The sequence below is a fragment of the Oenanthe melanoleuca genome, chromosome 2 (genome assembly GCF_029582105.1).
Source record: "Oenanthe melanoleuca isolate GR-GAL-2019-014 chromosome 2, OMel1.0, whole genome shotgun sequence".
NCBI classification, from domain to species: domain Eukaryota; kingdom Metazoa; phylum Chordata; class Aves; order Passeriformes; family Muscicapidae; genus Oenanthe; species Oenanthe melanoleuca.
This window is the reverse complement of record NC_079335.1, coordinates 119,723,829-119,868,007: the sequence shown is the minus strand read 5'-3', so window position 1 is coordinate 119,868,007 and position 144,179 is coordinate 119,723,829. Positions and strand designations below refer to the sequence as shown.

The 144,179-nt window shown below is 37.0% G+C and overlaps 1 protein-coding gene across 1 annotated transcript; it reads left to right on the top strand.

Moving 5' to 3' along the window:
- The first annotated feature begins 59,850 nt into the window (after positions 1-59,850).
- AHR (aryl hydrocarbon receptor) lies at positions 59,851-122,208 on the top strand. Its single transcript, XM_056483858.1, has 11 exons — positions 59,851-60,335; positions 67,899-68,086; positions 98,921-99,036; positions 102,175-102,264; positions 104,061-104,184; positions 108,355-108,485; positions 109,313-109,515; positions 111,141-111,250; positions 113,825-113,966; positions 114,752-116,021; positions 119,111-122,208. Exons 1-11 carry the CDS (start codon positions 60,280-60,282, stop codon positions 119,264-119,266), a joined length of 2,586 nt encoding a protein of 861 aa, XP_056339833.1. The 5' UTR covers positions 59,851-60,279; the 3' UTR covers positions 119,267-122,208.
- Positions 122,209-144,179: the final 21,971 nt, after the last annotated feature.

The following is a 144,179-nucleotide window of genomic DNA, read 5'->3' as shown; positions in this document are numbered from 1 at the left end:
CATTCTGAGGTCTCATTTGTCCTTTTTGTTTTGTTTTGTTTTGTTTTGAATGCAGACATACACTAAGCTATATTCTGCCTTGCAGTGTTTTCTTAGTGCTTTATGACTTATCTATTTATGCATACTAGCTATTTTGGTTCCTTGTCCTCTAAGTGTATGTAGTATATTTACATTAGTGTACTGGTTGCATTTTTGACTGCTTAACCATCCACCTAAAAGCAGGATGTGAATGTAGAGGATACAGATGAAATGCTGTCCTTTTCTCTACAGTGAAAGAAGGGCAAAGCAAAAGGATTTGCCATATATGCTCATGAATGTGTGCCATTCTGGAGTAGTGTGAGTCCAAAAGACACACAGCAAGGTGTGCATCACATTTAGAAACTAGTCTTTAAAAATTTTTAAATCAGTGTTGAATAACAAAATGGGGGAAATGTAGTGAATCAAAATCAGAGCACAGCCCCTTTTAAAAGTGAAAAAGAAAAAAATGAAAAAGTGAGAAAAAGAGAAGTGAGTAAAAGAAAAGTGAGGAGTGTTGTCCCTTCCCTTCCCTTCCCTTCCCTTCCCTTCCCTTCCCTTCCCTTCCCTTCCCTTCCCTTCCCTTCCCTTCCCTTCCCTTCCCTTCCCTTCCCTTCCCTTCCCTTCCCTTCCCTTCCCTTCCCTTCCCTTCCCTTCCCTTCCCTTCCCTTCCCTTCCCTTCCCTTCCCTTCCCTTCCCTTCCCTTCCCTTCCCTTCCCTTCCCTTCCCTTCCCTTCCCTTCCCTTCCCTTCCCTTCCCTTCCCTTCCCTTCCCTTCCCTTCCCTTCCCTTCCCTTCCCTTCCCTTCCCTTCTTTTATATTAAAATCAGTTTCCCATCAGCATTCTTATAGGTATGGCATTGTCCCCAGCCATTCCCTCCACTTTGGCACCACCTGTGAAGGGCATGGTCAGTCACAAGACATGAGAAAACCTAACCAGAGAGAGAAATCAAGGAACTCTGCCCAGCCATTGCTGCCCTGAATTTACACATGTTACAAATGAGTTTGTGATACCTCATCAGAAGGCAACAAACGTGCTAGTAGCTGATTTAATGCCATCACAGCAAAAAGTGCCCAAGAAACCAATAAAAATCTGAGAAATGGGATCTTTAAGAGTACTACTATGCTGATTAGCTCCTCTGGATTATTTTCTGAGCTGCACTACTGATTTTTGATATTAGCTCAGCTGAAGGATGGGGTTGGATGTATAATAATTTCTCTATTGTAAATTCCAACAGTCAAAAGAACCAATCTTATTTTTTTCTTTTTTCTTTCTGGTTTTTTTTTTTTTTTTTTTTTTTTTTTTTTTTTTTAAGTACAAAAACTAACCACTTGCTTTCTTAGAGGTGTGTGAACATCCACTGCTTTTTCCCACAGATATCCTTCAAGGAACTAGGAAACCAAGTGGAGTAGATTTACTGCTCTTTTGTTGGTAGACTCAAAGCATAATTTTGCATTTAGTTTTTAAAAGGCAACAATTGCCTAAAGTGGTAAGAGAGCCAATATTTTAGAGATAGTTAAGACAATACAAACATTCCACACACAGTTGATTAAATTAAAAGCAACACTAAATAACACTCTATCTATAGTACATATTTCATTCATTGCTCAGACCTGGCCTGAGGCTTGTTTAAAAAAGCACCAGATGTTTCTCTAAGAAATGTATTTGTCTTTGTGTGATGACAGATGCTCTTTGAAATCACAAAGTATGTAATAGCAGAGTTTGCCATTTGAAATCAGGAAATTCAATTTGTTTTCTCAGAGGCATGACTGAAGGGCAAAGCCCAGTAAGAATTGCTGTATAAACTAATGCTTTTCAACATTTTGTACTTGTCTTGCTACTTTGAAGCTCATTTCCAACACTGTTCCAAACAGAAATGGGAAAAATCAGCTTCCAAATACGAGACCTCTGCCAGTAGGTATTTTTCCTCTGTACTTACTGTATTGGTTTACTGAAATTCAAGTTTGCCTTTTGTATTAGTCACCTCACATGATCAGTAGTCTGGGCTATGAACAAGTGGAATGGCTCATAGGGGAAAAACGTATTCACTCGAAACTAATTAAATAGAAGAAATTACTATATACTATGAACATGTCCTCTCAGTAATTCTCAAAATGTTGCAAATTGAAATGACGATATGCAGCAAAATATGAATTCATGCCTAAATTTGATAGCAGACTGGTTTTCTTTCAAGATTTTCAAAAACCTTGGCATTCAGAGTGGCATTCAAAAATCACCAATGTGATGAGTCCAGTATGTGGGTTCATGGCTATGTATTAATAATCTAGAGAAAGTGACAAGCAAGTACAAATAGGAATTTGACTGAAAAGAAGTTTTTAACTAGACAGGGATCAAAAATCCCATGGTTTGGGCAAAAGTTGAAGGATACATTTTATGTCAGGCATCCTTAAGAATACAAAGCATTGGTTTAAATGCCTCATAATGTATATGTCCTGCAACATGTCTGAATATGCAAGACATAATTCTTGTCACATTGAGAGCAGCAGAGTTGTTTCAGGCTATTGCAATTTAAGTCTAGATTGCTTTCAAGTTTCTAAGACCACGTTTTTCAGCTTTTTTTTCAGTCTTTCAGTGGTCTCAGTGCTAAGAATTTGTTTTGGAATAAGCTCTGAAAAAATGTCAAACTCATTTTGCTAGGAAATAATTTTTCTTGCAAGATATTTGGCAACCACTGCTTTGTAGTAAAAATAGCACAAAACCCCAATTTCTTGACATATACTTACTTGGGTGCAAGTGTGACATATGCTGATGTGTTGGCACGAAAAATAGGAATGTTGTATTGTGATCTATCTACACCAGTCTATGGCAATATAAATATTCATAATTCTCTAATAAAAAAGATACAGATTTTTCCATTGCTATGAGTGGACAGAGATTAGGTACACCTAATCCTTTTCTCACTTGTGTGACTGAGTTGTTCAATGACAATAGCCAGGAGGAGAGGAAATTCTGGGCCAAGACTTGTTCACACAGGAAAATCAGTGTGATTAAAACTTGGATGTCCAATAAAGTGCTCCTGGAAAAGGCAATCCTGCCCTCCTGCTCCTCTGCACCTCTCCCCACCTTGTGTCAACATCAGCATGTGTAGGGCCACATGCTACAGTAGATCCAGGAGCAGACTGAAACTGAACTGGCACGAAGGAGGAAGGTTCATTTATTTTTTGGCTGGCACAGTGAGTTAGGCTATGATGTATGAGGAGACAAAGGGAGGGCTCTGCCCTTAGGCCCTACCCTTTGATAATACAGTCTTGTGAAAAACAGCTTCTTAACTTGGGCATCTTGTCTTGCCTTTTGTTTCTCCCAGGCTCCTGTCCCTGTGTGCTGAAGGTGTGGCAAACCACTCGGCTTCCAGGTAGCCACAGTGAGCTGAGAAGCAGCCACTGGACTGTGTGTCAGCCTTCTGGCTTTCAGTGTGTGACCTCTCTGCCTTGCAAACAGGCAGAATAAAGCCTCCCTGCAATCCTGCACGGTAAAAATCATGCCTTTCTGTTCAGTTGACTCGTTTTAATCAAGTGCTGAATGAATATAAAAGAAGTCAAAATCTGACTCAGAGGTTCAGATTGCAGAGCCAGTGTTGGGGAATTCCTGAATGCAGCACTTCTCCAGATTTTATAATGCATACAAATAGTGGTACATTTATGCCTACTTCCAGTAACAGCTTGCCCATTACTGAAAAAACATGCATTTAGCTAAATTATTTTAGGATGCAATTACTGTGTTCTTAACCCTGCAGTAACTGATACACACAAGACCACTCCTGAACATTGTGCACTTCATGCATGCATGACTTCCATTCATTTATGAGTTTTTCCTTTGTTTTCAATTGTTGGCAACACTTAAAAAGTCTTTTGCTGTAAAATTTAAGTCCTCAGAATTAGATAATGAGCTGGTTTTTACCCACTCTTTGATCATCACTTGGAAATATATCCTACTAATTCACATCACTTATGTGTTATATCTGGCTTTTAAGGCAGGATTTATCAGGCAATACACTCCTGGGAGTTTCACTTCCAATACAAAGAGACACATAAGCCTGTGTGAGAGTCTTAATGACATCGAGGTCTTAAAAGTTCTAATTTTTTACACTGTGTAAGTTTTTTGCATTTTTTTCATTTTTTTCCTCAATAATAAATACAAAATCTTAGATCAAGTTTCCACATATCAGACTTGAATTACATGCTGCATTCTTTTTTTTTTTTTTCTTTTTTTTTTTTTTCTTTTTTAGTATTTAACTCATTAACTCAGGGCTTGAATTACACGACCAAGCCAATGATGATTGCCACTCTACCTTGATCAAGACATTTCTGCTTGTCCCTAACAGCCTTTGTACTCCATTTAGTTTAATCTCATTAAACCATTAGAAAATGCCACTGCCAAAAGAAAAAAAAAAATTACTTGCTCCTGCTTTAGCTTGCTGGAATGGGGTGACAGAGGGTCTGGTGCAATTGCTCCTCCAGGTGCTGGCATGGAGTAGATGTGTGGTGGCCAGACAGTGGAGGTGAAGCTATCTGGGTCACTGGATGAACTGGAAATCTGTAAATCCAGAGATGCACATTCTCCCATGGCTGCTAATTTTGATCAAGTAACTAAGAACACTATCCCTCTCCCTTGGTTTTGTCATGAAAATTATATATCTCATGGAACCTGTGTGAATACCACTACCCTGTGTCTAACATCTTTTTCACTGGAGGAGAGGGAAGCAGGCATGTAATTCCCACCAAATTCCAAAACTCCTCTGTGAAATTTGTCCTTGAAGGATCTTGCTGGCAAATTCTGCTGGCTGAGACAGGAATGCAGTTTATGGAGGTATCTGAAGTTAATGGACAAGGGCAGAGATTTGAGCCTTGGTGAATCTCCAAGAAATATGAAATATAACCTCAGTGAAGGCAGGATTTCTCTCCTAAGGACTTGTTTTGTGCTTTAAGATAAACATATACTTGCATTGCTTGCTGAACTTCAGTTTCCAAGATTAACATTTTTTCTCCCCATTTTGCTCCAGGTTTTCCATAATCATTTCAGGACTCCAGCTTATCATGTCCCATCAAAAGGACTCTAAGAATTTGATGCTGAAAGAGACATCCTGGCTTATCCTATCACATCATAGAGTCCTTTACATTAGTTCACCCTCATCTACACTTTCAAGACATTTTTTATAAATTTAGCTTTATCCTTGAAGCTTCCAAAATGTGTTACACTTGTATTGTTTTATTCTTTTGATACTATATTTAAGCAAGAAAATTCCACAGGCCCATAACAACCATCACATAAGGACCATCAGCATAGAACAAATACACACAAAATTGTTACCAAATGTTCTTAGTATATACTTTTTAATAAAAGAGAAACAAAAAACATGAATAGTCTGAGTTCTCAACATGACTACTTAATTACTTACTTTACAAACATTGAGTAATAAAATACAAATTAATTCTTTCAAGATTTTGAATTTTTATAGACATACAAGGTGCAGAAGATTTTGGTGGGTGGGTGGTCTAAGAATTTGCCTTCTGTTCAACAATTTTGCTTGAGATGTGAATAGATCTCTGTTTCCTAAGTGAATCAGTGCAACAGTGATATATTATTAGATCATTCCAAAGGCAAATTGGTGGGGAAAGGAAGAAAACATGAATGAGCAAAAAGATTGACTATTGAAAGTAGGAGCTACTGGTAATGAACTCCAGACATTGCTGTAGGAGTGATAAGCACAGGAAATGCTTTGGGCAACATTGTTCTACAAAAATAGCCCTTTTAAAATGCAACATGGCTGGCCTGTCTTTAGCAGCATAGCTGTTGAAAGGATTGCATGAAATTAATTGTACCATAGATGACTCTTGACATGCTGGGCTCCTCCTTGTTTCAGATTCTACTTTGTGATCTTGTTAAGCTCTGGAACTGGAACAGCAGACTCTTTCAACAGATAACTCTAAGTTCAGCTACTCTTCTCTGTAGCTCCCTGTTATTTAGCATTAATGAAAAGATTAAGAATATCAGCTTATTTTCAGTTGATGGGAAAGGCTCTGGGTTTTTTTTTTACAGTTATGAAAGGAGTGTCTGACACAATCTGGGAAAGCACTGGCATTCAAACAAGTATTCTTCTGAACCCAGACAGTTATATAAGTTTCCCTGGGTGCCATTGCCAACTTACCAAAGCAGTTTCTTTTGATATTACATATCACTTCAATGATGTTGTAAAGACACTGAAAACTTGAATATTTGCTACTTCTTTTCCTGAAGACTTTATTTGTTTGGGAATGTCAGATTCTAAACAATGTAGTTATTCATCATCAACTTTTTCCCACTCTTCCTTCTGGAATAAAGTCCCTTTCAGGCCAGGCTTCTTGGGAAACTTCAAATGATGTAGAGAACAACCAGACAGTAAACAAATGCTGAAGTTCTGTTGTCATGGAAGTATTTTTAAGTCATGTTCAAAAAGCATTGCTCATACCAAGGTGTGCAGGTGTGTGAGCATGACTGTAGCTCTTGCAATACAGCAATTATTTATGTCCAAGGACTTTGCTGTTGGCAAAAGAAAGTAATCAAGAGTTTCAGTTAGCAGTCCACAATTTAGGCACGAAAAATTCATAGCAGAGGTTTCTTGCAAAAGCCTGTCTCTTCAGGGGGAGATAAGATATTTGGATAGAACCTTTTACAAAGTACCCACCACCACCTTTCAAGACATTTGTTTGCTGCATGGATTTAAAAAAAAGAGGGGGTTTTCCTATTATCTGTATAATTATTGTCTCCTTGCAAAAACTTCTGGTGTTTTTTAAAGCAATTTTATTGAGGGAACCAGCTCCCAACATTTGAATTGTTCTGAAGGGAATTCTCAAGAAGTGAGAATTGAGACACATTTTTACACTTCTTTAACCAGAGCAGTAGTCAGTTATTTTTTATGAACAGCTCTGTATTAATAGACTGAAGATATATGGAGTAATTAGGGTAGCTATCTTAAAGAACATATTTAATTTTTTTCTTTAAAATGAAGTGAAATAGCTTGATCATCAATTTGTGTAACAAATAAATTTATGGAAACACATAAACACCAGTGTTTGAAAAGGCATGGAGATGCATTCTCACCAAATTAAATGAGATGGACAAGGAGTTGACATGGCCATTTTCCATTTCTCATATGCTATCTGAAGTCTATGAGAAGTGGATCACAATTCAAAGTGGTGCAGATTTTACTCCAACTGAAATCAGAAGTATGTTGGCTTAAAGGTGTCTGAATCCTGCTATGCCATTTTAGATCAAACATAAGAGGAATTGAGAAGAATTTCAGTTGAATAATTTGATTACTTCAATGAAACTTACACAGGTATTTTGAACTTTTTTGGAAGACAGAGTATTCAAGCACCCTCAGAGAATATTCAGAAATGACTAAACCAAAAGTAGCACAGGCCAACAAGCTATTTTTGTTTTCTGACTTGAGATTTCAGGTTTCTAAGCAAAGTCTACCTTCTCACTTCCACTAAAATGAGAGGCTATTTTCTCTTGCTATTTTTTCATATGAGATTAGTGGATGTCTGATGCCATCTGAAAATATTCAGCATACCCCATTTTTTCCTGAAGGCTGGAATGTCTCCCAGGTTGTCCTTTGTCATTTTGTAAGCCCTGGGCTTTTGCATTAGACACACAGGTATGTCTGAAATGATGCCCTATGCCTGTGTCTAAAGACATGAAGCCTTGATGTTTACCAAGTCCTTACTAGGACTAGTTGGAGGATGTGAATGAGTTTTGATGTCTGATCCTACCAGGTCTGTAAAACTGAGAACTCAGTCTTTGCATCATTGTTTAACCTCTTGAATGCCCACTTTAACACCCTTGCAAGGAATCAACCAGAGAGAGTCTAACAATTCCCTTGCTCAAATTAAGTTTTAAGTAGAGCAAAATGCCAGCTACAATTGCAGTTAGAAATAGATTTTCTTTTTTTCTCCAATCATCTCATTCTTGGTTAATGAAAAAAAGAAACAAAGGAAGTAATTTTCTCCCTTAAGATTAATAATCTATTACTCTGATGAAAATTGTGCTCCAGCTCCCAGCCAGTTCCATTAATTGTGGGATCTGCTATGCAGTTTGCTGCTAATTAGTGATTAATACTCCATGAAAGCAATTGCGTGTGAACTCTTCCCTTTAAAAACACAGCCCTCAATGGGAGTTGACTTCCTCACTCTGCTTTGAAAATTCCATCCCTGGTATTTCTTATTATATTAGTAAGCAGTTATTATTCAGAAATTATTACTGGCTAATTACATTCAATGGAGAAGGCAGATAAGGAGGAAACCTCATGAGTAATTACAGTAAATAGCATGCATATCTTCCTAGTGGTGGGGATACAATGGCTTCTGCAAGGAACTCTGCTTAGGAGGTGAAAAGGACGCAGAAATAAGTAATTCCTTCTTCTGAAGACTCGTACCCTGCTGAAAGAGCTCTTCATTTTTCACATGATTGCACTTGCATTTTGTCTGCAGCTATTCACTGCCAAAGTCTTACACTGCTGAGAGATTGTGGCTTCTGAGCACACTGCTGAGCTGAGGTTGTCACAATGACCAAAAATATCAGATTCATACCTAGAATCTTGGTAAGTACAGGGAGAAACAGCACTGCTAATATCACACAGACATCTATTGGAGTAAATGCTTTTTTAAACATGAAACATAAATAATTAATCAGAGCTACAAGATACTAAAGTACAGCAAATAGGCTCAGCCTAGTCAGGAGGACTTGAAATGTCCTGAAAAAGGTCACTAAGTTCCCTACAGCACAGAAATGGGTGTGAGTGACCATTACACACCCTCTGAATAGGCTTTAATGCTGTTGCTTCTAATGCCTGCTTGGGTATTTTTCTGATAATTTTGGCCATTTATCTTGGCATGGGACTGTGATCTATGTTGAAATGATAAAGGAGACATTGTTACAATGGAATCAGTGGCTCTGAATCATAACCCCCTGCATAATTGTTTCTGTCTTTTTCTGGCAACTTGCTAACACTGAGGATGCTTTTGGGTGTTTATTCTCTGTTACTGAGGTATTTACCCTGTGATAATCAGTCTCATGGAACAAAGAGTCTGAAAGAATGGTATCTTTTCTATGGTGTCTGAGGATAATAAGAAGATTAATTAATTAATATCTGCAAGATGAAGTATTTCTACAAACCTGTTAATTGCTGTTACTCTATCTTTAAAAACAGCTCATGCCAATATTAATGAATGATGTCTTAGAACAGAAGAACAACCATAAGAGGCCAGATCCAAGGCTTTTTCAGCTCAGCATGCTCTTTCTGGTTGTGATCAATAGCAAATGACACTACTCAGGAGAGTAAGAAAGGGAGAAGCCTCAGATTCAAAGATCTGGTGTGCATTGTCAGGTACTGTGATTGGCAAATTGGCAAAACTGAATGACATATTCTTTATAAAAGCTTTCTAATCCAGACCATGTAGGAACATGTGGTGTCTTTAGCAGAGGTTGAAAGAGAAAGAATCTCAGTGTGGCATGCCAGATCTGCATACCAAAAAGTTTGTCTGACCTGGATTTGGGTCATAAGTTTAGATATACATTTATAGGTTTTTTTTTCCCCTCCTTAATTATTTTTTAACCTGCCACAGGAATGCTAATCCACTGAAAAATGAACTGAGAGATTTGAATTTCCAGCAACCTTTTCTAATATATAGATAATATTGCTTCTCACGGAAGGACTGTTAACCTGGTCATAATATCAAGAAAGAAGAAGGTAATGAACAGTCAGGCATGATATAGATTTATTGAAAGTACATTCTTCCACGTGTTTTCTTTTTTGATATATATCTTTTAAAACATCTGATTCAGGCCAAAATCACCTAAAACTAAGAAAAGAGAGCACTTCCTCCCACAAATACCTTTGAAGTTATTCCTCTTTTTTTAAGAATAAAGGTAGGCATGAAGTGCAAAAATGTTATTTTTTATTTACATGGAGAAATATGCCAGTGTTTTTGAGCAAACAGTTTAGAACTTGATGCTTCCAAGGTTAAACTAAACTTCCCCTCCATACAAGAATGAGATCTAATTTCTTGTAAAATTCATTTTGATGTGAACATTCATAACACCATGGCTATAGAATTCTGCTGGGGAAAGCAAACACAACAGCCTTGATAGTCAAGTGATCAATCCTTTTTCATGAATACATGAAGTTCTTTAACTAAGTGGATGCCTCTCATTTAAGTACCAGTGCACATGGGTGAGTCTCTATATCATCCACAGGGGGTCTCTTTTCTTATATTTGGAAAGTATCATTTATCTATTATTTATTTATTTATTATTTATTTATATTGAGCTATAACCTGCACAGTGCAACACCCACAGGATTGTTCAACTCCCAGGGCTATCAAAGATGAGAATACTGTAAACTTTATCTGAGATGGTAAGGAAGCAATTGCCTAAAATATTTAGTACCAAGCTTGATGAAGATATATCAGGGTAAAATCCTCACATTGCTTTCTCTGACTAGGTATTGAAGTATTCTGCTGGTGTCACTTGAGATTGGAAGGGTGTCTTAATAAAGGGCCAACATGTTGCTTTCTTGATCCATAGTTTGTAACATGTTATGCACTGTGCATGTCTGGAGAAATAATTTTATTTCAGCTAGTACAGAACATAGCAGCAATTGACCCACTGTGATTTAGAGGTCCTTTAATCCTTCTCCATTTGATCCAGAATGATTCAGCATTAAAAGTAGTAATTAATGATCTAAAATTAATTAATAACATTCATGTTTGAGCCATAATGCATTGAATGTGCAGGTGGATCTCACTCAGTGAAAGAAACACAAAACCAGATTTTGGAAATCCAAGAGTCTGCTGAGGAGGGCTGATCAAATTCTGTCCAAATCTGTTTTTCTGCTCTCAGCTGACATGCAAGTACGTGAATTTGAAATTATGTACTTGTAACTAAGAACAGAATTTGTTCCTTCAGATATCTCTTCCCCTTTTAAATTAAATTTTGTTTTTCTTAACAAATGATTTAAATATGTTTATATATCTATAGTCCAAAGTAGCTATCTGTTCATTAGGCATCTGTGTTGTGGGGTAAGCCATGGATCAGCAGTTAAACATGAGGTTTTAAATAGATTCCTATAAACCCTGGTTAGTTTCAAGTCCAGTACAGATAGAAAGCTGTACATCTTCATTTAATAGCTAGTATATCCCTAAGGTATTTCGTATTTAAATGGAATAATTTTCTCTTCTATACCTCATAATCTTCATACTTCACCTCTTCATTAAATATTAGCTCCAGCCCAGGATACTGAGCTTGCAGTTGTTCAAATTTCCTCAATTTTTTTTCCACAATATCTCTTTTTCAGGCCCTAAACTGGAGCCTTTTTACAGGCTTAAACCTTGGTGAAGCTTCCACTGAAATTGGTGCAGCCAATATTTGGTGGCCTGTTTTCATTCAAACTTCTTTTCATGGCAGCTGTCACACATTTAGGAAAACTCAAGGCACTCTTGGCCCCTATCTCAATTCCCCCAATTAAGACAAGGAAAGGAACCCTGGGCTTGGCTCTCTATGAGTATTTTGCAACTATTCCTTTTGCTAAACAAATTGTTCCTGATGAAAATCTTTCTGCAAGTGCTCTGTTAGCACTCCTTTCTCCTCACCCTACATTGGTTCAAATGTGACTACTGAGTTACTTTTCCCTTTTATATTGTGTTACCTTAAGCACAATATAAACAGTGCTTACATTACATATTTGTAAAACTAGAATAAATTTTCATGACATTTATGCAAACTTCTGGTTTAGCTTGTGTAAATTGTGCATTCCCTATGCACAAAGAATGGGCTTTATTACATTAGTGAAAACAGGTTGAGCATTTAAAAGAAAGTATTACATATTCCAACTCAATGCAAACATATAAAAAACCCCAAATTAAAGATTATAATGTTTGGATCCTGAGGATTAGGTGGGGGGAAAAAAAACTCCATGAATGAGAAAAAAGAAGAAATTATCCTTAGATCCATTGCTGGCATCCTTAGATTGCACATATGTTTGGCAACCATGAAATACTTGAAATATGAGACCTGGCAGTACTATGGTGCCAGACATAGCTAGCACTAGAAATATTCTTCCAAATTACTAAAAAGTGCTCTGAAACTGCTCTGAAAACAAAGTTCCTAATCCTAAAATATACTCCTTACACTGAGCTTATAAATGTATTACTGCACTTTAGCATTAAAATAATTTGGGGCATATTTACATACCCAGGACTGATTCACTTCTGTCAAATGCAAGTATGAAATGGCTCCAGGTTTCAAAATAACTTGCAATTTTACTTCAGAAAAGTTTTGTTTCCCCTCATGGTGATACAGATATAGACAGCTACAGCCTGGAGTGGCCAACAAAGGCACTCTGTCACTCACCAAGTTCTCTGTGTCTTCTCTTACCAGAATTTCCTTTTATCATATTAATCATAAGAAAGTGAGGGGGGTCAGCATTCACTCACATAATTTTATCAAGTTCTAAATGGTGCTGATAAATAAGGTATACTTAAGTGATTACATTACTGTAATTATTTTAAGTTTATTTCAAGTTTAGATGAGATCAGTTTCTCTAGACATGTCCACCAGAGTGTGGTGATGGCATGAAAGAGTGAAGGGCACTTAGAGGTAAACTTTTCAGTCTTTGTGTAGGATTTATGTATACAAACTTTTTCATTTGCCTTCTGCAAGTATAGTATGGTTTAAGTAGAACTGTAGCTTAAATCAAGGAAAATCAAAAGGCTGGAGAAGTGTGCTGATTTGAATGGAAATGAAGTTTGCTTTAAAAAAACATAACTTGGGTACTCTGAAAGTGAAAAAATATCTTTTTAAAGTGATGTATCAAAAAAGCTTCTTTGACACCTTAATGGAATGATCTGCATTTTCCATTAGCATTATAACTAAGAAAACTCAAAACTCTGTTTTTTAATACTGAAACTGGAAAAACTTGAAAGATTCAGAACTCCATTCAGGAGCATGGAGCTTTATTTATGTCTTTTTAAAACTGAATATCCTAATGTTATGTGAGATTTTTGTGTTTTGCTCTGTTTTGTTTTTCCCCATGGGCCATTCCAGCACTTTCAGTTTATGTTCTCTTTCAGAAATCTACAAAACAGAAGATGTTGTTGATGAGATGAATAAGCTGCTTCTGAGTCAACTTTAGTAAAGTGTAACTTAAGGTGGGCAAGCCAGGTGACTTCCACATTATATTTTCTGATAATATCTACATGCACTTCAAGAATTCTATGGCTAAAACATGCTGTAGAGAGAGATCCATCCTGCCACAAGGTGCTCATATTCTGCAAGAACTTAGCATGAATAACATCAAGCAAAGAGAAACTTACACTAAGCTAGTCTGACAGTTTCCACAATTATAAAATCTTCTGGATAAAGAAGTACCACAAGTTCCTGATATAAAGACTATTCAACATGAAATGGAAATATGTCCCTCTGGTGCTTTCTGTAATTCTAACCTGCCCCTCCTTTGGCTCACTCACTGGGCTTTGCCTGTGTTTTGAATCCTCTGATGATTTTAGTTCACAGTTCTGCTCAGTTTGGCATTTTGTGAGGAATTATTGCAGCTGTTAATCTGTGAGATCCCTACAAGGGAGGGTGAGAACTGAGCAGAGCAGCAGTACTGCCATCTGTGTGGCTAAACTCTTGTCTTCATACAACAACATGGCATTTTCATAAATCAAAATATGAAAGTCCCTTGGGAATGTAACACCTCCAGGTTCAGGGAATACATAAATAAATGTTTACCTGCTGAGGCTGAAACAGTGGAATTTTGTCAGTCTTCTCCTGAAGTTGCTCTGCTGGGATGTTGGCAACAAAATTCCCATATCAGCAGGCCACAGGCTTGATGATTCTTCCTGATCCCAGAGTATTTGTTACATCCTGCAGTTGTGATGTTCTGCTGGTCTTTATAATTTCCTTTAACATTCCTACAGTGACCAATGCCTCACGCTGGGACACGACTGAGGGTTTTTCCAGGTTTGCTAAATAAGATTCAGAATAGAAGTGCAGTCATTTCCACTTGTGAGCAAGAAGTGCTCCTTGCACTTGGCCTCTAGCAGCACAACTCTCTGAGAGTTTATTTAATGAGATACAGTGGTAGAACTGCTGTATGCCTGTGTGCACTGACTGCCCCAGAACGTCAGGGCACTGGAGAAATTATCCATCATTTACCCAAGATTTTCTGTCTAGTGAGTCCTAAATGAACACTATTGTGTGCTGCAATCCCTTTACCAAAAGCATATTGCTGAAAGTATCTGCTTGTGTTTGCAAGGAGGGTGGGTCTTCTGTTGTCTTTAAATCTGCAAAGGCAGTCCTAAGAGGCAGTCAGTGTCTGCAGATTTAAATTTTTTTTCAATATTTTCAAAAGAAGATGGGGCAACAAGCTATAGAAATGCAATGTTTCTTCTTTGTCCTAAGAGTTTCTAAACCTGCTCCAAGGAACAACAAGGAACAACAAAATTCTCTGTTACAGTAACAGCTCTGTCTGTAACCCAGAAAATTCTTCACTGTTTATAATCCTCTTTCTTCTATGCCAGCAACAAATATAGTAGGAAGAACTTAATAGCTGATAGTAGATTCCCTACCCTGACTTTTCTTCAGAAAACTTCTCAGAGATCCAGCTGTCACAAATCATTCAGTGTATTGGTCCTGGTTAATTACACCCTGGATTTGATGACCCTTTTTCCACAGATGCCTTTTTATTTTTAGAAAATTAGTTTGAGTAAGACATAGCCCAAGCTAACTGTGCTCAAGCTGTCTGGAATGGTGTATATGAAAAATAAAAATTAAACATTGAATTTAGTGATATAAAGCTTTTGAAGAGTAGACAAATAAAAATGGGAATAGCAGAGTCAGATGCCCTAGCCACAGAGGAGTACTGAAAGGAGATGAAAGCACCATTAATGCTGCACTACACCAACACTGCTGAGCTGTCATCCTAACCCACAGAAATGCCCACACTTCTCAAATAAATTTATCTGCTCTGCCCAATTCTGTGTGCTTGTAGAACTGTGAGAACTGGTGACAGAGAGATGTGGTCACTGCTTGCCAGAATCAACAAAACTCCAATATAGCCCAATCCTCATATCCTCTCTGTTGAGAGACCAGCCTGCAAGTCTCCATTTCTGACAGGGGGACATCCTTGTGTCATTGGGCACAGAATTCAGGAGGAGAGGCAATACTCATGACCACTATATCTGGGGTCAATTATCAGCCATTATGTTATGGATAATTGGTTGTAAAATAAGGACAATAGGGCAATCAGCTCTCTGAAACGATACACAAAAGAGTATCTGATATTCCTTGTTCTGCGTGTTTTGCATTTGTAACTCTCTCTAAGGCTGTATAAGCATTTGTGATATGAGTGTCTAAAATGTTGCTAATTTCACTAGCATGATACCAGAATAAAATCTGTGTAAAGTAGTTGGTGGTTGTTTTAATTTTAAATTTCTTACACCCTTCTGATGGTAGTTCTTCCTGTATACCTTTCTCTTCTAGTTTCTCAGAGTGTGATTTTCAGCAGCCGGAATTTTAACTAAATCAATCAGATTTAAAGTGGCTTGGGATAATGTGCATCCTGAGAATTGGAGGGACTTTAAAAAGTATTTTAGGCTTACCTAGAAACTTGGCACTGAGTTTTAAAGGCAGGTCCTCAGCAAAGAGGGTATGAAATGTATCTACTTCTTCATCTTAATTCAATGAGAAACTCTCAGACTGTGGAAATTGTCAGCCTTTAAAGACCAGTCTGCCTTTAATTACACAAATAAACTCTGTAGGCCTATCTGTTGATTAGGGAAAACATTGCTGGCATTGCTTTTAAAATAATGTTTTTAATTTACTTAAAGGATAGGAAAATAGAGTTAAAACCATTGTCCTTCAAACAGGACTTGAAGGAGAACAAAGATTAAGTGTTGGATTTGCCAGTGGCCAAGAATGGATTTTCAGCAGACTGACCCAAATTTTTCCTTCTTTTCCTGCCAAAATAATGACATAAAAAGTAGAGACATAAATAAAACACATGTTAAAAGTAACAGGTCATAGGCCACATCCTAGAATTCCTATTAGTACCCAACAAGTTCATAAAACTGGGAGCCCTGGCCATGGAACACTTAGATAGAAGCTCATGGCAACTTTCAGGTACAGACAGGATTCAGGGCTCCAAATTGGAGAAAAAGAAGCACAAGGGGCCCACCAGAATTATTTAACCCACTCCCTTACTATTATAGTGCTGAGAATTTTTATTCTTGGAGGAGTCCTTTTTCAGATAAAGTTTCAACAACATTCATGCACTCAGTCCTTGTGGTAGCTGAAAAGTCCCTTGATAACAATTCTTTTTATAAAAATATAGGTCTCTAGAGAAGCCAGAAAGAGATTAATCATGGAGAAATGAGCAGTTGTCACTGAAGGTTATAAGCAACAGTGACTGGATGACTTACAACTTCTTACAGGGCAGGAGTTTTTGGTGCCCTGGGTGCTCAGGATACAGACAATTGCAGTACAGGTTACACTCACTGCTTTTTCTTGTTCTTCCCCAGCTTGCTATTTTCATTGTCATTATAAAAATTCCTTTTACTTCTTATATTTTCAATGTTTTCATTACATCAAAAGCCTTTTGCTTCATGGTGAATTCAGGATTTTATTAGTTCAAAACTTGATTTGTCATTAACTCAGCAATTAATTCTCAAGAGGTTATACTTTCCTCTTAGTATAGGCAGAGTATGCAAATGATGTGTTGTTCTAACAAGACATCTTTTCTCTCATTAAAGGTACAGTTACTAAAGGGAACATCTTGAAAGTAAAGTCCCCTGGAAGATTATTCTGTTTGACACTACTAAAAGGCAAAAGTCCCAGTTAAAATAAAATTACAGTTGTTTATATAAGCAGATCCTTGTTACTTTAATTATTGCTTTTGGCAGTATTCTAGAAGTTTAATCTTTCTTAAATCCCACAGTAATGTCTGCTGGCTATAGGGATTTAGTTACCATGAAAAAATATTCAGCCACTACCTAACTTAAATACAGCTGTACACTAGGGCAGTGTTACCTAAGATAGTTTCACTTGAGTGAAATGAGAAGATTGTTCTCAATTACTAATTCAGTTAGAAGACTGAGGAACATGAGATATGTATAAATCTAATTTCTTTAGCATTTCAATTTAAAAAGTACATTAGGTCTTTGAAGTTAAAAGATCTTACTTGTATTGCCTGATGTAGGTCAGTCATTGTAGAACAATTTGCTCATTCACCTTTTTTTAGGGAAGCCATTATTTTAAGAACAAAAAAGAATGCATTCATAATATGGATACAAGAGTGAAAATGATCTGCCATGTGGGAAGGAACTATCCCAGTGTGCACTGAAGATTTCACTACATCTGCAGTTCCACACCTTCAATTTGTTCTTGAAAACATCATGCAAAAAAAGTATCAGAGATCTCCAGTGGGCTGTGATTTCTGGGGCTGCCTGGTGGGTGCAGGTTTAGGACGGAGAGGCAAAGCCATTCTCTGAGTAGGGCTGCTCCAACATCCATGGTCATAACCAACACCAATGCTCAAAGGGGTATTTCTGCACAATTCAGTGAGGCTTCTGTAAAGCTCTGACATATTAGTTGAAATGTTTATTTTGGTTACAGAGTTAGCTGAAATAAGTTTAGTGGTCTTTTATGAAGGACACCTCATATCTGTGTTTGATGGTATTTTTTCTTGAAGTCCTTTAGCACCAGCAAGCCTTAACAACCTTTCCTATTCTCTTGGTCTTGACATTCAATATAGATCCATTAATTTAAGAAAAGCAGTGCCATGAATCTTGTGTTAGCTGGTGATAAAATTCCTTTTTATTTTTTGCTACAATTCAAGGTGGACTGTATCTCTACTCCTATTTCTCAAAACCCAAACAAAATATCTCTTTGAGACCTTTAAGAAATAATGATTACATGTGCATTTCAGTTCTGTGTTTTATTTGTGTTAGAACAATCTTCAGGTTTTGCAAATATGATTGAAATGTAAAAAGCAACTTAAGGTATAGTTTCACATATTTTGAAAAGATGAATATAAGTTTATATTGCACTTAAAGATATTCTACCAAAATAAAAAACTGAAATTAAAAAATCTAAATATTCCTCCAAAGATAGTAATCTTACTGGTGGGAAATTTCACTACTGAAAAACCCTTATTTTTTCCTAAGGTTTATAATTGAAGGTTTACCTTATAAAGGTTTCAGTTAAAAAGAATCAATCAGATCCAATACTCAGAATATCCAATCATTTAACAGTGACTGCATGTGGCCAAGCCACATTCACACAACTCTGCTAGCAGTCAAAGCAGCTGGTCTGTAAGCTACATTACACTGAGGTCATGTATCACCACCAAATAAGCATTTTATTAGTTTAACATAAAGAAGGGTGACATCAGGAAAAAATAAATGCCTGCAAAATGTTTGACAGTGACCCTCTGTGAACAGCACTTTAATCTCAGAATTATTTAACCCACCCCCTTACTATTATAGTGCTGAGAATTTTTATTCTTGGAGGAGTCCTTTTTTAGATTAAGTACAACATTCATGTATTCAGCCCTTATGGTAGCTGAAAAGTCCTTGATAACACTTCTTTTTATAAAAATAGGTCAGAAAAAATGGAGAAAAGCATGATTTGAAAGCAAAGCCGTGGCTGCTTATAGCTGTCTTCTAGAATGAGTAGAAGTAGTATACAGAAAAAAGTAGATGTTGTTTTATATTTTTAAAGCAGTGATTTCGGCCACATGCAGAAGAAAATAACTCTTGAATCAAAGCATTAAGCAATATTTTTCCTTTTTTTTTATGATTTAGTATTGATAAAAACAGTCCTTAAACATTTCTTAGTTCCAGTACGTGTTGCATTAATGGTTGTTTTTGATTAATTTTGGTGAGCTCTGGCATAAGACAGTAAAGAAGTACCAAAAAAAAGTTCCACACGAAGTTCCATAACAAGAGCTCATATACTGTGTCAGAAATTATGTCTTAGACAGGGCTGACATTCTTTTTGGTAATGTAAGATAAAAGGGGAAAGTGTATGAAGGTTAACTGGAATTAAAAAAATATACTAGGCTATTTCTTGCCCATTAAAAATTGAAACATACTCATGTCAAAATGCCTTTTGGGATATTGGATATAGATCTCCTGACAGCTGCAGATGTAATCACAGTAGTATTAGAAAAACAGGGATTTTTTTTTTTTTCCAAAGTTCAAGACCTGAGCACTGCCTAGAAAGAGAGGTATGCCTTTGAGCACTGAACTTTTGATATTTTTCTGACTTAAGTGCATACCAACACTTGGAGTTCAAAGCATGAATTTAGTAACCGAAGGAAAAAAATCAATTTCCACTGTGATTACATAACAATGAACAACACAACATAATTTTACCTGGGAAACCCTGAAGACATCTGGCTATCGCTTTGTTTTCCTTTTGGGGTGAAAATAGATCAGGGAAATAAAATGGTGTTATTCACCATTGTCTGAAACATTTCAAAGCTAGCAAACATTCCTGATATGCGTAAAAGTGGAGATCTGTAGCAGGTAGAAACATGAATGCCTCTACAACAGTATTATTTGGTTCCAGGCTGGGGTAGATGGCTGTCCACCCAGGAATCCAGACAAACTGGCCCTGCTGAAGTTTTCTGGCCAGGTGGCAGCCTGGACATCAGAATATACTACAAAAGTTCAAAGGCCACCCTAGATATGTGAACACCAGCTCTGCTACCAACTACTGCAGCTGTACAGCTGCTTTCACCCAGCCACAGTGCAGGTTGCTGGATTTGTTCTGTCTTTGCTTTCACCAGATCAGTTTTCAAACAGACCAAATCCTTGACCTAGTTTCAGGCACCTGAAGACTGCAGCTGGCATGCAGGAGAGCATCAGCCCTCCTCTTTCCAGGGGTGATGCAGATTGCTGTTGAATTGATAGGTCTACACGAGAATCTAAGAGTAAATATTTCTGAAAACAAAGATTTGGGAAGATGCCAAGGGGCCAAAGACAGATTTCTTCTTTCAAGAAGAAATTCAGGTGAAGGACTGATATGTCTCAAGTGCAGCCACCAGGTATTTCTATAGAACAGAAAAGCTACCAAAATTTCAGTATTCTTCACCCACACTGACCTCCAAAAAATTTAGATATGGAGAAGGATATTACAGTATAATGATGACACATAATAATCACATGGTTAAAACCTCTTAAACATTTGATCATTTTGCTGCTTTAAAACAAATGTCACATTGTAACACTGAAACTATAAATCCTCCCAAACACAGAAATCTTTTTGCCTTAGTCAGCCTAAAAGAAGTACATTCTATCATGGTTTTAAATTGAGCTTACAAAACCTGATGCTTTGAAAGTGGAAAAAACCCCAAGGCATTCTTTCTAGTGGTAACTGAAAGAAAGTTTCACAAGAGTGATGCTGCTCAGCCTCCCTTCTGGGCATGAAAATATTATTGAGAAGACTTAAAAGAGTGTAGTCTATTCTCTCTGAAGTACTAGACCCAATATCATCCATTATTTTTTGTGGGTACAAATACCTTCCTTTGGAAGACATCAAGTAATCTGATACCAAATTAAACCCGTTTCTACTGTGAGAAATGTTCTCAGGTCATGGATTACAGTCAAATTCTGGTCTCACTGAAGTCAATAAGATTTTTATTGCTGATTTCATGTGAACTAGTTAAAATTTTGCTAAGAAATATGGTTAACATTGGGCACAACAGGAACTTCAAGGGACCTTTAACATGGAGCAAACAGAGCTTGGCTTCCAGCTGGACCACTGACCCTGCTGGCCACATTCTGAGTTATAACTGGGTTCCTTTTTGGTCAATATAATGGGCCTTTGAAGTCTGTATTTCCTTCCTGTGTTTCTCTCCAAGGCACTAAAGGCTCATGAGTGTGCTCCAGGCTGGTCTCTCCCACCAAGGCATCGCCAACGTGTCGCACGCTCTCCTCTGGCTGCCAGCACCCACTCGGCTCCTGGATGTGGCAGCCCAAAGCTGGCTGGGAGCCACTGATCTGGCCTCAGTCTACTCTGGGGATGGGCAAATCACCTCTCTCTGCCTCACTTCCTGACAGGTTGAAGGAATACCCCAGAGTGTGCAGCAGGGTGTGGAAATACGAGTTGTGTGGTATGAGATATTCTGCATCAGCACCTTGAACTGGACTCCAGCTTCGATCACTGTCCCTAGCCAGCCATGGGTTCCATGAAAAAGTCAATAAAAATATCTTCTGGCCCCAGAAATAGACTATATTGTGCCCTGAAGAGCACAATAAACTGGTTATCTATTTTTTTCTCATATTGCAGAGCATCTAACAACAAATGTTAGGTTTACAAGGAATTTTTCTTGTTTGTTATCTCTCTGGTCTTGGTTATTGTCTTATTATCTGCTTACCTATGACTTTGTTATTCATGATAATATGGCTTTTTATGTCAAGTGTACTTAAACTCCAAAAAATGCAGGAGATACTTATTTTCTCAGGTGAGAAACAATGGAAGTAAAAGTAGCCTTGAAACACTTTGTTGTAATCTCTTCTATTTCCATGTATAGTTGTGTATAAAGATATGTATATGACTACAAATAACTTGTATTTGCACAACTTTGGTAAGTCAGAAATAAACATCTCTGATCTTCGCCTGGCCCTCATATTTTTATTTTCATATATCTAACAGTTACAGAGGTGTACAGATTCTTATTAAAATGCAAATAAGTTTTCTAAACACTGGTATGGCTTAATATATTTGGTTTTCACAATGTAAAAATATATAATACTGTAAAATATTAAAAAGACGCTGCATGGTATTAAAAACATATACCACTGTACAATATTAAAAAGAAAACATATCAAATGGAGCTATATTCCATCTCCATACTTTTGTAATGCAGAGTTATTCTTTCCAAAGGTCCTCGGTTTTGATAGTAATTTAAGGAAGTTTTAACTTTTAATTCTTAACGAGTTAAATTATAAAGAGAAAGTTAAAAAAATATTTTTTTCCAGTTATTTTCTAACAGTTTTTGACAAATTAAGCCAAAACACTATAACTTTAATGAGCTCCTAGAACATGGTTATTTTGAATCATAATGTTTGCCTTCGAATATATTCTTATTAGGTTCCTATCTTATTACACCTCTGATGTTAAAGGAACACTACATAATTTCAAGTAGATGAAGGAAGAAGATTTAAGCCTTTGTTTAGAGTTAAGAATGCAAGTGCTTCTATGGACCAAGGCCACCATGCTTAACACTGAACCACATTTGCCAAAACTTCTTTCTGCCAAAACACAGCTTAGTAAAACCCAAAAACTTTTGGTTTGGCAAAGAGAAATTAGAAAAATATTGAGAAGATACATTTCTATTGAAAATATGCCACAGGCCACAGATTAGCCTTGGGAATAGGATTTACTCTGTGGCTTGAAAACTCAGATTTTGTTTACTTTTTTCATAGGCTTGAAACAAAGGTTTTTGTCTCAGGTCACCCTGAATTTTAAAAAGTGAACTTTCACTGTAGAATTTCTAAACTCTTAGTTTGGAATAAGTACCCTCCCTAGCAGAGTGTGGAGCTTTCTCCTACTTCCATGCTTTTAATGGATTCATTCTATGTTGATACCAAAAGAGATGAATTTTCTCTTTGTGACAAGGAAATTATCCCAATGCAGATCTATCCAGCAATTTGTAAAGCTTAGGTCCCAGTGAGAACAGGAATTCTGATAGGCAAACTTCCAAAGAAACCTTGCAATACTATGATAAGATAAATACTGTGGTACTTAACATATTGTATTTTTAAATTTTTATTGTTTATGTTATTATTAATACCATTATTTAATTGTTTATTAAAAAAACTGATATTATTCAAACTTTCTTCTTCTATAGTGGTAGAAAGAAAGCTGTCTGAAGAAGGTGGTGGAGATCACCAAGTGATTCTACAGGTTGGTCTAAAGTATATGTAGGACTTTGTAAAGTGTTTTTACTGAAGTTGCAAGGGACTAAAAAAAAAGTCCCTTAAATTTCAGATAAACTAATCTAAAGTCAGAAAATATAGGACAAGTATGAATTATCTTTAAATACCAGGACATAAAATCTTCAGCAAGTTGTTTTCTTTGGATTTTTCTTTGTTCAAGCCTGAAAAATTTCTATTAAAATGTATTGGATGTCGCTCCATTTCTCTATCCTCAGAGAAGACATATCTGGTGACAAGAATGTCAGTCTCAGTGCCAGTGAGTAAGATAAGGGAAGTTTGCAGTTCATTGAAAATATTGAAAAAGATTGGTTTAATCTATTTTGAATGTAGACTACATTAAATATACAAAGAAAGAAAAAAACAACCCAAACCAAAACCACAAAAATTCAAAAAGCAAACCAACCAAACCAAAGCAAACCAAACCAAGAACATATTTTCACAAACCAGAAAAACACTTTCAAGTATTTCCAATTCTAGCTTATTTCTTGTTGAGATGGTTTCAGAAGTCAAGAAAATATTTCAGCAACACCCCATAAACCTCCTTATGCAATTCAAGATTCAGAGTGTACCAAGGTTCAAATGACTGAGATGAACCAATTTAAAAGTATCACAGACAACAGATTGGAAGCTGCAGATCTGCAGATCTGATCTTTCTCTTCCAGTGTGCTTTCTAGCTGGCCACTGATAGGTTTAAGCCATAGAACCTAATGAAGATATTAAGAAAACCTATTTTTTGCAGTTTTATTTTTTTCAGAAGCTCGCGTTTAGCAACCATAAATAACAACAAAACAATATTGTGGCTCAGGGTTCATGGTTGTAACAATGATGTGATAGGAAGTGGGTGTCAAGTTCCCTTGGTGAGAAATAGGGAATAAATGAGACACACTGAATCACCAGTGAATCACTAATAGAGTTCTGCTTCTGGTTTTTTGGCTTTTATTTACAGACTCTGAAGTGGTTACAGTTTTAAAATGATGGATGAAGGTGAACACTTCACAGCACTCACAAGTGTTTGGTAAGGGTCTGATTGCCATTAGACTTCCTAAGACCATGAAAACAGGAAATTTTAACAACCAGCATTTATTGTTTCTTTTGGCTAATGTCAGAGTTAATGACTGTTCAGGTTCTTTGGAGAACAAGAGAGGATGAGGGTAGAAGGATATCATCTTCATGGCTAGCAGCAAAACCACTAAGTTCAGCAGAGTTCAGGGAGTTCTGGATTCCTCTCACAAAATTTACAAGAACTCACTCCCTTTAAGCACACACTGTACTTCATATGGTGCTGGAAAATGAACTACAGTAGCTTTTACTGTGAATCAATATATGAATTTTGATAGCAAATAAAAATAAAGTGATAAGTTATGCTAATCTGACAAACTGAGAGCTCCCTCAAATTTAAAACATGATGCCACAATTTAAAGTAGGAAATATCAGGCTGTTAGAGGGAAAAATGAAATTGTCTAGTTAGAATATGTGTATATATACCTGTCCATACATGGGTTCATTATCACCAGTATCAGCACTGAAATTCTTTTAAAATGAATTTTCAAAAACAATAACCGAGTTCAGACTGACACATGAATTGAATCACATGAATTTGAATATTTACTGTAAAGGTACACATAAATTTAATTCTGCATTGATTCAGAATTCCTGTAGGAGTTCAGTGAATAGGACTAGGTCCAGGTTCTGGTGCCTTGTCCCATCAGACAGAACCAGACAGAGACCAAAAGCTTCACTCTCCATTTGCTTTGTGTATTCTGTTCTATATGACAAACTGTATGCATTGAGCAGGCAGGACCAGGGAGAGCCTGGGCAAATTTTGGTAAAGCAAGTGAAGAAATTTATACTGCTGGTTTGCCATCTGGGCACTTCTAGATGCATGTATGTACAGCAGTGTTTATATTTATTGACAATTACATTTGCTGTAGTTTTGATTTCTACTATTAAATGATTGCATTGAATTAGCAATGGTCTGGTGTTATAATCTAGCCAGGTCTCTGTCATGATTGTTGCATATATTTAACACTCCTGAGCTTTCCTCTGGAGTTACACTAAGAAAATGCTGAAGGAAAAAACCAATAGGATTGTGTAGGGCAATGACAAAGTGACATTGTAATGGCTGTGATGAAGTGTGGCTTTATTGACTCACAACATTACATGCTCTGTACCAATGTTTGCATTTCTACTGAGAGAAGTTTCCTCAGAAGAGAAGCACTGTGCTGCACATTGGACTGATTTATACTTTTTAAAATTATCTATGCTCTAGCCAATGCTTTGTGAAATGTTTGTCCCTGGTTAAAACAAAATTAAAAAATTCAAAACTGGTTCTGGCTGCCATCTTAGGGAAGAATAAAGCGTTGGTTTAAGTTAATGTGCAAGCTATTTTCTTGGGAATAACACTGCCACTACTCTTCTTAATTTTTGCATTTTCTGCTGCATGTTTTAAATTATAGAAGAACACTCAACTGTGAAAGATCTTGTTGGGTCACTCCATACCCTTTTATTTCTAAGTCAAATTAAGTCATAAAATTTAGCTTCCAGCAAAGGCTTTCAAAGCAAGGACTCAGCGTTCTTAACTACTACTCTCTTCCTGTCTCATGAAATTGTACATACATCCTGCCAACTTGGAAATCAAAGTTTTTAAGTAAATCAGAGTTTTTCATGTCTTTAATGGACCTAATTAGCTTTCTCTTTGGTACCTATTACATTGAATAGTGCTCAATAAATCTTCCTGCATAGGTCAAAATTGGAGCCCAAAACTTCCAGAATTTTTCCCACCTGTAAATATGTACGTGAATGTTGAGATTGTACACTCAAAATTCCAATGTAATCCACATAATGCCAGTTCGTGGTGTTGTTAGTAACAATTAGGAAATTTTAACATAAGAATATGTGAAACTAGTGACCCAATTAAACCAAGATTGGCTCTAAGTTTGACTTGATACAAGATTCTTGATTTTTGTAGTATCAGATTTATAATAAATCCTCCATAAGCATTTGGAAAACTGAAGTCCACATTTATTGGTGAAGGGCCAGACAACTCTGCATTTGAAATGACTGACATAAATGTAGTTGTGCTGACTCAAAGGTTGAGTAAGAAAGGCTTTGGCCAACTGAGTATATTTTCACTGGTTCCTAATATATACTCCCAGCTATTCAGCACAGCTTTAAATTTCTCATGGGCTTCAGCCACTCTAGAGATTACATCAATGCAGCTTCATGGACTGCTGAGCTTCGTTCTCCCAAATGTGGGTAATTCTTCCATGTGCTACAGTCACCTACTAAATCTTCACAAAGAAGAACCCTAATAAAAAAATTAATGCCTGTTTATGCTCTATTTTTATTTCTATCAGCAGCAGTACCCCAGATGATCCAAAGTATTTGAGGTCTAAGAACTATTTCACATTTACTGAGTCATTTTAGAAGACAGGCTTGTCAGAAGAAAGCTAGACCTGTTGATCTGTGAAAGGATTGATTTTTCTAATATTTTTTCAGTCCCTTATACCCTCAGTACAAGGGCTAGATTTCTGTCCAAAATTAACTGCAGAAGATTTTATAAATTGGCTGTGCATCCAAAAAGATGGAAACCATCTATGGTAAATGGACTAGATTTTCTTCTCCCAGTCTCAAAATATTTATCCTTCTACCTAGTAACTGTAAAGGAAATGAAGGACCTGTTTTGGTGGAGTCCCCTCCAGCACAGATAAACTTACCACAGGTAAGTAAAACTATAACAAGACAGAACTAAACTTAGGCTGTGAGTTAGAAGAGTGATTCTTCACCAAGATAATTCCTGAAATTGCACACAGTCAGTGAGTGATTGACACTGTCTATCTCTACATGCTTGCAGTCCATCTGAGCCAAGTTGGGGAGCCATGGCTGCCTCAACCCACACTGAAGTAAAGTTGGGCTGACTGCAGATCAATGGTGAGAAAAATCCTGTAGTTTTGATAAACAAACCCAAACACATGTATCCAGTGTCTACATATTTTCAAATATAGTAAGTGCTTATACTGAAATTTAAATTTCACAAGCACTAAGTTTCTGCTTTCACAGACTAATGTGACCCCTCTCTAAACCAGACTTAGCCTCTTCTTTGTGAGGTTGAGCAATTATTTTTCTCAATTTTTTGGCTTCTACTTCCTTAGTTAAGGAGCAAAATAAAAAGTATACCTTGGGAGTTTAGGAAGTTATTAAGAAAAGAAACTTATTCAGGAAAGGAACTTCTTGTTTCTCATAGATGGCAGAGTCAGACAGAAGATGCCTTTTTGTCTTCTCCCCTCCCCACACACACTCCCACTCTTCCCTCCAGCTACAAAATACACTGTTGGTTATTCAACTCATTATATTTCTTTACAGAAATAATAACTGAACATTGCCCTTTTGTTTATCTTCTTCAAATAAAGTCCTGTGTCTCAATACACAACCTTTTCCAGACAAATGTTTTTATTTTAGTTTCCACCTCTACAGTTTCACCTGGCCAGCTCCACCTCAGAATTTCCCCAGTGTCACAGGTGGAGATAATTTGCTATGACTTCATGGTTATTATTCTTTCTCTTTGCAAATGAGATAAGCTATTATTGTCCCTGAGGGCAAACTATTTTCTCTTGTACTAGCAATGAGTCAGCAATGTGTTATAATGTATGTAATCATCTCACTGCACGAATTTTCACAAAACTCTATCCAGGCTGTTAGCTTGCTTGCTAGTATTATATCTGTCTTATTGAAGTAGACCATTCAGAGAGTGCTTTTGGGTTGAAAAATATTATGACTTGATGGTAGAGAAACTCATCTGCAGAAGACTTTCTTCCTTCTTATTATTTCTACTTTCCTTCAAGATTGGTGTGCAAGCTTTCAAACTAAGAGCCTTCATCTGAAACCATGGAGTTACATATTTTACAGAATGATCCTTAAATACCCTTTTTTGAAGCTGTTTTAATTAGTACAGTTAATGGCCAGATGAGAGATAGACATGCAAGGTATTTACACTAGCACTGATAAAGTACTGCAAGGCAGCAGAGGCAATAGAGGTGTTTTCAGGAGCCTTTAGACTGTGACACACATAAAGGAAAGAAACCTGGTGGAATTCTGTCAATGATGTATTGCACTTGTGAGCATTTACTCTCATCTTTTAAATGTTTGATGATAGTAGATTTGGGGGAACAAGGGCTGTTTCATATCACTCGTAATAAAGCAAAGAGGTCATTGCCTTATCTTCATTTTTTTACTGTTTACTGGAGAAAGAATGAAGAAAATATATTTTCCCCATACTTTTTGAAGAATGTTTACTTTTGAAAAGTTGTAATGCCTGACACAACAGTATTTCATATACCTGCCATGGGATTTATAGCTAATAAACATTAGCATTATGTGGTAAATATAGCCCTTGAACCACACTTCCATAATACTCCACTGAGCCTTTGGAAAATGGTAGAGTATACTGGCAGCAGAGGGAGGTTAGAGGGAAAGAATAGACACTGGAGAAGGAGATTTGGCTGGAAGGATAGCTGTGGTAAGGCATGGAGGGGATCCCTAAGGAGTCACCTGTTGATTATACTGTGCAGATGTTCTATTGCCTGGAATGCAAAAAAATTTTAAAAATTACTGATTGGAAAAAAAAAAGAGGAGAAGGAATGACATTTCCTGCAATTCTGTGATGTAGAATAAACAGGGTTATTTAGGCCATTATTAATCTGTGAAAATTGTTTAGTGGGAACACAATTACCTGCATTGACTGCTGGTCACTGTAGTAAAAGAGCATAAAGGTAACAAAATGATTGCTGTAGTTGGTCCCAGCCAACACCTGCAATCAATTGCCAGTGGAAACTTCCTGGGCTTTGCCAGGAGCTTCACTGAAAGTCTCAGACTGGTTTGCACAGTGAAATGGTAAACTTTAGTTTCTACTAGTTTTCTCTTTAATTACCCATTGTGTTATACCTCAGCTTCCCTTCTGAGAGATGAAAAAAACCAGAAGAACTGGAAAGAATTTTTCTTAAGTTTGAAGGTTTTGGAGATTTGTTACAGGGGGCATTAATGTCAGCTCTTATGGAGAGATTGGAGAGATAGATGAAAATTTAAAAGCATTTGTAAATAACCTATTCTTATTTTTCCTCTTTATTTTTTATTATTTTTTTTTTTTAATTTCCCCCCAAGACACTGTGTACTTGTCTCTTAGATACATTTGTAAAGCTTGTTGTCTTTTGATATCAGTTCCCATTCTTTATATTTCCCCATCAGGAAAGAAAACTTCTCTTCAAATGAAGAGTCAGTCTTAAAACAATGGAAAGAAAAGAAGCAGGTGAACTACTCATTTTAGATAAAAAGCATTATTCTTGAGAGTAATTTGGGTTGTCTGTTTCTGTTGGTCGTGTCAGGACCTATCTACTTTACCTGCAGGAGCAATCTGACTTCAGTTATTTCCACATTTTGGGTTGAAACTCTATCAAAAGACAAAAGGCCAGATGTGTGTATTGCAACTTGCACTCAAACTTTGTAAAAGGCCCAACAAAGCACTGTATCAATGTGTTTAGCTCTCAGAAAGCAAATTTTTAACTCTGAGAACAAATGTTTCAAATATTAAAAAATATTTAACTATTACAAAATAGTTAAAACAAAGCACACTCATAAGCTTCCTCTTAAAGATGATAATTGAGTACTACTATTCTGGAAGATTGTAAAGATTTGATTATAATTTCTTGGTTCTTACTTCCAAGCAAAATAATTTTTTTTTTGGCCTTCAGTGGAAAAATTCTCCTTTAATGTAAAATACAGACTGTTACTTTCTCATTCCAATACAAAAATGTATGCCTTTATCAATGAATTGTTTCAGATAATAATTGTGTCACTGAGAAACATTTTGTTTGGATCTTTAGTACTGTCAGAACTTCCTCTGTGCACAGAGTCTCTTGCTTCTCATCAGTCTAGAGACTCTGCAGACAAATTACCTGCCTTTCATTTTTCTGCTAGAGGGTAGAAAAAACATTACTAGAGTGAAAAAAAAAGGCTTAGTAAGAGCTTTTGTGTAAGAGAGTTGGAATCTGAGACAGAGACAGATAACAATTTCAGGAAAAAAGACTTAAAAAAAACAGAATGGAAAAGGAAGATGAGAAGATAAGTTGTGCATTCTTTTACATTTACCTTTAAAGTTTCTACTTTATAAAATTCTTTAGTTTTTATTAATAAAAAGTACTATTTATTAAATGTGTTATTGTTACTATTAACCTTATGGTAGATGGACAATTCTCAGCGAAGAATTGTAATTTAGCTGGAGAAGAAGGAAAGGGACTTATTAATCTGCTTTTCCTTTCTTTTGAAGTAAATTAGAGAAGTGTGAAATTATGGCATAGGATCTAGTTCCTCTTCCTCAATACAAGCAGGACTAGCCTTCTTATCAGTTCATAGTAAAGTAGAGCAGAATCTGTCTGAATGATGCTGAAAAGAAGATCTGATTACTTTAATTTTACATTTTTTTTTACATTTCAGGGACTGCCGTACTTTGAATATGACTTATAGATTAAAAGTTTCAGAACTGTCAGATCTTTCCCCCTCTGACCAGTATTTCCAGAATTTGAGAACATTTGCTCACAGTGGATGTCCTGGAAAGAGCTACTTTTTCAAAATCTTGCAGGAAAATCTGAAGAGTATGAAGTTAAGTCTGATGAAGGTTGACACTGCCATAGGAAGTGGGCAGTACAGGACTCTTCAAACTGGAGAGAATTGAACCTGCTCTATCACCTCCCCACTCCTCATTTGGACAGGGCAGGAAGAAAATAAGCTGGAAAAAATTCATAGGTCAAGATAAGGGCAATTGAATAAAGCAAAAGCAAAGGTCATGCATGCAAAAGCACAGGAAACAAAAATATTTTATTCTCTGCTTCCCATCCAGAAGTGGATGTCTTGCAGCTTCCCGGGAAGCAGGACTACAGGACATGTAGTAGTTGCTCCAGAAAAAAAATACATAAATAACAGGTCACCCCTGACCCCACTCTCTCACCCCCTCCTCTTTTGTTTTAGCTTCTATTGCTGAGAATACACATGTGTGGAATATTATGGAGAATCCCTTTGGTCAGCTTGGGTCAGCTGCCCTGGCCACATTGTCTCTTGCCCACCACCAACCTGCTGGTGAGGGGGAATGCTGGACAGAGCTGATGCTGTGTGAGCTCTTCTCAGCTCTAGTGCAAACACTGGTGTGTTATCAACACCTTTCCAGCCCTCAAAGTGCACAGCACAGCACTGTGAGGGCTGCTATGGGAAAATTAACTCCATCCCAGCCAGAATTTAGAATTCACCTGCTAAGGGACACTACTAAAATGCCATGTATGCATTTATATTAAATCATGTTGATGCATGCATTCATATTAGATCATCACTGACAAAAACCAAAACCATTCCTGGAAGCAGGGACTGCTACCCCAGTCTTATACTGAAGCTGCATCTGAAATAAGCATATGAAATAAAATGAGTTCTATTCACTGTTGGTTTCTCAACAACTGTGTTATTTGAAATCTTAAAGAAAGGGTATGTAAAAGCATGTAAACATATGTCAATATGCATTTAAACATGCATGAATAGAAAACTAGTAGTTTTCTTAACATAATAATCTGCTAAACTGTTAAGTATTCAATGGTAAAAAAGATGAAACAATCTAATTGCTCTGTGATTTATACCTTCTCCAGCTGCTCCAAGTTTTCTTAAGAAAACACTTGCCAGAAACCTGTGGTTTCCTTATGTCTCAGAACTATATTGCTAGTCACTTGTATAATTTGGTGAGGTTTCATTTTGATTGTCAGATTCCAGCACCTCTGTGATTCATTTTTACTGAAAGAAATCACCAATTCCCTTCCCCTTAAAATCACTTTTCTGGATGATTAAGAAATGCAGTTCCACACTATCACAGGACTTCCCAAATTCTCTTTCTTCAAATACTATGTCCTGAAGTTTCTTTAATGTTGTTCCCAGAAAGTGACTCATGTTTCTTTATTAATTATAGAATATGTTAACTTAATGGATGCACTAGAAATGTGTTTTTCTATTCTCACCATAGCTTGAAGGAAGTATAATTGCTAAGGCATTATCTCTAACTGATCTCATACCAGTAGTGTAAATGTAACTTTTTATGATCGATTCTTTAAAACTTAGCCAAATTAAAAAAAATATTAATGTAGACCTGATTTCATTTCTATGGACTACATCTTTAATTGCATGAGTAATTTTAGACATTTAAGGCTAAACACTAATTTCATGAAAAATGAGCACAAAAGATTTCCTACTGTAGGTTGACCAGTATTTTGCTCTGTTCATGCATAAGTTTATTACTGATACAGCACATTGCCTCCTTATTATTTTTGGGTTTTTGCAGTGCAATAATCTGAATGATACTATGCAGGAAGCAACCCACTTTTGTGAGTTAGATGGCTAGGTTTATTGCAATGTCAGGAAATAAATGGGAATATTCCAGTGTTAGCTTCAGATACATTCTCTGATATCATCAAGGGCATGTTTGGAGAAAAACCTCGTGTTTGTATAGAGATGGTAAGTGGAGCAGTTCATATTCTTAGTTATGTTGTGCCCTCTGGCAAGCCTGCCAGGAGAGTGCTGTGCTTGTTTTGTGAAGAGAAACCTCCTCCACATTCCAGCTTGAGCATATCTATTGTTTTCAGACATAAACAGATGTCTTCCTTACCTAAGGGAAGCTCTCAAAAATCTGGAAGTAAAACAGAAGAAACTGATGTGAAACCTCAACAGTATTGGACCTGTCTGCATGCATTAATAATCTCAGCTTCAGCTGAAGGCAGAGTTCTGTTGCATTCAGTTTTATTTATTTGTGTGGTTTCTGCCCTGCAGTGTGTAAGAACAATAAAGGATATTAGTATTAATTTAATTTTTAAAATTTCAATTAGTATTTTGTTAAATACCTACATGCTTATTATATCACTCAGAGTCTTTAAAAGCAGGATAGTTCAGAGTTGCTTAAGAAGAGCTGGGAAAAGGGGGGTGAACATAATTTTTCATTCTTCCAAACTGCCCTCTATTTCACAGAACAAAATGTCAGAATTTGTGATGAGATCAAACTATAGATCAAATTGCATCCAACTACAGATCCAGAGCAGAGCTTTTTCTAATAATTCTGGTAGGATGAATGAATTTTATTTGCATTAATCTTTTCTGACTGCTAACAAAATGCATATATTTGGGGGGTTTGCATCTATACATTTACTTTCTGTGACAGGCTGATCTGTCTTTTCCAGCCTTATACAAATGTCTGCAGGACATTCAGACGTGTTAGAGATAAGCTGCCTGTGGGAGGTAAGTTGATAACCCCAAGTAGGTCAGGTTTACAGCTCCTTCATGAAGACAAGGCACACCAAACTTACTCTATGTTTGAGATATCTCTTTGAGTGCCTTGTCTGTCTCCTCTCTCCTCACCCATCTATGCCATGATTGCTACACAGACTGTATGATGGCATGAATACAATGCTAATATTGAGTAACTGGTAGGAGTATTGAGAAAAAGTACTGTGTGTTCAAGGACAGCAGGATAAGTGTATTGGCGAAGGGGAAGAAAGGGAAGTGTTGGGCACAGTGTAAGAACAAAGGAAGTGGAGAACTTTTTGAGTGAGGTGCTGTGATCCCAGCAGAGTGCTGTACAGCTGCTGGGAAAGCCACATGACCCAGCACAGCAAAGGCTGGTCCAGCATCTCTCCAGCAAACCACACTGCAGTGATGCTGGGCTGTGTTTGCTGGTTGTGTCCTGGTGCAGAGTAGGCACAGCTGGGCTAGACCTGGGTCAGACATCTCCCAGCAAGGTTACATCCATTTGCAGAAGTGTTAGCTGGGATGCAACAAAACTTATGTAAAAGTAAAGATGCCCAGAAACTTCAATTTTTTAATTTAGTTTTTTTTTTTTTTTAATTCAGAGACACCTGATGGTCAAAATAAAATCAAGCTCTGCAGGAAGGAAAGAATGATAATCTAGAGCATGGTATGGCAAAAAAAAAAAAAAAAAAAAAAAAAAAAAGAAAAATGTGATGGAAGGATTCAAGAAAAGAAAATCAATTCTACTCTTTTAATTCTTGTAAAATTTAAGTGCCTCTCGTGTCCATAAAACTTAGTGAGAAATAACTTAGAATAAGAGACTAAATGTAAACTAAAACTACTCAGAGAGAAGAATTTAATTCTGTGTTATTCATAAATAAACTATAGAATTTAATTTGTTCTTAAAGCAAACAGGGTTTTCAGTAGAAATTCTTAAGAATTATAGCTATCACAATAGACTGCTATCTTTGATTTTATTTGTTATTTCTGAATGTACATCATCTTGGTTTCCATGCTACAGTAGTGTGATTCATTTCTTGTGGTTAGGAAGACTGACTTTTTGTTTCCAAAATTTCTGCTGTGAGAAAACATCTGCTGAAATGTAGATAGTTTGTGGTGTGTGGATGAAATATACATTCTTTACCTACTCTAGTAAGAATAGACTTGTCACAAGACAAGTAACAACACTATTCTCACAGTTGCACTCTTGGCACATTGTCTCCTAATAACATGATCAAATATTTTTTCTATTTAGAAAGAAAGGTGTCATGTGGTATTTATATATATGTGATTTGCATCACTTGCAGGTTGTAGATACATATGAAATAATTCTAATATGCATAAAGATAATTCTTATTGTACAGAAAACTATTTCTATAATTTAACTTTTTATTATCAAAATTGATATTCCATTAAATATAGTAATTTCTGTTACATAGAGCAAAGCTTCATTACAATACCAAGAAACATTTGTCCAACTGGAAATTAAGTTTTAAGTTCTGAGAGCAGAGATGTTTTCTTATCCATTTGCAGTTTATCAGGCTGAAGTGGGAACTGTCTATTATGCTACAGCATGAGTACTCATTGACACAAGCTCCCTGCTACTGGTGGCATCTCTCAAGATTCCAAATAGAGTTCATTTATCTAGACTGGAAATCCACACTTTTGCATCCCAATGCTTCTCTGCTCCTTTTCTTGACTGGGGACAACTCCCAGAAGGGGCCCCCCTCAAACCCTTCCTGTGATCAAGCTTGTGTGAATTCTCAGAAAAAAAAAGAGTAGTGAGCTAGCTCCTAGAACATTATAAATTTTCTGTGTACAACTATTGTTCAGCAGACTCTAAGGCCAGCACTTCATCTGCTTTGTTAGGTATCTCAAGCAACTCCACTGCAAGTATCAAGACCAGAGGGATAAAAATGCAATATTTGTCACATATTTCACTCTAGATAAATAAGTACTCATCCAGTCAACTTACATAGGTAATCTCATACTCAGCCTTCTCTTTTTCCTGTTTCTTCAGCCTCACACACTTAACAGAAATTTCACAGGTCTTCACAATCCCTCCCACCCAGAATGCCTCAGGCGTACATGCTCTCCATGCTAAATATATCATATAAACCACAACTGAAAATAAATTTTCCCCAGTATTGTGATAATGCTTTGCAACATGGGAAAAAATTACACTTTTTTAACAAGAAGAGAGAGAAGAATGGAGTGTCTAAAAACATCCTCTACTCATTTAAACAAGTTTTTAAAATCAATGCTCATATAGTATGCTCACTTGTCCATAGAAGAGCTCAACTTCATTTCTTAATAATTTTAATTATTAAAACTAAACTGAATTCTAGATTGTAGAGCATATGGCATATTAAAATGTGCACCTATACCCTGGCTGGTTCTTTAAAACACATAAAAATGTATTCCCACAGAAAAGTAGTTAATGTAACAGATGTTTTATATCCTTCTAGACTGATTCTTTTCCTTTGGCTGCTTCCTACTATGAAAAGCAGAAATATGCACTATGTTTGATAAGCAGCATGGTATTCAAAGACTGAAGTCAGCTGCAATTCTAAGAAATATTGTTTCATCATTGGTTATAACTTTTCTCAGTGGTGTTATACCATGATTTTCTGTAACTACTATTCTTTGGCTTTCTTTCCTTTTTCACAGTTAGAAATATAGCTCAATTTTGCACAGCTTATAGGCGTATCCTATACATTTTCTTGATATTAGCCAGCACTAAAAGAATGCTTTTGATTTGAGATGCTTGAAGAAAGCAGTCATAGAGTGAAAATGGGTGTTCCCCTATTCTCTGACATTTTAATAAGCTGAGCTAAGCTTGACAATCATATGTTCCTCTTACCTCAATGGGATTGCTCTTTCATGGAAGTGATCAGATGTTCTTAAGAGGGAGGCTCCCTTGGACAGGAAACTGATCAACACAGCATACAATATTTTTATAAGCAACTATGACCTGATTCAAAGCCCTTCATGGAATTTTTGTCCCTGGTGACATTTTGAGAAGTCATGTTTCTCTGTTCTCATTTTTGTACAAACTGGTTTCAGCTGGGGTAGAGTTAATTTTCTTCTGAGTAACTGGTACTACTGTGTTGTGCTTCTTTCATTCAGAGTGAGGATAGTGTAGACAACCCACCCATATTCAGTTCCTGCTAAACAGTGCTTGCTCTTAGCCAAGGCCTTTCAGTGCCTCACTCTCTGCTGTTAAGCAGGTGCACAAGAAGCTGGGAGGGAGCACAGCCAGGACAGCTGGCTGGAATCAGCCAAAGGGATGTTCTCTACCAGAGAAATCATTCCCAGTACATAAACTGGGGGGAGCTGGCTCAGAGGGGCTGATAGCTGCTCAAGGATGAGCTGGGCATTGGTCAGCAACTGGTGAGCAATTGTATTGTGCATCACTTACCTTCCTTGGGTTTTATTTCTCTTTAATTGTTATCTTCCCTTTCCATTACTATTATTACAGTTGTATTATTATAACACTTTATTTTATTTCAATTATTAAGCTGTTCTTATCTCCACCCACAGGTATTACCTTTTTTCTGGTTCTCCTTCCCATCCCACCACAGGTGGAGGGTGGTAAGCAAACAACTGCATGGTACTCATTTGCTGGCAACATAATGGCTAATACACCAGTTATTCAATTTTAAAATATTTCCCCACCTTTTTTTTTTTTTTTTTTTTTTTTTTTTTTTTTTTTTTGGTACATATGGGACTAGTTGTGATGGAAAATGTGATTCATTAGTGTCTCTGAGTGGAGACAAAAAGCCTCTTAAACAGAGGAGTACAGAAAAATATAGTGAGATGAGAAATTACACAAGATTTTGTCACATTCAGAAACAATTGAGGTAGTTACAGATAGATATTTCACTATTTGGTTGTATCAGTGAACACCTGGTATTGAAATAAAAACATGACTCCAGCTGTGGTTGGATTTCCGTTGTTTTATCTGATTAACAAATATAGAAAGGTCCTGTCTATCAAGTGGTTTAATATCTCTGTGGTATAAATGTCAAGAAATGGCAGAAATTTTCACTACTGGGCTGATGTACTTCAGTACTTAACTCTGCCAAAAATGGTAAGAGAACAACCTGTTTAAATTAGAGGGATGAGTAGAACACAAGGGTAACACTTAAAGCATTACTAGGCTGCTTTGGTCTGAAATTTATCCAGCCAAATTCACACTGTGCAGTGGCAGATGAGTATAAAAAGGAGAGGAGCAGGAGTGGTGTCAGCCACCCTTTTACAGATGTTTTAGAGCCCACCAAGAATATCAGATTGAAATGTCAACACCAAAACAAAAGTGCTTTGCTGCAGTATAGCAGACCTTAGTGTCAATGTGTCACTGAATTCAAATCTGCCTTAAAAGATTAACATTTTCTGCTCACTATATGTCCACTCAAGTATAAATTTTAAAGTAATAATAATAATAACCACCCTAGTCTCCCTAAATTGTTTTTTAAAACATTGTTTTAAAGAAGGAAACTTTAGAAACAAATGCTGCTCTTATTTATCAAGCCTGGTAAAACTGGGGGTAATTGGAGAGGTGAAGGAACAATTCCCTCAGCACTTGGCTAGAGTTCTTCATGTGAAGGGAGAGGTCTGACCTTCCACCCCTGGAAGCCAATGGAGTTCCCTGCACAAGGAGCTTTCCTGGGATCTGGGGCAGGTAAACAAGGTCTCTGGACTATGAAGGATTCTGACTGCAGGAAATGTCTCATGAACCTCAGTGAAGGGTAGTTTCTTTTCTCTCTGAGGTTTAAGCAGCTTCTTACCTTTCACAGGGGACCATAGTGCCTTTTAGCACAAACTAAACCTGACAACTTGAAAGTAGCAAAAAGCTCTGCTCTCTGAATCTTTTGACCTGGTCCTTTATACTGCAATGTCCCAAGGCAAAATTCCTTATTTCTTTGCCACTAGAAAATGTTTGCACTTCAGAGAGACCTTTGAATTCCTTCAGCCTGTACAGAAGTTGTGGATTTGGGGAATGACTGAATAAGATTGTCTCCCACATCATCATTCTGTTCTGATTTTTTTGTTTCTTGTGTATGTGAAGCCACTGACTTGTGATCTGACAAAACAGAAATAACACCTTGTCTTTTTGGCAGATAGGTGAACTTCTGAGATGAGCATTAGCACCTGCCCAGTGCAAACATGCAGGGCAATGTTGATGTGCTAATGCTCAGAGCCCACTGAGGAGTGAAGCAGACATTTTCATGACGAGCTCAAGAAAGTGGGTGATCATACAGTAAAAAGACTAAAATCAGAGGCTGAGCTGAAGAAAGACCTAGAATAAAAGAGGGTAGAGAACTTGCTACTGTCAGAGGCCAAAGGAGCCTTGCAGATTCATTTGGTAAGTGCATCACCCCTTGGAGTGTGGTGGCAGAAGAACCCAAACCCAATGTGGCCACAGGCCTTACAAAAGGGAATTGTGGGCCTTGTCATTTGCCTGAGGTCAAAAGTTCTCTAACAGAGATATAAGAGTGCACTATTACAAGCAGGTCAGGCTGTGCAAATTGTCATTGCCTGCAGCTGGGAAAATATAAAGTCATGTTTCCAATTTAGAATTTGCTCCTGGCATTTCTGATGATACTTAAGTAATGGTTGTAAGAATAATTTACTCATCAGGCTCAGATTTGGCTCAAGACCTTTCTTGTATTTGTATATATTTAGAGTAGCACATATCTAGAGTTTGTTAATTGCAGCTTTTGAATCTGTTTGCCTTAGAATTGCAGAGATCCTTTTATTTAAAATATCAGTAGGAACATAATAAACAAAGAGAGGAAAATAATCAAACATAACTGCCTTTAAGCCGATCCACATAATGTTATAGTGGATATCCCATCAAAATTAAAAATGCTTTGAAAATAGTGATTCTATTATGGCAGCAAAAGCCAAATGCTTTCAGCTTCTTTTTGGAAAGAATAATCATATTGCATCTTGTTGCTGCCTTAATCCCATTAGGGCTTAAAGAATATTAGTTTATTCACAGCCTTCTTTCATCTAACACTAGACAAAGCCCTGTGTTAAACCATTATTCAGACTTGCTTTATTATTGTAGATCCCAGTTCCATGTTTCTCACTCACACTGAAAACAGCCTATTTTAACAACTGACTGATTAATATTAGTATTTCTGGAAAATTGAAAAGAACATTTATTTTGCTTGTCATGTAATTAATTATATATTAATAATCTCAGTTGTTTTCATTTCTAAGAGAAAAGTGCTTTTAGCTTATCTGCAAACTAAGGTTTTGGAAAGGGATACTTAGGGTTATATTCTGTCACATACACTTCAGTCATATTACAAGTCATGCCTATTTTGTGGTTCACCCTTTTCCCAGAAGCCTCATATTTTATCTTTTCCATATTGCTATCAACACAGGATCTTTCTCAGTCCCCAGAAGGCTTGTTTTAAGCTACTTGTTTTCAGTTTGTTTCAAATCTTTTCCTACAATATCCTTCCATGCTGTATAGAGCAGCTATTCACCAGATGCCAGATGCATGAAGTACTCTTCAGTTGGCTCCTTTCCTCAAAATTACTGATTTCTATGCCAAACTAATTTCTAATTTTTTGACTTCATAGCTGCTGATTGTGCTGTCAGGGTAGTTGTTATTGGAAACACTCCAGGCATCAGTGACTACTGTCACAAAACTTTCAAAAAATTCTCAATCCCTTTTTCATGTGTTTTTCCTGGAATTTCTAAGGCTGAGCAACCAAACCTTAGTAGCAGTAGGTAATTGTGGAAGCCAGAACTTGCTGCAGAGCTAGAGTGTGGCTTTCATAATCTTTGAGACCTACATTTCAATTGCTTCTTTTACATCCTAAGTAAGGATCTTTTATTTTTTTTTTCTCAGAAATTATTTAAACCAATATGATACTATTGGTATAATTAATGGAAATTAATTTCTTGGCTACCCTATAAGGCCCATTAACATTTTATATCAGAGGATGAAAAATGTATAAAACTACAGCACAGTTTCAAATTTTCTCCACAGCCAAAGTGTCTTACAAGTGAAGGGGATCTTGAGGGCTGTCCTACACATTATAAGTCATGGAAATTAAAAATGTGAAGATAGGACTGCTTAGTGTAAAATGCTACACACTACTGAGTCTAGAGGACAAAATCCATAGTGCAGGAAAAGATATCAGTAGTGTTTTGCTGCATTTACGTATTTATTATGATACTGCCTTTAATTACATGACCATGGGTGATCTTATTCCATAGCACTCTATGTTTATTCTGGTCTCTCAAGAGTTACATAAGAAGGAAGATTTAAGTTATCTCAAACAACTTTAAATGAGAGAAATTTTACAGTCTTTTTTGCAGTAAGCTACAATTTATTATATTTTTGCATGTAACAGTGGTAGATATGATGGAAGTGTCTTTGGTAGTTTACAAAACTGCATTCAAGTAGGATATTAATACCTCTTATCAATTTTCTAGGATTCATCTCCCTTATTTTAATTTAGGCCTTTAAAAGCCTCTTTTTTCTAGCTACTTTATATCCTACAGCAGATGTTTTGCTGATCCTTTTCTCAGAAAAAGAAGAGAACACAAAAGCAACTACTCCCCAGGAGCACAATCTGATCCCTTTAAGGGCTTATTTTAAGCCTCCCATCTGAAGGATTTTGTGGGAAAGCACCTGAGGAGTGAATACTTCTGATTTGCAGGGAGTTGCTTTCCCTTGAAAAGTGATGATTAGAGCAAGATGCTGGGGACCTGGCCATCCCTCCCTTGTTCCAGTCACAGGAACAACACAGAAGGATGAAATAAATGCCAGAATATAATATTTGACTGGATTCATTCAGTGAAAAGCCCATATATAAATGCCATAGGTGATGTACATATGCACCTGTGTTGGGTAAACCACTGAATAATCCCTAAAATAAGGATCAAAGTAGAAGCTGACAAAACTACTACTATTCATTTCCTGTCTGCATTTCAATTCATTTTACAGGAGACTCTTCCTGCTGTAAATTTATTTCAAGTTTACATAGATATCTTATTTTTCATCTCTGATGCAATGCATTAACATAAAGTTGGATAATCTAATCTGTAACCAGCCCTTGCTATTTCTAAATAAAATGATCAAATAAAGTTCCTTTATGTGCTGACTCTTTAGGGCCCAGCTTCCTCAGTGTTCAGAGGATGGTTACAGGTGTTCAGTCTCTTCTTTGTACTTTTTCTTATGAAAATACAGAATGTTCTTGGGTGGTGGCTAAAGAAATAATGTTTTCTGTCTTACATGTTAGCAGGCATGACAGACAAGATAAATGACATTCTCATTGAGACATTTCATCTGCTAGAGAAACTCCTGAAAGTATTTTGAAATCTATCCCCATCTAGGAGTGTAAGTCCACACTAGATGTTGGGTTTTTTTACAATGTTTTTTTTTACTCAGAGGCCAGTCTGTAAATGATCAGTATTCCTGGATGGAGGTACTGTTTTCATTCACAAATTTAGAAAGATCTCCTGCAAACAAAAAAGGTTAATTATTTAGATTTTCAAGCCTATAATAAAGATTATTAAATACACACAGGCCTTAGCCAAAAAGCTCACCAGGATTTTTGAAGTGAGTTTTTAGGTCAGTGCCAGTAGATATATAGCTTTTTCATGTCTGGATTTGAAGGTGCACAAATCCTGAAAGTGTTTGAGTCTCAGGTTTGGATCTTAATTTTCCATTTTTCCCCATCTTTCTAAATAGCTTTTTTATCTTGCTGATCCAAATTTCTTTTTTTTAAATGGCCTTCATGGACCACTTGTGAAACAATAGTAAAGATCTTTTCAGTTAAGGAAAAAATCTACAGCTATAATTTAAAAGTGCACTGTCAAATTTTTATTTTTTCACACACTGAATATTGGTTCAATTTCTTGTGAACCTAGTAGGTGGCAACATCTTTGTTATTCTTGTTACCATTTTTATTTTGTTTAAGGGAAAAGGGAAGTAAACCTGAACTGAGTGGACTTGTCAGCACTGTCACTGTGTTTCTGAGTAGATTCTTGTGTGAAAAAGATGAAGAAATTCTGAGAATAAAGAAGTCTGACAAAGTCCAGGAAACACTTTACCTCACTATTCTTCCTCTTTTTATTTTTTTCCTCAAATCTTTGTTTGGTTTCCCTTGTTTTGGTAAAAATGATAGAATGAACATACGTGTCAAGTTGAATAGAGAAATGACTATTTATAATCCCATTTTTAAAAAATTTCCACTCTTTGATGAGTAAAACAGTTAAGAAAACTGAAACCTTAGAATAATCAGAAGCATTTGTTTGAGATGAAAATCCATGTACATGAAATACAGGGGTATTATCATGACTACTAAAGTGGGACAGTCCCTCTTCGAAGAAGAAGCAGTTTTTCATTATGATGCTTTTACCTTATTCCTCAGGAGAGCAGACACCATTATGCATGACATTACCCTTACACCTTTAGAGTGGTCTTAGCACTGTATTTTGGTTCATGCCTTCATTCAATACCTCCCCAAGTGTACAATGCAAAGAGGGATCCATTTCTCTGCTCCTCTCCCTGGAAGCACCTTGAAGCTCAATATTTCCTGTATATTAAATTTAGTGTTCAAAAACAACTGAAACAGCTGAGGTCTTGCTTAGAGATGAGAAGTTGTTGAAGTTGATCATACCATCTAGGCAAATCAAAAGGTCTCCATAGGTTCCTTCTTTTGGGAGTTGAGGGAATCCAGAAATCTTCAAACTGGAGACAGTATGAGCAGCATGTATTTTTCAAATGTCAGTTCAGTAAGTTGCATAACCATGACAAACATGAAAATGAGTTTCACATTGCTGCAAAATAATTCACACACACACAAAATTATATGAATACATCATGGCACCAAGTACTGAAATGCTGAGGTCTCTTCTGGTATTTTCTCTTGTATAGGACTAAGAAAGCAAGATTTTTTTGTTTGTTTGGGGGGTTTTTTGTTTGTTTTGGTTTGATTTTGAAGGCATTTTTAAATTAAAATAAAAACCAACAGCAAATACAATAGAGGATGAATTGGAATACATATTGCAATTTCATTTCTAATAATCTATATCTACTATGTCTAAACTTAGCATAAGAAGCAAGTTTTTTTAATTGATATTTTAAATAGTTCTGCCAGAACTAATGTTTTATAGTAGTCAAGGAGAGGAGACTCCCAATCTAAGGAAATTTAGGAAAGCTATTTAGGAAAAGAAATTTGGATATAAAAGATATTATGAATGTATCTTAATAATACTAGCTATAGTCCAAAAGAAATAGCTAATTTATTTGTATGACACCAATTCAAATATTGATCCTTATGGTTAAGCAAAGCTTTAAAACCATATTTAATATAAAATATTTTTCTATATTTTAAATAAAATGTTGCCTGATTGTCCATAGGAGATTTGTCTATATACTCAGAAGTCATCTCAGGTATAAAAAAAAACAACAACTCAGACCTACTGATACTTTGTCTTCTTATATGCCACATACCAACTACAGACCTGGCCTTCAGCACTATGATAAAAAGTCTATGACATGAGGTGTCTTCCTTCCCCACCTTGCTCCCAGAAAGCATTGTTACTCTCACAGATGGAAAAAGAGTAAGGAAATATTTGAGGGCAATTATTTTCAAGTTATTGATAGCTCATTTTACTTAAAATTTCTGAAACTGCACCTGAGCATTTAGCGTGCGTAGAGTGCAGCGCATACTCTGTTACAATGTGGAGCCTTACAAAATGAAGGAAAAAAGTCTCCATTTGCAATGCCAATATATTTTCAGTGGCTGGAAAATTCTCTTGCAGAAATAGTGTTGTGCAGTGCCAGGTGCTGCCACCTCTGCAGTCTTTCTTGCAGTGGTTTATGGCTTTGTCTGAACTGGGGTAATTGCACACGATGGTTTATAAATGACGGACTGCTCCTCGCTCTTACAGGACTCTGTGCAGTTGTTGGGTTTAGCACTGCTATATAAAGCATTAAGCTTATTAAGCCCACAAGAATTAAATTATACTGAGGCAATTTGATTACTTGTGTCCGAAGGAAGATGCAATTGCAATGAGGTAAAAGCTTGAAGTGAATGTCATTAACAGTAATACTTTGCAATCAAAGTATTTTCTTAAGCATTTTCATTAAATTTATTTTTCCTTTTATTCAGTTCATTTGCTGTCCCTCTAAAAATGTCTTTTGGCTTCCAGATGTTTCAAAGTATGAAAGCTGATTGAGCTTTTTAACCTTATTTCAGGGTTTATACACACTACACAAAATATTGTGTTCACAATCTGTATCAGAAATTCTGGATTTGTTGGATTTCTTTCAAAATGTTAAATGATAGGCATCTTAGTTTAAATTTTTCTTGAAAATTCAGGTCTGCATAGAAATTGTGATACAAAAAAAAAATCAAACAAAAAAATTTACTAATTTCAGTCTGCCAAAATTAGATCTGTCATGAATGGAAGCTGGTTGATATTTCATTAGCATTATTTTTAGTTGAAGTAAATGTAAAATATAAGTGCCTCATGGTGGTCTGCTAACTGCTGGAGAAGAGAGAAACTGATGAAGTAATGAAGTAACACTGGACAAATTAACAGATTTCTGCAGAAGCAGGTTATTCAAAATCAGAACCTTGCCTTCAGTAGCAGGTAGTGATGCAGTGATGTCTCATGGGCAGCCTTCACAACACAGCTATTTTCAGCAATATATAATTTGATAATCGTTTCCATCTCAGCACAGTTTAGCATATTTATTCCTCCATAAGTTTTAATTCCCCTTAAGAGGAATGATCCTATCAACATAAAGAGGTCATAAGGATTGCTGCATGATCAGATTAACCTCTCTTTGACTTCATTGCCTCCAAGCTTTAGATCAGTTCTCCTTGATTTTGGAAACAGTTTGTGTGCTGTTTCCAGGCTACTCTTTCCAATTTATTGATGTTATATTATATTTATTTAATACTATCTATTGTTTTATTGATCTCTATTAATATTTATAAGCCCATTCCCACCATATAGCCTGATTCCACGAGGATAACATTACTAGACACTATATTTTAGGACTTTTCTCTGTCTTCATTTTTGTAACTTTTTATTTTGTTACTAGTTGGTTGTACCATACATAGAAAGAATTCACATTGGCATTAATAACAATCTCTTTCCTTCTTGACAAACTGAGGCAAACAAACAGCTGTTAATAGCAGTGCTGCTTCCAGAACCAGAGCCATCAGAACTTCCCTTAAGACTAAAGTGATATAGATTTTAAAATCTTAGCTTACTGTTAGAGAAGTTTTTAAATGCTTGCTACTGTTCTTGAAACTATAGATGTGAATTTCCTATTGTGGTTGATTGTAACAACCCTACACACTCATTATTTCTTGTTGCCTTTTTGAGCTTGAAGCACCTGATGATTCCTGGAGGTAATATTTTTTTTAAATTTGTGCTGTTGTTATCCATATGCTTACTTGAGACATAAACATGTAAGGGCAATGATTCCTTAACAACATTTCCCTGGGAACTCTTCTGTTCTGTATTATTTTCAGACAGTAGCAACAGCTCTTCAGAAGAAATTTGGTAACTGGGTATCAATATGTTGCTACTGGGTTTTGATATTGTTATCGCCTGTATTGTTGCCAATTGTTGTTTCTACTTGCAATATGGTATATTAAGGAATGTATGGTATTCTGTAACTCTTAGATTTCAGGCACAATGTTTAATTTAATTCTGACTTTTCAGGCCCAGGTTCTTAGGATAATTCCAATATAAACTGATTTCAATGTAATTAATCTGGATAGCTTCAAGTGGAATAAATAACACATGGGAAATGTGCCTGAGATTCTACTCAATATCTGAGCCTGAACTGTGTTGTAGTCATTGTGCATGGTACTGCATAAATCCATGGCAAAAAGCAAATTTATAACCATTTTGAATAGAGCTGGATCCAAGCAGTTTATTTATGTATGAGATTCACTTATTTCAGAAAATCCACTGTGCACTAATCCTGACTTTGCTTCAGATGACATTGAAAAAAGGAAAAAAAGATTGCAGGCTTTTTAAAGTGTTTAGTCCAAAGGCTGGAAACCTTAACCCATGCTCAAATGAAGAAATTTTCTTTTGTAGAATAAACTTGGAGATGTGAAAGTGTTAATTTTTTCTAGCAAGTCTGAATTATTGCTGTTTATGTTCAATCCAAATAAATAATTTTTCATATTCCCTCCCACCTTTCTTCTTCACCTCTTGAAAAATAAGAGTCTATATTTAAGAACAAGTCTCAACTTACATACCAAACCTGCAATTTTCTATTGTATTTACAAGTCAGAATGATTTATATCTACTAATTTCAACCTCTGTGCTTGTCTACTAACACAGTAAGTGTCACTGTAGGTAAAACTGCAGGTAAGCATATTCAGAAGAACTATTAATAAAAAAGTACTTGTTTTCATTACATCTCATATCACGTCCCAAGTATTTGGTTTAGACAACCTGAGCATTTTCTTGAAGAATATGATTTAATTTCAGTATGAAAGCAATTAAAGAGAATATTTCTACTTCTGGATTTTTTGCTTGTTTTTCTCCTGTTGCTTATTTTCTCCATGCCTTCAAAATAATCACAGTTGTGTGTGATTTCATGAATGTGTCTCTGTGTAAGATACAGCTGCAGAAGAAACAAAACAGATTCTGGTGAAGGGTGAGGGAGGTACTTTCAGTGACTAATGTGTTTGGCTTTGTATTATTGCCTGCCTGCTCAACAACAAGGAATTAGATAAAAGAAAGCAATAAAGGAACACTTTAAAAAGTGAGATAGAAAGGTACAATAATGACACTGGTACAAATCCCCTCTATCTCTTCAAAGATATAGAGAAAAGTGTTTGAATATTGAAGATTTGGATAAGGATGCCTGACAGGAACAAAACATAAATAAATCAGTACTCTTCAAGTGGGGGAAAACACAAATATCAAAAGTCCTGAAAACAGCTGAAAGCTTTAAAAGAAAGAAGAAGCTATCAAAAATGTGCCATTGATATCAGTTCAAAACAACAGGAAGATTTTTTGTTTGTTTTCTTTTCAGTGGAGGGATTTGCTCACAAAGAGGATTTATTTATTTATTACTTTTCCAAAAGGCTTTTTACCTTGCAAAGGTAATATAAATTACTCTGTTTCTAAAATCTTGTGTCAGCACAAACACGCTGTGACAAGCTCCCCCAAGGAAAGTCCTGTAGGGTCCAAATCCCAGCTGAAATTCCTGAGTGAGCCATGCTGAATATTTGCTACCTGACTGCTGGTCGGAGTGACTAGATTGCAGAGCTGACTTGAAAGGTAGAAAGGCCTGAGGATCTGTACATCTGGCAGTACAGGTGGCTGCTCATCAAACCAAGGAGCACCATCAGAGATTTATTCTGAATCCTATCACTCCTTACAAAAGTAGAATGAAATTGCAAAAGTAACATTCACTGGTTATCTTGTATTGAGTTTATATTCATTATTATCTCTTCCTGGACTGCATTTAGACTAAGAGTCTTGAGCAATTTGTAACTTATCCTGCAGGTCAGCTACCCTGATGCACAGCACACACTGACTCTCCTCCCTACTGCTGTTTTGTCTTCCAGTGTAAACTGGAATACAGGAAGTAAAGATAGAGTAAGAGAGAAAAATATTGCAGCTCACCTTATTCCACCACAGAATGTAGCCACTGCCTGCACCCAGGCTCAGGGTCTAACAGCACCTGCACTTTGGATGAGCCATTAATTTCAACAGAAGCAGCACAATGCTCAGAGTGGAGTAGGACAGCCACTTCTCTTGAACTGGAGTGATTTCTGGAGATGACATAGGTTGGATATTATAAAACCAACACCAAATCCATAGTTTTCTAAAAAATAATACTTGTTTTCCCATATCACCATTGCAATAGTTTCAGTTACAAAGAAGACAAGGCATAGTGCCACCAGCTCTCTGTCCTGATTATTTTCTTGAGCATCAAGCCTGAAAAAGATTGAGTTGTTTCCATCTGTGTGCCTTAGTACATCTGTTAAGCTAAACAGATTGAAGGGATTGGAAAATACTATCAGACAAAACACTGATTTCTGTGCTTTTTATAGATGGAAATGACCTAGCTACTAAAAAATAATGTTTTATCTCATAAAGAAAGCACAGGTGACTTAGAATATGCAGTACTGTCCAAAGCTTATTCTGTAAGTTATGTAATTATGTCATCCTTATCAAGTATTTCAGAAAACACATATTATGTCTGCTGTTTGGATACATTGCAAATATATTATCAATATATTGTGAAAAGAACCACAAATGAATGAATATAATATATCAAATGTTACCAATACTGGATGTTCTCACAACATGTGAATACCAAGAATCTCCATGAAAACCCTATCTTAATAATATTAACTCATCAGCAAAAAGGATATCATACTGTTTCCTTTCCCTCCTCCATGACACACTGTGGCTTAAACAAGAAGCATTAATTAATTTATGTAAAAGTCTGCTCTGGGTCATATATCTTGGTGTAAAAATTATTGCTTTGTCTGACTCTATGTTGAGCACATACAAATCAATGTATGATAGTTTGAAACATATATGTGTGTGTGTGTGTGTGTTTGTGTGTGTGTGTGTGTGTGTGAATGCATTTATATATGTATATAAAATGCAGCTGTAATAAACTTGGAGAGGATCACAGGAGGTGGTTCTAGATACCACAGGCCTAAAAAAATCTAGAGCATTATCTTCATATTTAATGCTATTCATCATCCTGTGAGAATTATGTTAGGGCAGTGACTATTTAGCTGCTTGTGGATAGAATGTTCATAGGAATTAAGAGAACAAACCCAGCAAAGTCAGAGCATCAATAATCACATCAGGAGTAAAATGGCACAAACATATCTGAAATTCTTGTTATTTTCATTTTATAAAAGCAGTTCAAGTGACTTGCAGCCATGATTTTAAGGTACCCATATTTCCAATCAACAGAAACTGCACTATTTTAGGTGTAAAACCCTAAACTGGCAGTTTTCTTTATTGTGCTCTGCCTACAATAGAAAAAATTGAGATGAAGGGCAAAAAATCCCCTGAGCTGTATTCCTTCCATCTGTATAGTAACAAAGGGAAGAAAAACAAGGGGAAAACACACATAGGTATCTACCAGGTTCTGCCCTGATCAAGATAATTGCCTCATTGTGTCTATTACAAATGTTGTCATGACTTTTTTTTCAAATTTTGGCCTGAAACAATGGAGACCACGAAATATATATTCACTACTTATTGAGAATGTTATGAAAATAACATAAATATTTTATGGGTAGCAATACATTTTTAACAAATATTATCTAGCCATAACATTCTGGCACATGGATTGCTGAAACAATTGTTACAGGGGAGAGGTTCTGACAGGAAGACTAATATCCTGAAGAAAATTTGTTTTCAGCTCTCCTTTTAGAAAGGCTTTCTTTTTACAGTTTATTGCAGAAGAATTGTGTGATGGGGGAGCTGGAGGTTTCCCTGTGTGTGCCTTTCCCTGAGGGCTTCACTGGGGAGGAATTATTGTAAATTCACAATATGCTCTGGGAGCCAAAAGACACAGGAAGATTCTATGGGGACAAGCTGAAGACTATTTCCATATCATTCCCTTTCTTTGTCCATTTTATTGGACTGGCTAATTCTAGAACATTAGTGTGAAAGGCAACATACCTAGGGAATTAAATAGAGTTTAGATGTTGTCAATGACCCAGATACTGCTGCTCAGAAATATGTACTCTGTTAAATTTGTAGAATTCCTTATAAGGTTCTCTGCCACCATAACTACTGGCATAAAAGCTCTAAGAAAATTCTTTTTAATGTAGCAACTTATTGATGACTAGCTCTTACAGTGACTTTTCTAAATGACCTACTACAAGATAATAGCTTCCATGCTTCTATGAGCTACTAGTGGAACTCAATAATTTTCTCTTCTGTCTATTTTTTCAGATTTTTTTTAATGTCTTCTTTTTGGTCTCAAGTTGCTCCATATCCATTGTTAGTTTTCTCTTCAATACCCACCTCTTTTAACTATTGTCTTATTGTTATTTCTGGATTTCCTTATTTGCTGTGCTTATTCTCTTTGCTTTTCATCAGTTTTATCTTCCTGTTCTATTCTGGTTGCATTTCTAGAAAATACTGTAGGAATCCCACTTTTAGAAAGTAAGACTTAAACATTTCTGTAACTGATAAATTGTCCCAAGACTTTTTGTTATTACACATCAAAATTGTACAGAGATGCTTAATTACTTCTATCAGATAAGGAATGAATAAACACACCAAGAACAACACAGTGTTGTCCAAAATGCTATGCCAGATACCCTGACCTGATGGAATTAGGGAACTGAATGCAACATAGACTCAATTCACTTCATATTATTATAACTATATTTCAGTGGGTATGGTAGGAATGTTTACCAGGAAACAAGCAAACAAAACAGAAAATAGAAAATTTAACAGAGCTGTTGTATTTCATTCAATAAGATAACTTCAATAACTGAAGTAACTTTCAGTTGCAACTCCTGATTCTTTTAGGCTTGAGGTAGAAACAAATACAGGAATTCTTTCATCTTTGGAAGCTTACTTAAAGCACATCAGGATTCAGGGAATTCCTATAAAAGGAATCCTGGAAAAAATAATGAAAAAGTAATGTTTGCTGAGTTTTGTTGTCTCTATGACATCCCTTTTGGTAGGTCTTCCTTATGAAAGAAGCTGTGAACAGGCTCTGATATACACTCTCAGAAATAATAAGCAGTATTTTATACCTCTGAAATGAGCAACTTTTAATCTCTGGTAGATAGTTTAGAAAACAGACCCACTGAGTTTTAGGGAAAATTGTGAGCCTCTAAAGCTTCACGGTATCTTGCTGATGCAATCTGTTGTAGTGCCTGAATAACAAGAATATTTGTGCAAAACACTGAAGAAACAGTTCTGACATTACTGTGCTGAGATTATCAGAATTGCCAAAAAACCTGGTAACTTGCTAGTTTTAAAGATGGTTTAATCTAGTATTTTTAGAAGATTAAAGATATACACTAAAAACAAGCACTTCTTTTTAAAAGACCTTTTATTGCAAAGAATGCCCATATCTCTTATCCATTCCAGTACTTTGTCATTTATTTACATTGTTATATATATGTATATAATCCAAAATAAAAATTGCAAATGAAGCAGCATTCCTTAGAAGAAACAGAACAGCTTTTTATTTTTTTTTTTATTTTTTTTTTTCCACTGGACAGATAGTTTTTAAATCCAGTATCTTCATTATTCAGTATCTTTATTATTGTAAACAGAAAAATATTTTAAGGATGTTGTGAACGACAAAAGAACACACTTGACATTGGTCTGTTGTTCCTTTGCATGTGTATAACAAAAAAAATTTAAGAGACAGCTTCTGCATAGCTGAGATTGTTAAAATCTCACTTTTCAGACAACACTCGAGGCTCTGCTCTGCTAGTTGGGGAAATGAACATGCAGTTCACTATAATTGAGGAGTTAAATTTTATCTTCCATGCAGGGCACACTGATTAGAAGGCTTTGAGAAAACTCATTGCAAGCAAGTGTTAAATACTAAAAGTCAGTCTGTGAGCCAGACAGAATTCAGAGAACCAGAGATAATGAGACTGTAAAGAGGATATGTAGCTAGCAACAGTTGTGGCTTGCTTAGGGATACATGTAAACACAGTCTGGTCAGGACACTTAACAGGATAAATGTGGAAAAAAATAGAAAGGATAAAGCAAACAATACATCAAATGATTTGTGGGCAGTTTTCAGTACATGCATGTTCTCTATTAATGCTGAGAAGAAATAACAAGCCATGATTACTATTTGCAGAATAAAAACATTCAAGTTTTTCCCACTGAAAAGGTATCTGCTCCTGTTACCCTTTCTCCAGTCTTATTGTTTGTTCTATGCAATGTGGCAGCTCTCAGGATCCATGCTGGCTCTAATTCTTCAAAGGCAGATGTTTCCCTACTTTCCTGCCCTAGCAGATGCTTTGTCTTCTCTCTTCACTTCCTCAGGTGGCTCAGCCAGAGATGAAATTAAAAAAAAAAAAAAGCTGGAATGACAGAAAATTGCAGTCACCCTGGATGGGAAAGTATGTTAGATGTCTAAATTAAAAAGCCTGTAAAAGTACAATTGCTCAATGAGAAAAAGCCTCTAGGAGCAAGCCCTGAGCACACTACCTGAGGAGGCTGCAGTTTCCTTGTGACAGAAGGCAATAAATGATGAGTAGGGCAATTTGCTGTTAGGGATGACACAGATTCAGCTCACTCTGCTTTGGAGAACTATGGACTCAAGGAATTACTTCATTTTGTATCATGTCAATGAAAATAATGTGAATGAAACTAACACAGACCACAATTTTATTCTCAAACAGGGTATTTTCCTGCGCAGGTATTAAAATCACTGTTTGGGCTTTCTTGTTTGTTTTATCTATTATTAATTATACATTAAGTTTGTGGAAATCTCTCTTTGTAATTATACAGATCTCATATTAGTTTTAGCCTTGAACTTTGGCATTTAGATATCTGTGTATCTATTGCTATTTTTGTTTTATTCTTCTCTTTGTATATCCACTAGATTCAATAGGAAGTCAAATTGCCATTGATACAATACCTCTAGTTCATCTTAATCATGGTAAGGTTTTATAAGGTCAAATTAAAATGCATGACACCTAAATTTATTTATTAAAATTAGCTCAAGTTTCTTTTCACACAAATTAAACTGGCACAGAAATAGCATTGTCATGTCTAATTTAGATAATTTTTTTACTCATTAGTGGTACTTTGTGTATACCCTTTCCTCTTAATGAGAGCAGAAAGAGAATTTGCAGCCTACTGAGTCAACCATCATAATTGCAAGCTTGTTTCAGGACCTCTCAAACCACAGGTTTTGTTAAAATTATAAGCCAATTTAGCAACAAAGCCCTGTTAATAAATAGAGTGCAGTAGTGTTTTTAAAACAGAACTAAAATGATCAGCTCTTTATGTGTTTGTTTTGTCTATAAGAGAACAGATCTTGGTGCAACAAGGTTGCATTTGTGGTGCATCTGGATCATATGCTGCCCACATTTGCTGATTGTCATGGTGATTTATTGTTGTGACCAGAACTTTCCTGCTTCTGCATCCTAGTGATTGTAGGCTATTTGGAACATTTATGGCCAAAAGCATCACAAATGTTTTCTGAGGTTAAATCTGTATTAGTAAATTTAACAAGTGCTGTGGAATTCCAGGATGTTAAAACAGCCACTGGTAGATTTAAATAGTTAAAATCAGCCTTTAGACAGCTTCAGCATGTTCCCACATTATTCATAGGAGTAGCTCAGGGGCTGGCACAGGCCAGCGGCCATTTGCAGTTTGCCTGCTATCACCTTAATTTGGAAACTAAGAAAATAAAACAGTCTGGATCTGATTCCTGTTGTGCCAGTGAGCCTCAGAGACAGGGAAGGATCTGGGAACATGATGTATTTTTTGATCCTGCAGGAAACATAATACAATATATGCAAAACTAGTACTTTTCTAGGTTTGTAGCTGCAGATCTAACTGTATACCCATGTAACAAACATAAACTTACTCCATTAACAAGGAAGGAGGGGAGGAGCAGGAGTGGCTGTTATTCATACTGGCATTAACTGCTGCTGTCTTGGTTAAAAGGTTCTCTTGGGTCATCCTGACTTGCCATTGGGAAGAGATGATTTGTTATCACTGATTACTTTATGTCTTAGAGTACTTGATTGGGAGTGGATTATGTTGGATTAAAATGAGTGGCTCTATACTTTTCAGGACAAAGGTCCTTGGGCATAATATTGAAGACTATTTTAGCTACAACATAACATAACACTTACTTTCAATGCTTATGGGAAAAAGAGGATTGTTGAATGTTCTAGGCCGGCAACTTTCATTTAAGTTGCTTGTTATATCTGTACAGCTCTTCAGAACTTTTTGATTTCAGATTAAAAAAAAGAGTTCTCTTGAACAAAGAGGCAGTTTCTGTATAGATTTGCTCTCTTCCACTTGTTTCTGCATACAAGAAAAAACCTGAGAATAATAAGCAATGTACAGACTTTTATACTTACTTTATCATAATATCGCTCCTTTATCCCTGTTCTTAGAGGTAAAATATGGTTTTTGATTTATATATCATGGGATCTGAGCAAAATCATGATCCTGACTTACAGACGACACTTAGTAATTTCTCAAACTTTTCCTGAGCTGAAAAATCTTGAACACAGTCTTTAAATGTGTTTTTCATCTACTCAAGAATTTTTGGGGTCTGTGTAGGAACAATTAAGACTATGGATTACATTGATTAGTGCAAGTCAATGAATTTAAAATGATTACAACACCATTATTAACCAAGACCTATCAGCAGGAGCCACTATGTAAGGATTATATTCTACTTGCCTCTAATTATGTTTCATTTTTTTCCATCCTTGATATGGCTCTTCAACTCCTGGAAATGCTCCCCAAATCAAATATTCAATAGAAACTGGGTATGATTTTAAGTATTAACACTTCTGAAGCTCGTGCAAGGGTAGTGGGAGTGGTGAGGCAGGTGTCCGGATGGGAGAAAAGAAAAAAATGTGGTGGTTCTGTCCAATGTTGACAAAAATATAAATAGCAGGGTAGGGGAAGGGGAAGTTTATTGTCAATCCCATCTTCCCATTAAAACTGTAGACAGTTCATTTGTACCAACAAATGAGGCTTCTGTAATATTAGCCCCATTACAGTCTTTCTTTGTTTTCTACATAATTAGTTCTGTTTAAGTTTTAAAAAGTGGGGTAAAATCTCCCTCAACAATCCTTGTTTCTAGCAGTGATGTATTTGTATGACCCTTCCAGTCACCAAAGAATCCATATACAGGAAATTCACTAACTCTCATTCATCTTCCATAGATAATTACTTCCCTGAAATGAGTAGGAAGAGACTCTGCTGAGTTGCTATAGATATCCCTTCTTAGCAGAACACAGAAAACAACAGCAAAATCAGCAATAGTTCTGTATAGCCATAAAACCTGAGATACATTAATCACAGCTTTAAATCCCAATCTTCTTTCCATGTCTCCAGGGAAGGAGAAATCACAGATAGCCAGCCTAGATTTCTTATGTGTTATTTGCACTGCAAACAGCTAGAACAAGTCAGCACACAAAATTAAGCTGACGGAAGTAAAATTTTGGCCACAGACAGAAAGAGTAGGATAAAAGCTAGGAATGAGTCAGAGATGGCCCTAAGATAAAAAGGAGTGTTTATAATTCTTATAAATTCCTCCCAAATGACAAGATTTTTGTTGGTCTCATAGTGACCCTGTGGATCTCCAGCTCTCTCAGGAATTTCTGTCTGTTTAGTAGACATCTTCCAAATAGCCCATACATGATGAAATGAGTGAGGGGCCAGGAGACAGAGTTTAGGGGGGAACTGTTCAGGGCAGGAGATGCAGAAATCTGGCAGAATGTGGAATTGTGTGGAATAAAACTATACAGCTCATTTTGGGGTTAGGGCAACAGGTGTGACTGCTGACAGATGAGAGCTCTGGAAGTTTCAGAGAATGATAACTGCAAGGCATGCTGGATATTGTACCTCACATATGCTGGAGATGGGGAAAGACAGTTTGTTAGAAGCACAAACATATTTTTTCTAAAGAATCTAATCACTGATTGGCACCGTAGTTCATATATCTAAGTGCAAAATTGCTGGATTTGATTATGAGGAAAATATGATTGCTACTGGCTTGAGAGAATTTATTCCAGGAAGATGTGTTCTTTAGTTTAGACACAGTAAAACACCTGGGTAGTAGCATAAAGATAAAATGAGAAGAGATGAGAGTACTATATGCATTAAAGTGATCTCCACAGGAATTAAACCTCCTTAAATTGTCCACATAACATTAACAACAGTCATCCTTTGCAAGACAAAACATGCTGTTAAACATGACAATACATTAGTTCAATAAAGGAAAATAATGAAAAGTTCAACAAAAAACATATACTGTGAAGGAGATTCTAAGGTTGCTGAATAATGGTTGTATAGTTTTCTTTGTTTTACACTCAATATGAGGCAACATCCCTACTGTACCCAAATTATCAAATAGAAAATACTGAGACAGTGCATTAGGCAAAGAGACGGTAAGAATATCAGATGAGAACTGATTTGCAAAAGCTGTGGGTAAGTTTTAGAATTCTTATTTAACTGCCTAAAAGGCCCCAGTGACGTATAAGGACATTCTCCATGCATTCTGCAATTCTCTGTGTGCTGAACATCTGAAGTGTCATACTTGCTGTTAAACAGGTGGTTGCCTGTTTAACAGCAAATATGACATTTCTGAGTGGATTTCTAACAGCAGGCAGTGGATTGGATTACAAATGTACAGAAGATGCAACTTCTGCCTAGCAGCATGAATTTACCTTATTCTTTATTTCTGAATTAGGGGGCTAACAGGAACCACAGTACCTTGCTAGTGCTATGCAATTCCCATAGCCTCAGAAGGGAACTGGGAGATGAAGTCTATCATGGGAGGCTACTTCCTTCTTCATGTAACCCCCAGTAGATTTGGAGCTAGGAAATAAAACAGCATAAGTACAGATGTCTATCTGCTACCTAGATAGCACAAGAGATCAAGAAAGAGTTGTGACCTTGAGGCCAGAAGAGAATAGGAAGACTTTTTTCAATCGCAAAGTGAATAAATAAAAAATTAAATTATAAATTAGAAGAGGAGCCATGAACAATGGCTGCAACCTTTCAACGTGAAGATAATGTAAGTGAAAAGAAGAACGAAAGCAGAGCAGCAATTTATGCTGTATGGAGTGATCACAGCCCACTTGTGTTGACAGAGAAAGAAACCAGTGAATAGGAAGAGGCTTTGGCTGAAAAGAGAAAGGCACTGGGAAGTTTAGGCTGGAAGAAACTGAGTGCTTCCATAGATGGATATGTTTGGAGTGAAGAAAGTGCATGAATTTCCAGTTTCAGCCATAAAATCAAAAGAAGAATGGGGCAGGAAAAGAGAAGGAAGTAAGACACATACAGTGTTATCTACTCGTTTTTTTCTAGGATGCTGGTATGATCTTATGAAGAGAGATGAAAGTGAAGAGGAAAGAGACAGAGGAAAGAAGCTACCAAAAAGTTGGCATCCTCTGCAAAAATGTTAGGTCAGAAAGTTGGCAGGACTGTGACTGAAGGCATTGACCTCATAAGGCATAGGGTACTCTCACTATGTATCTTCAAAACTGTTGTATTCTGAAGAGTTAATTTTTCAAAACATCATTTCACAAATCCCTGGCATTTGACAAGCCCACCTAGCATCGTTAAGGTTTAGTCAAATTAATTTTATCCTATTGTGGCTCCAGTGTACTTCGCCTCGGCTAAGGATGGCAGAGGGACCCGGAGGGGCCCGGCCCGGCCCGAAGGGACCCCGCGGGACCCAGAGCCGTGCGGTAACACCGGGACCAGCGCTGTCTCCTCTGCCGGCAGGGCAGAGCAGGAGCGCCCGTGAACCGGGTCTCCAGCGAGCAGCCAAGGAAGGGGCGAGCCAGAGCAGCACCACGGCCACACTGCCCCGGCCACACTGCCACGGACACACTGCCACTGGCCACAGTGCCCCGGACACACTGCTCAGCCACACTGCCCCGGCCACAGTGCCCCGGACACACTGCTCAGCCACGCTGCCACCGGCCACACTGCCCCGGCCACACTGCCACTGGACACACTGCCACGGACACACTGCCACGGACACACTGCTCAGCCACACTGCCAGGGACACTGCCACTGGCCACAGTGCCCCGGACACACTGCTCAGCCACACTGCCACTGGCCACACTGCCAGGGACACACTGCCACCGGCCACACTGCCCCGGCCACACTGCCACGGACACACTGCTCAGCCACACTGCCACAGGCCACACTGCCACAGACACACTGCTCAGCCACACTGCCACTGGCCACACTGCCAGGGACACACTGCCACTGGCCACACTGCCACGGACACACTGCCAGGGACACACTGCTCAGCCACACTGCCACTGGCCACACTGCCACGGACACACTGCCACGGACACACTGCCACTGGCCACACTGCCACGGACACACTGCCAGGGACACACTGCTCAGCCACACTGCCACTGGCCACACTGCCACTGGCCACACTGCCACGGACACACTGCCACGGACACACTGCTCAGCCACACTGCCCCGGCCACACTGCCACGGACACACTGCCACTGGACACACTGCTCAGCCACACTGCCACTGGACACACTGCCACTGGCCACACTGCCACGGACACACTGCCACTGGACACACTGCTCAGCCACACTGCCACTGGCCACACTGTCACTGGCCACACTGCCACCGGCCACACTGCTCAGCCACACTGCCACTGGACACACTGCCACTGCCACACTGCCCGGCGGGACCGCACCGCGGGGGCCGAGCCTGCAGCTGCGGTCGGGGCAGGGTCGTCCCCATGGGGAACGGGTGCCTCGGAAAGGGAGAAAAGGGTGCTGCTCTTCCAGACTCTCATCTCAGCCGTGACCGCGAACAACCCGTGTTTACACAGGGCGACTCCCGGGCTCTCAAGAGACAAAATTTATTGCGGTTATTCCAGGAGAGGGAAGAACTCTGATGCTTGCGGCAGAGGCGGCGAAAGGGACCGAAGGGAGAGGACGGGCGGGGGAAGAGACGGCGGGTCACAGCGGCACCGGGGCTCCCCCTCCGACGGTTTTACTAGTCAGCATTGTGGTAGTAACTTTCCCATGCAGCTCCTTTCATTAGAAACAAGTGTTTAGCCAAAAACGTCAGCGTAATATCTCAGAGATCCATCACTAATGAGACAGGAGCCGCGTCCTCGGTCACTGAGACCCGCCGGTCCTCCCGGTGCTTGGCGAGCTGCAACCTTGCCCCCAGTGATTCCCGTTCTGTCCCCAGGTGTCCTGCTGTCCTTGTCCTCGGTGGAGCCCGGTGCCTTTCCGCTTCTCCCCAATAACCCCCTATTTTGGGCAGTTGCGCTCTATTTTGGGTTGCTCTGCTGGGGCGACCTGCGGCTGTGACGGTGACAGTCCGGCGGGGGCGGGAAGAGGGGACACGAGGGAGTGGGACTGACAGACACGGACCTCACGGTGCCACTGAGCTGGTGCCATTTGTCTTTCAACATGAACACTGTGATTCTTTTTTTTCCCCTACGATTATCTTCTGTTATTTGGGCTACAGGAGCGCTCGGAGCTGACCTTCCTTCTCACTGCCCGCGGAGCCCCGCTCGCATCACTCCCCGGCCAGCAGAGGGTCGGGGTTTTTCCGTCTCCCACGCCAATGTCCATCCCCATCCCATGCCCGCTCCCGTGCCCATCCCGGAGCGCTCCCGCCGTGCCCGTGCTCCCTCTCCCGCCGTGACCTTCCCAACATGGCGGCGCGGCCTGCCCGGCGAGGGGCGGGCGGCTGTCAGCCGGGCGGGGCGGGACGCGGCCGGGAGCGGGCGCGGGGCCGGGCCGGGCGCTGCGGGGCGGTCCCGGCGCCGCGCACTCTGACAGGCGCTCGGCCAGCAGACGGCGGCCGCGCCGGGGTGCAGAGCCCGCCGCGCACCCTCCCACCGCCGCAGAGGAGCCGGCAGGGAGACGGCGTCGCCTCGGCGGGGAGACGCGGCGCTGGAAAGCCCCGACCGCCCCCATACCTGTGCCCTCCGGGGGCGGCGAGTGGGTGTAGCCGCCGCCGATCACCTGGGAACCCGCCCCGCAGCGCCTCCGCCTCCCGTCCTCGCCCGCCCGGGGAAGGCGCCGCCGCCACTGCGAGCGAGCGAGCGAGGAGCTGCGGGCGGCCGCGGGCAGCGGGAGCGGGGCCGCGGGCGGAGCGAGGCGAGGGCTGCGGCGCCGGTGGGGCTCGCCCGCTCCCGCAGCCGGGGCGAGGCGGGCGGGAGGGGCGGCGGCCCCCGGCCGGCGGCGCCCGCGGCAGGATGAACCCCAATGTCACCTACGCCAGTCGCAAGCGGCGGAAACCTGTGCAGAAAATGTAAGCGGCGCCGCGGGCGGGCGGGGGGCGAGGCGCGGAGGGGAGAGCGAGCGCCGGGCTGCGGGGGGCGCGCCGTCCTGCCGCGCCGCGGGGGCCCGGGGGGGCGGCGGAGCGGAGCCGGGAGTGCCGCTGCTGCGGGGTGCCGGCGGGATTCCTGCTGCTTTTAGGGCTTTCCCCCCGCCCAGCCCCAAAGAAAAGAAGGGAGTGTCGGGGCGCGGAGGGTCGGGGGAAGGAGGGAGCGGTGCCGGCAGCGCGGCGCAGCCGGCTGACCTAGATTGGGAGGCATCTGAGGTGACGGCTCCGCGCTCGCCCCGCCGCGCCGGGGGTGCCGCGCTCCCTCGGGCCGCCGCTCCGCGCCGCTCAGGTGTCTGCGGGAAGGCTCGGCCGGTCCCGCCGCTTAGGGGGTGGCAGGGCTGAACCCCCCCGGCTTGGACCTCCTCTTGAATCCTCCGGTACCGCGGGGGATGCGTTTGTTTGCCCAGAGCCAAAGAAACCCAAGTGCTGTAGACCGGTCGAAAGGGAAAAAACAAAAAAACCCTGGCTATATGGTGTTTTTTTTCTTTATTAATTTATATTTTTGAAACTGTGGGAACAGCTTAGTGCCAGAGTAATTTTGAATGATGCACCTGCTTTAGGTTTGCATCCTAGGTTTTATATGCTACACTAAAGCGTTGCTCTCATGAGAGGGGAATTTTTAGGTTAGAGGAGATGCTTAACTTGCACTTTCAACTGAAACTCAAGAATCTATAGGTCATGAAAAGTAGCAAAGGTAAACTACTGAGTTGCAAGAAAAATAAGTAAAGCTCAAAAAATTCCCGTGCATTTTCTGTGGGCTACTTCTGTAGATGTAAAATAGCTACAAGGGCTACAAAAGCATTAAAGGAGAGGATAAAAACTATTTTAAGAAGTCGTATTGTGAATGGTATGTTTTTAGATTCACAGCAGACAACTTGGTCTTGGGGTGAAGGGAATTAGCTTGACTACTTGCTTCTTTGTGGTTAGAGTTGTTAGAATGAATGTATATGAATGTAGAATGAATGTAGCTTGGGTTTTTTACCCCACAAGTTAAAAAAAAAGTCTAAAAATGTGTGTATGTATATATACACACATATATGTTTATATATATATAATTCCCGTATTAGAAAATGCATTAATTAGGAAAAGACCAGTGCCTGCTTTTTTGATCATTCATTTCCAAATAAAAATGTAGAGGTACTTAATTGAATTCTGTAGAACTGTAGATTTGGATTTTTAAGAATGAAGTCAGTATTTGCTCATGAGGAAATGAAATGTATTGGTGGCATTTGTAGCCTACTAATAGCTAAAGGCAAGTGGTTCTGATTGTGAAAGGGTGAGGTGTTCTGCCTTGCTGGTAAGTTTGCTGGATATCTACCTTATTATTAAATTTTGGTTAGCTTTGGCTAACCTTTTTGTTTTACCTTACTGTAGTGTCTATGTCAGTAATCCTTTTCCCTGTATCTCCTTGTTACGTAAGTTGTCTGAACTGCTGTGATTAGTTGAACTTGAAGCTTTGTTACTAATGGGAGCTATTTATCTATTGAGGGACTTTGCCTTAGGATCAGAGGGAGAAGTTTCTTCTCAAAATTAAAGTATTGATATTGAAACAGTTTGTTCACCTGTAATTGAAGTGGAGGCTGATTATTAACCCACCTTGCTACTTTTACTGGAAATTATTTTTGTGTAAGACATTTATCTTGCTTTTAACACATTTACCATGTTCATATGTTTTGGTTCGTCTCAAAATACCTTATGCTCTTTGGTTGCTGCTTCTGTTGAGCCAGCATTGGACAACATTGCTAGTAGGTCAGAGGGCTCTGATTTCTCACATAACTACTTACAGACCGCACCTTTAGGCCAAAAAAAGTGAGACAGGCAATAAACTTTAACTGATTGAGGGAGAGAGGAAAGATGTGCTTGGTACTGGCTAATAAACGTTTGGCACCACTGTCAATTTAATCTGTTTGAATTCAATTTTTCTTCCCCTCAGTAGAATTCACAGTTATTCAGAAAAAAAAAAGAAAAAGAGGAAAAGGTAGAGGTGATACATTACTGGAACTAGTATCTTTTGTAGAAGAGATTATATCTGTTGATAGCTCTATTGTTTTGTTTGCCATATATGTGTACCTCTAAATCGAGCATAATGATTAGTAATCTTTGTAGACAGCTTATAGAAATGGAAGAAGGTCTAAATATAATGCCATAGTTGCCATGGGCAAAAATAAAACAGAAGAAATACTTCTTGTTTCAGGTACAAATAGCTCATGAAAGTCATGGTCAGAACTCTAGAAAAATTTAAGAAACTTCCACCTTACTACTCCGCCTTTTTACTATGTGCTGTGTAAAGAACTGAATTTGAGAGGGAATCACAGGCTTTTGTCTGACTGTGCCAAGTGTTGAAATGTGCTTTTTTGATTCAGCTGGGAATTACAGTATTGCAGCTGTAAAAGAAAATTGCTGGGGAACATAATAGGTAATTGTTCCTGAAATTCATCTTATTTTCTTGTCATGTAAGGGAAGAAAATAAAAGATGCTAAACATTTGCACTGCAATTGCTTGTAATATGCTGCAGAAATCACTTTCTCAATACCTTGGAGTCTTTCAATTTCCTCCCTCTTTAAGGTTTAAACGCTGTGAGTCCCCCTGGTGGCAGCAGGGCTGGGGGATGTTCCACTCCCCTCTGAGGCTTGGGGAGCAATGCCTGGCCCCTGCTTTTGTCTTTTTTTCCAAGTCTTCAACTTCTTTGTTTTCGAGTGATTATTAAGTGAACTAATATAGTAGCATTGTAGTTGGAGGGAAAAAAAATGCAAGTTTTATGGAAGGGGGATTTACTGCAGATAGATTCTAATATGAGATGAAAGGTGTTATATAAGTACAGCTCCAACTTGCAGTTTTTATGTCTTTCTGCCTACTAGTTCTGATTTGGTTTGTTTTTCTTTTTTTCGGTGTTTGGATAGGAATTGTTTTGTATAACTGAATAAATGTAATAGACAAGGAATGGGGTGGGGAGTTCTAAATGTTTTGTGCTACGTAGAGGCAAAAAGCATAATGATTTGTTTATGTTGTAGACTAAATAAAAAAAATTATGATAGGGGTTTCTTCTTTGTCATCTTAAATGTATTTGTGATATTAAGTACTCCAGAGTTTTGACTGATTGATCTTTAGTGATGAGTAGTCCTAGTAATGTTAGAAAGCAGAGCAGAGACAATTTAAAAATTGGAACTGTTTATATTTTCATTCAAGGCAAACAAATAAGAAGTGCCAGAATAAGCTTTCAAAAAGGAAGTTTATCAGAAAAGAAAAATAATCGTTGAACTATTCCTTTGTGTAAAGCTTTATCTGCTACAAAGCAGTTTGCACCTCTTATTTGAAGTGTAGGCAGTAAGACTGTTGTCTTACATAAAGTAAACTTCTTACATATATATTTGTCAGTCTTGGGGTAGCTGTATGTTACATGGACTGTTACTTCAAAGGCATTTGTTTTATGGTTTATGGGTTTTTTTAATTGGTTAGTTTTGGTTAATGTTTCTTGCAAAATAATGCTTTCTAAAAAGAGAATCTGCAGATAATTGAGGTATACATATATAAGTGACATGGTCAGTAAACAGGAACATAATTTTTTGTTTCCTTTTGTTGGCTTGTCATCTTAGAAAGTTGTGAAATATGTTAAAACTGAGTGTCAAACTTTCATCCTTGATTGGTGTTCTGTTGGATGTTTCTGTCACTCTGGTTGAATCCTTCATGTACCAAACCAACCTGAACTATTTACTACTGGGTGACAAACAGTAGCCCAGCATCAGATGAGTAGCATGTCACTGATGGAGGTTTTTTTAGTAAAACAACTTTATCCCTTTAGCAGTTTGAATCTTGACTGGTTTCATTCTCTGCTGGAAGAGCCACTGGAAAAGGTCTCTGCACCTTCAAGATTGCTTGACAATAACTTTAAGAGGTTGATGATTTGTAATTCATATGTGTTATTTCCAAAGAAATCTTCAGCTGAATTTTCTGTAATTGTAAATTCAGTGGAGGAAATAAGAGTAAATGCTTAGAAGTATTTTTCAGTTGCTAAAGTAAGGATTTTTTTTTTTTAGGATTTTATTACTTACTTAGTGTCATAACTAATTTTATATACCTGGCCTCCCCTGAGTGAAATCTGATGCATAAGAAAAAGATACTTATTGCATATTATTTCATGTATTATTAAATATAGATGAAAAATATTCAAAACTGAGAAGATTAAATCCATTAGTTAGACTTGTACATTTTTCCTCATGTCCTATGTTTCTATGCACTAAGATAGTTCTGATGAACTAGTAATTAAGGGTTTTAAACAAATTAGGTTTTTTTTAAACACGACTCTATCTCTAGTGTTCTTCTCGATCATTCTTTTATTGTCTGATTTCATTTCACACTCCAGTCTTGTTACTAAGGTATCATACTTTTCAGTGCTTGGTTGTTGGGTTTTCTACTTTTTCCTCTGGTGTTTTATGTTGTTATGAACAAAATAAACTTGTGTTCCTTTTGCATTTTCTCAGAAACTGCTAAAATTTCCCTCTAAAATAATACAAATGAGTATGTAAATATTCAAACTTAATTTTGCCTTTTCATAATAATTAAGGCTCAGGTAATTGTGCAGTTTTTAGAAATTTGGGGTTAGTGTCTATGAAGGTGCATTGATGAGCATGTGTAGTGAAAACTTCTATTAAGTATGCTGTAGCAGACCTGTGAAAACAGCAGTCAGCTGTTTTCGTGATGGCAAATCCTTTAAAATTGTTAAATCAAAAATTAAGTGTTCTTGCTTGTCTTGCAGCTGTTGGGTAGCAAGGGTTGTAGATAAGTCTAGAGGCACCGAGTGTACAGAGACCTCTGGCCTTTGATTAGAGAATTCAGATTTCCTAAGAAAGGTAGAAGATTAAGAATGGAAAGATCAGCTTAAATACAGTCCCCTTTTTTTTTTTTTTTTTTTTTTTTTTTTTTTTTTTTTTTTTCCTTTAAATAAAGCACTTGCATGGATTTAATCTTGACGTAGCACATAATTTGCCTTGAAGATAATTTTCTGCATTGAGACTGGGCTGTCTTTAGCATCGAGGGTTTATGTAAGTGGATGGAAAATGATTGAGTTGTTGTTTATGCCCCTGGCACTTCTGCCCTTATTCCCTTCATCACTGAAGGATCCATTTTTATATAATGAATTTTAGTTGGGTGACAAAGGGGAAAATTAGGGATAATCGGTGTTTGATTTGGGGGAGAGAATATAGCAAAACTTATGGTGCAAATACTGGTAACTTAGTATTCAGAAATGCTTTGAGGTAGTTAAAAGGAAGAGAAATCTTTGGAGAGTAAATGTAAAGTAGAAAAACAATCACATGTAACTGACCATCTGATGAGATGACTGCAAGTTGAACATAGTTTCAACTACTTGGTCAATTTGCAAGTTTAAAGCAAAGCAAGGGACAGTTGTTAAGATAAATCAGCAGTAAGTAACAGGCTTTTTTATTTTGTAAAGCTTGTGTGTGTTAAATAGTTTCTATGGGGTCCTCTACTTTTCAGAAGCAGAACACTTTGATTTGATTGTTAGCTGTTCACTGGTTGTTATACAGCTGTTACCTGCTTAATGTTTGAAATTCGTTATTTTGTTTCTACATTTAGAAACAGTTTAATACATAAAAAAATTTTAAGAAATACCTTTTAATATTTCTGCTAATCCTTGATGAATTTTATTTTTTTAGGGCTATATTTAAGTTTTGCTAATCATATGGCTTGTTCAAGCTATTTTTATGCCGGCATAAGAGAATATGAAGAAAACCTTGCTAAATTATTTAGTTTTCACTTGGGAATGTGGTGAACTGCTGGTGTCAAAGTCATGATATGTGAGTGAAGCACACATCTAACCAAATAGTCATCTATTGCCATCAACAATGAGCCTATGGTTTTTTCCAAGAGAGAGAATTTTCCTGATTCTTCAACTGTTTTTCCCACTTTTCAAATGTTTTTAGGCTTAAGCACTACTAATTCACAATATTTACTCTGCAGAAAGTTTAAAGCAAGTTTTAACTTCATCCATCTGGGAAGTAATTTCTCCTATTCATTATATTTATCTGTTATCAGCATTTTGCATTATGGCATCTTTGCATTTCCAGGCTCCTATAATGTTGAAAAGGGCAGTTGTAGTGCTGGGGGCAGGCAGCCTGGCTCAAGTGCAAGTTTTTGAAAAGTGACAATTGGACAAGCAATGGCTGTAAAAAGAAGGACTTGGATTGAAACTGACAAGAGGTGTAATTGAAACATAAAGTAAAAACAAGCTAAAAAAAAGTCCACTCTATCAGTACTCATTTGACTGAAAACACAAAATGAAATTACTTTTCTGTATGGTTTACTTTAAGCAGTGGCAAAAATAACTGTTGGAACTTTTGCAATTGCTCTTCATATAATTGATATAAGGATGACAGTTGGGAGCAGACTAAATGAAATACTGAAGAAATTAGCTGCTGAATGTCTTTCTGCTCAGTATTTTTGAGTGATGCATCTTGCAGAACCAACATTTCTGTGAGAGCAGCACAAATTGATAACTGCTGTAGATTTCACATAGAACTGCAGAACTGGAAAGTGACAATGAGTCATTCTTTAATTAGAAAACTGTTTAATAAAGAACATAAAATGTACTATGGCTTAGGCAGATAAATTATTTGGTTTCAGTATTGGCTTGTAATGACTAGTTGTAATTTAACTGAGTAGGGGTTTAAACCTTTTCCCAGACTCCTGTGTATTGTGGGAAGGGCTGAGTATCCAAGTATCTGGAATTGGAACTCGGGGTGGATATGAATGGAAAATAGCAAGTTTACAAAAACTTCATTATGTAATTCATAACACAAAGCTTTTTAAATTGTTCTTTGTACAGTACAAAGGCATGCTTTTGCCCTGCTCTACTCAAATGAAATGCCTTTAGCTGAGAGATGACTTAAAGGATGAGTTCCTAGTGTTTCTTGCAAAGATTTTACATGCTGACCGACCTATATCTCATGGTTTTTAGTATAGTTTTGCATGCCCAGGAAGTTTCTAGAAATTTTTCTTGTATTGAATTAATACTAGCCTATTCCAAAGTGATAGAAATTAAGGACATCTGTGAAAAATTGTTATTGAAGTGAAAAAGTGTACTGTCAATTTTTTTTTTTTCTGGTACACAAGTATTACTAAAAGTTATTGGTGTATTTGGAGTACTAACATTTGGAAGAATTCAAGTGACATTTGACTGAAAACATAGGCAACTTTTTGTAAAAATTGCTGAATCTCAGAAGTTTCATATGTTCATTCAAAAGTTCAGATAGACATTGTAGCTCAAACTTTGTGGCTTCATTTAGCAATGCGTGTGTTGGAGGGGAGATTAGGCCATTTTAGTTTTGGGGTTTTTTTTTCCAATGTGAAACAAAGCCACTTGGGAAAACATTTTCGTTACAGTTTGAGACAATACACATTAGGCATGGCACATATTTGCCTTCATTTTGGAAAGGAGCTGGCATTTACACTGTGTTTGTTTTTCTGCCGCAGCGTGAAGCCGTCCCCAGCTGAAGGAGTCAAGTCCAATCCATCCAAGAGGCACAGGGACCGTCTGAATGCGGAGCTGGACCGCTTGGCCAGCCTGCTGCCTTTCCCTCAAGATGTTATCGCCAAATTGGATAAGCTGTCTGTGCTTAGGCTTAGCGTCAGCTACCTGAGAGCTAAAAGTTTTTTTGACGGTAAGCATTGGGAATTTATTTGGGTTTGAACTGCTCATAAAATTCAGTTTATACTGTATGTTGATTTCAGCTGTTTAAGTACTTAAAACTGTTACATTTATCTGTATTTTAATGGAACTGCCAGTTTTGTGAATATATACAATGTAACTGTGTAAAGTAAGCTCTCCACTTTCTTGAAACCAAATGTAACTACTTACATTTCACTTAGGTCACCAGTCATCCAAAGCTTTGCATTTGGAAGTAATATTGCCCTTAATGAGTCCTCCAATCCTTTTCATCGGACTGTCAAAGATACCCAAGAGATTTCTCTTTTCCCCTTCTGAAAATTGCCTTAGTAAAACTATGACTGTTTCAAAATATGTCATATGACTTCCATCCAGCTGTATTTTGCTTAATGATGCATCAAAAATGACTTTGCTTTGATATAAAGTAATTGATAGTGCCCCTTCCTACAGTTTATTACAAAGGTGACTTGTAAAGAATAGAGACAAAATCTTTCCTATGTCCAAGCCCTGATTAATGCAGAACATGAGGCATTAAAACGACAGCTAAGGTTCTCCACTTATGTGGGCAGGTGTGTGCTGACCCCAGTCCTGGCAAGGGTAATACAGCAGCACTCAGAGTAGTCATGGGGTCACAAATGTGTCCTTGGTCACCTCCCAGCTGACCAAGGAGTCCTGTCCCCCTCTCTCCTTCGCTCCCTGAGCTGCTCTGCAGAGTGAGATGCACTGCTTGCTTCATGCCAGTTTCTTCTAAGGTAGGAACAGTCTGATCCTATTCATTGCAGGAATAAGGCAAGGAGCTTCTATTTAATTAATTGTCCATTTCCTTTATCAGTCACTGGGATTTTACAGTTATTATATTGAAGATGAAATCTTATTCATCAGCTGTAGCTAAAGAATGTTGATTACAATGGAGTTGATATTAAATCTCAAGTTGTTTTTAAACTTTCTTCAACATTAAAATAACCTCTGTGCTCATCAGTTTAAGATTGTCACAGCCTCCAAAACATGGATGAAAGGATTCAAGAAACCTGTCTAAGATAGTTCCACTTTTTCCTGCAGGAATACAGAATGTTTATTTTCATTTTTTGTGTCAACTGGCTTCAGTTTATTAGTGCTTATGAACTTATATTCTGTTTTATTGCTTGAAGAATATATGTGCTTGTTCAGGACAATTCTTAGTGTGAAGTCTAAGCTCTAAGACTAGAGCTGGCCAAATATTTCCCGCAGTACTTTTTTCAAGTGCAAATATTTTCTCCCATCAAATGAGAATTCTCTTGGCGCCTCAGTTTCATGAAAATCTTTGCAAGGTGTTATCTCAGGTAGATTGCTCTAAAAGAAATTATTTTGCTTGTCTGTGTTATGTTGGTGAATTGAAGAAGTTCTAGCCTCAATGAAATGTCTTTTGTTGTTTTAATTATGTTTTCTGAAATAATTCCAAGATAGCAAGTTTTTGTCTTGCTTAGGATGGAGTGATAATAGCAAATCTTAATTTCTCATCTCAGTTTCTCCTGCAATGGAACTGCTTGAGTTTTATTCTTCCTGCCTCTTCCCCTCAGTTTGCAGTTGAAGGTCCTGAAATAAAGTTTAAGACCATGATTTCTCTACAGGGAAAAAAAGAATTGATACCTTCAGTAGAAGTTGTCTTTAATAGGTTCTATGAGCAGAAAAGGTATTTTTGCTACTTCTTTTTAGGCCTTTGTGTTGTAGGATTACAAATCAGGTTAGTATCAGTCTCCATCTATAGGTATTTAAAGACTAACATTGATGGCTTAAGTGAAGATAAACAAAAGTAACCAATTTGTGACTGACAGACAGAGGAATGAAAATGAGATCTTTATACTATTTTAGTTTTCTTAGATAACATGGAATCTATTTCAGTAAAATTCACCTTCCAAAAGGAAAATCAGTACTTTGAAGAACAGAATTAGCAAAAAAGACCCCGAAAAGCCTGAAGTTTGATTTTCATGCTCTGTCTATGCAGTGCTATTCAGAATGAGTGTTTTGTGCAGTTGGATATATGTGGAAAACCCTGTGGAATAAATCTAACAAATGCAAGAGGGAGCACTGATTGTCACCTTGAGTGCCTAGACCGAGCCAACGCTCCAGTTTATTAACGCAGCATGCTGAAGTAAAGGGAAACGCTGAATGAATAACAGGATGCAAATGGGGGGTGTGTAAATTCCTGCGGAAAGTAAAATATAAACGCGCAATCATATGATCTTGCTTGAAAGGAAACCCGAGTTTTTGCTGTAACAATAGATATTTTTTTCAAAGAAAACACTTGCATTTTTCCAAGTTTAAATAATCTAGAGTGAATGTCTGTGTTCTGAAGGCGGAAGTCTGGGGGGAGAAAAAGAACTGTTTTGTGAGAGACATCTCAAAAAGTTACATGAATTTGAGTAAATGTGCCTCATTTAAATATCTACAGGGGTTTTTTGGTGTTACTTAAAAGCTAAGTGTGTGTATATATATATATTTTATATGTGTATATATATATCTATTTTATGTGTATGAATGTGTGTGTGTATATGCATATATATATATATATATATATATATATATATGTATATAAGAACACCACCAAAGAACACCTTCAATTGACCCTAATTATTAAGATGGTAGAGTGGTACAGAATGTTCTCTGGAACTAGAGAGAAGTGAGTTTTTTCTATAGTGTCTACTGAAATATGGTAGACCTGTGCAGGCTTGCCATATTTCAGATTGTAAGAAATAGGTGTATGCATTTTACTCTTCCACAACCTCAAAAGAACTTGATGTTAGTGATTGTATTCTGTTAAGCAGTTGATTTGGATTTTTTTTTTTTAATGTGGTTCTTGTGCTGCTAAATGACCCTATACATACACTATAGTTTTGTGTGATCTGGTCAGTCTCAATCCACATGATGTTAACAGGCTTTCTGTATGCCCATGTCAGGCTCTCTGGCATACTTTTATATATACAGATTTGACCTTGACTCAAGCAGGAAATTGTAGTAGTGGATTAAAATAGTGAGTCTCAAGTCTGTTACTTTATAAAGTCTTGTGTGGCAATTCAAAGCTAAAAAGTGTTTTAGGGTGGTGTCACTTTTCAGCTGTGCACTTTAAACCTGCTATACTGAAGTGGATTAGCAGTCCTCAAAGTCAAGCAGGTTGGCTTAAATCACAGCTGGAGTGTTTATTTTGTGCATGTAAGATACTTTCTGAAAGTGGCTTAAGGCAAGCTTTTTATTTTTAAGAGACTAGGATGAATCAGGCAGGTGTCTGCTGACAATCAGTAAAGACTGTGTGTTGTCCTGGTATTATTTCAGTTCATTTTGCTGTTAAGTGCCCATGCATGTGTGCATCCAGCAATGAAAAATATAAAGTAGAATGTGGGACAACAGCTCTTTGTGTGGATGCAGGTTAGTGTGAGCTCAGCATCTGGAGCACAACTGGACAATCATTTAGGCATAGCCTGTGTTCCCCATGCATACTAAAGGAAAAAGCCCCTTTGCCTCTAGCTTTGGTCTTTATATGATGAATTGATAATCACTTAAATACTTTACTGTGGTAAAGAAAAGCATTCATAATTGTTCTTCTTGGGATTTTGGTGAAACAGATTAAAGGGTTAAAAGTAGAGTTTGTATGACTGATCACTTTTTTAATGTTAGGGGCATGATTTTTCTTTTTAAAGGTGTACTGAGATTAAAGGAGAGGCTTGCAGAATCTAAAATGAAGTAGCTGTGCTATGTGTATGTATCAATACATTAGAAACAAAATTCAGCATGTTGCTTATTAATTGTCCTTTCATCCATTTCACTAAGAATTCCTGTGGTTTAAAGTATGTGGGCTTTCTTCGCCCTCTTGCTTATTGGGCAGTATTCTGCATTTATAGAAGAAAGTTTCCGCTCAAAATTAGTTTAGAATTGGTTTCTTATGTGGGATGCTAGTGATTCTGGCAAGCAGAGCAATAACAAAATAATTAAGATTTTTTTTTTTTTTCCACTAAGTTTGCATTGCCTTTTTTCTTTAACTTTGTAATATAATTAACACACATTCCTTGGCGTCGTATGGCTTAAATTTGTACTGCAGCCATTGTCATCACATAAAATATATTTTTTTGATAATGTATTTTTCCTGTCATGCCCACTGTTCTATCATACTATGTGCTGGAGAGAACAGACTGCATGTGGTTCCTTTTCTGGAGAGTATGGCTAAGATGCAGAAATGGGAAAGACAGGCAAAGTGGGAGACAATGTATTTATTTTGTCACGCTGAGAAGGGCAGCAACATATTTCCAGTCTAGCAGATATAGATTGCCTTTCTGCCAAGTGTCAGGTGGCAATCTGGAACAGAAACCTGAAAGTACAAAAATTATTAAAACACAGCCCAGTAAGACCAGGATAATACAGTAGCTGTAGTAGCTCTGTGCTGACTTGCTTTTATTTTAGACAGTCACCATCTTTGCCTGCTGTGTCTGTCTCATGCAGTTTTCTCATGTATTTTTTGAAAGTGTGACGTCTTTTTCATGTTACCTCCTTTCCCTGCTCCTGTTGCTGTGTGCATAGATACTTGACCTCCACACCAGGAAAAGCTAAAGCCCTGCAGAGCAGTGGAGTTAGGCTTCACTTACTGCATTTGAGTGTTTATGTGGATGCTGCATAGGAATTTGCTGTTGCCAGCAGCTTCTAGTGGTCCTGGCTAGTATTACTTGATTCATGACTGTCTTGAGCTGTTTTTCTACACCCAAGGTAGAAAACACCCCATAGTTTGGTTGTTCTCTAATTGCCTTTTCTGTATCTGGTATTTTATACCATGCACATGAATTAATTTTCACAGTTTTGAATAAAATTCTTTGAATCTTGTCTGGGAGTTGAAGGAAAAAGAAAATAGTTGGGGGAAATAAAACCCAACCCAAACAAACCAATTGTGTTTCCTTTTGTACCTGTCTTAACCCCCCAGCCCAAATCCAAAATTAATACAAAGTGCAAACCTTGGAATTGTATAATTATTTCAGTATCAGACTACTATACCATTCAATTTATTTGTTAATCCGTGCTTTTTCTTTCACTGCTTGTCTCCTTTTTTTTTTTTTTCTCCAAACCTCTCCCCTTGCCCCCAATCCCCTGAGGTTCACACTGACCATTTGGGACTGTCTGCTGCAGACTATTTTAGCCTGTATTTTACGTAACAGACGATAAGCAGGGATTTAAGCTTTGCAGTCCTAAATTCTGGTCTTCAAAAATGATGATTAGAGCCATGTAGCTGTGACATCACTCTAAGTCTCAAAATGTGTATGTTTTCACAATCTTAGCTTTTATTTTTAGGAGTGCTGTGTCACTAAGCATCTGATGCAGCTGGGCAGTTCTATACCCCCATGGATTGATGCAATTTAATATAACCCAAACCAAACATCTAAAATTGAAAATTCTGTTTATATAACAAAATAAGAACTTAATGTTTATGTATTTGTAGTATAGGAGGAGAAACGAGGTACAAACACTAACAGTTAATGTGTTCTTTGGATTTTATTTTCCTGTTACATTCTGGTATTTCGGTGATTGATATTAATCATTGTTAGAACTCCCTTTGCCAGGAAGAGAAATGAAAGGTTATCTCTTCCTCTCTGCCCTATGTGCATTATTTAATCAAAGGCACATGAAAAGTCAGTGTAGAAGCCTCTTATGTTCCACAAAGCTGTTGTAAAATTTCTTGAAAACTCTGTCCCAGTACGCAGAACATTTGTTTTTTCTCTGTAGGCCTTGTTGATAGGGAGATTGGTTTATACAATTCTGGGCTTTGCTCTGGATTCCTGATTCTTGTTTGCAAGATCAGAGCCTAAAATATAATTTATCCTGTTCCAATATCAGTGTTCTGGAGATTGACACTGTTGTATGACATTCAAACCTAGAACAGGCAGCAAGATAAAAAGCCTAACTTCAGGAAATACCACTGCTTCTGGTCTTGTGTATTCCAAGTCTTGTAATCTTTGCTAATGTTATTCCTGTACTGTAGCACCTGAAGATAATACAATTTGGGGCTTTTTGGTTTTGTTATACAAATCACCACAACTGTTGCTCCCTCCTCTAATTACAGTTTGAGTGAAGAATTAAAACTAGAGGTTGCACTGGGCTCTCAACATCTGTCTCCCATGGGCTTCATGAATCATCCATCTGAATTTGTAGAAGTACGGTTTGCTTGACTATGATTTTAGAAATATGTCCTAGTTATTTAAGGCTTCAGTATGAATACACATTAAAAATGTGTACAAATAATCCACTAATACTGGAATAGTTTTTGCTGCTGTCTGTGCTGTTTGTGACTCAGCAGTTTTCCTCCTCTGTCTGCTTGCCAATGGGAGAAATGCCCTAGTCAGAATACAGATAAAGACAAACAGGAAATAAGACATGTATGATTGAGCTCTGTAGATGTTTTCAGTTCTAGCCAGTTATAACACTGTTTGTTTTTCCTGAATAAACAAAAACTTCACCTCGGTTAGAACAGCTTCTGCTGTGTACATACTTTTATAAACTACTTACTTAAAGAATGATTGCTTTGTGAATTGTCTTGGAGATCCAGCTAGGTAACTAGAAGCAAATTCCATTTACCAGAGCTTGGTCATTGTAATTGTTTAATTTATTAGTTACTTCTTTTTAAAGAGGTTAAAAAAATTATTTCAAATGTGCTCTCCAAAGTTTCAGGTAATGTATTGATAAATGTTTCCTGGGAAGTCTCTTGGGAGTTCCTGCACATCAGTGCTGTGTCCAATTTATGTTTAACAAGGTATTATGTTAATGATAAAACTTAACATGGTTATTCTAGAAAATTAAATGAAGTAAACTGTAAAAACTAGAATTAATAGTTATCTGAAGGTGCCTTAAGAAAATGTAGGTTTGCTGCCTGCCAGCTGCAAACATTAAAGGGGACCTACAAATAGGAATTAGTTGCCCTTAGTGATGCATGCTAAACTCTGTTTTTAATTGAACAGAGATGCTCATTTTTTCCACTGAATAATTCCCTCTTGAAATTCAACCCATGTGCCTTTTGAATTGCACAGTACTGCACACTTTATGCATGGCATTGTATAACATCTAATAAGCTGAAATATATACATACTTGGCCCCTCCAAGACAAATTCTAACTGATTGCATAAAGTAGAGATTACTGGAGTAAGTCCACTGCCTGACTGGTCAAATAGTCTGACTTCCTCATCAAATTCTGTTGTCACATCTTCAGCAGTACAATTCCTGTGGGCCACCAGAAGATACTAGCTTTGTGAGTGAATTCCCTTTTTCTTCTTGGTGTCTCCATCTGAGCTACAAACAGAAGGATGATATCTTTCCTTTATTGATTCTTTTCTTTATGCCACATTTTAAAATATGCTGTATTTTACTTATTTGGAGGAAAAAATAAGGTTAGCCCCCAGTTTCCTCATTGCTTATACCATTTGTTGTTCGATTTACTTTTACCAGACAATGATAAGAGACATGCCTAGAACAAAACTCATACAGCACATTTATACTGAAGGCTTTGTTAATATGCTTTCTTGACCTAGTTAATGGGAACTTTGCAGACAGGTGAAGTCTATTAATAGGTCTGATGATCAGTTACTTAATTGAGTGGTTTGCAGTTGATCCTTCAGAAGGATAACAATGCTAACATGCATTCTTGGTCAGCGTGTCATCAGGTGGCATAAATGCTAATGAGCTCTACCTAGTAATGTAGAAGGGAAAAAATAATTCCCCCTCTTCATGCACCCTATCATCATTTGAAGGTAAAAGTCAAGGCTTAATGATCTCCTGCAGGAAGGGTTTGAGCCCCATGGCTTAGAGCTTTTAGGAATGTGTTAGTCTATGTGTTTCTGAAGTGTCCTTCTTCCTTCTCTCTTGGTCTATATTAGCTGACTGTAAACCCTGTGCAGGACCCCTTGCAATTAATGACCTTTGGCATTATGAGCATCAGCTACACTGAACCCCTCAGTGCTTGTAACATGGCTGTACTGCTGTGGAAAAGCTACTGCCTTAGTTAAGTGAAGAAATTCTTCCTCGGCTTTTATCCTGTGATAATACTTGTCTCACCTCTAGGCTAGAGGCAAACAGACTGCCTTTTATGAACAGCACCTGGTTTTGTGGACAGCAGGAGAGCAGCTAATATTGTTTCCCTTGACTTTTATGGGGTCTTCAGTGCTGTTTCTGTATCACCAGACTGGTGAGTTAACATCTCTCCAGAGAATCTCTCCAGTTCTGTCCAAGCTATCTATCCCACTTCCCCCTGTGTTGTACAGCTGGGTCTCACTGTCAATCTCAATGGCAGCCTGTGAAGTTCAGGGGGTCTCTAGAAGTTTCTGCAAGGACAAGGAAGGAAGGAATCATCTTTCAGACCTAGGGACATGCATGTGGCTTTTAACAAGGTAAGTCCATGGGCTCTGGCAGTGAAATAAGCTGAGAGCAACTTCATATCCCAAGTAGAGAAAAGACAGTCTTGGTCTGGAAAGGAAGCAATCCTCCAAAAGCCCACTTGATTCCCTTGCTATAATTCAGTCATTTCAGAAAGCCTTCTGCTAAATTGCTGAGAAGTTATGAACTGGTATAAAAATACAGCTTCATCTCTTTTGGTGAAATGTGTTTTCTTCCCTCAATTTAGATAAGTGATATTTCTGTTAAAAAGTGCTTATTCGTTAATATTTTTATATAGCAAGAGTTGGAATTGAATGGTCTTGTAAAGAAGCTTTCCAAACCCACTTCCATACCCTTTTAATGCAGTAGTTGTAAAACTCAACATTGCCTTTTACTAATAGAATAAGCTGTCCTCTTTCATGTATGGAATATAATTGACAGTTTCTGTTTTTTTCAGTTAAAATGGTAGAAAAATTCCCCAGGCAAAAATCCTATGAAGTTGCTGTTGAGCCATCATTCAATGAAAGTTAAGGTATTGGTTGAGTAGACAAAAAGAAAAAAAAAACCAAAATAATTTGAGTTAATGTTTGAGTACCAGGTCCAAGTTTGCATGAGGTGAATTCTCTAATGAAATTGATGATAAGAAAAGCACTGAGAACTGTCAAGGGAATTTCAGAGCTACTTTTGATTCCTAGACTTTATAATAAAAATTAATACTGATGTATTAAAAGGAGCAGTTATTTCAATGTGATTCTTTTCTTAAGCAAATAGTTTAACCATTTCAGAATTAGTGATTTATTAAAAAAAAAAAAATCCTATGGTATTAGCTGTCATTTTCTTGTTGCTATTAACCTGTCTTTTCTACAAACCAAAAGCCTAACAAATGGCAGTTTAAACAATATGTAATATTTGATTAGCTTTTGCTTTGTTCTAACATATTGAAAAATTGTTATAGGAAGAGAAAACTCTGATTTTAGGAAACCAATGGCTCCAAAGTAGGAAACTGTTAATCTAGGTTCAACTTCCCAAAGATCTTACTGCACAAGGACTTCACTTTCTTCTTTGATTTATCATGCCTCACCTCAAAAAAATTAGGAAGCCCTTTTTCCTCCCCTTTTTGTGGCTAAAGCAGTGTCACATTAATAGGTCTGATGATAAGTTACGATTTACCAGCAAGCACCTCTTGATGACCTTTTTTTTTCCTGAAGAAGCAAAGAATATGTACCAAGAGAAGCAACTGAATGGGAAATAGCTCAGAAGAAATGTGTGTATGCCAGGATATGGTTTTGTTGATTCAGGAGGTGACTGCCATCTCTGTCATAGCTGGGGGACAAGAGTTCATTGCCTCTAAGTCTTGAAACCACAAGCACTATGCAGTTTGGTATGTGGTTGTTAAGCTTCAAAGCCCAAGTGAGAGATTGCAAATATGAACAATTGTACGTTTCCCGAGATTTACTTCTTCTGTTTTTAAGTACAAGATAAAAGCAAAAGTGAAGTCTTATTCCTTATGTGTGTTTAAAAAAAAAAAATCTGAACCAAAATTGTATCAGGTGACTAGGTGCAACTGGCTAACCAAAATAACACTTATTGCAGTTCTGCTGCATTATGCATATGTCATATAGAGTCATTCTCAAGGGTTGTTTTTTTCTAAACTCTGCTTTAAGTTGAGGAGAACTACCACAGATGCATTAGAAGCTTAGAAATTCCCATCCACATTTGACCCTCACTGACAAAGACATAATAGTTTATTCCTGATCCTGTACTTGCAAGGTCCTGTAACCTTCTGCCCACTTCTTGCTCTCAAAAATTGCAAGCTGCCTTTCAGCTCCTGTATAAATCTCACTTTGCCTTCCTTTTACATTCTCTGAATCTGGAAGTCTGATGGGGGTATTTTCAACAAGATGCACGTGCTTTTAGGCTTTAAGGAAATGACCATTTATTGCATAGTGGTTGCAGCTACTTATGATTCCATTTTTATTTTTCTCTTCTTTTTTATTTGGTCTTCATTCTCACACCCAGATCAGGAGCAGTGGCTCCTAATGCATAGCATGGTTTGGGAACATCTGCTATAGGAAGTGCAACTGTTTGTGTGAGCAAAGAATTGAGTCTTCCAAATGCTGTGACTGAACTCTCATTTTTGTAGTTGGTGCATGTTGACTTAGTGTGGTGTTTCTGGACTGATTAATTATCATGCTGTGAGAAGTTCAGAATCAGTCACTTAAGGAAAAAAATACACAACTTGGTTGTTGGTTTTGCCTTCTGAGAAAAGAGGGTTGTGTTAAGTACCACTTTGTAGCAACTGAGGATATGTCCCCCCTTTAAGGGAATGTACTGCATAAATACTTAACATACCACACTTAATAATGTTGTTAACTGTTTCTTTAAAAAGAAACATTAAAAAGGCTGAAAACATATAAAACCTGAGTTCAGTTGACTTGTGTAGCAGAGCTGGGGTTGGTTTTAGTTAGTGTTGTGAGCAATTCAGATTTTTAACAGCAGATATTTTATTTATTTTAATCTTTTAATGGTCTTTTAATGGTGGGAGGGAAAAAGGACATTAGGAACTCAGGCATCAAACTACTGATGTTCATGCTAGCTTCCCATTTTAGTGAGTCTAGCACTAGAATGTGATCTTTCAGACATGGCATTTCTAGTACCTCAAAAGTCAAGAGATCTTCATCAAGAATGTTTTTGAGGCTAAGCTGCTGATGGTACAAGATTTGCATGTTTGAGTTGAATTAGGAGTAGTTCAGCAGAACTTTGTCAACAAAATTTACAATTGCAGTCTGATTGGTATATTTTTGAAAACATTTTAAAACCACTGCTTTCATATTCAACTCACTTCAGAATTCAAGAGCAAAATAGACATTTGCTTCTCTGAAACCCTATTGGAAGAGAAGTTTGCTAGGTAGCTTCAGTTCAAGATAAGGTTGGGTGTTTCTGTTGCTGATTTAATGTTTTCACATTAGTGATATAAAAAGGAATATGGATTGAGAAAATGTTTTTAAGAAAGGATGGTTGTATGGACTTTTGAGTATTATGCTGTGCTAGGTGGTTTCCTTCTCAAATACAACTTTTGCTTAATTAAAAGTGCTTGCTGAAATGAGAGTAGGCTTAAAAAGGAAAATCTGGTTTTGTTGGACAGGTTAAGTAATTAGACTAACTTTTAAAAATAATAAAAAGACTTGATTGTAGACAAAAAAAATAAAAATAATTCTGAGTGGACGAGTGTGTGCAAGCAGATCACTCTTCACCAAATGGTTCCAAGCTGCCTGCTCATCATAATGTGTGATTTAGAATAGTTAGAAATCAAAAGTTGTGGCAGATTTTCAAGAAGTCATGAATGCATTATGTGGATCAGTTGTATTTTTGACTTCTTCCTCAGTTTTTTTCCCAATAAAATATAGAGTGTATAAAATGGAATTGCATGGAATACTGAATGAAAATAGAGAACATTTACAAAATCATTAGGATGCATATCAGAGAATTAAATAAGAAACACATCCCATAAAAGAGAGAGAAAGCTATAAAATCAGTGTCCACAAGTGAGAAGTTTAAAAGCATAATTAAAATAACAAAGAAGACAATTTTACATTAAGCAATAAGGAAGCTTGGAAATGGTGTAATAAATGTTATAAGCTATATAGGAAGAAAATTCAGACAAAGGATTGGATTGCTAACAATGTAAAAACATGCAATGGGCTTTATAATGCCTCTTGTAACTAAAGAGAAAAAAGCATTAGAGATACTAATAATAGAATTAGGTTCTACCTGTTGGTGCAAGAATGCTGGTTCAGGCTTATAAGCTTGTTTCTTGCAGGATTTGAATCCATCTGAATTAGACCAAAACAGAAGAATGCAACAAAAAACTTGCACAAAATCAAGAAACCATGGCTGTGCTTGAGAGTAACCTTAGCAAGTGTTTTCATTCTGTGCCTTGCAGCTTCAAGTTACTTTGCCATCCTTTTATGTCACCTGTAACATCCATGCCAGTCCGTGTTTGTATGTGTTTCTTGTGCACATATTTACTTACATTCCCATTCATGGGATCAAGTAGCAGTGCTGAGGGGCAGCTAAAGCTCTCTGGAATACTATGGCTCAAGTGAGCCACTACATCTCACTCATATTATACAATGACAGGTTTTTGGAAGGGCTCCCACTCCTGCACTTCAAATAGTGTCTCTCTCCATTTAGAGACAGAAAAATATCTGCTGTCTTTTTGTGCCTTCCTCTAACTGAGGATACCTGACTGTTAGTGACTAAGCTGGTCAGGCTAACCTAAATAGCTGAGACTGTCCTTCAGTTTTAACCCTTTGCCTTATTTTCCCAGTTTAAGCTCCTAAGTGTCCTAGAAAAGAATATAGCCATGTTAATTTTTGCCTCTTCCCTCCCAGGAAACCCATATGTAAATTATTTTTTAATCTCTTGGAGAGGATTTGTCTGATTAAAGAACATAAATGAATGGGGAGGGAAGGCAGTATCAAGTGGAAGGGGGCAGATTCAGATGATACACTATTAGATGGTTATAACTGCTCAGAAAAGACTACTGCTTTAAACCCATGTGGGAGAAAATGACTTGTGCAGACTCTTTCAGTGCTGTTCAAAACCATGTGCTGCTTAAAACTCTTATCTGGGTAAAATCATACAGGAAAAGATTTGTCTCCCTTTGGATTTGGTAATGACCCTGAAGTTGCTTGCCTTCATAAAGTGGGTCATGTTTTCATTCTAGACAAAAATAAAACACAGGAATTTTCACTATATATAAATATTTTCATACTTGAGATATCTTTCAAGTATTCTGAAGATTTTTTTGTCTGCAAAGGCTAACCCCACTCTATAGGCATATTAAATTAAATGTCAAAGTAGAGACGCCTTAAGTGCAAGAGACTTTTGGAGAAATTGCTTCAATTTCTCTTTTTTTACGAAGGTACAGAAGTGAGAACACACATTTCAGACATTTTCAGATATTCTGACTCGTGGTTCCATGATGGCACTCTCTGCTCAGCTATGTGATTCTTACAGGGATCCTTCTAGGACTCTCTTGTGGGAATTCCTGCCTTTATAGAGGTGTTTACTGACTTTTATATGTCATGACCAAATTCTCTCCTTTCTGTTTGCCTTCTCTGATGGAAGAGCCCAAATGTGCTCTTGAGAACCTTCTTCGCTTCAAAAATTTGAACTCAGCATTCAAGGAACTTCTAAAATGTGAAACATACTATTTAGTGTGCACAGCTACACTTCAGGCTTATAGGTCTGTGGAAAGGTCTCTGGAAAATGTGTAGACAAGGTTATCACTTTCCAAGATATAACACCAGATGATTTAATCTCCCCTAATTAGAAACTTAAATTTTAACAGGATGTACTGCATGTAGCAGCATCTGAGAGATGCTTAGGGAATCAGTTCTGTGTTTCAATAGCTTTTCCTTTTTTCAATGGTTTTCCTTCTGATATTGATCATTGTAATCAGTTGGAGCCAAAGCACTAACTAGTTTCCCAAAATGCTGCTTACTTTTGTAAAAACAACCTCAGAAATTAAAAAAAAAAAATCCATCTAATGGGATATCTACTTCATTTAGATTATATTAAGGCCACTGAATTCTCTTCCTCTTAAGACATTGATAATAGCCTTAAGCAATTTACACTTAAATGATAATTGCTACTCTAGTGACTCAAAAATGAATCTCAGCCTGGTAAATTGTTAGCTGGTGCAGTAATTTCAACTATAACACTGCTGCAGCATCACCTTTTCTGTGTACATCTCTTAAAACAGATATTGCTGTCTACTTTCTGAATGTGATAATGGACTTCATGTTACTCAGATTTAAAGACTGTTGCCCCACTTCAAGGTTCTGTATAAGAAAGTTCCATGCATAAGATAAATGGAACTAAGACATGCTAATAATAAATTATTTTATAAAAGCTGGTTATTTTTGTATTTTTACACCATGCAACAGTGAAAGTTGCAGTCAGTTCTGATTCTTTTGTTTATTTTAAGAGCAGGATGAATTGCTTGTAGCAGAAGCTTTTGCTGTTTTGCCTGCAGAGCGAGTTGATTCCAGATTGGATGTAAAGTATTTGTTGCTTGAATTTATTCTGCAAGGCTGGCAGCTATATATTTATGTATGCAAAGTGTAATATAGCTAAATGTTTGGAATGAAATAGCAGATTTTTGTTGGCACTAGGATCTAAGGATGGAAATGCCATTTGGTACATAAAAGTAAAAAACTGTAAATTACTACAGTACTAACTAGACTAAACACCCATAGTTCCTTTCATGAGAAACACATTACTGAGTTACATATAGTTTATTTTTAGTTCACCCATAAATTATGCCTATGTTTGAGGAGAGAGCTAAGTTTGAGGTGAGAGAAAAATATCAATAGTTTTCACAGCTTGCATGAAGAGCAGGAAAATAAATCTGGTACATTGCATTTATTTTTTAATAATTTTTAATAACTTCTTTTGTTGCTAGAGCAAAAGTGGACTAAGAAAGCTCATAGAAGTATTAGCTTTTTATCTTCCCTGCAAAGCCAAGCTGTCCTGAAGAAAGAATGCCTGGCAATTTTGTGTGTCTTTTTATGAGACTGAACAAGATCAATTAAATCTCAGAAGTTGTCTATATCCTTTGTGCAAAACAGACCATGTCTATCCCACCTGTTATTTTATCTTTGTACAGGTCAGTACCTTCGTCTGCTCATACATTAGTACAGTCTTCATCAGTAATATGGTATTTTAATTATGCTTATTGTATATTATTGTAGTATATTTTTATATAAATAAAAATATTTTTAATTTCCTATTGCACTTTTTTTTTAGTTTAAACATACTTGAGAAACCAGTTATGCTTTTAGCAGGGTGAATTTATTTTATTTTGCTGAGTAGTTTATACATATGTACCACAAAGCTGAAACAGTATAGACTCATTTCACTTTTCCTAAACTGGTAAAATAACATAAGTCATGAATTTTTCCAATAGCCTTGCACAGCCTTGTTGTTTTAGTTGAATGTTTGGGTCAGAGAGAGTTAAGAACTGATTATGGAATATTAAAGCTTGTAGTGAAAAGATAGTAATGGTAGTTTTTTACTCTTTGTTAAATGTAATGTTGGATTCAGCGACGTTTAATAATTGGCCATCACATTTGTAAATATTTGTTGTATGCAAAGGAGGTTTTTAAAATTGAGAGGTTGCACTATGTGTTGCTACATATGTTCTGCTGAGCTTTATCTGGGCTCTGAGCTTGCATTGGCTGTTGGGCTCTGCAGCCCTGGCTGAAGCTGAATGATGGTGAATGTTGTGCTGTGGTGATTTACTCCTCACTGTGCTGAAGAAGAATCATTGGGGTTGTTTTACCTGAGCGCTGGGAGCTGTCATAACTGAAAGGCAAATATGTTCCCTGCTAAAACTACCCAAGCTGTGGAGTGAACTGTGTCTGCTCTCAGGTTGGAAAGCAAGCTGGGGGGAAGTGTTTGAGGGCTGTCTCACCTTTCTAAATCAAACTCTTCAGTTCTTCAAAGCATTTCATTTCTTGTCATCTTATTACTTGTATTTTGCTACAAGAATGAGGATCATTCAACTTTATATTCATTCAGAATGTGGATCTCTGAAACTGATCTGCAGAATTAATAAACTATATCCAGAATGTGTTTGTATGCAAGCTCTTCTCCAACAGAGATGAAAACTGCTTAGAAATGGAAACATACTTCTACATCCTTTTATAAATTTGTGATGTATTAAATGTAATGGCAAAATCCTTAAATTATGATTGGCAGTAGTGTTAAAAAATGGCGATGTTCAAGGCAGAAAGGGGGATGTGTATAGCTTTTGCCAAAAATTCTCATGTTGCTCTTCCTTCTTTTGTACTGTAAGGTCAGGGAAATTAGTATGAAGTTGTGCCTGGAATCAATCTGGACTTATTTCTGTAAAACAATTTATAGCAGCAGTATATTTGAAAAAAAAAAAGTTATTATCAGAATATGCCATAATTTATAAGCTTAAATTAAAACATTTTTAGTGAGTTCAGCACAAAGGGCTGGGCTGCAGGAAGGAAGTGGGGTTCATCTCACTAACAGTCACCATCTGAATCCTGCAGAGAGCTCTGTGTCATCTTTTCATCTGTCCTATATGCATCTCCCTCACGAACATATTAAAACTAATAATAGATTCTCTTTCTGGTTTATCAAAGCTAATCTGTAATTTGATGGATTCATTTTAAGGACTAAAGTAAATGTCTTAAATATGGAAGCAAAACTTAGATTCTATTAAAAGATTAAACAAATATGGTGAATAGTTGCAACTGGATTATTTTATATGCGAATTTATCTTGTCATTAATGACAGTTGTCAAAGGAACATGTTTGTAAGTGTTGTTCTTAATTCAAATGGCTTAGTAGTGCAGATGGAGTCAATTGAGTGAAATTGTCACTAGATTATTCAAAGTATTTTTGCTCTATTTTAGTTTACATTTCAATTTATTATGCTAAGTGCATATATTTCTGTAACTGTGTTGGATTTTTTCTCTGAACATAGTGAAAGAAAAAGTTAATGTAATTTTTTTTCTAAGAATCAACTGCACAAGGATAACTTGATGTGTATTTTGGGGAGGAACTGCTCAACTATGAGAAGTGATTTTTCTTTTCTTCTTGGCGAAATCCCAAATATTCAAGGCATATGGAACAATTTAGCAGAAAATACGTAATTATCAAACAGATCTGTCTTTGCCACCTTGAAAATTATTTCTTGTGGCAGGGTAAATGAAACCTCATGTTTAGATTTTATTTCATTTGATCTTTCGCTGCTTTGGCAGCAGAATACAAAAAAATATGACAGATGGCACCATTAAAGTATGACTTGATTTGTGCTTACTCTAATATGAATCTGAATATCCTTGATAAAGGCATGGCACAAACTTCTAACTGAAATTTTGAAGCAAAGTACATTTATCTTGGTAAGAACATGAACAGTCTGTGTAACTGTAAAAACAGATTTAATATCATGCAGGTGTTCACAAGAAAATATGTGCACATTATTCCTTTTATTATAAATAAAACTGCAATCAAATTTTGGCTCTAAGCTTGTTTCTGTTTCTGTTTTTTTGTGGAGGCCAATATCAGTGATTGCCAATTCTGTATTGCAGTGTCCGCTCTGTGGGCAGATAGCCTTACTGATGATGTAGTCTTACCTATAAAAACCACTTTTTACAACATAAAAAATGTTCTGTCAAGATTAATTCAGTATGCTCCCTTTACATAACTTCTGATTTTTCTTTATTACCTTACAAGATCTAAAGTCTTTTGAAAACTGAATTTTCTGGACTAGATTATGCATTTCCCATGAAACACTCATCCCATAACAAAGTGTTCCCTTTTCAATGGGGACTGGGTCAGGGTCTGACCTTGTCTATTTTAGGTCAGTGTCCCAGATAGAAGATGTTTTCTGATTTGATCTTTCAGACTTGATAAACTTTTTTATTATTATTCTTTTCTATATTGGAGATATTTTTCAAGAGGAAGAGTAGATATTACCTGTACCCCCAGCTTCCAGACCTCTTCTGCAGTGGAAAAGGAAGGAGTGGGAACCACTTGTAGCAGAGGAGTGAATGAAACCTGGGTTTATATCCTGCTACTGAAAAAAGAGATATGTAATTTTCTTCAGTGGCTGCCAGCTGTCAGAAGAACTTGGATTTATGCCATATGGGGGAAGAGTCAGGAGAAATCCTGTTTCTGCCCATGCTTAGGGTCAGGGTGAAGTGGGTGCAAGCCAATTCTTACCCATCCAGAGGGAGGTACAGCAGTTGTGCATGGTGGGCCTTACAGTGGAACTGAAGTACATATGGTATTTAAATTAAGAGTTTTCTACATAGTATATTGGATATAGAACCCCAAATTTCGTGTATCAGGTCCTTTGTACGAATCTGGCCGACTGGAGTTGTGCAGCACTCTGGCCTACAGCCATTTCCATCTCTATTGCAATTGTCCAGGTTAAAACAATGTTTCCTGTTACATAACTGTTTTCAGAAGTCTGGGAGCCAGACAATAACTGGCTAAACTAAAATGGTAAGAATGTTTTTCACTTCAGTAGCTACAGTTAATAAATACTGGTAAGTATTTTTTGTAAACTTGTAGTTGTCCTCATTTCAGCTTTTCTGGTGGGACTAAAACAAGTGATGTGGAAGACTTTTTATTAAATTTGACTTAGCTGGTTTTTTTTTCTCCCTTCTGAAGGTTTTGATAGATTCTCTTTGAGGTAGTATTGAAGAGTGCATCCTGTAGAGCAGGATTACTCCATTTATCAAGCAGTTTAAAACAGCTGAGATTCTCCAGAAGATCTGAGAGATGTCATTCAGTTTGTCAAATCAAGTTAGGGACTTACAAATATCACAGGAACAGGAACAAAGAAGCCCTAGAGAGTACATATTACAGGAGATGATTGCATTTGTCATGTTTAGCATGGCAGAATGCAGGTTAGGGGTTATGATTGCTGTCTGTGAATATACAAGTCGGGTAATGCCAAAAAGGGAGAAGTTAATGGGCAGTGTTATCAAGCTGGACATGATAAAATAGTCACTGGTAATTTGAGGATTTCTAGTAAAATAAACAAAATAAGCCTTACTAGAATGTCAGTGAGGGGAAGAAAAAATAAAAAAAAAACCAGAAAGAACTAAGCATTGTTGAGATTTAACTAAATATTTATTGTGGTGATGTAATGTAACAGTAGTTATTGTCTGAAAATGTTGCTTTGTCCCCTTTAAGGCATTGCATCTTCCAACTTAGCTTTTTAATGGTGTTTCAGGTGCAGTGAAAGTTGAACATGCCTCAAAAAGCATTTTGTGAGGAAATGGTAATTACTTATGTACAGCCTTTCCAATGTTGTAGTTTCTTTAGAAATAAGAATTTATGGAATTCCCAAACAAGAAAGGAATGCATGTTAAATGAAGAGTCAGTGAAAGGGGCTGTTCTTTCTGAGCATCTAGCAGAATCTCATGTTCACTGTAAAGCTGTGGAACCAGGTTATGTGGAAGCAGATGGAAATCCCTTTTAAATTGTGCTGTAGTATTGTCAGCTTCAGAGATACCAGACATTGCAACAACAAACTATGAGCTCCTTGGCCAGGTACTGTCACAGCTCCAGAGAGGTCCCTTTTGCTGTCAGATTCCCAGAACAGTCTTTGTATTTCTAGACAGTTTCAAAACAAAAAAAGCTTCCCCACAGCACAAACAGAAAACAAACAAAAATCCCTAAACCCTCAACACCCCCAATCTCTCCTCTCCCCAACCAAAAAAATTCTGCCACATAGTTCTTCTAGAGCATGAAACTACAGTGAGAAACTGAAATCTTGATACTATTCTATCACTCATCTTTCTTTTTGTGTGTGGATGCCCTCCAGGGCAAACTCATCAAGGCAGGAGATTTTTGTGCTTATGTGAATCTCTGAGACAATTAAGTGGTGATGTTTAATGAATAGCATTTAAGTATCTGTCTTGATTTCTGGAGAAGTTTATTAAAAGTAGAATGGAAGCATTAAAAATATTAAGAAAATTTTGTGTACCTTTTGGTTTATTGAAAAGCTATATGCTATGAAAAAAGCATATTATTTCTGTATTTAGAATTATTGGGAATAGAACCTTAACTGGAGTGGTTTTTAAAATAATAAGTAGCATATTATATATTAATTTTAGAATCTTAAAAACATAAAGTATGTTAAAATATTTTATGGTATTGAAGAAAAGGTTCTGTCTATGAGAACTGGTAGACATACCTGGTAACATATTAATGAAAATACCATTTTGCTTTAAGTTTAATGTTCATGTTGAAACTTCATGTCTGACTCAACTGAGCAGTTGTTTCTGAAAGATGAGTAAATGAGTTGTTCCATAAGTTTTTGTTAATACTTGTTGTGTCTAGGGTGTGTTTTAATATTTAAAGTTTTAAATATTTAAAATACTTATTATATAAAATCCTGTAATGCTAGAATTACTGGAATAAGCTTTGCAAGCTTACACCCATGGTTTGCCTGTGCTTTTATCAGACCACTTCTATCAGATTTACTTATGGACAGACTAGAACAGGCTCTCTGTGGAATGAACCCCTGTGGGGGAGAGCAGATGACAGTGGTAGAGGTTCCTGTTACCCAAATCATCTTCTGCCAGAGTTTGTCTGTGTGCTCCAGTTCCCCTTCTTTGCAGCATTCCTTGGCTTTCTCTTTCCCCCCTCCTTGGGGTTGTAATGAATAAAATATAGTTTTCCTTTGCGTCACAGCCTAACCCTTAGCAACATAAGTTACATAACACTTGCTGTTGCTATTTCTGTTTTCTGATGCTAGATCAGAAATACAGATCTCTGTCCTGTGCAACCTCCTAGGCACAATTTTCAATAAAAGTGTCTGGGATAAAATCCAGTCTGACTTTTTTCCCTTTTTCTTCTTTCTATATAGAAGCCATTGAAATTTTTACCTTGTTTATTATATGGAGGCTATAGTTGTTAATGGGTCTATAATTCATGAACTTTTTAGTTCAACATAGCACACCAAAGTTGTCAGGAAAAATGATATTGAAATACTGTGCAATCATAAGCTTTAAGTTTTATGTATTCTAATGTGATTTTCATATGGAGCACTGAAATCTCTCCCAGAGAATCTGAACTTCCAAATCTTTACTGCATTTATCCTTGCACTGCTGGTGGAGCTGAAGTGCTCCTGTTCTGGTTTCATGGTTAAGGAAATGAAGTGGACAGTGTTTGTATGATTTCCACCATAACGCACAGGAAGATGATGTCAGAACCACAAAACCATTCCTCCTCTCAACTTCTGGGCATATTTTTGATAACTTCCTCGTTGTATTCAGCCTCTCAGTTGTTCTCTTTCTTGCCTGCTTACTAACCAGCCTTCCCCACATATGTGCTGTAGTTTCTCTTATAATCCTGTATTTACTTGAAAAGTATAATAATGCCTGTTACCATGTGAAAAATAAAAAATATACCTAAGCCACGGGTTCTGCACTACTTATTGCCTTCCTCATTTTTGGATGCAGAGTTCTGCTGTTTTAGGTTGCTGCCATGACTGAAGCCATGGGGAGAGACAGCTGCCACTTTTGCAGGCTATTGCAGTTAGAGCATTGTTCTTTTAGCATATTTAAGCATGAAGTTTTGGATATTTCTCCAAGATAACAGTGGAGACCTAGTATCTTGTCCAAATTCTGGCTCAGGAAGTTGCTATACATTTAGCCCATCATAAACTCATTAGGTAAGATCTAATTCCTGTCCTGGTTACCTGCTGTTACCTATTCAGCTTTCCATAGGAGACTGAGGTTAGGGTTCATTTCTTCTAAGAGGCTTTTAGTTGGTATAAAAATAATGCCAGGATGAGTTGGAGATGTTTCATATAGGCTTTCCCAGGTTTCAGGTGCTCAAAAGAAATAATTTATGATTTTCTTCCTCCTGCTTAGTGTTTTCATGGGTAGTCCTGCATTTAGCAGAATGGTAACTTTTCAGTACAATCAACTATTAAAATATATCTGCTTAGTTTATTATAAATTATTTTCGGAATTAAATTGTGGTCCACTAAACATGCAACTTATAAAACAGCAAATAAGTTACCAACTTGCTAGTTCGCTGTTTGTAACTTCAAGATATTTTGAAATGTAGCTGATATGGACTTGTATATTTTTTTCTATATATGTAGTTTAATAACTATTTAAATGAAAAAAATTGCAAATTTAAATGAAAATCTTGTTGTTTAGATTTTCAAATAGTATGTTCAAGTACAGAATATCATAAAGTAAGGGGAATTAAAATACTATGCTGCAGTATTTCTAGGATATGATGGTTTATCAAAAGCTTTTGTTGGTTCCTGCTTTTGTTTGTTGTTAGTGTTGGTAAATTTTACCAAGCAGGAAAATTAGATTTAGAGAAAAGATTATTTCTTTTTTTCCCCCAGTAGAACAAATGAGTGTATGCATTTACTATCTTATAAGTAATCTTGTGATTCAGAAATGTAATTTCTGGCAAATTTGTGGCTCTCTTTGAGTGTTGGCCAATGAAATTTGATTGAAGTTTAGGTAGAAAAAAAGGTGATACTCCTGCCAAGTTTTTGTCAGTTTTATGATTTATAGCTCTGAGCATTGGAAATGTATCCTTGCCGTAGACCTGGAAACCAAGTAGAACTGATCTGAACTCCAGACATGTCAATTTTGAAAGGGCAAGCAACAGACTTCCTTATGCCAAAAATAGCTTTCATGCTAAATTATTTAAGCAGATTATTTGATCACACAGAAATGAAGAATAGTATTTTTCACTTTGGACCTTTTTTGTATAACAGGAAAAACACAAAATCATTTTAAACTTAGATGGGTTTTGTTAGGTGAATGTGAAAATATCACACGTTCAGAAATCATGGTACTTGGTATTGAGAAAAATGTTGTGTGCTCTTTTATTCCTCACATATGTTTGTTACATATTGATTGCAATGAAGAGACTATTTTGGACTCCTGCAGCAGTTCAAGTAATGTGTACCACTTCTGTGCTTTTCTCTTGTTGAGTGTAAAATATGTATGAAGACATGTCTGAAGTGTAAGTACAGTGGGGCCCTTGGGAAGTTCTGAAGCTGTGCCTTGAGTAATTTCAGTCCAATGCTGACAGAATATTTACTAGCTTATTTTTGGTTTGTAGGTCTGTTTTTATCCATGGTCTCTGAAATGTTCAAGTAGGATTCTTAGTAGAACCTTAATATTGACATTTCTTTATCTTGATTATGCCAAAAATATAAATATTTCTCCATAGTCTAGCAAATACATATGGCTGTAGTAAGTGCTTTGGTGGCAGCCACTATAGGTTCTATTAAAACATTTTCACTAGTGTTTGAATAGAAACACTAATGTTTCTATTGAAACATTTGGCATTAAGGCACTTTTAACCTTTGGAATCATCTGCTTTGAAGATGAAAATTTCCTTTTCCTGTTCTTAGCCTAAGCATTTTTGGGCAAGTCCTACATTTCTTCCTCCCTTAAATAAAATTTTTTTATTTGAACATCCTCACAGATGGGTAGACTTGTGCTCTCTCTGCTGTGTCTGATTGTATAGCTGATGAGTATTTTATTTGGTTTGAATTTGAGCTAAAAAAAAAATACTGAAAGATTGGAAATGGAGGGGTGCACATGCACAGAACTTGTGCATCCTGTGCAGGTCTGTGGTGCTGCTGGGCTCTGGTTGTACACCTGGAAATATTTGATTTCTAGAGATTTGTAACATCAGTGAGCAATCTATATCTGTACAGCAGTTATGTTATTGACTCTCAAAATCCCAGGAAATGGCCAGAACCTGACTACTTACCCTCGTTCTCTTCTCCTTTTTTCAATAGTGGAAATCATTTTTCAGGCTTTTTTTTTTTTTTTTTTTTCCTATTTTTTTCTTCCTTCCCTCTCTCTTGTTAGAACTTACTCTGGTAAGAGTTTTATTCCCTCTCAGTCTCTTTTTTTTTTTTCTTCTTTCACCAACCATAACTAACATTTTTTTAAAAAGTATTAATGGTGGAATGGTGGTATGATTTATTCTCGTGTGATAGCTGCTTCATGGCATTTTCTCTCTCTTGAACCATGAATAATTTTTTTCAGCCCAATCAAGAAATACCTATCTTCTGTGGCTTATTGGTTCTTTCAGTAGTTTTTCTTAAATATGTAGACATACTTCTGTTTCCACATTAGCTGAAAATATGCTTATGAATCAATGTACCACATCTTCTGAGGCTAAAGGTTGGTTGTTACTAGTTCTAAAAAGAATGATTTGCTTTCTTATGGCTCCTGGTATGTTTTATTGGTAATTTTTCTGCTTTAAATTATTATACAAAAGCAGTTCCAGTATTGTCATAATTAGATCAATTCCTTGATGTTAAGGGGGGAAAATGTATCCTTTGTTACTTGTCACTACAAATGCACAATTTCATCCTCATTTTGCTTATATTTACAAAATCCAGTTGTTTGACTTCTATGACTACTTTTGTAAGGTGCTTTCTTCTGATATTGCTCTGAAATCTTCCAATGTTGCTCTGTATATCAGGAAAGTGATGTGTTTTTTACATTTTTATTAATGTATTTACATTTATTTACATTGCATTACATTTACTGTTTCAGTAGTAATGGAGAACACACGTTGTTATACATTGCTCCATCCATCCACAGTTTACTGTAATTTAGAAGCTGTACTGTAATTTATAATACAGTTTACCACGAAGACTGCTCTTAAATTATTTCATCTTCAGACATGTAAGGAAGAGGACCCATTGTAAATCTATTTTGACAATTATTCAGGATCATAAATGAAAAGGTAGGAAATGGAAAATTTAAGGATGCAAAACACAGTGAAAACCTTTTCTCCCCAATATGTAACGTGTTTTGCTTGTAAGTGTAGCCTATACAGGAGTCAATCTTGCCTCATGTAACATAACTACAGCTTTAGAACTAGTTATGATAATTCTAATTTTATTTATTTTCTCTTGTATCTCTAATAAAGAGCAATCCTTCCCAAGTTTTATTACTAAAATGTACCATTTTTGCTACCTAGAAATGTAGCTGTTTACAAAATATGAAGTTGATGCATCTTTTGTCTTCCTAGAAAAATAATTGCATTTTTTCCTTTTGTTACTTAACTTTCATAAACATTTCTGCCTTGACAGTGTCAGAGATTTCAAGTGCAAAATGTTTTATGTAATCTAAAGTAATGGAAATAGATAAAGTTGCATGGGTGTGTATATATAATACTTTCTCCCACTTAAAATGGGTCTTTCACCAGTATAAACAGTTTAGCTTATGTTAATGATTTAGGCAAGAGTTTAATATTAAACTACTGTTTTCTCAGTAGTGCCCTCTTTGTCTTGTTTTAACTGGTGACCTTCGTGTTGAGGCTTAGCATTTGTTGCTGGAGCAAGACCACCCCCCTCAAGAGAACTGTTGTTTTTGTACAGTAATCTAGAACAGACAAGTAGAATTTACAAATCTACTGAAAAGGTTATGAAACGGTCTCAATTGGCTTTGACTGCAAACTTTGACCTGTTTGGCCGGATTTTGGAAACCGTGCCAAGATTTGATTTAAAGCAGTTCTGGGAAACCCTTTAAGATTAAATTCCAGGGCTGCATGACTGATGTGCTAGTGATATACTTGTGGTATTAGACAAGTGTTGCTTCAATACAGTTTTTAGGCTTGAACAGATCATTCACCTAAAAGTAAAAATTGTTTTAAGTCTGATTCAAAGAAATTTGTTGCATCTCAATATGTTTTTAAAAGGTCTGTTTAAAATTTGGCATCTTGATGTTCTGTTTTCTACACCTCTCAATAGTGAGCTACTCTGACACCTTTAAAACAATTTGCTACGCTTTTTCTTTGGGGAAGAAAAGGTAGGAAAAGGAAAAGCACATCATACTTTGGTATGGTTTCCATGAAGCTTTTAAGCCAGCAGTTGCTGAAATGGTTTTATTCAGCACTTCAATAACATGTGGCTGGATTAGATGAATTTTGAGATGGAAAGTTTAATCATACATTTTTTTCACTCCTTTGATAATAAGAGACATTTGGTGTGCGAATGCTCAGGTTTCAGTGGTGAAACATCTCTCCAGACTTGAGTGCTGAGCACCAGCAAATGTGCATTTATGTCAGAAAAACTTCTTTATTCACTCAACACAGAAAAAAAGAACTTTTATTTATTTTTCTCATTTACTTTGTTCTTTCTGATGACTTGGAAAAGAGAATTTACTTATTTCCAAATTTAGTAGTTTCTAAACTACTAAATTTGAGGAAAACAGTATAATAAACTTGGTTTGGCTAAGTTGAGTATTGACAGTGATATCCATTGATGGGTGCTACTCTGTTATATGGTCAGAAAACTGATTATTACATGAAATATTAGTCACATTGAGGTTAAAAGCATTTTTATTAGATTCCTTTGTTGTGATATTTCTTTTGAATATTAGTATAAGTGTTGAAGGTGTGTCACTTATTTCATGAATAGGGGAAGTGGAACAGTTTTTGAACCTCTTTGTATTTAATTTAACAATCTATATTGCATTCTTAAAGTAACAGCAAATTCAACAGTTCAAGTGTGTATGTGTTAAATCAGGCTTCTGCATGAATGCTCATCAGAAACTTGGCTAGATAGTTGCTAACATACATACCTTATGATGAAGGTATATGTATATACATATATACACATACATACATTTATATTATTTATATTTATATTTATATTTATATTTATATTTATATTTATATTTATATTTTTATTTTTATTTTTATTTTTATTTTTATTTTTATTTTTATTTTTATTTTTATTTTTATTTTTATTTTTATTTTTATTTTTATTTTTATTTTTATTTTTATTTTTATTTTTATTTTTATTTTTATTTTTATTTTTATTTATTTTTATTTTTATTTTTATTTTTATTTTTATTTTTATTTTTATTTATTTATATTTATATTTATATGCACCTTACCTCTGCATCTCCACTTTATGGACTTTGCAACAATTAGTACAGGTAGGGCCCTCTCAGGTACATCAGTTAGAATGTATTTCAACTTGCTCTGTGACAATTTGGGGTGCTCTACTGTTGTAACTTCTGGTAAAGAAAATAAGGAGTCATCATTTACAGGATTCCTGTTGAAGGTGCTCTGGCACCTGTAGATGGCTGCCTGGTCATTGATTTTGCAAGCTAAAGTGGATGAAGCAGTGGAGCTGGGACTTGAGAGCAGCAGCCTGCCAAATGAGGAAGTCATGGCAAACGTTCTTGTTGAGAACAGGAGTGACAGCCTGGAAGGAAGAGGATGCTGGTTGTGGGTTGAAGCTTCAGGGGAGCAGACCTACCAAATATAAACCCTAGAGGTCAGGTGTTTGAAGGTGAAAAAGATGTTTTCCATCTTAGACTGGAGTCTCTCTTGAAGGACAGCATAGAGATTAAATGAGATGGTGGATAGATTTATTTTTTCAATAATTTTTCTCAGATTGCCATCTGAACATCTCAGAAGGTAATTAATGAAATTAACCTATCATGAATTATTAGTTGATTCAGCAAGCTGCTTATAGCTCATGCAGTTTCTTTTACTGACTGTTTCCAGTTACTGACTGGAAGGAAGGAGGATTACCTAAGACCTATTGTCCTTACGTATTGAAAATAATTTTTTAATGAAGACTTACATGGTTTTAAAATGAAAGATGACTTTTGGCAGTAGTTAGAATTCAATTGCTAGAATTCTGTTTCAGACCTGAAGAAGTAGTTGTATTTCAAACATTTTTCCCCCCACTCTAACTGTTAGCCTAATAAAGTACAATACATCTCCATATAAGTCTCTTATCACCTGAATGTAACAGTTCAAGTCAGAGATAAGAAGCTGGTAAATACTGATGTAACCCTAGTTATTTAATTTATCTTTGTAGATGTAATGTAAAAGCAACTGTCTTTTGCATTTGCTGGCTTGGGTGCTAAAGCATTTCATAATCATAAAACAAATGTATCAGAATATATAATTTTAAAATTTTTTTTATGTCTAAATGTATCTATCTAGTTGTCTTTGAGATTCAGCTTGTGCTTCAAATCAGGGAAGTCTAGGCAATGGAAATGATGCTTATGGCTGGACATAGGATTAAATGACAATCATTAACCTACTTGGAAAGCAGGTGCTTACAGTCCAACCCTCCTGCTAAAATTGTGTAACAGATGTTTTTTGGTTTGGAGTTTTTTGTTTCCTCATTTGGATTTGGGGTTTTTTTTACAAGTGTAAGAAAATTTACTTTATTTGTGATGCTTTAGAATTATTAATGGGAAATTGAGAAGTAATTTAATAGTGAATATATTCTAGAGTATGTATACAGATTTTCCCTCCTTAATCTGTGGGAGTATTCATGTTTTAATTTCCTGTGTAGGAAAATTAAGAGGATAGCTCACAATGAATTGTATTTAATTCAGAGATTCAAAGACTATAAAGTAATGAACTATTGAGATTATTTTGTCTGATGATGAGTAAGATAGACTATGAGAACTAGCAGAACACACATGGCTGATTTTAAGCTAGGTGATGCTGACTGTAATGTTATTTTTGGATGAGTTATGCTTTTTAGGATTTAGTTCTCCTTTCCATTACCTATTATTATATCTCTAGCTGGTATTTCTGAGGCCATGTCATTGTGTGGCTAAGTCTGTTCAGAATTGCTTCTTAGCAAGGTGGTCCTCCTGTGCTGTAAGGTTCCTTGTTTCTGGTTACCTTCAATTTGACAGCACAGAAGCACACATTACAAATGTGCATCCTGGTATCTGGGTTGTTCAGTGCCAGGAACTTGGGTGACTTGTAGCAAGCACTGACAGGCCTGTGATTTATCTGTCAGGACGTGGTGAATTTGAGTTTCTTTTTTTTTTTCAGGAGTTGTACACCAAATTATGGATATACAGCTCTAATTTCTACAGTATCCCATTTTTACTAATCCAGGTTGTTGGCAATTTTCCATGTGCCTTAGTTGTAAACAGCTTGATTCCATCCACATTCTGATTTCTGTAAAAGGTGTAGATTCCAATTCAGGAAAATGTTTAACTTCACATGTACCTCTTGTGCACCTTGAAGGTTAGGAGGAATATAGCCACCAATGCATCAGCTACATTTGAGCTCAGGAGCTCTGATAGATTTTTTTCTCTGACAGTGTTTTATCCTATCAGACATTATAAAAGGAAAAACCCACTTGTATTTAATGACATACAGTATTTTGCAGAATGGCAAGGTGATTAGGCATCTTTCCTTGCAACTTTCACAGCTGAATGTGGACTTTTTCAATAATCATACAATATAAATTTTAAAATGTTTTCTTTTACTGCCTGTTAGCTTCAGGGGTGTTTGGTGAATAATCTATATACCTTTTGAAATAATGTTAGAAAAAAATTGGCTATGTAACCTATTCACATGAATTTGCAACTGAACCTCTGTGTGGCCTGTTGCAGGACATTTTGACTAGCTTGTAGGAAGAGCAGCATTAGGGTTTTAATTTCAAAGCAAACCTTTAGATGCATTCTGATCTGATTAACAGTTATTGTCTCTTTAGAACACATTTTTCCTCTGTGGTGCCTTTAAGGTATATTTTACTGAAAACTGTCTGGATTGAAAGTTCTTAGCTGCCATGATAGCTTAAAAGAACATGAAAGGTGTAATTTATCTTTCAGTTAATATAGGTAGTGTAAAATATCATCTAATGTAATTTAAAAGTGAGTGAACAGAAGTTCTTCAGGATTCTTGACTAAAGTTGTGAACAGTGGAAAAATGAAGGTTTTCAGCAGGTTGAAAAATCATTTGAAATTTAGGTTGAATATCCCATCATTATGAGAAATTTGAATTTTTCAGAAGAACAGTTATTTTTACAGATTTTTTTTCTATTATAAATTTCCGTTGCTTTGCAGCATAGAAATTTTGGGATTGGGAGGTGGTGGCTTTTAGTTTTATGGTAAAGGTTTAAGGTGCATTGCTCAAGTAATTTTAAGCAGTTTAGATACTCCAGACCTACTCAGACTAATTTCAGATTTGAAGACTTTTTCTTTTTTTTTCCCTCTTTTTTTGGAGCAGTGAAAAGTAGGTAAATTCTGAGTTATGAATGATCTTTGAATATGTAGTTTTATTTGACAGCATCTTGTATATTAAAAGGATGCAGAGATGGGAATGGCTTTTGGGAACTTCATAGCAGTATGGTCTGATTCTTCATTTCTTAGTCATTGGGTAATTTTTTCTTTCAATTAGATACATTTGTGATCTGAATAATGATGACTCATTGTTACAGTATTTTATCAGAAGTTGGAAAGAGTGCCTAGTTGTTTAAAAGGTTAAAATTTAACTATGACAGAAAATACCCACACCTTTTTGTTTGAAACACCTTTCTTTGTTTTGTTGGGCTTTTTTTGCTATGTAGCATGCATTTAGGGTTCATGTTTCTTTCCTTCCTTTCCCTGAAGGGAGCTTTAGGTCTAGAGCAGGATTACCTGTCTGATGAGCTATAGTTTGATGTCTGAAATTAGGTGGGATAAGAAAAAGTGCAGGTGTTTTCCTACTTTAACACAGAGTTGCTATCATCATAGGAGGATGGCCTATGAAAACAAAAGTGCCCTTTATTTGTCACAAGAGTGCAAACTAGAAGTGAGTCTTGTAGTAAAGAGAAGGAAAAAAGGTATAAAATAATGAGACTTGGGCTGATTGCAATAATACTGATTTTGCTGTGAAAGTATAATATGTAGAAAAGAGGATGACAAAATTGGGGGTTTCACTGTAAAGGTAAGGAAAAAAGTTTGACATAGAAACAAAAATCTTACATTAGATTGAATTTATTGTATATATAATCATATTTATATGTATATTTAAATACGTTCTTTTCTTACACAAAGTAGTAGATAATCACCTAAATTTCTAGCGAGCCTTTCAAAGATTTCTCAATTTTCTTTTTCTTTTCTTTGTTCTAGTTGCATTAAAATCTTCTAACTCTACCAGACCAGAAAGAAATGGCATCCAGGAAACCTCTAGAACAGGAAAGTCTGGAGAAGGGATGCAGATCCTGGAAGGAGAACTCCTATTGCAGGTATTTTTTACAATAGACATATTGTACAAAGATTTAAATAAAAAAAAATAAAAATCTGTATTTAGCATACTACATGCTCACTGATGAGATACAAAAAGTAAGTTTTCTTATTGTCAAACTTTTTTAATTTTCTTGAGGGTAATACTAAACAGCTCTTGGATTTTCTTTGGTAGTAGGGACTTCAGAGTGGATGTTAGAATATGGGCTTCTCTTCAATGTTTCTAAGCAATTTATTAAAGGGGAGTGGTTCCCATCTCTTTGCATCTGTTGTCAATAAAGATGGTAATATAAAGGAGCAGGCCAGGTAAGTTACCAATTTACTGTAAATTTGGTGATAATTGTCTGAAAGAAACAATTTCTCCTTAAAAACTTAGGGCTTGCTGAAATATCTTGCTTTCTCAGTGGTTCAGAAGAGCCCAGCATACATAGAGTAGATCCAGGACAAATTTTAAAATACTTTGAAAACTTTTATGCTAACTAATGGAAAATACTAATTTTTAAGTAGTAGGGTTTTTTAAATATTATCTAGCCTGTTTTAATGTCCTAGAGAGTCAAAGCATATGGATAATTTTATACTACTAAGTTCAGATTAAACTCAAGAAATTACAGATATGTAACTAGGACATGCATTTCATTTTCTAACCTTAATAAAGTATATGACAAGGAACTGTTGTGGAGTTACTGCCAGCTTTCTTTTAAACAGGAAAAAAAACCCTGAAAAGCTAAAATACATGATTTATATTGGAGGCATCTATTTAATCTGAAATACAGGGGGTTTTATGGCTTCTGAGTGGAAGTTATATGAGGGAGCTCTTTTCCAGTATGAAAATTAAATAGGTGATGTAGTTATTACTGAAAATTCTGCCTCTTTTAGGAAGTAAATGAACTGAATGTCTTAATAGAGTTTGCTTTGTAAATATTTTATATATGTGAAAAAATTTATAAGAATGAATATGCAGATAGAGTTTTTCTTAGGTTATGTAACAAGTCATGAGTATGATGAAATTGGGAGTTTTCTAGAAGATAGTGGGAGTCAGTAAGTTATGAATATTGACAAAGTCCTTGCCTTCCACTCATGCTTAGAAGTCTTTCACAGGTGTCAATAAATTATAACTGATGATGAACATTTCCCTTTTATTATCTCCCTACTTTTTTTGTTTTTTCAAGGTGATATAAAGACCCTGTTGTTTGTCTTTTCTTTTCTATGTTTATCAGATTTTTGCTTGCTTCCTAACCAACAGAAATTGTCTTTTATTTCCAACATAGAAACTGTCTTATAAATTCAATATTTTGTGGAAGTAGAGATCAAATGAGCGTTCCTTAAAATCAAGCTACATTTCCTTTAAAATTATTTAGATTATTTCAAATTCTTATTTTAAATACATAATCTGTGTTTATGAAAAGAAGACAAATGATGCCCTCTAAGAATTTTTTTAAACTGAATTCTCACCAGTAATGAACAATTTTTTAATTACCTTTTTATTAGGTGCATCTTTAGAGTCACAAATATCATCTTCAGTTCTCCAGAATAATGAACACACTGAGAAATTTCTGTATGTCTTTTAAGACATAATTATTTTTGGATTGTATTTTGCAAAAAACTCCATCAGAACCCATTTCCCACTTATTGGTATATCCAGATATATGCATTTTACAGAATTTTTGGTTTAAAGACTGCGTATGGCTATCTTAGAAACAATCTGGGTTCGAGATGAGCTGTGTACCAGGGCCACTGCAAACTGTGATTGAATCCATGTACAGAAGATGTCTGTAGCTCTGTATGAAATGGACCAGAATAACAAATTTTATCATTTGAGACAAAGTTAGATGCTGTGCAGCTTGCAGATTTTTTTTACACCAACCAGCTGAGGTGAAGTGCCCTGCAGAACAGGTCAGCAGAGGACACAAGCACCTGCCACTGCAGCATTCTGCTCCTGTGAAATTACTGCAAGCTTCATCAAAACCAAGGATTCCATGTAACCACATGAGTTTTCTTGGATTGACTATGCTATTCAATTTCAGACTATTATTGAGGTTTTTTTGAGCTCATTTTTGTTCATGTAAAATTTACTAAACTTTTAAGGAGTCTTGTAGAGCTAATAACTGTTTATGAGAGTAGATTAAAGAATATCTACACATTAAACTGGAGTGGTTCACAGCATTTAAAGACGAGTCATTTAATCAGAGATTACATTTATATATTATTACTTTGTTGCAGTAAGATATAGGATATCCTTCACTTACTTCACATTTCCTATGTACAATAATTCTGCATAAATGAAGAGGTTTTTTTTAAAAAGTGTTTTGAGTATGCTGGCCAACTTTGCCTTTGAATGCAGCTGAGGAAATTAAGTGGCACAATCTACTCAATCCAGCCCCTGGAGACTGCCTTTTGTTAAATCTTGACTGAAATCCATGGAAGTAAATCGGCACCTTTCAGATGAGCTGCCAAGTCACAAATGTGCTGTTTGCTATCACAACAATTGCCATGGACTGTATTGATTGGGAGCTCAGATAAATGCCCTTTGCGTGACTTTGAGTGTGGAGCCGCCTGGTCTGCTGCTCCACGGAGGGGGAAATCTCTTCAAAAACACTGTTTACTTGCAGCAGAGGCTTTCTATTTTAAGTGAACTATAAAATGTTTTCTTGGACTATATAGGGGATCTTGATAGCTTGATTTCCTGTCCACAGTGGCCTGTCTGCACTATGAATAGAATGGGTTTTGGGACTGGATGTGTGACATGGCTCTCATTTGTGCTGTGGGCAGCTGGGGATGTCCAAGGCTTGAGACACACAAGCTTTGTGGACAGTGGTTGATTTTAGATAAACATATAGTTCTTCATACTACTGTCCCTTATCCTGTAAGAGTATTTAAAAGTCATCAACAGGGTTTGACTTCTCCACTGAATTTTTAAAAAAAAGTTTCATTTTATTTGTTAGATCCAGTTTTCTGCATTTTAACCTGTATACTGTAGAGAGATCCAGTGAGGAATCTTTCTATTTGTGCTGTTAGATAATGATGGGCTTTTGCATGCTTCACATTTTATTGGGGGAGTACAGTACAGGTAGACCTAGAGCCACAGTAATTATCTGGAATTTTTTGTCTGAAGCTGACCAATTGCTGTGTTTCTTCCCCAGGCATTAAATGGATTTGTGTTAGTTGTTACAGCAGATGCTCTGGTTTTTTATGTCTCTTCTACTATCCAAGACTACTTGGGATTCCAACAAGTAAGTTTTTATTTATTTTTCCATTTTTTTAGAGGTTTTGCTTAATTTCAGGGAACGTCAGTGTTCATATTTAGGGTCTTAAAACTTTTTAGTAATAAAAATCTTAGGTACTTTAAGTCGAATTACTTTGAAACCATATAGCTTTGCTATCAGCTTACATAGCCAGGATGTCAGGCCAAGCACAACAGGAATATAATTTCCAAAGTTGAGTTAGGCAAGATAGGAAAGTTTCACACTTAATTATTCTTTACTGGAACAACTGTTTGAAATTTATACTGTGGTGTTACCCAGTTTATGATGCTGAGTGAGACATAATTCAATGGGAAGGTAATTATTTTAATAGGAACCTTTCATGAAAAATTATTTCCATATGCCTTGGGATTTTTAAATAACAAGTGAGTAATTTTGGTATTTTTAGAATTTTTTCTCTTGCTCATGTTTATTTATTTAATTATTAATTTCAAAACAAGCGTTTGCTTTTTGCTATTTGTGGTGCAGGTCACATATGGCTGACTTCATTTGGCTTGAAAGCCAGGTACCAAAGTACTAAGGATTGAGGCATAGCAGGCAAATTCTGCCTTTGTGAGAAAACTCCTGAGATTACTTTATGTGGAGATGATAGAATGATGATAGTTATAGTTCTTGATGTATATCCATGGGTACTGCATATTTGTAGATTCAGCTGCTGTCTAAAAATAGCAAGAAACACTGCTCAGTCCTCAATTTCAGGCAACTGACAAGAGATTGGGGAGAGTTTGTGTAAAAGGAAATATTTCAAAAAAAACCCAGTGTTATTCTTGGGGTTACATATTTCTTCAGTGTTGGAGAATGAAAAAAGGCAAAAGTATGGAAAACAAATTTGGCATAACATTCATAAAGTAATGTCAGTAAATCAAGTGCATGATATAGAAATAAAGTCTTAAAGTTGCAAAAATTAGCATTTCTGGCAATTTATTCTGGAAAATACTCATTGTTTTCTGAAATTCATTGTACCAAAATTTGACCTAGGCTTCTGCATTTGCCAGTTCATCTCAATTATGTTAGATCTATGTTTTATTTAGATATTTTCTGTTAATATAATGGCTGGGTTTTTGAAACATGCCAAAACCAGAGATCTTGACTCTTCTCAATCAGCTGAGACCTTTCTTGAATAATCTGGGTGTTTTTTTCCATCTCTTAAATTCATTTAAGCACTGATCCTTTCTCTTGAGCCTTTGCCATTTAGATCACATTCCTAACCATACAACTGGTAGTGGAATAAGAGCTTAATAGTTACATGTTTTAACTCATCCTTAGGAAGTGACAAAGCTTTCAGGCAAAGAAACCCACTATTTATAATCTGCTTGGCTTAGTTTTGGCAGTGGTTTGGTTTAGGGTCTTTAGCTTCTTTGCTATTCCTGTAGCACCTATAGTGGGTCAAGTCAAGTGCTAGCTGGCAAGTACTTTATTTACCAATATGTAAAATTAAATAATTTAAACAGAACCTAAGCATAGCATTTCCAGGTCTTCTTAGGTAAAAGCAGGTAAAGAAATAGTTGACATAGTGTAATTTTTTTTTTCTATGGCAATATTTTTTATTGTTTCCCATGTTTACAGTCATGGGTGTAACTGAACTGCTCTTTGTGCTGCTAAAAATTGTTTCATGAAGCTTTGCCACCTGCATTGTATGTATTTATCCCTGAGCAAAATGGATTTTGCTATATCCATAACAACCTTGTCAATAAGACAACTTGTATCATATTGTCATATAATTTTCTTATTGTCATTCTTTCACACCCTTCTTCTTTTGTCCATAGTCAGATATTATACACCAGAGTGTATTTGAGTTGATTCACACAGAAGACAGACCCGAGTTTCAAAGACAGCTACATTGGGCATTAAATCCTGCTCAGTCAGGAGATTCTGGACCAAGTGTACAAGGTGAGAACAGAATTTATTGTTTGCATGTTGGATTAGCTGTTTTTTTTTTATTTTGCTTTTAAAATGTATCTATGTAAAAAAATTTAGATAATTTTAGACGAATAAAAGAAGAAATAGCATCTTTCAAATTTATTTGAATTTTATGGACATATTTAGCCAACAGTGAGAATTACTACTTTTTGCATTATTTGCACTATTATTCAGAGCACAGCACCATTAAAATACCAATTATACTTTCAATTGGAAGACTTTAACTTGGAATATAAGTGGCAATGTTTCTTACACTGATCAGTCTAAGGATGTGCTAATTAGTGTTACTGTGGGAGTAGTGGATTCATTGCCACATAGACCAGTACTTCTCTTGGAGATAAAAGGGGGGAGAGAAATAAAAGATTAAATAGATGAGCCTTTAAGATCAAGTGGAGCAGAGTTGTCACGTGTTACTGGCTGATGTTTAAGTGAGCTGCTATATTGAGAAACAGCTAAGCATTGCCTTAGATACACATTACCTGTGCATCACAGCAAAGATATGTAGTACAGGTAGTTTTGTGTAATACAGGAAGCATGTGCCTGCATCATAATGACAACAAAGCCACTGAGACAACTGCTCCATTTTAATGCTCCCTTTGCACAACAGTTGTTTAAACATGTAGGTAAAATCTTGTTACTGTGACTTGATTGTAGGTTTATTAATCTGTAAAATTCCATTTTTAAAATAAACCTTAAAATAACTTAATTTTTTAAAAAATAGAGTATGGAAATGCCATGATTTGATAGAGAAATGTTACTGATTTGTAGTACACCTCTGTATATTTCATTTTTTCATTTAGCAGTCAGTGTTCTTCTATCACCTCTAGATCAATCTCCACAGGCCTGCTGCACAGCTGGTTAATAGTAGAGTTCAGTACAGCAAAGAGTACAGTTCTCAGAAACCAGATTTTCATCCCATTTGCTTTAGAGTGAAATTGTGCTCTATGGACCTTAAGCAAGTGCATATGAATTTAGAAAAGGTTGTTTGAAAAGTATGACACCAGGTTGGATTGGTCTCAGATTTGACTAACTGACAGGAAGTGCTGAACAGGATTACAAACAATTCTTTGGTTTGTATCTTGTATTTCTAGCTTGCTAAAAGCTGCTAGTTGTGCCACATTCCTGAAAATATTCAGGACCTAGGTGGATGGGCTTTGTGCAACCTGGCCTAGTGAAAGGTGTCCCTGTCCATGGCAGGGGGATTGGAATTAGGTGATCTCCAAGGTCCTTTCTATCCCAACACATTCTATGATTTAGTGATGACTTTTGAGCCTCATGTAGAATAAAATGTTTGGCTGTTGAGGATTTTTAAACTGAATTCGTATTTATAGCAAAGGATAATGCTATGACCATAGGGATCCCCTCCATTTTTGCTAATTTAATCAATTTCTGTTTTAATACATTCAGCTAACATTATGTAGATATTTATAGATACAACTGTGCCCAGGCACAGATTCCATCCTGAGTCTGGGAACTGATTCTGCTTCAGTTAGCCTGGGCTGGTAATTTCTCACTCAGTACTCTGGTATGCTGCTAGACCACTGGTTTCCTCAGCTGTTACTGTGCTTCCCAGACATGCCTCCCAGTCCTTGTCTTGTTCCCAGAGAAGTTTGCAAAATTCTGATTTTTTCAGTCCCAAATATCTGCTTTGGGGCATTAAGTCCAGATTATCTTTTGAACCTTGCATGTTGCTCAACCATATGGTCTTGAGTTTAAAGACAAGCACTTAATGCACTGCGTGTTCTGCACATTGCTCCATGGCTTTGATGAGATCCAGTCTGAGCTTCATGAAGGATATGGGTTCTAACCCCTGTAGTGTTAACTGGTAGTTTTGCTCTAGGGATTGTAGATGCTCTGTAAGATTCTTTGCCTTCTTACAGTGAGTCACTTCAAGATCCTGGCAGTAAAACCTTCCTGCCTTCTGTCTGCCTGGAAAAGTGCAGCAGTGTTGTTTTCACAAATGTAGGAGGTTCAGTTTTGAAGCCCATTGCCTCCTGTTTTGAGTTCTGTTCATCCCCTGTCAGGAGGCACTTCTTTCACCACAGCTTTGCTCACTCTTGGGAGCTGTGCATTTTACTATGGAACTTGACAAACTCCAAAGCATCCAGCTGGACTTGTTGAACCTTCAAATTTCAGCTCTGCATTTACCAAAAGAATAACACTGAGTTTCTCCTGTGGCAGAAATGCTGCAGGGCACACCTACCAGTGCCAAGGATGCTAGCAGAAACCCTGGCACTGCTTATTGGGTACTAGATCTGCACCTGGTCAGAGCTGGCATTTTTAAAATATTATTTAGTGTTTTCAAGCTGTTTCTTTGATTCTCTTTCTTCATAATTATTGCTTCTTCAGAGAGCTTCTCAGATAAGCCCCCTCTCAGAAGTGTTGAAAATTCTCACCATCAGTTAAGTAACTTATAACAAAAAAATCTGAAGTAGTAGCGAGTAAGGAAGTTTGCTTTGTCTGTTGAGAACCATCCATATGATGAGTATGGGAGTTTCTTATTTTCTAATTTCAAATTTATATGGTAACTATCTTGGACTACAAATGCCTGAGTTTGTCTGCCTGTGGGATCTCCTCATGATGGTGGCTGGCCAATACAGTTCTTTAGATGGCTGTAATTTCAGATTATTCCTTTTTGTCACACTACCAGCTAGGACAGGAAAAGGTTTCTTTTTCTTCATATCTTGAAGTTTATTCAGCAAAAATTGGCCTTGCATAACAGTTCTGTTAGGGAAAAAAGGTATCTCCTGATCCTATCTGAAAAGCTGGATAACTCAGCATACTTGAAGGATTTAGATGCCTGAGATTGCAAGGCCTATTGGTAAGACATCAGCAATCTTATTTGGCTCCAGTTCAGTTCCTTGAATTCATAGAAGATTAAATTGAACTGGCTTTTGGTAATGATTTGTTTACCTTTGGGCTTGTTTTGCCAGTGTTCTAACCTCTGAGCCTATCTGTAAGTTTTTCCAGCTGTTCATGAGTCAAAATTATATTCCAGAAAATATAATGTGGTGTGTTATTAAGTGACATGCTCTCCCTGACCTCGTCTCCACATCTGAAAGGCCAATATGGGTTCTTAAAATTTGTATTATTATTTTGTCCCTACTTCATAATCGGTTTTCTAAGAGTATCTGGACTGTTTTTTAAAATTAAAGATTATTTTATTATAAAATGTCTTTTTAAGCTGAATTTTTTCAATTTTCTGCATGTATGAATTCTTAGGGAATTACTGTTTTCTTTAATATATATATTGAAACAAGCTTGTTTTGCTAAATTTGCAGTGAGTAGTCATGCCCTGGTATCTCTGTGTTTGTAGTCTCATGTAAAACGTGTTCTATCAGAAGTTTATTGATTTACCTTCCAGTTTTCCTTTGTATTCCAAATGTTTAAGTATGTTTTGTAAATACCACTTAGCAGCAAATACTTGTCCTCCTGAGATGGAAGGTTACCATGTTGTAATCCTAGTTAACAATCAAGGTTTTGAGTTTTTTTTAAAAAAACCATCTTGAAAACACAAGTATTCCAGGTATAAGTGGAGATGTAACTATTGTGTTTTCATCAGCAAAGCCCAGAAATATTTTCACTATTTAGTAGGGTGATTTTACCTTCGTTGGAGAAAAATGCTGATTTTTTTGTGGTGGTTTCCTAAAGTTGCTGATTTTTATTTATTGCTACTGCTTTCACCTGGCTGTCTGGAAAGAAAGTTTCACAGTTTGATACCATTACTGAGTTTTTGAATACTCAGTTCCTGTAGTTCCTGTGCCTTTTTGCAGATCCTGACATTGTAGGAACATGGATTCCTGCTCTTTGCAACTGGTCCAGAATCGAGGCTGTTGATAAACCTAATGAATAAATTAAAAATCCAAACAAACAAAAGCCCCAAAGGGAAAAAACGCTTAAAAATAAATTACATTCAGTTTTCAAATACCATAGCCTGTAAAACATAATCCCATCAGAAGAACTGATGCTTAACCTCAGTGTTACAATCATTAGAGGTTCTGAGGATGTTTCCAGTTTACATTGTTCTTGCTCAGGTCGTGACCTAAGGCTTTGTTTATGAGACAGAAGATTGTTTGTTATAGATAGCCTTCACTAGGTGTTCTTCTAAAAATAATCCTTATAAATAATCCTTTCCTGCAGGAGATAATGGCTTTTCACAGCCAGCAACCTATTATAACCCAGACCAACTTCCTCCAGAGAATTCTTCCTTTATGGAAAGGAATTTCATCTGCAGGTTACGATGTCTCCTAGATAATTCATCTGGATTCCTGGTGAGTATGGAGTTACATAAAAACTTCCACATATGCTTAAAAGTTGGAACTCTGCATTATCCTAACAAGAGGTGCAGCAACTTTCTTTATTTGTTAAGTCTCCAAAGATATCTGAGCTGCTTGAACCACAGTGTTTCAGTTAGTGACATTCAGTGTCTCCCCTTTGACATGTCAGGTGCAAATTCTCTCATTTCTCATGGCCCAGTTTCCTCAGTGAAATGCAAATAAGCAACTGCTTTTTTAAAGTGCTGTGTGATCTGTAGATCAAGAAGCATTACAAGAGTATTTTCTTGTATCAAGTTGAGTATCTTGATGTTATGGTAATTAAAAGGACCATAGTTTTTCCTTATTTGGAAAAGTTTTTGCTTGCTCTTTTTAATGCATTTTTTGTTAGTCAATTATTTAGATTTGAAAACAAGTATGGGTTTATCACCCTCTTTGTGATACCTTACAAAATAAAATTCTTCACAATTGCAAAATTGAACATACAAATTTGCAAGACAAATAAATAATTATATGCATATATGTTCATTAGAATATTAGGAGCCTCAGTTAATATTTGATTTGTTTGGATTTTTTTTAAATGGAATAATCTTCCCATTAATTAACTTTTCAATAAGTTTATTAGTAGATATTGAAGTGACACACTCAGGGGTATAACAACAGTGTTTGTACTTGTTAGCTAACTTTCATGTATGCCACCCTATAAAGCTTGAATCTGGTGGATCTTTAAAAAAAAATGAAAAATACATGTTTTGCATCATGACAGAAATATCTTGCTTTTAAATATCTCCAGCATAAAAAATTATTTTTTTCCTCATCCTAAGGCTATGAATTTTCAAGGAAGATTGAAGTTTCTCCATGGACAAAACAAGAAAGGGAAGGATGGTGCCACTTTGTCTCCTCAGCTTGCACTGTTTGCAGTAGCTACTCCCCTGCAGCCACCATCTATCCTTGAGATACGAACCAAAAACTTCATCTTCAGAACTAAACACAAACTGGATTTCACACCTACAGGCTGTGATGCAAAGTAGGTGTAAATTATTCTGTGTAATTATTCAATAATTTGACAATGAAATAGGTTTCAATATGTGTTTGAAATATGAAGCATTTCATATTTCTCTTTTGGTTTATAAACTGCTTCAGTGATGGTTATTTAGAAGCTGTTAAGGTTTTTCTCTCCAGGCCTGCTATCAAGTAAAGGGAAATGGGTTTGCCATAGTCTATTTCCTTGAAATTGCAACAGTTCTCTGACTCTCAATTGTTAGAAAAACAAAGAAAAAATCCACAAAACCAATGCAAAATAAAAAAACCTAAAGACAGCATACGAAGGAAGAAGAAAAGCTTCATGTTAAACTGGTTTGAAATTTGATTTAAGAATGATAGAACAAGTGTTGAATTTCATTCTACATTTCTCCTTCAGTTCAAATAGATGTAAAATACAATGGAAATTTTTTCCTTCAAAATAAACAAATTATATATTTTTTTATAGTATGACTTTTACCCATTTCCAAAGCATTCTTTTCCCTATGTAAATTTGGAAGCACTACTGCAATACTAGATCAAAATAATGTTACTATGCATCAACATGGCAAGAAGCCCATTAGGATGGTTTTTTACCAAAATAAAAGCCTTTGGCTTTCTTCCTTCTCCTCTCCCTTCTATTGTTGACTGACAATTCTTTCATTTTCAGTGGAGTCTCTCATATGGGTTTCCATGCTTCTTACAGGATAGAATTGAATTAGTTGGTATTTTGTCTACTGAGAGACCAAAATACTTTATTTCTCTAAGCTGATATGAGTAAAAGTTAACAAAATATTAGCACAAGTGTTTCTTTCCTCTGATATTTTTATTCACTTGAAATGTTCAGGTTTTTTTCATATTTTTAGTTTTATGTATATTGCCCCCCATCCCTATTTTCCCCTTTATTTTACCATTTGTCTTTGAATCTCCATTTCTTTGTTTCAAATCCTGTTTAGGCCTCTTTTTGACTATGTCTTTTTATCATGTATCACATAGAGATCACATGAATTCTGTTAAGTGTTTCATCTCCACAGCTTCTAGTAAAGTACTCTAATTTTAGCTGCCAGGGTCAAACATGACTCTTGCTAGTGGTCCTCTGAGTCATATCTTGTTTAAATGCAAACACAGGGGTCCCAAACCACTCAACAGCAAAAGGGATGTAGTTCTGAGATATATCTGGGTTCCAGCTTTAAGCTACTAAAAATTGTAATTTAGGAAAGTAATTTTAGATAACTGAAGTTAAATCCCTACTTAATTCTACACACAAGCACATATAGGTAAACGATAAGAAACAGAGCTAAGAAAGCAGTGTCTTTCTTTGGAATTAATGGGAGCTGCCTGCTAGGAGCATGGAATTGAGAGTCCAGCTGTAGGCATCCACTTTTTATTATGGTCTAATGGTTGTGTGAACCCAGTCCTAGTCACTGAAGGCAACCTGGCAGACTAGTTAAAATTTTATGATTTGTTGACTATTTTTGTTAGAGCTGTCCTGCTTCCGCATGCGATTGATATAGCGACAAACTGTGGTTAGCACTTGCATCTGAAATGTTCTAGCCATAATTAACGTCCTTGACATTCATTCTGTGAACTGATTCATCAGCAGGGTTGCAATTTTTTGGTTTTACCTTCCAGAGGAAAGATTGTCCTGGGATACACTGAAGCAGAGCTGTGTATGAGAGGAACAGGATACCAGTTTATTCATGCAGCTGATATGCTTTATTGTGCTGAAAATCACATCCGAAGTAAGTTTCATTCTCTAAGAAAGGCTGAAAAATCAAAGCATGGAGTATTTTTTCAGTATGAATGCAATATGAATTGCAGGAAAAAAGAGATTGTTGATAGAAAGAACATTGTTCATTTCATATGTTGTATCTGTCCTTCTAGAAACTTACACTGGTTGGAGAAATGTTTAATATTCCTATTTAGACCCTTTTAGGATAAATATTCCAGTGTCTGTCACATCTTGCTCTTCTCACTTCCTTCTCTGCTCAACCCAACTTCTGCTATTTCAACAACTTTCTTTGGCCAAATATAGCTTTCCTGTTAGCAAGTTAAATAAAGCATTTTGTTTTGATATTGGTGTAAGATTTTTACCAGAAATTAATCTCTGATTTAACATGCTAGCATCCAAACAGTTCTGGGTTTGATTCTTGGCAGCTTGAGTTGGTTTAAGTACCTATTATGGAGAGAAGTATAGTGATAAGGAAATAAGCATCATCTATCTGATGTATAACTATTTAGGGGACTCTGTTTTTCACTTTTGTTGTTAGTTATAACATAGTTATCTTCAGAACTTACAAAATCATCTTCAGAATATTATGGTATTTCTTTTCTACTGACTTTTCTTGAAAAAGTTCATGTTTTTTTTCTTTTATTCCCTCATAGACAATTAGATAATGCCCCTCAGCAGGTTGTTCTCAACCTATTTCAGCACATGTTCTGTTTCAGGTGTAGCTCAGTCACTGTTGCTTATCAGTGGTTTTGTTTCTTTCATGAAGAAAAACAAAGAGATGGTTCCAGAGTAGAAGGGGATGAAACTGGAATGGTTTGAAACTTTGTCTTAAAACTCGTTTTGCTACATTTTTTTGATGCTAAGATTAAAAGGAAGAAAATAAGTTTTTTAGCAAGGATTTTTGGTTAGATTCTTAGCCTTTTCTAATACATTTTATTTAATTTTTCTGTCTAAAAATGCAAGGGTTTTGGGCAATTGTATTACTTCCACCCCTCGCCTCTGTGAATCACATATTTAACAATTATCTTTAAAATCCCCATCATCACACAAGCTTCACTTAGAACAGCAAAACCAGCCAAAATAAAGCTTCCCACACAAAAACCAAGATAACTTCATCCCAACACAGAACAAAATTGGACAATTTGCACAAAATCCACCCCCTGTCCCTTCACCACAATTACAACAAAACTTCCCCATGATAATTCTGCTCTCTAACATTCAGTGCTTGTTTTGCCTGTCACCTCTCCTGGCTACTATCCTTATCTCAAAATCCTTATGATCCTGGATTTTGGCACCAAAATGACTGTAGTGGGTTGACCATGACTGCATGCTAGGCACCCACCAAAGCCTCTCTCCAGGCACACACCAAAGCCTCTCTATCTCTGCCCTCCACAGCTGGGCAAGGGAGAGAAAATATAATTAATGGTTCATGAGTTAAGGACCAGGAGAGATCACTCACTAAATACTGTCACGGGAAAAACTTTATCTGGGCATAATAAATGAATTGATTATGATAAAAACCAAAACAGGATAATGAGAAGTAAAATAAGGCCTTAAAATAAGCCTTTCCACCAGGAAACCTGCTCCAGCATGGGCTCCTCTCTCCATGGGTCTGCAATTCTCTGCAGGAGCCTGTTCCAGCACTGGAACTGGGTTCACAGCCTCCTCTAAGGCATCCACCTGCTCCAGCATGGGTCTTCTCCATGAGCTGCAGGTGGATCTCTGCATCCCCATGGCTGTGCGTGGGCTCAGCTGCTTCACCATGGTCTGCACCACGGGCTGCAGGGGAATCTCAGCTCTGCCACCTCCTGCCTGCCCTTCCTCACTGACCCTGGTGTCTGCAGAGTTGTTTCTCTCAGCTATTCTAAACCCACTCTGCTCTGGCCACAGCTACATCTGCACATTTTTTTTTTTCCTTAAATGTTATCACAGGGGCATTAGCACAACTTCTAATTGTCCCAGTCTTGCCCAGCAGCATATCCACCTTGGAGCTTCCAGGGATTTACTCTGCTGGAAGTGGAGGGATCTTCTAGCAGCTTCTCACAGAAGCCACTCCTGTAGCCCTCTCTGCCCCTACCAAAACCTGGCCACACAAACCCAATACAGAAATATACCATGAAAATTTAATGCGTTTATCAAACATTGTTACTGGTAGTGGAATGAAGCATAAGATTTTTAAGTATCTCTGCATAAACCAGTCAAAATGTGAAAGATTTGGATTCAGAACTAATGTGTTTTCTGATTGTTATAGTTGGTTTTTGAAGATGAGAGAATAGGCTTTTGTCATTTACATGTTCTAGTATTTATTAATTTCTGTTATTGAAGAAATAGTGGACAAAGCCCTATTTAGCATGCTGCCAATCTATAGCAGATATCTTACAGTTTTGACTTCTATTTTACAAGTAAATTAGATATTTTGAAGTGGTCAGTCATCCTGATTCACTGGGAATGCATAAGTGCCACATCGAATTGGGTGATGGAGAAAATGAGATTAGTAAAATTTCTCTGCAGATGGGATTCCTTTCATGACACAGGTTTTCATGATTTTGTTTGCTGGACAGTAAACAGTATGCTTAATTTTTAGTGATGAAGACAGGTGAGAGTGGAATGACTGTATTTAGGCTTCTAACCAAAGAAAATCGATGGGCCTGGGTACAGGCAAATGCACGTCTTGTCTACAAAAATGGAAGACCAGATTACATCATTGCCACGCAAAGACCTCTTACGTAAGTCATCACTTCATACAGTGTGCTTCAAAAACTGAAAAGTAGTTTGAGGCTCTTTATGTTCACAAAGGAAGTTTTGTTTTTGAATTATTAATCATTATACTCCAAATTCCCAAAATTCTTTCAGTTTCCTAACAAACATGTAAAGAATTCTGATATTTCAGAACTTGTAGCATAGTCCTTCTGCATAAAAATTTAGACGTATTGATTTCTTATAAAGAGCAAGATCAGCAGCCGAAGCGTGAAGTTATTCCATCGAACCGTATTCAATCCCCTTGAGCAAAAACTGAGAAATCCAACTGCAATTGTATAGAAGGAACAACAAATAACAAAGAAATTGAGTCCTGAATTTTAGTGTTGAACTAAGTTCTGCGTAATATGGAATTCAGCCTTGTTAAATAGATTAAATATTTTTTGCTAAGGAGTCTGTAAAATGGAGAAAAAGATACTTTGAGTATTGATTTACTTGCTATACCAAGAAAAGCTTAATGCATGGAACAAAGCCCACTTATTTTCATTTCAGCCCATAATGCACAGAAAATGGTGTATGCTATCTAGATTTAATTACAAATGTAATATGTAAATGTGGCATTACAGTCATAAGCTCCTTATTTCATAATCTGCCTCTTGGTTTAACTCAGCCAAGTTGAGCTGGAATAGGTAGGAATTCGAAAAATGCCTACAAATAAAATAGTTCATTTTTTATGTTAATTCCAGGGGACAAAAAGATTAAAGATTACTGTTTAGTCCTGCAGTACCATGCTATATATCTGGTTTATTTTCAGAGATGAAGAAGGGGCAGAACATCTACGGAAGCGTAACATGAAGTTGCCCTTCATGTTTGCCACTGGTGAGGCTGTGTTGTATGAGGTGTCTTTCCCTATGTCGAGCCTTATGGACCCCTCTCAACCGAAGAGTAAAAGCACAGTGGGAAAAGGAGGCAAAGCAACGCTGCACGATGAGTCTGTGGATCCAAACTCCCTCCTAGGTGTCATGTTAAGGCAGGACGAGTCTGTTTATCTCTGCCCTCCAGCATCACATAAACTTTCTTTTGAGAGGAACTTCTTTGCAGACAGCAGGGATGAACTGGGTGGTGTTGTTAGCAGTGGCTGGACAGACAATCTCCTACCTGCTGGAAATCACAGCATTCTCAAACGGGAGCTGATGGAATGTTCCCAGGACAGTACTGTTCCACTTCCTGAAGACAGTGCAGCGCTCTTTCAGGATAACAAAACCAGTGATTTGTACAGCATAATGAAAAATCTGGGTATTGACTTTGAAGATTTAAAGTGTATTCAGCAGGATGAGGAGTTTTTTAAAACTGAATTATCTGATGTGGATGATATCGGGGACATCAACATAACTGACGAAATCCTGACTTACGTTCAGGATTCCTTAAATAAATCTGACTTCTTATATTCAGACTGTAATCAGCAGCAGCCCTTGGTCCAGAATGAAGGGTGCATGATACAGCAAGACTTAAATCCACATCAACTTCATCAGCACCAGAAACAGCTTGTGGAACAGCAACAACAGCAGCAGCAACAGCAGCTCTGTCAAAAGATGAAACATATGCAAGTCAATGGGATGTTCACAAATTGGAGCTCTGGCATGCCTCTTAGCTGCTCACAGCAGCAGCCCCAGCAGTACATGTTCCCTGGCATGCATGCCAGCACATCTGAGTTCTCTTACAAATCAGAAGTTAACTCTTCCCCTTATGAGTGTAGGCAAGACTTTGTTCCTTACAAGCAACCCACAGCGATGATGCCGCAGCCTTCTAACTTTGCTCAAATGGATTTTCCTGCAGCAGGGTTTGATGGATCGACCTATTCTGCTTCTTCCAACTTTGAGGATTTTCTCAGTTGTTTGCAGCAAGTCCCTGAAAACCTGGAGTGTGGGATGAACCCTGAGTCAGTTATGCTCACTCCTCAAACATGCTATGCAGGTGCTGTTTCTATGTACCCGTGCACGCAGGAGGCACAGCCCAGCTGTGTGGATCAAATGCAGTATGAGTCTGTGATGACAAATCAGCAACAACAAACATTGGGGAACAAGGTATGGTAAACAGCATTGCTGCATTGCTTGCATTTAGTATCTTGTTTATATTGTGATTCATGTGACTGCTGGGGGACAGTTTGTCGTGACTGAATTGCTGAGTTTGAAATGGATGGGTTAGCAGTGTGTGCATGTCTTTGCTTTATTTGTTCATTAGAGTGGAGAGAGTTGCATTTGGTCAAGTTTATATATATGTGCACCTGCAGTCTGATAGCTGTCTTTGGCAGTATTAATCAAGAGTGAATGAACTAAATTGTTGGAATTTGCTAATAGACCTTTTTGAGAGGAGTAGAGTTTTCTTTTCATTAAATATGTCGTAAGGATCAAAAAAAAAAGTTTTTGAAGTGTTAGTATTGTCTAGCTATTTAGAGTCCTCAATGATTTTAGGATTAGTGGAAGTATTAAAGTATCATAAAAATGGCCTGAAATATGAAGTATTTAACTCCTATACACAATGTTACTGCAAGAATTTTTATATATTGCTATAAGTGAAACTGAGCTTGTTCCTCAAGCTGCTATCTAAATTAACTGCTGAAGCAAAAAGAGTTGGAAAAAGGTTATATTCACAGTAAAATAAGTTGGTCCTTTTTCACCAAGGAGAATGCACAATAAAAGCCATAGAAGAGAGGATCCTGGCTCTAACACAGACTACAGTTGTAAACATTGATAAAATTAACTTAGAAATAAAATTCAATTACTAGTTCCTGATTTTGATTAACCTGTTTGAAGTACTTTCTGTTGTACCATTTATTTCTGTTAATGCTGTGAAAGTACAGAGCCACAATTTTTTTTTTGTTTTATCACAATGAGTTAATGTTCTCAAGTACTGATCCTGCAAATGCTTATGCACATGCATAAGCATTTACAGAATTAAAGTATTAATTGGCATTTAACCTATGCAAGACGAAGGTGAGGAATGCAATTAGAACATACCCATTTTTTTTTACATGCTTAATTCAAGTACACAACATTCCCTTTTTAAAACTACTTCACTGCTGAAAAGAATGCAATTGCAGAATTGCAGAAATTTACCTAAAATATAGCACAGTTCAGCAAGATGAATATCTTCTCCCTGAGTGTATGGGGTTGAAATTACATGAAGTAACTTTGAGAAACTGCACTGTGCAAACTTGAGCTCAGCTTGGCTGTGCATTGCCTGGCTGTGCTCAGTGTTTAGTCTTTCAGAGTACTTCTTAAGAGGGTTCCAGAGCAGCTCCAGGGCCATCCAATTTTGTCTTTATAATAACAAAGAATTACTCTTTTCCAAAAAGCTGTACTAATGTGATGCATCAGTTTTGAAGAGTTGTTGCATTTGCAATTCCATTTCTTTATTTTTAATGGCTGGTTTAATTTTATTTTGCAGATTATTTTGTTGTTACACTTCCTTAATAATTTTTGTTATGACCCCTGTTTTTTAATTTTCTTCCTTGTGTTTTCTTCACATCTATCTATAAAAAGTTATTGACTAAGAAAGCACCTGTGAAGAAATTGTCTGTTGCTTCATATATACTAGAATGCTGCACTGCAATAATAATAGGACATTTAGTTTGTTGTAAAAAAATGAACGAAGGCCACTTTGAGAAAAATTGTCCTTACTTAAGTTTTTCAGAGGAAAATTCAGCCCCTCTTGTTAGGGTATTCCTGTGCTGTGTGGGTCTGAGTAGCACTGCATAAGCAGAAGCCTCGTGTGACAGAGCAGGCAGGATACTGCTGTCTGAGGCACATTCACACAGCCAAACCAAAGCAGGGCAGTCTTGGTGGCTGGTTTAGCACACTGACATCCCTGTCAGTGCTTAGAGTCCAGAGAGAGGACAGATGTTGCTATGCAAGCCATGGTTGGTATGTTTTCAGACTTCTAACTCCCATGGATTTCTACGTGAAAAGCCTATGGAATTGGAAAGCCAGAAGGGTCTGTTGTGGTTGTGTGCCTTGGCTTTCTGCCTGTCTTGTAATTGTGGTAGGAACATGGCCAGTGTAGTCTAAAATCACTTTCAGTGATGGAGAAGGACAGAAAGGCCTGTGATTGTTTGGCTGCTTGTTTAGGATCAGTATTCCCGTATTAACCAGGAGAAACCTTCCTAAGTACTTGATTCTATGTTGGGAGCATTCTTAAAAAAATTTAATGAACGTGAGCATCTTATTAATGAAGAATATTGAAATAACCTGCTTCTGTCTGAAATAATCCTTGTGTATACTCTTAAAGTGTGTCAGCTTTGATTAAAACATAATTCACATAAAGTCTTGTTAAAAAGTTAGAAGGATTGCGCACACTTAGTCAAATTTCAGTGTTTGCATAGAAGGGAAAAAGAACTAATACCCAGCATAATTTGATAAATGAATGATGAATGAATGTATGAGACACCTTCTTAAAGACAAGCCTTGAAAGAATGAGTACTTACAATATAAGCTACTCCCAAAGAGATGATGGAAATGTTTTAAATACTTTGTTGTATTTTCTTTGCATGACCGAATGGAGTATTTTGTAGATAAAGTCCATAGCATGACAGGAAGCATTACATTATGTGATTAAAATAATCCTGTGAACAATTATGTTAAGGCTGATGAAAGCCATTCATTGCTCTTACTTGGCCTTGTCAATATGAAGAGTGTCAGAAAGCCCACCCTGCAATATTTCAGCTAGTGGATTGCACACAGTGTGCTTCAGCTTATGAATAGAACTGCATGTGCATTCCTGGAGGAGCTGTTATGTCTGGATCCCACTGCAGGCGTGGAAAGATGTAAATAGGTTGCTTTTAAAATGTAACAGCTGGATGTAACAATTAGGAGCTCTCAGACTGTACTTTCTAGAAATAGAAACTCTATTGCATTTTAGATAATCGAGTTATTTCTTCACTTAGCCAGAAGTAGAGCTCCTATTGACTTCAACATGGGTAAGATTCACTGATGATTCAGTCCCTGTTTTAATGCAAATTAAATTCTCATTATTCATCATTTAAAAAAACAATGAAAGCTAATCAATGTATTTTAAGATTATTTCATCCAATGTGTCTTTGGGAGTATTTTTACATACTTATAAATAAGTTGGTTTCCTATACTAACTATTTATTATTCTCTTTTTTTCCTGCCAGTTCCAAAATGGTTTCAATGGAGGAAATGTAAACGAATCATATCCCTCTCAGTTAGATGTGATCAGTAATGCACAGACTGCCACACATCTTCAGCCTCTTCATCATCCAAAAGAACCCAGATCCTTCTCAGATTTGGCATCTAGTGGATTTATGTGATTCAGATCTAGAGCTCCATCTGTGATTTTGTCTGGGCATCAGGTTGCTCTGAGGAAAAGCTTGATAAGTCTCTCTCTGAGCATCAGACTGTAACAGCTTAGTGACATTTTGGGAATATGAGGTTGGTTGCACTATATACGGGTGGATATGTAATTCAAGACCTGGCTATTTAGAATGACAGGTGGAATGAAATCTTCCTATCTAAAGTTTGCATGTGCTGTTTTCCATCAGGCTGCCTGAGTCCTTGCAGTATGGATTACACACATACTACAGACTATGTCATGCTATACAACATAAGATAAGGCAAATGGTTTTGTTGTTTAGAAAATAATTGGGCACTTTACAAATAGCATTGATGGCACAAGGAAGGTGGTTTCACATGTGGATTATTTCCAGACTTTATTTTTTAAAAACTATTAAAAAGATCTAAATTCATGAGAATCAAAAGCACTTAATTTTGATGCATACGAAGCTCTGTAATCACTTATTTTGTATTTGAATCCTTTTGTTTTAAGTCTCCATTTCTAGCACTTTAATAGAAGGCTTAATACAAGGATATGATATGCAACTTCAGGTTTTCTATGAAACAGACCCCTTGCATTCCTCCTTTTCATGTCAACCTTAAGTGCCTCACAATTTTACTACCTTGTTTCTGATGGGAGCTTATTTTAGCAAAACTCACTATAAATGTCATCTCTAGTATATGAACTTTTAGCTAATATAACAGTGCTACTGGCTGTGTCTTTTTTTTCTTTCCCTCTACTAATTATTTGTTTAGAGAGTGACAATTCATCTGTGGATTTGTTACACTATTATCAGGAGTTGTTAATATTCTGAATTTAGTTCAGCTAAAGAATTTGAGTTTATTCTATACTGCTTTTCTGCTTTCTTCAGGTAATACAGGGTATATTAAAAAAGCAGATTTTGCTGAGTCGGAGGAGCAGATCCTCAGGATTAGTTTTAGATTATTAATACTGAAAAACATGTGCCTTATCTTGTGTTAAAACGCTCATAATGTTCTTTAGAAATAATACAAGGCTGCTCTATGCAAATATTTTCATTAAAATGGATATTGAAAAAGATTGCATTTTCAATAAAAGGGGTAAAGGAGTCTCAATAGTGATTGGCATTGGCATTATTTTGACTGCAATTTTCAGTTTTAAGAGTGGGGAAAGGGTGAGTTTGGTTTCAGTTTTATCCCTGGCAAATTGCACTGCAAAGAACAGAGAGGTTATTCTTCTTGTATATGTTGATCCATTTGAAAAACTATGTGCAAAATATGAAATCATGGAAAGAAAAAAAATCATTAGAGAAATTCTCCTTGCAATAGGTTTTCTTTTCAGGAAAAAACCCAAACTAAACATATCCACTAAACATTCTGGGGTTTTGTTTTACTTTTATCTGAGGACTGTAAAATTACAGACACCAATGTTTGGTGCAAAATAATAATCTACGTGAAAATACAGAAATGTGTATATGTTCAAGATATTTCATATTCTTGTGTGTTGTATAGTTCATATATAATAAAATGTCTTTGTAAAATATTTTAAACAGTTAATTTTAAAGTATTACATCGTTATGTGTTAAGAACAATTTTATTACATTTGTTATATATAATGTAAAATGGCAATTTAGCGAGTTTGTTTGAAACAGGCAAAAGTAAATTGGCTCCCTCCATATACTTGTTAATATTGTTTAATAAAGGACAATCACTTAAAATTGGAATCTTTTCATAGCTGAAACATGCTTTCTTTGAAGAAGAGCATATTTTCTTTCATTCTGTGTGATTTGAGACATTAGGCCAAACTTCTCAGTACAGCTTTTCAGATTAATAATTCTAGTAAGTGAAATTAGCATATATGAAAGGGACATTAAGGAAACAGTTACTATTCAGGAAAAGCCCATAAAGAAGTTGTGGGTTTTATTACAAGGTCGCGCTTTTTTCCCCCCCATGTTTCAGATTTTGTTTTCAGCACCAGACAATAGTAATGAATTCACTTACTATCATTTGAATTAATCCTTGATTCTGTCTTTTTTTTAATTGAAGGTGATGCTTGAAGCCAATATCTGAAACGTCTTCCATATCTAGCTAGTGTGTCATGTTTGCATTTGAACTGGAAAACTAGAAAAAACCAGAAGGTTGAAAGCGATGATGTATGTGCTCCATCTTACAAACCATTATCTATCCTGCTTATGACTTTAGTTAAACCAAATACATGTTGTCCTATCACTAAGTGCCAAGGATGCAGTACCACAACTGTGCTGCCCTACTTAATGTAAACAAGTTAGTTGTTTATATGCATATCAGCGTATTTTGTGCATTATCTTATGCGTACAACGTTGACTGTATTCGTGCACTCTTGATCTGCACCAAACTATACCTACAGTGCACAGGTGTTTCTGATTGGATCTCTATTAGCCCTTCAGGTCTGTTATAAGTAAGGTTATAACCCAGTGTTAGTCAGTATTACTGTCCATTTTTGTGCAAGTTTTCTTACCTTGTTTTTCTTTCCAGTTCTTCTCTCTCCTTTGCTATGCCTGCACATACCATGCAGTGCACCTCTTGTGTTAAGGTATGGTTCTGTAGCTCTCTTGCTCATCTCCACTAAAATTTGTAAGACATAATACATGGTTAATAAAATATTCACTTGAATGTAGCTGAAATGTATGTTCTTTTACTACAAAAATGTTTGATTTCAGCAGTATACAAAAAATATGTTATCATATGGTTACTAATATCTTTTGAGAGCTCGTCATCTAAAATAGTTTACAAAACTTGTTATTTACGTCACTGTGGACTTTGCACTTCTCTGAATATTAGATGCAAATACAATGTATATAATTTAGAGTGGTGAACAAATGTGTATTTGTCCATGGAATTAGTATTTTATACTTGCATGAAAATGAGTTTATAAATAAAGTTTGTAAATAGCAAGCCACAATTAGTGGTTGGAAGGCTCTTATATTCATTGCTTAGTCACAGTAAATTCGCAGTTGAACAGTACTGAGGCAGAAAGATTTCTGCATTGATGCTGCTGAAAAGAAGCATGTTTTTTTTTGTGATCTGGAGCTGGCCACTGGTACTTACATTACACTGGTATTTACTGTTTATTGCTAGTTCATAGCAGCATTAAGTTAAGAAAACAATTAGATTATTTCTAATAATATTTGCTAATATTACTGTTTCCTGTGTGCTCTGTTGGCTTTGCATGATAATCCTTTAAATTGTTTGTAATGCTAAATCAAATGTTTCGCTGTAATTCCCTATGCAGTTACCGAATTTACAATAGTTCTTCAGTTTAGTGACATGATGGACAATAATTTAATTGAATGGAACTACACCATTGTCTTCTAAAATGTATTAAGACAAATGTCTTATCCGGAATCAATACTAGGCTGTGAACCTTGTATGTCAGTTCTATTGTTTACTCTTCTTGCACTGCACAAAAGGATATGCTAAGGTACAAGTATAATTTAACAAGACTGCAAATCTATAAGGTAACATCTGGAAATAATCAAGCAATAATATAAGCAACACTGGTTATCCTTTTGTTTGTAGTCCGTTGCATTTGTTAAAAGTACACCTTCAAGCCACGTATCGACCTGTTCCCACAAGTATAGGACCTTAGTGTCCAGTTTTATTTGAAGGAAGGAGATACTTTGTTCTGGAGAAAGCCATTTCTTTAATGATTTATGAAGTTTATTCTTCTTTGCTCTAATTCAGCGTGAAAGTTAACAACTATGGTGATACCAAGCCAGCAGTAGGGCACTGATTCTACTTCTAATACTTTTATTCTGTCATTGATTCATTTAGCAAATTATCTTCCTGCTTTCTTTCCTCTCTGCCCAGACATTCTTCCCTACTAGCTGAATCTTGTAGTTCTAACTAAGTAATACAAAGCCAAAACATCTTCAGACACCCAAAATAGAAATTGACATCTAAAACTAAAAATTAAATTCCCCCCATTGTAGAATTTGCACAATCTAAACAAGTAATCTCCAGCATGGGGCACTGTTCAGTTTCACCCATTTCATTCCTGTTCACTCCAGGAAGAAATGCTCACTTTGATTGCTTATCAGTGAATCTGAGGCAGGTCTACAGAGAGATATCCATTCTTTCACTCTAGCAAGTTCTGGTGCATTGATTTTTCTGGTGAACCCACATTCTGTAAATCCTCTTATCTCTTGAAGTTTGTCTTCCTGACAAGTGAAGAAGAACTATAGTATTAAGGCATCAATAACTAAGGGGAAAACTTAAAAAGATTCACCCAAATCTGTGAAATCAAAGATATGATCAGTCTTATGAGATAATGAAGTTTTTTCTTAATAACCTGACTTTCTATTCAACACACAATGTTATTAGTATTAAATAAAGTTATATACACTTAGTTTCCAAAGCAGGCAGTCTTTGAGAAAAGGAGAGGTCCCTAAACCTTAAACATTTATTATTTTGCTGAAGCTGACAAGCTCTTATCTTCTTTCGAATCTGGCCTGGGTGCAAATAAAAGTATAAACAACACTTCTTATAACTTCCATTAATTATTAAATTAACTTTAAAATTAATAACCTCAACAGATAGTTTAACACATTTTGAAGGCTGTATATGATCATAATCATCTGGATGTCTGAAATCTATGAAAATAAGTTTGAGTAAAAATAATTGATATTTTGATACTAAAAATAAGATTTTAGTAAAAAAATAAATTATAAAAACTGTAGAGGATGCCCGAGGGATGTTTGGACTAATTGGAATCCTTGGAATTGGAATGTTGCTGGAATAATAAAAATAAATGTAGAAGTTCATCCTGTTCTTACAGAAGGAAAAGTTTTGATCAAATTTTCTCCTTTTTGCTGATTATGGATAGTCAGACTTCCCACAACACAGAGTAGTGGGCATCTGTTGGTACATAGTCTGAACCAGAGGAACTTGAATCCTTGTTAGTAAAAGTAAGAGCTAAATTAGAAGAAACTATGAAATAAATTTGTGACACTTGTCAGTAAAGGGTGGAGGTGTAGGAAGAGAAAGGATGGTTTCAGTCTCAGTGGACTTGAAAGATGTTTGAAGGTCTTTGTATTATTTTCTAGTTTCTAAATCATAATCTGTGCTTTTTTAAAGAACAAAATTTAAATCTTCAGAGTCCTTACTGCCTTGATTATTCCATAACTGCTCAGATCCTGGCAATACCAAGCTACTTGGCTACCAAGCCCCTCAAAGTTGCATGTCAGGTGTTTCCTGCATCTCTGTGGAGCCCAAACCAGTGTGTGTTTTCAGAATATACCACGAGCTTTTGTCCAACAGAAAGCAGCCAGAAAGTCTGTCAAAAAGAGCTAATGTGCAAGCAAAGCAAGTTAGCTCCATGCTCTGCCTTGTTTGGATGTGAAAGAAATGGTCTCTGTGACAGTTTGTAGGATGCCCTGAAATGAAAAAGTCTCTGCTTTTAAGTCATTCCACTTGGAACAAGTAGTTCATTAATAACAGAGAGAGGGATGTATCCTTTGGTCTAGGACCTAGGACATGTACTTAAGACAATTGGATTCTTCAGGAGATTCCCAAAATGGCCCAGCAATTAGGACATTCATTCAGCTCTTCATCACCATTTTTTCATTCTCTTTAGAGGAGAAATGTAATTAATTTTGGATGGAGGTTTAGACATAAAAGCCTGCAAACAAAATAAAAAATAACACAACCTTCGTACTTGGTTTTACATCTGCAGTAGGCGAAGGATCTCTGCAGCTGAAATATCTTACAAATGGCCTCATTGGAGAGTTTATTCTCTGGTTTTAGCTATGTTGTTTTTTTTCAAGCACAAATATTGAAAGTTCTCATCAAATTATCATAGCTGTCAAACATTCTTCTACAGAAGGTGCAAGTTGCTCTTCCAAGTTACAAATGGAACTGTAGAGTAAGTGCAGGATGACTTTCTGCCAGTGCAGCTCCAAATACAATGCCAAGAACTGGTCAGGACTTCCCAGTACTGCCAATTACTGTAAAAAATAGAACAGTCTTTTGTTTGCAGGAGTACCTAAAATTACTGTACAAAATGGTGAAGCATTTGTGAGTCCCTGGTGGGTGGTGGTAGCAGTGCTGTGAACGTGCACATGCACGCACACAGAGCAGCCTGTGATCATGAAGGCACATGATGGTGTGCCAAAGAATGTTTTAATTATACTGGCATCTAATCAAAACTTGAAAGGCTAATAAGTGCCTGTGACACCTCGTTCAGTATATAGAAGGATCTGCGTTAAACTTCAGACCTAGACTTATAGTCAGTACATAAACTTTTATGTACTTAGCTCTATGGCTCAAATCTGCTTTTCAGTCCCTCAATAGTTCTTAATAAAATAAATAAAAGGAAGTTCTCAGGCAAAGAAAAGTTTTGTTTAACTTTGTATTTCAATTTTAATATTGCAAAGTAAAATAGCAATCATAGGACCTTCAGACCAAGAATATTATTATTAAGCAGCAAAAATGTGGAAAGGATCAGTTTAAAGAATGTAGGTAAACCTCATCAAATGCTTCTAAGCTCTGACTTTTCCCCCTAAATATTACTGTGTGAAGTGACTTTGTCAAGTTTTTTCCATTCTTTCCTTTTTTTTTTTTGCAGATATCTAAACACAGCATTTAAACTGTTTCTTGCTACAGATGAGAAAGACAGATTTTCTGGGGTTTTTTTTCTTTTCTTTCTGATTCAGCTCTGACTTCAAAACTTGTGGAAGTTCAAAGTGCTTTGAAGTCAGCATGCCCATTTCTAGAATCTGGACAAAAGTGAAATATGTGGCAAAAGATCCAGATCTGAGTTGATCTACCACTGGAACATTTTTCATTGCTTTTATTTATATTTAGAACTAGGGTATTTTTGTCTTAATGAACACACTTACCTACTCGCTCCCAGGGATCATATAAATCTTACAGAACCTGCTCCAATAGATATCAGTAGAATGAGACCAATTTGACCTTATTGTTTAGATATTGTCAGTGTAGTTTTAGTTTTTAGTCTCTGCTGCTTCTGTATGAAGACAACTGTGTAGGTTCTGTAGTAAGGGCTGAAGTATACCATGAGAGTGTCTTGAAATCCCTTGGACAGACAGCAAAGGAAGGTGAAGAATTTAGCCTGTGGGAGTGTGTAGAGCAAGAAGAGTTGCTTCATGGCTGGAGCAGTTGCCTGTTTCGTCAGGGAACAAGGTACCCAGACTCCTGCAGCAGCCCTGCACAGTAGCTGAAGTCACTAATAGGATGTACAAAGGACGGATATGGCTCAGAATTGCTGCCAAGACTCCTAACTCCTGTAGAGGCTCTGCAGGGAGATCCACAGTGCTAGGTGCTCCTCACACCACAGGGCCCAGAGCCAGCTGTGAGCTCCTAGACCAGACTTGTCTGACTGGTGACTCCCGCTTATGCAACAGCCTTGAGCTCTAGGATGAGCCTTCTGCCAGGGCTCAACTGGCAGCAGGAAGGACTGCATTCAATGTGGATCCTTGCAACAAATGCAGCAGCTGGACTTCCACCAGGAACTTGGAATAACTGATGTGTATTATTCCATGTTCCAAATGACTGACTCCCATGCTAACAGACACAGATCACCTAGCAATTGTTATTCAAGGGGGAAGGGGGAGGGGGGCGACAAAGAAAATTCCAACAAGTTGGTTAAACAGGATGATTTATAACACCTAATGCCTAAAGCAAATACCACACTATTTTAGAATCTGCTTTCCCCTTATGTGGCAACTGTTAGGTCAACTCTCGAGATTCCACTTAAACAGCAGCCCTCAATCGATAAAATCTACTGGGTAACATGACCCAATTTGAACAGCTGCTAAGTGGCTTATCTGCTTTTTGTAGCTTTTTCAAACTTTGCTACCATTCTTTGCAGCTTCTCATTGCTCTCTCTTCCTTGTTCTAGCAGCTGCTGTCTTTACCTGTGGCACGTTGGTGAATGGTTCTTGCTACAGCAGCTCAGAGCACTGAAAATAACACAGATAACTAACATATATATTTTTGTGTGTTAGCTTAAACAGCTTTTCCTGCTCTGCAGCATAAAGGGGATTGTTGCATATCTACCCTCTATTCTGCTTTAGCAGAGAGATTGAGTTTTGTTGGGTTTTTTGGTTTTTATTTTTGTTTTTTTTTTTAGGTCTTGACCATCAGTCTTACAGCAGACTTGGCAAGTAGAATACCTGTCATTTGTCCCTTGTCATCATTCTTCCTCCTCTACTCCCTGCATGTTGAAAACATGGCAATAGTTCTGCTCTCTCTTTTCCAGTTGCCTCTGAGTCACATCTTCCCTCAAAGCAATCTTTCTCAACACTTTGGTCTGTCAATCTTCATGCAGCTCCAAGTCAGTTCTCCTGCCCAGGAGAAATCAAGCCACTGCCAGCAGTGAGAGGTAGGTGGCAATTCTCTGGCTAAGATAAACATACCCAGCCAGGTATTACAGCCCACTCATGTTCCCTTGTCACTCCTCACGTTAGAGGAATAAAACTTGTACATACTTCTTCTACCCATTACGTCTTTAGAGCCTTTTATAACTTCCTAGTTGTAACCTAAAACTTGAGAAACACGTCTTTAAAAGTTGCATGCAATAAATTATGAAGGACCCTCCTTCCATCTCTCAAGAGCTGGTATTTGACCTTTCATTTACCATACTATATTTTTAGTGGTATAATTTCAGATACAATTATCTGCACTCAGCTTCTTAAATCATGCATGAAATGCTTTTCCAGTGCCACATTAACAACTAGCTGCTCAGCTTGCTGGAATTAGAAACCAGATATGTTTTTCTATTTACAATAAAAAATCAGACTGTGGTTTTGGTGTAGATTGCTATAGTAAAGAGGAAAGGTCCCTTTGGTGTTCTTTAATTTATGACACACTGTAAAATGTCCAGGCACATTTTGCCTAGTAGCAGAAGGAGAAAAAATAGTAACTCTTGGCTAGAGATTAAAAAAGTCTCTCACACCATTAATGTATTTTGAGATCCTGCACATTTGGGAGTAAATCAACTACTTATCTGCTTCTGGGATCATACTCATTTGTAACCACAGTGCAGGCTCTGTGGCTTTCAAGACTTTTTTTTGTTAGTCTGCCTAAATAAAATCATTCATGTCAGATGAATGTCAGTACAGTGCCATTAAGATCACATTAAAGAGATCTTTAGGCTAACATTTTTGGCCTTGCAGGATAAATTGCATCCTGTTCTGATTTTTTGGATTCTTAATGTCTCAAAGCCTGCTTTTTAAGCACTAGAAGCTAAAAATAGTCAAGTGCTGTGAATTACAGCTATATTGTACTCTTTACCCTGCTCATGAAAATTCTTGTCATCATTCTGCTGTTTCCTGGGGAGCTGCATAAACAACTATGACTTATAATTTTCTATAGCTTGTGATCAAACTGTTCAATCTCTGCTTATTAGTCAGGAACCTTTAAAATGGCTGCTTCACTGCAGAGCTTGTAGTAGAAGTACATCATCTGATTAACTTCAATCAATGCCAGTAAATAGAAACATTCCTAATGGATCATAGAATGATACAAAGATCTCTTACATCATCTCCTTGCACTGACAGAACAGGATTCCTCATTGTTGTAGAAAAGCTTCATCTGTCTGATTAGGATCACTGTGGTACATCCTCTTCATGCAAGAACCCAGTAGGCCTGTAAAAACTCTCCCTGTCAGAAGGATTTCCCTTTATTTGTTTTATATTTTTCTCCTCTTCATTTCTTCCTTCTAGTCTCTACATAGTTATCTCAAGAAACTGCCTTCCAGAGAGGCACACAACAAAATATTTCTTGGTGATCACCCTTAGTCAATTTGAGCAGTATGTATTTAGGAACTGGTATTTCCATATACCATGCTATAAAATAATTTGTATGAAGAGAAAAGTAAAAAGAAGTAAAATGATCCAGCAGAAGTGGCAGGTGATGAGCTATTGTTTTTTTTCTTGACAAGATAATAAAAGCCTCCCCTTGTAACAAAAGCCCATTGTTTTTATTGTGTTTTGAAATCCTTTTCTTTTAACAAGCTGGGTTTTTAGGGGGTTTAAGGTGTTTGTTTTTGTTTCTCAGAGTGAATGTGAATCTCCATCACGCTGGACAAATGGGCAAATCTCTTGTCTCCTTTATATGAGGTAATTCCTTATGCATGCAAGATTTATATTGGTTTGATTTTGCTGAACGTTATGTTGAAAACTCATGTCAAAGGCCTATCCAATGTCTCTTTCTCCACCATTAAGAATTCCTTGATTCCTTCATACTTTGGAAGAGTGTACAGTCTGCATTTCCCAAACAACTGAGATAAAAAGATAAGGGAGATCTGTTCTGGCTGAAGAGGATGCAACAGAGAGCTGCATAAAACTGTGGAAGAAAGAATAAAATATTAAGGAAGCTTGGGGAGTAGTAGGACATCCAGTGATGGTCCCTTGGGTTAGAGGTGCCATCGTGTCAGACAGTCAGACCCCAACTGAGTTAGCTTGTACTCTGCAAACAATTTATATGACTTAACTGGATTTCTCCCATCTTTTATTCATGGCTCTGCTTGGTCCATGACTGAGGTCTTTCATTCTGTGGGAAAAACATGTGTGCACAGCTCAAGAGTGGATGCTTGTGTGCTTTTAAAGGGTTCATAGCTGCTTGCAGAATTGCTTTTTCTTTTTGGTTTTGTGTATTTTTGAAATTCATACAAAAAATTTGGAAATGACTCACACAAACATTTCAAAATCCATCCAGAAGAACTGGAAAAGGGAGGTGTTTATTCCCTAGCTGACAGCCTTTGTGTCATATCTCAGCCTGCAGCAGGTGTTCTCAGCTATCATCGAGATGCTTTCCCAGCAGCTGAACATCCATATTCCTTTGCTCATGATACTCATTTACCCTATGGAACTTGTCAAATTGCAGCACAAGCTATTCGAGCTTCTTTGCAAAAACTGCAGGGAAATCCTATATTTCCCATTTCTAAATATTTCTGACAATGTTTTGTGGAACTCTTTTGGCTTATGGGAGAAACAAACAAAAAGATAATTATAGATTTACCCACTCGCTTTCTGTCTTCCCCTCTATCCCTGTCAGTGTCTGTACCCTGACTGTTCTTCCTCACCTGGAGGCCCAGTCACAGTGGATTTAGTTCAGTCTGCAAAGTAGGAAAATTACCTTGTTTAAAGTTGACAGGTGAGTTTAGAAGTGGCCCACCTTACTTAGGTAACTGTGCCTTAGGACAGAGATCACTTCTGCCTGTTCGTGTGGAAAAACACAGAACATATTTGCAAAAAAATAACTGTACTGTCCATATGCACCTAACACAATTCTGGCAGTCTCTGGCTCTGAATGTCACCTCTGGGTCCCCTAAATTTTCTCCCATCCCAGCAGGAATGGTTACTGCCTCTGAAGCTGGAGATGATTGTCATTCATACAATACAGGGAAAAGCTCTTATGCCTGTTTTAAAAATCAAAATTTATACCTTCAAAAACACTGACTGTGGGTTTTTTTTAAACCTTTCTTTTTTGACCTGTGCTACAGCTGTTCTGGCATCAAAGAAAGGAAGATAGAAAATAATGACAAGTAGAACAAAACCACAGATCTTGCCACATTTCAGTCCTGCCACTAATTGGCAGATGTTTTTCATAAATGACACTGTACTATTTGAATAGGTTGAGGCAATAGAACAAAAAAAAAATGTAGTTTATTTTCTAAACACCTTTGGAGGATTATCTTTTCTACAGGTGGAGAAATCAGCTTTTGTGTTGTTCCTCCTTTCTATTTTATTTTTTCCTCAGCCATTCAGCCTGTCCTCGGCATCAGAGAATGTAATCCCTGCCCTTCACTGAGAAATTGAAACCTTTGCAATCTACTGACACAGCAATTAGCAATCTACTGACACAGTCTTACTGGTATGCATCTTTTCCTCCTCGCTCAGCGATAATGTCATCATCCATTTTGCTCTTAACTTGGAGTAATGAAAAGTGACTATTTGAAATACTTCACTGTTGGAAATGGAACAGATCTCTTACCAGATGTAATGCTAGACGTAGCTTTATTCTGTATTTTACAGAATATAAAGAGCGTGACTCGGGTGTAAGATCAAGATCAGCCATTTAATTACTCAGAGTATACATAGCTAGTGGTTACACAAATAAATCTTGAAATTCTGAACTCTTAAATTCAATCTCCTGTGCACGTCAATGAATGACACACTGGAAGATATGTAAGGACTAAAACACAGACATCTAGTGTCATTTTAGCTATAGGCTATCCAAAATATCTACATAAGCAATTCCACAATTTTTACAGAAGCAGCTGGTAGGCCAGGGGAGATTGGTGCCTATTCCAGATATAGGAATCACACCACATTGAGGCATCTGCATGTTATTGAGAATCACTTAGGAGGAAAAAAGTTAATAAATAATTACATTCCTTTTACATTCTGACATGATCAGCATGTGGATTTGTTTAACATGTTAATAGGCAATCAGTTTGATTTACATACCATCTCACAGGCATGGAAATCAGGAGAGCAAAACTGAATTTAATTTCTTATTAGTAATTTCTTATCTTTCTAATCCATCCCCAAGTTACATCCTTTTGTGCTCATAACTGGTCAATGTTGTTGCAATAAAACTTTTTAAAGTTGGAAGGAATTAATTGTATTGCCACAGCATCTGGAATGCAGAAGCAACTTATATTTTTATGTACAAGAAACTGCCAATCTCCTCTCACTAAAGAGAATGCAGAATTTATGTCCAAATGTGACCCCATGAAAGCATGTCTGTTCTGGCCTCTGGTGCTCAGCCATCGAAATAAACTCATTCCATCAATTACCCAACACATTCAGCTAGGTTGCATCCTGCTTCTAAGAATTCTCTGGGCAGAATCCTTGGGAATCATCCATTTGTTGCTGCCAGTGGCAATTTGCCTGCTCCCCTCTCTGTGACAGGGGATGTGAAAGTCGACCAGAAAGCTTTTACAGTGACAGGGATGCAGGCTGTCTGCCAGTACCAGTGGGTGTTACAGCAATCAGTGCAGGCTGCCTTGGGCAGGCATGAAAGCCAGAGAGTGATCCCAGCACTTGAGCTCTGCTGGAACTGCTGGCACTCAGCTTAGTTTTCTATGCTTACTCTTTTTTTCTTCAGATCTCTGGCCTGGTGTGGAGGAACATTTTTTAAGAGGTATTTTTCAAGCAAAGTCTTTTAAAGCTGATTGTGATCCCTTAAGGATATGTCTTGCATGTTTCTGGGTAGCATCAGCTAGCTGGGACAGTGCTGGATATATTTCATAGATGATGCATCCACTTCTCCAATAGAAGCTCTGCCATAACTGTTCCCCTCTTATCTCCTATTTCTCATTCTGGAGAGATTTTCTGTTTGCAGATGAGGTAATTGGCTAAAGACATGCTTGATGACCAGGCCAAAAATTCTGTGGACAATTCCTCACAGTTTCACAAACTAACTGATCTATGATTCAAAGAATTCTGAGAACTATGTTAAAAGACTCACCTGGGACATGTGCAGAATGTAAACCCTCATATTAGCTGTTGCAAGTGATTAAATCATTCAGACTATCTATCCAAGAAAATACTTCAAATAAAGTTAAAATATAAGCAGAGTGGTTTCAAAGAGTGTACTGAGAATCTCCACTATGAAGTAAATATGGCTAAGAACAATTTTTTACCAAGGTCTGGGCTGATAGGGGAATTAAGGATTTTTAGACAGATAGATAGATAAATAGATAGATAGATAGATAGATAGATAGATAGATAGATAGATACATACATACATACATACATACATGCATACATACATACATACCTAAATACATAGGAACCAAGTTACCACTGAAATAATCTTGTTAGAATAGTTGCAGTAAGGATAAAAAAAAAAGTGTATGTTATCAAGTTCTAATCTTTAGAAAACCCTCCTATCACTTCTTCCAATAAATCTGCTCCTTTTATAGATTTCCTCCTGGCCAAATGTCTGTATTGTCAATAAAAGAGGTATTTTATTTTTAAAACACATGCAATTTACTTGATGCTTTAAATTGCCTTTGAAAAAGTTTGACTTCAAAGAAGTGCATAACAATTATTCCACACCCATGAAGTGAATAATAACTTCACTTTCTCTGAAAAGCAGTGGTACAGCATTTTTCTTTGGCTTTTTGCCAAATACAGAGACATTCATTAAGGTTTTACTGCATTTTTCTTTATAAACACTGTCTGATTTACCTGAAATACCAACATGATCTTTTCCAGAAAGGTCATTTACTTAAGGGTTTTTTTTCTGTACAACATGCTTTGCTTGGGGATGACTGTCATTTGAAGTCACAGAGGCACTTCTGCCAGACTCTAAACATTGCAGAATATTTCAGATGTGTTCTGACATCTGGGTCCCAACAGATGCCAGATATGGTCAGGTCTTCAGACTCCTTTCTTGTATTTAGTGTAATTATAGCATAATATTTTTCTTTATTCCCTTGACCCATTTAGTAGTCTTTCCCAATTGCTTTGATTAGTTTTGGGGAAGCCTTCTTTCCCATTTGAATCTATGTTTATAATGATTTATTATGTTCAATTGGATTCTGCTGTATGCTGAGAGGCACTGAATTACAATGTCACATCAGATGAAGTGCTAGCATGATTTAATTTAGTTTCATAATCTTCTTTTAGGTACCAAAAAGGGAACTAGAATGTATGGCCACTTCCTCTGCTTACTGCAGGGAAGAAGTGTGCTTTGTCCACAAACAGGAAAAATTAAGACTTAGGGTATGACCTGATCCTTATGGGCCCCTTCCTACTTGAGATACTCTATGGTTCTGTGATCTCCTGCATCCAAATAATTTTCAGTCCCAGGCTAAAATAAAATGTAAGGTAATAAATGTAAATGTAAATTAGTTTGGGGTCACATTACATATATTTCATTTTTTGCTACACATTTCCTGGTTTTTCTATCTTCACAAATATCTCAAAATAAACTTAAAGAAATGTAATTTCTTTGATGTACTCACAGAAGAGCTCTGTCCATTCTCCTGTGACACAGGCACAGTCATAGAAGCTGCTAGAGATGGACTTTTCTGCTTTGAGCATGGAGAAAGAGTGGGCACCCATGGTAAAGGATACTTGTTTTCTTTTATTGTCTTTGCATGGCAGATTTTGTTCTAAAGTGATCCTTTCACCTTCTCCCATAAGTAAGACTAGATCTTGATGGAAATGGAGAGCCTGCGCTCTTGGTTGCTCACTTGTGAAGCACTGAGTCATATAATGGGGCTGGCCCAAAGCAGGGGAGATTACCCTGATAAAATGTAACTCCCCTCTAGATTCCCTGCTTAAATTTGCATCCCTTTCCTTTAATTAAAGCTCGGTTAAAAAAAAATGTTTTCATATTGAGTGTATGCAAACCTCAGCATATGAGACTATTTTATTGAGCATTTAAAACTTCTTTTGATTTACAGATGCATGGATGAATCAGAATGATCTGTGCCAGCTAGTCTGCATGACCATTATTTCGTTCTGTCTTGACTCACACAATTGAAAAAGTGCAACAGAAACAGCAGCAGACTGAAAGGGTGCGGAGTCAGCACCAGCCTAATTTTAGAATCTACTTGTGAGCCTGATGTCAGTACTTCAATTATTATTATCAGCAAAGATCTCGACCTGCAGTCAAGTCTGCAGAGTGATTCAGACCCTGGAGTCTGGTCTAGTGTAAACAGAAAGACTCTCTGGGATCAATTGAGAAGAATTTCCAGGTCACCAGCACTAGACCTTTGGTGGTAAAGGAACATGGTCATATCATCTCATACACAAAGTTATCAAGCACCACTGAGTTTTTCTGATAGTTAGGACAAATTTTCTAATTACTGGCCTAGCTGTGGTTGGGTAATGATCATTTATCCTCCAAAGCAGGGGAATCTAGATCACACACTGATAGAACAACAGGACCTAAGGGCCTACCCTGCACACCATGCAGTCCCACAGTCCTAGATCAGTTCTGTTTTGGCTACTACTGATGTTTCAGGCTCTCACCTGCCATTTGCTCTGGATGCTGTAGTACAGTTGCCTTGCACTGCATGCAGCAAGCATACCTGCTTCACCAAAACAGTGGAAAACTGTGCCACTACTTGTATTTACTTCCAACTTGTTGCTTCATCCTTTGAACTTTCTTTGTGCTGGCTGGCAACCATAATAATGATGATGTTTGTCACTTCATGCTGTAGATAATGTTTGCACAATTATATAGCTTGTGTAACATTATGATCATCATCACATCTATGCTGCTTTTCTGACAGTCCCAGATAGATTTACTTCTGTGTAAAACCAGGTTACCACCTTCTTTTGGAAAACACTTGTGAGCATTTTGGTTTTTTGTTAGTTTGGGCAATTTTATTTTGTTATAGAAGTCCCATTCCAGAAATCAACCTGAAAACTTTTTCTAAACCCAGCTATTTGTAAAGCCTAGGCAAGTTTTCTGTCTTAATCTGTTTTTGAAAATCTGAGGTTCTGTAAATTTTTTCATAAGTGTTTTAACTAGTAACTTTCCTGTGACAAAAAAAAGGCACAGAGCATGTCCAACACTTTTCATGTTGCAGAAGATAAATATATCTCCCAAATATAAAAACTATTTTGCTAGTATCTCTAGCAAATATTTTAGTATCTCTAATATTTTAGATATTTTAGTATCTCTAAAGCAGGAATAAAGTGAAAGCTTTGAATGGATCTTTTCAGTGACAGCTGAAGGTGGCCAACTGTCAAAATGGACAATAAAATACAGGGAACATGACCAAGGCCATTCTGAAACATTCTTTCAAAGTGCATTTTTGCAATTATTCTGTTTCATTCTCTTTGTGGTTTTCATACCTTGAAATATTATACCTGTTGTTATATTCTTAAAGAAGATATTTGAAGAATGGTTCACAGTCCATTTATTGTTATTCTGTGCAGAGATGTGATGAAATCTATGTACTCTGCACCACAGGCATAATGTAAAGCAGATGGTTTTTCCTCTAGCAATGAGTACATTAAAATCAGAACTATAATACAGTGTGTATAGTGCTTCTAGATTAAAGCTCTTGCATGCCAGATTTGTAGCTTTGATTCTTTCTGATTTTAGTGCTTAGTAGGATTTATCCCAGTGATTCTGCCCTTGGGCCAAAGTGAATCAGCTTTTATCTAGGCTGATCATACATTGGCTAAGCCTTGTAGCTTTTATTTTAATAAACACATAGCTTTAACCTACCACTACATGTACATAAAACATTATAATTCAGACTTGCACACAACACTGTGGACAAACCAGAATCCATTAGAGTTAAGAATGTGGTTCATTTGCAGTAAGAACAGTTCTAATTGGTGTCCTTTTAATTTTTCTGATTGCCTTTTAGTCAGCTTTCTTATAATCAAATTCATGCTTGCCCAAGTTTAAGCTTATTGTGGGCACAATAAAAAAGCATCTTCAGACTCCTGCCTTCAGAGTGAAAAGTCTTCATCAATTTGCAATTTCTTGCTAGAAAGTGTCATAGTCTTGTGTGCAAAATGACTCTGAATTTCTTATCTTTTTTGGTAGCATGAGAAGCAACTTTCCAAAAATGTTTCTGTATTAGTTTGGCTTATTTTCTTAAACTTCTTTGTTTCTCAAGATTTTCAGAGCTTTGCTCATATTCCAAAAGATTAAATTTCTTGAACCTAGAGTTATTATAATTCTTTCCCAACTCTCTAAAAATACATTTTGAACTTTGAAAGTAGTCAAGTAGATCCTCTTGTCCAAAATGTTATTTTACTATGGTTCAAGGGTAAAAACGAAAATCTGTCTCTAAGGCTCCTACCTGTGATGCTTGCAAGATATATATTATTTTCAGAATTAACTTTGTTGCCCACCCCCCATCCCCCTTTGGTCATCAAGGCACATGATGTGACACAGACAGAAGCAAAAGGGTGAGTTGCAGTCTGCTCTAGAACATTCTGATTTTCTCAGCACATGGGAAAATGTTGCAGGGTCATATCCAGACTGAAGTTGGAGGGCAGAGAGTCATAAACAGTCCTTTCCACAAGTGATGTTTTTCAGTAGTTCTCTGAAAGCATCTGAGATCTGTGGGAATACAGGCTTGTTTTGTTTGGGAAGATGTTTACAGAGACTGAAGCTAGAAGAGAATGAGTATCAGACATGCAGTCCAAAAATTTAACTAATTAGTTCCAGAACAGTTAGAAAATAATTCTCTCTCACTCCAAATTGATCTGAGTCTGACCTACACTCTCTCTGTGGCATTGTCTATATGCTTCAGTTTCACAGATTTAACTCATTAACTCAGCTGTGCCTGAGCAGTCCCACAGAGCAGCTCTCAGTAGGAGGAATAACATCAACATAGGCCTGGGCACTTCAAGATCAGGTGAAAAAATTGTTTCAGTCAGTCCACCAGGTTGAAGACTATATTTTACTGAGGCAGAAGTCCTGTAGCTGTTTGCACAGGGATGTGCACTGCTCTTGCCCTTCAGCCATCCTCCTGTAGATCTGCTTAGATTCACTAAGAGTGTCATTCCCAAAACTGAAACGTCAGCTCCTCAACCTCAGGCACTGTGCAATGATATGCTATCATTCATACAAACAAATGAGAGGGGCTTTCCCTCCTGCCTTTTTCTCCTGAATGTAAAGCAGAGGCCTATTTATCATTTCCTATAAGACAGGCAGCTCTTGACTCAGAGCAAAATAATTTTCACTAATAAAGAAAGCAAGCAAGGCTTTTTCTCTAAGTAGAGTGCAGACTTTTTCCTGACTAGTTGAAATTCAGACACAAGCAGAATAATGTTGTCACTGAGTGTTAATATAACTCTTACAAAGACCAGTCCATAAAAAGAGTGCAGAAGGTGCAGAGAAAGCAGAGTCTTCCCATGCTTTGCAGTTTGATGCTAAGATCGTGCAGCATGTGACAGAGTAAACTCATTTCCTGCAGCCTCTGAAGATGCTCAGCAGCTCTGCAGCAGGTCTGTAGCAGGTGTCAACATGTCAAATAAAAAAGTACAAGTATTTGAAACAATTTGTATATTTTACATGTTAATTTAGCCCGGGTGACTTTTATGTTGTCTGTTCCTTCAGACATTCCCACAGCAAACTCTCCCAACCTGTCCTTCAGGTGAATATTCCAAAGGGGGAGATCTAAATTCCCAGTCCTGAATGCTGAATTCCTGCTCTTGTGCTGAGACAGCTCACAGAGTCCCTGATGACAGTGGGAGCTGTACTGGTACATGGACTGAAACTGCTGCTTCATTTCTCCAAGAAAACAGACCAGTAGATCTTTATTCAGGACAATAAAACCTTTGGGTTACTACTGATCTGGGCTGCCTCCAGCCAGCTATAAAAAGACGAAAGATGCTGTCTTGCAGTACTTACCTAGTGAAACCTTCCAGCTCTGGATTGAAATACGATCGGTTTTAATCACTGTATTGTTAGAACTTGTTCACCCTGCCACAATTAATGCAATGAGAATGCATCTGCACAGCAAATTGTTTGATCATTTTTTAATTTTAAAGAATATAAAATTACTGCAGTGCAGATACTCCCTCTTTTTATTGAAGAACTCATTGTTCAAATACAAAGTAAAGCTCTCAATATAAGAAGAAAAAAATAATGGAAAGTATGCTTGTTACAGAAGTTACATTTGAGGCTATGATAGTCTGATTGTAAGTGGTAGGTATGCCTTTTCTTAGTCAGATGGACATAAATCAAATGTAATCACTGTGCAAACAAGGATATTCTAGAGAGGAATAAAGTTCAAGTGATATTGGCCAATTTTATGTTATACATATATATATTTATATATAAGTCTATAAATATATTTATATAGTCGTGGCTGTCATTTTTCTGAAAAACATGAATGGGGGTTATTTTCATTTTATCCCAACACACAGGCAATGTAATGATTCTATGGGATTTCATTTGGAAATATGCTTTAGTTTAATGCTGAGTTCACTTACTTTTTGTTTAAATTCCCTTTTCATTTTTTCACTACGTAGTTATAGATATATATTTGAATTACAGAACAGTTTTTGTTATGGTGGCTTCTATACTCAGAGAAAACAAGTAAAAATAAAGCTCTAAATAAAATAAAACCATATGCAAAGTATGAATGCTTTGAACCTTTGCAACAACAGAGGAAGTGAAATGTGAATTCTTTCCTGTGAAAACAATTGGGAAAAATATGAAATCTGGGAACTGGCTGGGTTCTGCTCCCTGTTTGTTTACCAGATCAAACACATAATTGCACCAGGTTACTCAATGCACTGTTGTGTGTTACCTGTGGGCACCTTCACAGAGAATACTTTCAGGAAGGAAGTAATAAAGAAAAAAAAAAATAAAAATCCACAGTTTACTTATAAAATCATCCTTTTCTTCTGGAAACTAAAGTTTTCCCCACAGTTTTGGTGAAGAGCAGCTGTAGTCACTGGGACTGGACGATCATAGAAGGATCCTGACTGCAGCCTTCAAGAAAACTGGAAATGTTTGGGGAATAATCTGAGGCAGACCAGCCACAGGTGTAGTGCTTGGCCAGAGCCAGGAAAGGCACTGGAGAGGGAGACTGAGAGAAAAACCTGGGTTTGGACAAGGTGCTCACAGGATGGACTGGGACCTGTCAGGATGGGACCAGAGCTGTGGGTCAAAAGAGGAGGGTCAGTTTAGGGGCCAGGTGAAGGGTTGGAGTTGAAACAAAGGAAGATAGACAGGGAAGAAAAGACTCATTTTAGAAAGAGCTGGTATTACTCTGTGTGCCAGGATCCAAACCCTGGATTCACACTGGGGGTCTCAAGCAGAGTTTGAGTGGTGATTGCAGCACAGAGGCACCAAAATGAGCACACAGCTGCTGCAGAAGCCTGCGGACACACGAACACCAGAGATACTTTCCTCTTTCTCCATAGTTCCCTGGGGCCAGGGCTCACATCCCAGCACATCACCAGAGCAGGCTCATTTCTGACAGGGCTGAGCAGCTGGGGGTGCAGGCATTCCTCACCCTAAATCCCTGACAGCCATGGCTGGAGAGGCATTTGCAAGGCTCACTGAAAACACCCGTGAGTGACACATCCCTTTAAACAGTGCCACAGCAGAGGGGCCCCTTGGCAGCATCCCTTGCTCACTGACAGGGCTAAAGCACTTTCCCCAGCTGAAAAAAGCACCTCTGTTTCCCCAGAGTTATCTTCAGGATCTGGGAACCCAGCCTAGACCTACACTTAGCTTTACTAGTCAGGCCAGCAGGAAAATTTTGTTTCCTGGAAAAGCAAGGTTTGCATCCAGTTTGTAGGAATATGTGGGCCCCACTGATGGTAGGAGTAAGTGTGCCTCACCTGGACCAGTGTGTGGCACAGATCTGGAGGAATTGCACATCTACACCACAGTGGATGGTGGGAGGAGGATGCTCTTGTGGAATAGAGGGTGAACCATGGCAGCATGGCCTGCAGGCACTCATCTTCTCTGCAGTCTGCAGGGCTCTGCTGGCCCCCACACAGCCAGTGCAGGTGTCAGGGTGATGGAAATAGATTTTTATAAAAATGGAGACCTTTAGTAAGTCAGAGCATGGTCGGGTTGGCAGGGCAGACCTTGGCAATAAAGGCAAAGGTGTGGCTGTGTGCCCTACCTGCTATTCTGTCCCATGCAAGCCAATTCCTACTGCTATGTATTTTTACAGTAAAAGCACCAAGTAAATCTGACCAGCACTTTGCACAATGCTGATTTATAGCTTCAGTCTTTAAGACTAATTTGCTTTTTTATCTCTTTTATATTGATTTTACTCCCTTCAGTGGCGTGCCATAAATGAGAGCTCCCAAATATTTATTACACATATGTATCTTTGTTGCATGTAAATGCAAGGCCACAAGTAACAGAAGGAAATAAAAGAGGTATAGTGTGAGAACCACTGTGTGTACAATCACCAGGATAGCTGCTTGATTATGTTATAAAGTATGAGCTTCACTTCACTGCATATAAATGCAGTCTGTATTTCACCACGTGTCGTGGTCTTTAAAAACCTGTGTCCTCAGGTTGGTTCCTCTAGCTCTGAATTTCTGTACACAGTCTTGGATCTTCTTTTCATGGCCAGACTCCACTCCCTGTGCTATGTGCCTGTGGATGTGGCCCAGGAATACCTGGAGCCCATGATCTGGGCTGCCTGCTCCAGAGTGCTTGGGGTTGAATAGTGCCATGCACAGCCAGGCAAGCTGCCTGGGAGACATGGCTGTGGTGGGAGGACTGGAAACTGGGCACCACTCAGCCTCTGCTCACTCTGATGAGTATTAGGAGATAGTATTTTTCCACTAGAAAAATATTTCCCTACTTCCTCTCTGTTCACATATTGCACCATGAAAATGGAACCTCTTCTCTCTGACAAGCACTTTAATAGGTTAGTCATTTATTTCCTTGTACTTCTATCAGCCTTTCTGTTCTGCGATAAACAAGAGAAAGAATTTTTTTATCCCTTTTCAAAGCTGTTAATTATGCTCAAGTTACTCTTCCCCTGATAGTGGTATACAGGTGGGAGGTCAAAATGATGAAAAGGATACTGAGATTGACTTAAACAGTAGTTCCCCATTTTATTAGTAAAAGGAAGGAAACACAGAAATCCCTGTGAAACCTTCCTCAAACTGAATTTATGTATCCCACGTTAGGAAGTACCACTGGGAGCATGCTGATGAGAACTGTCCAGTAGCCTCAGGCCACCTTTCAGGTCTCCAGGTAAAGTAGGACTCTGGTACAACCCTGATGGCCCCAGTGTCCCTATGTCAAAAGCTACTCAATAGACTTCTCAATTCCAATTAAATGTTAAGCACCACCTCTATGCTGATGCTATGCCTCATAGGTCTCAGTACATTCAGGGTCCTCAAAAATAACCCAAGCCATAAACACTGAGATCCTTCTCAATATGAAATCTAGTTCTGTTGTTGCTGTTGTGATCCCACAGAATCCACACCCATCACACACCCCTGACATAATTTCCTTTCTAATTCCTTTTCTTTATTCACCTATATCTCCATTTATTGCTTCTGTGTGTGTTTTGGCATCACACATTGCACACAAAAAAAAAAAAGACTGTGGAATTCCACTCCCATTTATTCAATAATTTTCAGAAAGGGAAGTATTTTTATAGGTAGGAAACCTTCCTTAAGGAAAGGTGAAATGAATAAAGATTCAGTTAACAAGTAAGAAATCAAAACCTGTTACAATAATCTATAAAACCCAAAAACTTCTGGGGTGGTGTAATGCATTTTTATTGTATTTACTATGATATAACTCTTTTAATACCATAGGAGTGACTCAAATTAAACTGAGCAGAAAGTCCACCTATGCTTTTCAAGGGTCTTTGAAAAGGTACATAAAAGCCTAACTGTATGAGATGTCTGTAATCCATTGATGAAACAAAAATACAGGGAAAGTATGTGCCTCTGAGAAACACTGTATATGCTCTGCAAGCAGCTTCCAAGCCACAATATCTTAGCAGCTCTCAGTTTCCAAAACAAAAAGCAATAAACTATATAATGCACTGTTACACTGCCAAAATAGTTTCAACCATGGTTTATGGTTAGATAAGCACAAGTACAGCCAAAGTGAATAAGGTTTGGGACTTTTTCTCTGAGTGTATATGCTTTAGAACAACTATATATATTTTTGTCTTATCCAAGAAGAATTATTGGTGTACTCTAGTGCACCATAAATGGGGTTTACAGCCAAAAACTTAATCCATTGTATTGCAACTAAACTATTTCTGTTCTGGCTATTAGGTTTTGATTTGTGGGGTTTTTTCATCTCAAGAAAAAATAATAGAGCTAGGCAGTTTCTCATTTGAGGGATGTCAAAGATTTATTACTTGGTTTGAAAGTCAGTAGAAAGAGAGAGGTGTCAGTTCAATTTGAAACATAATCTGAAGTGAGAGTGTGTTTGTTAACCATTCTGGGGGTTGCCAAGTGTGATCTAAATATGTGTCTAAAATGCTGGTTGTGCCTATTTGTTCTTTCAGTCAGTAACACAGACCAGACCAGATCATAAGGTGCTACTGCTAGCAGATCCTTGTCATCTGGACCACAGCTCCAAGTTAATGCTCTATAATTACTAGTTACAGCTAAAAAAGGTCACTTTTTATGGGAGAGAGTGGGCTGAATAATACCATAAGTTTACATATGACATCCTAGTGAACATAAGCACTAAATTTAATGCAGTAAGCAATGCATTGCACAGCTTGCTCACCTCAAAGGTTTTTATACTAAATACCAGTGGGGAGACTCATCTCACACTCCTGGCTCCAATCACCAAATTTATTCTCCCATGGAAGTAAAAGGAATTTTCCCTCACTTCTTCAGATCCCAATATTTAGCTGAAATGTTGCCTCACCTTGAACTTCCCTAAGCAGTGTTTCTTCTTGGCTACCCAGGATTGAGAGGAACAGCTGGAAGACCAGCTTTGTTCTTCTAGTCTTGTCCATCCACATGCATTGCTAGCAGTCATCATGTTCCAGACCTTTCATCTCCCACTGCCCTGGCCAGCACAGTTTAGGAGAAGGGTGTTTTAGAGCTTTGAATGGCATCACAAACTGGTGTGCAGAAGGCTTTTGCCATAACACTCTAGATAGAAAAGCCAGAGACTGATTTTCTAAAACTTGCTAAAATTGATGTTAAACTCCCTTTTTTTTTAAGTATCTAAGATACAGGATTGCACAGTGCCATGTTTTCAGCTGAAAACAACACTTCAAGGGGAAGCTTGAGGAGTCACAGGGGCATGTCAAATGAAAAAGAAAAACTGATGGCCTTTCTGTTATACACTCCCTCAGATTTAAACTACTATTTTTCTCATTTCCATCTCATCCTGAGGTTTTGTTGAGGTGGTTCTTGGAAGGGAGAAATATCAGTAACATGTTCTAAGAGCTGATATTATTTCACCATCACTGAGGTGGCAGAAGCTGATGTGTTCACC

Excerpts from the sequence above, each read along its gene's own strand:
- AHR (XM_056483858.1), top strand. The coding sequence starts at position 60,280 with ATGAACCCCAATGTCACCTACGCCAGTCGCAAGCGGCGGAAACCTGTG. Across the intron at positions 99,037-102,174 it reads AAGGAGAACTCCTATTGCAG|GCATTAAATGGATTTGTGTT; the intron begins GTATTTTTTACA and ends TTTCTTCCCCAG. Across the intron at positions 108,486-109,312 it reads ATAATTCATCTGGATTCCTG|GCTATGAATTTTCAAGGAAG; the intron begins GTGAGTATGGAG and ends CCTCATCCTAAG.